The sequence below is a fragment of the Capricornis sumatraensis genome, chromosome 22 (assembly GCF_032405125.1).
Source record: "Capricornis sumatraensis isolate serow.1 chromosome 22, serow.2, whole genome shotgun sequence".
Taxonomy (NCBI): Eukaryota; Metazoa; Chordata; class Mammalia; order Artiodactyla; family Bovidae; genus Capricornis; species Capricornis sumatraensis.
This window is the reverse complement of record NC_091090.1, coordinates 37,340,782-37,484,960: the sequence shown is the minus strand read 5'-3', so window position 1 is coordinate 37,484,960 and position 144,179 is coordinate 37,340,782.

Here is a 144,179-nt window from a genome sequence, read left to right as displayed (position 1 = left end):
CAGGTATGTATTTCCCAGCTGGGCTTGCTATGAGGGCCTAAAATGCTGACACTGTAGAAGCACTGAGTTCTAGGTTTCCAAGTACCAGTCTCCCAATAAAGGAACTAGTATTCTTTAGAGAAATGACTGACTCCAAGGCTAAGGCATATAGAGATAAGGCTAAGATATACAAGATGAGTCTGGGACATGTGACAGTATCAAGCAGTAAGGATGTACTCAAACAAGATGAGGACTTCTTTAAGGAAAAGGAGCAATCTGCAGGAACTCTCAATAGACAAACCTGGAATAATTTGAGAAACGAAATAAATTATAGTAGTGTTAGAACCTAATCCACAGACTAAATTTAAGTAAAAAATTATTTATCATTATAAAAAATAAGCAGAGCAGAAGGGATAGTTATTACTTATAGTAGAACTCCAATTAGTAAACACAGAAGCAAAGAGGAAACATAAACCATTAGGCAAATACCACGATAGTAGATGTTGCAGAGAAGGTCTGGGAATGAGTGGGTAAAAGTTTGAGGAGAAACAAAATTTGTATAGTTTCAAAGGATCTTCCCCAAGTTACCTATTAACTACAAAGTGTAGAAGAGTAGCTTTACAATGGAAAAATCAGCAGAAAATATCTTAAACAGGTAATCAAAACACTGTCACCAGTAATAAGACATCTGAACATCATGAACCTCATGACAGGGTGCACTGAGAAGGACATAACATCATTTCCTGTGCTTTTCTTGCCAAGGAGGTGTAACCTCAGCCCAGTGATTTGAAAACAAATAAGGAAAAAGGGGAAAGGATATATATTAGCTATGAATTAGGCAATATGTTCGGAGAAGGCAGTGGCACCCCACTCCAGTACTCTTGCCTGAAAAATCCCATGGACGGAGGAGCCTGGTGGGCTGCAGTCCATGGGGTCGTTAGGAGTTGGACACGACTGAGCGACTTCACTTTTACTTTTCACTTTCATGCATTGGAGAAGGAAATGGCAACCCACTCCATTGTTCTTGCCTGAAGAATCCCAGGGACAGGGGAGCCTGGTGGGCTGCTGTCTCTGGGGTCGCACATAGTCAGACACGACTGAGGCGACTTAGCAGCAGCAGCAGCAGCAGCAGGCAATATGTTTCAGTTAGTCTAAATTATCTTAACTCCAAATTAAAGAACATTTGAAGTGATCAATACTGTTTAAAGGTTTCAAGGTCATGAAAGACAAGGGGAAACTGAGGAAATCTACAGGTGACAGGAAACTAAGGCAAAATCACTAATCATGAGACAAAATCCTGGAAAGGATCTTGAAACAGAAAACAGAATACTTAAATAAAGACTAGTGGAGTGAAGTCGCTCAGTCATGTCCGACTCTTTGCGACCCCATGGACTGTAGCCTACCAAGCTCCTCTGTCCATGGGATTTTCCAGGCAATAGTACTGGAGTGGGTTGCCATTTCCTTCTCCAGGGGATCTTCCTGACCCAGGGATCGAACCCAGGTCTCCCACATTGTAGACAGATGCTTTACCATCTGAGCCACCAGGGAAGTCCTAAAGAAAGACTGGTAAGATTCAAATACAGTAATCAGTAGTTATTCAGCTTCCTGAGCACACTTTAAAACACACTTACCAAATCAAATCAATAATGCTAGATGGTGAAGGTTAAATCCCTTCTACACTCCTTTCTTTCTGTTCCTCCTTTCTCCCTGCCTATCTTCCTTGCTTCTGTAGTTCCCTCTCTCTCTTTCTCTTTTCTTTGATACTTGATGAAGAAATATATCCCACAGCAAGACATTTGTAACCTTGTTGTGGTTTCAGAACCTTTTTAATGGCCTCATTACAAGGGTTCTAGAAAGAACTGTCTGATTAAAATCAAGCCTGGAAGCAATTTGTTTTCATAGGGTGAACAATTTTTTTTTTTTTTTCCGCCTCTGAACTTGGTTTAGCTCCATAGCTCAGAGTGTTTGGGGGCAATTGTAATCAATAGCTATCTACTTCCACTATGCAGAGGAAACTAGGAAGGGGACATAAAACAGAATGTTGAAATAGGGACAGGTTTTCAAGAGAAAAAAGGGAAAGAGAAAGCCAGTAAAATTTATTTTCAGAAGCATTTCTGTTCTGGTATTGGCACTTACAAAATGGGTAATTTGCAATAATTAGCGTAGTTTGTCTTTCTTATTGCAAAGGGTCTTAAAAATGCACTATCACTGAAATGAATATGACTACCACATCTTGTCTTACTTAACTTACAAGATTTTTTAAAATGTTTATTTGTTTCTTTTGGCTGTGCTTGGTCTTCTTTGCCACACGGGCTTTCCTCCAGTCAAGGCAAGTGGCAACTACCTGCTAGTTCTGGTGCACAGGCTTCTCCTTGCAGTGTCCTTTCTCGTTGTGGAACACAAGCTCCAGGGCATGCAGGCTTTGGTAGCCGTGGCATGTGGGGCTAGCAGTTGCAGCTCCTGGGCTCTGGAACACAGGCTCAATAGTTGTGGCCTACAGGCTTCTTCACTCCTCCACAGCATGTGGCATCTTCCCAGGCCAGGGATCGAATCCATGTCTCCTGAACTGGCAGGCAGATTCTTTACCACTGAGCCACCAGGAAGCCCTGCCAGTGTCGGAGGGTCTCCTGCAGGGGCATGGGGTGGCAGGGACAGGGGTACTGGCAGCAGCAGGTCTGGGAAGTGCCCACTGGTTGACTTGCAAGATTTAGAACAACATCCATTATTCCTTTTTTATCTGTGTGTGTATCTATGTTTTGTGGGAAATACTGAGGACAATTATCAGTGTGTTCCTACCCTTCTAAAACTGCTCAACCACCTCACCATCACCACTATCACACAAAAAATTCTATATGTCATTAACCCATCACCCACACCACTCTAACCACAATCACATAACCAGGACAATGCCATGGTCATTAAAAAATTTAAAAAAAAAAAGAGGAGACTGTTCTTTGTCTTGAAGAAAAGAAGAATCTATGTCAAATGGAATATTAAAAACTAATCCATCATATCATATAATTATAGTATAATGTCAGGCATTTTTCATGAAGGGGAGAAAACTAGATAAAAGAATTAATGGAAAATGATTTGAAGGCCATGTGCCATGTAGTGAAGGGAAACATTGTACAAATAACCAGAACAAGGTAGTGAGTGGGTCCTTAGACAAGTTAACTTTTCCAAATTTCATTTCCCCCCTCTAAAATTAGGAAGTATAATTGTATTGCTAAATTTTGTCCAGACCTGCGCATTTACGTAATTTCAATTTCTATTGAATTTGATTTTAATGTTTGTGATCATTTACTCATTCACTCAATTCTTCCCTACCTCAAAGCTTTTTTTATGTCTATGATTCAATGCACATACGTATACTTTTTTTTCTAATCATCATACTGTAGTTGAGAAATTCTGTTTCTAAATATAAAGAAAGCATGTATTATATATAATTCACTTACCTAGAGTTCTCAAGAGTACAAATTATATGGCTAAAGTTCTTCAAAATCAGAAATTGCAGCTTTTGATGAGTTATCAGGGAAAGAAATGATGGGCAGGGAAAACTGATATCCATAAATAATCTCTCAGCTGGATTTGAATTCTACCATATCTATGAAACATTCATTAATGTCATTAGCAATAACTTCATTGTGCAAATCTGTGGATATCTTTACAGTCCATGTTTTAACAGATGTGATTCATTATCTTTATATGAAAATGATGGTACTAATAAGGCCTAGCTCTCCTGATCCTTCTCTTGTTAACTCTATTCCCTGATGTTCTGATGACACTGTTTCCCAGGCTTCTATTTTGCCCCTTGCTTGCTTCTCACCTTCTCATGGACTGCTTGTTTCAAGATTTATACCTGGGATTTGTTTTAGTCAGTTAGATGACAAACATGAAGACAATTTTCTCTGAAGTAAAAATGTATTATTTACATTATCCAGGAGAAAGGGGCCTTGTCACCCTGTACAGGGTCACACAGTGAAGCCCCAGGTTTTGCAAGGACGGAGAGATAAGAGTGTGGAGGTTAAAGTTTTATTTGGGTTATTCATGAGCTAAATGACTTAAGGTTGGCTAGTTTCAGGAATTCTGGTGGACTTTTTGGGCATGGGGAGTTGTCTCCTGCTGTCTGTATATGGCCCTGAGTTTATTCAGGGCAAGGGAAATACTGCCTTGGCATGTGAGTTAGATAAGGAAGAGGTTCAGAGTATGGGCTACAAAATACAGGAGATACAAACATCTTTAGCTACTAGCTTGCACTTGTAGGTAATTAAGGGATACAAAATAGATAAACATAGCATCTAAGAAAGCACAGTTAGAACACTATTATCCTGTCTATTCCAATTTTTTAAAACAATTTTAACACTTAGATTTATCTCTTAAATCTAGACCTTATTAGATCCTGAATGCCCCTTCTCTTTCTCCCCCTATATATATGTGTGTGTGTGTGTGTGTGTGTGTGTGTGTGTGTGTGTGTGTGTATGCCAATTAGATGTCTGCTTCTGAATATAAATGATCAGTTAAAGAATTCAAAACTGGAGTTGCTCTCCACGCCCTCCAAACCTGGGCTTTTCCTCTATTCCTTACTTTGTCCTCTGTTTCTTACTATGGTTGTTGCCGTCCTTATGCATCCAATTACCCAAATCATAAATCTGGAAGACAGCGTTGCCTTTTCAGTCTTCCTTATATGTGTGAGCAATCATCAATCCCTTCTGTCTTTATCTGTTACATATTTTTGGATTCTGTACATTACTCCCAATTCATGATCCTCTAATTTATCAGCCTATGACTGTGTAACCTTGGCAAAGGTCTCTCTCTTGGTTCAAGCGGCTGTGGACTCTGTCATGTCCCTATTTACTATTGTTAGTGGATCCTCATTACCTCCAGGGCAAGTCCAAGCTGCCTAGCATTACATCCATAGCCTTTCGTGGTGACACATGTAATTATTTTTCCATCTTACTTTTGACGAACTTTCCTTTCGTACCTTATGCTCAATAGTTAAATACTTCTAGTTCCTTTAAAAACAAAACAGAAAAACACTATACCACTCTAATGCTAGTCATTCTGTCTCTCCTTGTTTTAAACATCTCCCACCCCATCCCATCAGTTTGGCAGGTTCTTTTATTTAAATGTCCTTCAAACCCAGCTCAGGTGTTAATTTCTGTTGAGAAGCATCCCTAACCCACTGCTTTCCTCTGTACTACTTCAGCTCGCAGTTCTCCTAATGTATAGTTAACCTGCTTACTGCTTTGTACTCCCAACCCACTTACCTGAATCTTCTTTTAAAACAAAATTTATTTTAATTGGAGGTTAATTACTTTACAGTATTGTATTGGTTTTGCCATATATCAACATGAGTCCGCCACAGGTACACACGTGTTCCCCATCCTGAACCCCCCTCCCTCCTCCCTCCCAGTACAGCAAAAGAGACACAGATGTATAGAACAGTCTTTTGGACTCTAAGAGACACAGATGTATAGAACAGTCTTTTGGACTCTGAATCTTCTTAAGAGCAAGACTGTTAACCGTCTATATCTTACTGACACTTGTCCATGGGTAGTTTCCTGAACCAAACTGAAAGGAATTTGAAAAATTCCAGAGCTGCTCTTTTGAAGGGGCTTTCAAAACCAGAAGTTATGGAGCTGTTTTGGCCTCATAGAGAAGCGGTATTCCCTGATAAGTACATAGATAGCTGCTGCTGCTGCTGCTGCTGCTAAGTCGCTTCAGTCGTGCCCGACTCCGTGCGACCCCATGGACTGAAGCCTATCAGGGTCCCCCGTCCCTGGGAGTTTCCGGGCAAGAGTACTGGATTGGGTTGCCATTGCCTTCTCTGACATAGATAGCAGTCAAGTTCAAATATTTTTCTACTTTTTATGTGTTTTTTCTTTCTTTTCTTGTTCTACTCTTAGACAACGGTGGGACCATGAACAATTTTTGCAGAGTAAAGCTATGCTTATTAATATGCAGTACATTTTATGCTAAACCAATAATACCCAAATATCTCCCTCTTAGTGATTGTATACAGAATGAGAAAAAAATGCTGAGAAAACAGTTTATGTGAATAACACAAACAAGGATTGAAGAATAGAGTACTATAGTGGAGTCTAAAATCCCCTCAAAGCATAATTTATGCTTTAAGAATCCATTTTAGGAAAAAAATTAGGAAAAATTCTACATATAAAAAGTAATCAGGTTTGAAAAAAAAATCCCACAATAGTGTGGAATTTATTTATTTATTTATATATTAAATGCATTTAACAATGTATTTTAAACTACAATCATCAGTTATAGGTACTCACTTCTTTGGAGTAACTAAATTTGCTTTATATCCTAAGCTATATTGGGCATCCCTGGTGGCTCAGCTGGTAAAGAATCTGCCTGCAATGCAGGAGATGTGGGTTTGATCTCTGGGTTGGGAAGATCCCCTGGAGAAGGGAATGGCTATGCACTCCAGTATTCTTGCTTGGAGGATTCCTTAAGCTATATAATAATATTAACATTAGGTAAACAAGTTAAATACTTTTGCCAACAATAAATTCCTTGACCCAGTATTACAAAATTTGCCTTTCTTATTTATTCTCCTGTTAAGCAATTTGTCATCCCCTTAAGATGGATATTTCTTAAAAAGATTCGCTGTAGGGAGCAAAGTGTTTTTAAAATGTATATAAGACAAAATCAAGACAGATAAATTGACATCTGATAGTAAAAAATAAAGTTGGATAGTCTTAATATCAAGATTTTTTAATATTACACAGAAAACGTGGAAGTAAATCATATTTTCTAGATTTCAATTCTGCTAGTTATTAAAAATGAGAATCACTGTTCAGTATTTATACTATAAAAACAAATGGAGACATAATATTTCTAATTTTTATTTAAAGATATTTTCCCCCATATATCATAATACTGATTCTGGAAAGAGGCAGTCTAATCATGCTAACTAAAATGTTATTTTAAAATACATTCTTTTCACTAAAAAACAAGTGACCAGTTAAAATTGTTTTAAAATTTAACAGACTTCTTAAGAATAAGAAAATGAAGTAATTATTGATACAGCTATTCACAGCCTTAACATTCTGTAAAATTAGGAAAAAAATAGGTCACTCGATTTTGGTAATAACAAGCCAGTTCAGAATGTCTAATATCTTAATGATAACAGTTCCTTAAGAGAGAACAAAAGGGGAAAAAAATGAAATGGAAAAATCATATAAGAACTTTCCTCACAGGTAGTATATCACTGAAATTTTAGAATTCCAGGAATAATGGGAATAGATTTCATAAAGTTTTAAAACAAAGTCATGATCTAATTTTCAAAAATCAGAATGAGCAGATTTTACTGACACCGGTGAAAGCAAGAAAACTATCAGAATGAGACCATGAACCAAGACTCGATATATAATGGAACAATGATAGCAAAAAGAGAGATGCAACCAGGAAAAACAGGAGGAGAATGAAGGAAAGTTACACAGCTCAAAATAGCCTGGAGTTAAAACTCCACTCCGGGTCCTCCCCACCATTCTATGCAAAACAAAGAACTCTCTCACCCAAAGGAAAATATGGACATTAAGGTTGATTTTGCCCAGCTCCCAGCCGGTCCAGCCTCTGGCCGATCTCCAGGATTCCTTGCCCCAGCCATTTAAAAGATAACTACTCCAAACAACCTTGGAGAAGAACAGGCCCCCTTAAGACAGTAGATTTCCACATATATGCCTATATATACTTACTTTTTTTCTTGGGTTAGTATAGCAGCAGCTCACTAATCTGACTGCTGCCCCTTCTCACCTCATGAAAGGTGATCTGTTCCTGTAAAGTGCCCGTCTCGTTCTTTTTCTGAACCTCGCCTTCTCTCACCCCATATGCTACAGAGAATATCTAGTACAGGAAAGATAGGAGAGCCTGCGGCGAGTCCTGAACACTAGGTGTGGAGGAAGGACATCCAGTTGAAATTGGAGCAGTATAACCCCAAAGTTAGGCATCATGATGTCCTCTGCTTGTCCTAGTCTTTTTAACCTGATAATGCTACTGCAGAATGAGCTTGGCCAATATATGAAACTAGACCAGTAAAGAGGATGGTATGAAAGTCCTTTACGAAAGACACCAACAGAGCAGAGTGAAGGATGGAAGCAAAAGAAGTCTTCAGACATTGCTACGCAGTAGCCCTGAAGAGCAACCAGCCCAAATATGAAAAAGGTAATTGATGTTTCCAGGAAAGACATTTTCAGTAAAAATATAAGACAGCCTAGCCAGTATGATTAATATTGTGGTAAATTATAGTGAGAGGTAAGCTGTGGCAAAATATACAACACAATATCAAAAGACAGTGGTTTAGTCTAAAAAGCAATGATCCAGGAATACTCATCACTTTAAGTGTAGAAAGCGAAGTGAAGTGAAAGTGAAAGTCACTCAGTCGTCTCCAACTCTTTGTGACCCCATGGACTGACTGTACAGTCCATGGAATTCTCCAAGCTAGAATACTGGCGTGGGTAGCCTATCTCTTCTCCAGCGGACTTCCCCACCCAGGAATAAAACCAGAGTCTTCTGCATTGCAGGCGGATTCTTTACCAACTGAGATATGAAGGAAGCCAAATGCAGAAAGGTGATAGGCACACTTTCTCAAGTAAGAAAATCTCTCAGGGACTAGAGCATATGGAAGCACTTTGCAAAAAATTGCAAATAGGGAGTTGATGAAATTCATCCAAGCAATGTGTGTGTGAAAGTTGCTCCCTCATTTCCAACTCTTTGCGACCCTATGGACTATACAGTCCATGGAATTCTCCAGGCCAGAATTACTGAAGTGGGTACCATTCCCTGCCCCAGGGGATCTTCCCAAGCCAGGGATCAAACCCAGATCTCCCACATTGCAGGCAGATTCTTTACTAGCTGAGCCACCAGGGAAGCCTACATAAAAATATAAAGACCATATAGGAATTGAGAAGCTGGAGGGGAACATTAAATATTTTAGCTGTGCAATTGTGTTAGGCAAGTGTGAATTATAATCACAGAATAGAATGTTACAGATACAAGTAGAAAAGCAATTTAAAAATACTAATGTCAGAGTGCTGATGTCGCAGACCCTACTTTCATTTCATTTCTACTAATTAAAACTTAATAATGTGTAAAAAATAACATGATTTCAATGTATTGATATTTTTATAGATCTTTACTTTTATAGAACTAATATCTCTTGCAGCACAAAGAGAAAGAAAAAAAAAATGTTAATCGGAATTTGGAGATCCTAGCCCTTTTATGTGGGGCTTCCCTGTGGGCTCAGTGGTAAAGAGTCTGCCTGCCAAGCAGAAGTGGGTTCAATCCTTGGGTTGGGAAGATACCCTGGAGAAGGAAAAGGTCACCCACTCCAATATTCTTACTTGGGAAATCGCACAGACATAGGAGCCTGGTGAGCCCCAGTCTATGGAGTTGCAAAACAGTTGAACACAACTCAGAGACTACAGAACAACAGTCCTTTTATTATATCTTTATTTTTCTTCTGTTAAATGCAAGCAAACTGATATACACCACATTATATTTTTGTATAGTATGTGTATTATCACTTGTTTCCATGAAGTTATTTCTATCTATCTCTTCATCCATCTGTTTAGCAAAACTCTCTTCATGGAAGTATGTGTTAACAGTGATTACTTCTAGAAACTTGGGGAAATATACTGCTTTCTTTGTGTCTTTCCATATTGCTTAATATAGGGATCATGGGTCATTGTTATAAAAAGTTAAGCCACTATTTAAAAGTTTTATTTTACAAGTCTTAGCTTGTAGAATGTAGTGTAAAAAGTGAACTCTTAAAACAGAAAGAAAGCAGAAAACTCATATACTTCTTTTTTTTTTTTTTTTGAAGAGTGATAAAAGCTGTGTGATATATGACAAGGAGCAGGCAATACAAATTTCAGTGAAATCAGTCACTTTGGAAAGGAAGTCTCTGTAATTAGGTAGGACTTGAAAATAATATGTATACAGCACTGGTTAGGATATTAGTTTTTCTCCACGCATGCTTCTCTGGAGTATATGTAGGGCTCCCACCTTGAGCTACATTTTGAAATATTCAGAGTTTGATGGAAACTAATTTAATAGTTCCCCACTGCCATCAGGAGCTGTCAACACGAAACCTATCCACTAGTGAGGGAGAATATTCTTGACCTTTTCTATAGGGAATGAAATGTTTCTGGAATGGCAAAAGGGCACCTATTCTTAGAGAAGCCCTGTCAATTAGAGTCCTCCTCTGACAGTGCTGAGAATATGTGAATTCAACAAAGTTCCCCAAGACTTTATTCTGAGTAAGTGTGTCCATATGGTGAGGTCATATCAGTCACAAAGATAAGAGACACAGCTCCTTATTTCCATATGTTCTAACTGGGAGAGAGAAAAAGTTGACCAATAACCACTGAAATCTCTACATGTCATTAATTTGAAACAAATTCCTCTTGTGTTGACAAGGACTGAAAGAAATTTAACAGAATCACACATACCTAAGCAGAAATGTGTTATCAGTGTGTCCCATAGGACCCTGTTTCCAGTTATCAATGCATCTTTTATACAGCTGAGATACTATGCTGTAGTTTTTTTTGCCTTGCCCAGAGCCTGTTTGGTAAACTAAGCTACTGCATTCTCTTTCCTACCAGGATATATTCTCTTTTCTACCTCGATAGCATCATTCCATTTCCCCCCAACATGGAATATACTCTTTCTCTCTGCTACCTAATTAAATCCTGTCCACTTAAGGCTCTGCTTAAGTCTCAGGCAATTATTCTATTTTCCAATTCCAGCTTAGACTGATACCTTCCGCTTTCTGATTCCACATTATAACAGCTGTCAAGAGACAGTATGGATTCTGTGTTTGGGCTCTGCAGTTTGATGGCCTGGATTTAAATGCCAGCATCTTTTTTACCATTGTGGTGACCTCATCAAGTTATTTCATGTATTGGTGGTTGTTTCCTCATCTGTAAAATGTAGCCCAGAACTGTAATGATTAAATGAGATTATATCTGTAAAGCACTGCTGTTGTTACTACCATTTTTAAATTGTCATACAATTGACGTAAACATTGTCTAAGTTTAATGTGCACAGCATGTTGATTTGATCTATTGCAGTATGATTAGGTAACACGTCTATCACATCATATAATTATCATTTCATTATGGGGGGAAGAACAATGAAATGAGCATCCAATATTTGGCTTTCTCTATCTGACTTATGTCTCTAAGTATAATGACCACAAAACCTATCCATATTGCAAATGCAGGATTATCTTATTTCTCATGGTTAAATAATATTCATATATATATATATGATTTCACATATATATATATCACATCTTACTTATTCATTATCCACTGATGGACACTTAGGACCCTTCCATATCTTGGCTATTGTGAAAAATACTGCAATAAACATGGGAGTCCGGGATACCATCACTGGCATCACAGGATGGCATCACTGACTCAATGGACATGAGTTTGAGCAAACTCCGGGAGATGGTGAAAGACAGGGGAGCCTGGCATGCTGCAGTCCATGGGGCTGCAAAGAGTCGGACACAACTTAGCAGCTAAACAGCAAAACGTGGGAGTGCAGACATCTTTTTGATATCCTGTTTTTATTTCCTTTGGATATATACTCCAAAATGGGACTGCTAGATCATATGGCAGTTTTATTTTTAATTTATGAAGAATATTCACACTGTTTTTCATAGTAGTCGTACCCAATGTACATGTCTAACAACAGTGTCCACGTGTTCCTTTTTCCCCAGATCCTTGCCAAAACTTATCTCTTGCCTTTTTTTGCCCGCATTACACAACTTGTGGGATCTTGGTTCCCTGACCAAGGATCAACCCTGTGCCCCCTACAGTGGAAGCATGGAATCCTAACTACTGGACCTTCAGAGAATCCCCTCTCCTGTCTTTTTGATAATAGCCATTCTGAAAGGTGTGAGGTGATGTCTTGTGGTTTTGATTTGCGTTTCTCTGATGATCAGCTATGTTGAGCATAATTTGATGTGTGCCAGCTTACTTTTCCATTAAGGATTGCAAAGTTCCTGGTGCCAAAGCCATTTCTCATGTTTAGCACAATGATAGGCACTAAGTAGGTATTAAATACATACTGATTCATTTATTTAAGCATGTTGTTTCAAAAAAAGTACAAAAGAAAAGAGAAAAGCAAGGCTTATTTTTCACCTAGGTTGTCATCAGAATTAATGATTTTGAAAGAGTATCTGCCTTTCTGGACTCAATGCCCTTGCTGACAAAAATAAAGGAAGTCTAAATTTTATTAGATTTTATACATAGCAAGTCCTCCTCTATGGATTATATTTTATATACAGAAGAAAGCTACCAGAAAGAAGTCTTTTTGGTATCTCTTTTGTCTAAATTTAAACCTGTACCTTCTTTTTTACAGTTAAAAAAAAAAAGTAAACAGCTTAGGTAGTAAATAACAAAGGAATCCCTACCCGCCAAAGACAACTCTTCCACATCAAGTAGAGCTGAGTGCAAAAAAAAAAATTTAACATATGTCAAAACATGTCTTTGGAGACTGTCCAGAGCAGCCTGTAAAATTCTATGAGCTCTCAGACTCTAGGCAGCAGCTTCTACTATGGTATGTTCTGGCTATGTGCATCTCATGCATTTTTTAAAGCTCTGCTTTAAATGCAGGTTTATCAATAAAAATGCCACCAGAAAACAGCTTTGAAATTTTAATCTCTTCCTGAAATAAAAGGTTTCCTCAAGGCAGGCCTGGAATTGATTGTGTCTGAACACCATCCACTTTCATCATACAAGAGATTGTCTTACAGCTGCTAAATCCTAATTTTGCAAAAGTTTAAAAAAAAATGCAGCTCTGCATCTCTCATCATCAAAAGCAGCATAATTTAAGCCTTTATTGTGTCAGTCATGAATTGTCTCTCCTGTAAGCTCACAATGTCAAAATATTCTTTCACATTAATGAGGATCCCTACAATTACAGAGTAGAAACCGTCATGGTGCACGGTTGAGCCTGTCTAATGGCAGAAATTACCCTGAATGTTAATGCATTAGTCAAGAACTTCAAGAGGAATTACTGCTGCCACCAAAATGGGCCCACAGCTGGAGGATGGACAGCTCCACCACTTCTCTTCAGTTTTTCCGACTAGAAGGTGCATCCTGCCAGGGGATCTTTTCATTTCTTTTTTTATACATTGTATTGTAATACCTTAGCCTGCCTAGGGAATTAGCACAAATATTTTTTTAAGAGACTTTAGTCTTCTACAGAATGCAATGTTTTTACTAATTTGTACACACAGAATTGAAACCTGTACCCAATTCTCTTGCATAAATTCAGCACAGTTTCCTCATCTCTCATATTCAGATACTTGTAGTGTCTGGCACATGCCATATAGATTCTTAGCAGGGAACTAGAACAAGAAACTGTTCTGGGCTTTCCCTGCTTCAACTCATCCTCTGTTCTATTTCCAAGTCAAGCTGCTGCTGCTGCTGCTGCTAAGTCGCTTCAATCGTGTCTGACTCTGTGCGACCCCATAGATGGAAGCCCACCAGGCTCCCCCGTCCCTGGGATTCTCCAGGCAAGAACACTGGAATGGGTCGCCATTTCCTTCTCCAATGCATGAAAGGGAAAAGTGAAAGTGAAGTCGCTCAGTCGTGTCCAACTCTTAGGGATCCCATGGACTGTAGCCTATCAGGCTCCTCCGTCCATGGGATTTTCTAGGCAAGAAAGAGTACTGGAGTGCAGCGCCATTGCCTTCTCCACCAAGTCAAGCTAGCTTTTAAAAATAAGGATGATTTCACTTATATGCAGGATCTAAAATGGTCATACTCATTAAAGCAGAAAGTAGAATAGTGGTTGCCAGGGGCTGGGAGCAGGGGAAATGGGGAGATATTGGTCAAGGGCACAAAGTTTCAATTATATAGGATGAATGAACTATGGAGGGACTTCCTTGGAGGTCCACTCGTTAAGAATCTGTGCTTCCAATGCAGGGGATGCGGTTCACTTCGCAACCTCCCTTCTTCTGGGATCGTGTGCGCTAGATGTTGTATGACACTTCCTTCTATCCTGTGCCTTCATGCGTGCTGTTTTCAAAGTTGAAAGCCCCTCTTCAACCTGTCAAAGCCCCACTCCTGTGTCAGTGTTTTTGTGACTCAGTGTGTCTGTGCCTGCTCAGTCGCTCAGTCGTGTCCAACTCTTTTGTGACCCCCTGGACTATAGCCTGCCAGGCTCCCTCTGTCCATGGGATTTCCCAGGCAAGAATACTGGAGCGTGTTGCTACGTCCTCCTCCAGGGGATTTGTACAACCTAGGGATCGAACTGTATCTCCTGTGTGTCCTGTGTTTCCAACTAAGTCTGACTATTTCCCCCCAAATTCTCATAACACTCACCACACTGAATTAATGTGATTGGTGTCTGTCAACTTTTCCTGTAGAACTGTTCTGCCCAATACAATAACTTCCAGACTCATGTAACTATTTTAATTTAAATTAAGATAAAAAATTAAAAATTGAGCTGCACTAACCATATTTCAAGTACTTAATAGGGACACATGTCTAATGATTACCAAATTGGATGGTGTAGACAGAAAAGATTTTCATCAGCATAGAAAGTTCTACTGGAAAAAGACATTTTAGAATGAGAGAGTGGGGGCCATTCTGCGTTTCTTACTGTGCAAACAGAAAAACAGGAGAAATCCTGTAGATAGATGATAGTGAGCCTAACATGATATATCCAAGTGTTAACTCCTGGTTTCCGTAGATGTGACCTTATTTGAAATTCGGGTCTTTGCAAATGTAGTCAATTAAGGCTGTCAAGAGAAGCTCATCCTAGATTTATGACAGACCTTTAATCCAGTGACTATTGTCCTTAAAGAAAAGAGAAGATGAGTAAAGACAGAGAAACATGGAGGAGAAGGCCTTGTGAAGAAGGAGGCAGAGACTGGAAAGATGCATTTATGAGTTAAAGAATGCCAAGGATTGTGGGCAGTCACTAGAAGCAAGGAGGGAAGCATGGAACTGGGCCTCATGCACGCAGAGCCTCCAGAAGAAATCAGTCCCGCTGACACCTTGGTTTCAGACTTGCAATGTCTTAAAGTGTCAGAGAATAAACATCTATTGTTTAAAACCATGCAGTCTGTGGTGATTTGTTCCAGCTGCCCTAGAAAACCAAGGCATCTACCTTTCTTAAAACAAAGGAATGCTTTAAGGACACTGAAGTTGTTGCAGAGGAAATAAAATGTAGGAAATTGGAAACCGTTTACACAGATGGTACCAGTGGCTGAGTCAACAGAGAGCAGTGAGGAACTGTAGGTCAGCAGTAGCAGGAAGCCACCGCCACACCAGACTGGAGAGATAAAGAGGAGAGAAAATGACGAAGAAGTGTCTGGAGCCCAGGAGCTGAGTTCCTGCTTCAAGCAGGCAGAGAGCAATCCTGAACCCATGGAGGAGACGTGTTGGCCTTACCAAAATATGACCAACTGTAGGGAAACATGTAGTTACCCATCATTTCAACAGACCTGATACAGAATAGATTTCCATAATAACAGGTTTCAAATACAGTTGTTCCTTTCTTTGTCCCTCCTTCTTAATATCCCTGTAATTAAAAATGAAATATATTTTTCTTTTATCCCAATTTCTCCAGGTGCTCTCCAAAGTTCAGATCAAAGGACATTCCCCACCACCTAAGAACATTCAGAGCATTCAGAGTGTGGCATAGTTCTGGTATTTTTTTAATTCTTCTAAAAGCAAACAAGCAAACTTTCTCGTCCTGTACACTCAGTCCCGAGCCAGTTCTTGCGTGGTCTGACTTCATGGCTTTGGAATTTGATGCCCATTGACCATCACTGCCTTTCCGATCCCCACACAGACCCTTCAGCCTGTATCAAATCACTTTACTTTTCCACCACTCTGGTCCACTTAATATCACCATGTTCACATATTGAAAATGTTTCTTATGGTTTTCTGTCAGGGATCTTGGCCTTTGCTCTGAGATACTCTTCTAATTATGGACCTTGCTTTGCAACTTTAAATTCCCCAAAGCTCTTATTTCCCTTAAAATCATTATGACCATGGACCAGGGCTTACTTAGGTAAGTGGGGGTATAGGGGAGAGAATGATTTTTTTTTCCAGTCTACTATCACCCAATCTATTTTGATAGTCATTTGAAGATCATTTGCAATGTGTAAGTATAAGAATTTTAAAGTCACGAGATGTGAGATCCTCGAGCTATCCTTGAGTAGTAACACAGAAGTACCACCATTATGAAGGATATGAGGTCTGTGGAGCGATTACCCTGGATTCCATTTCAGCTCTGCCATTTACTACCCATAGACTTATAGACAACTCTCTAAGCTCTCTCTGTCCTAGTTTTCCATCTCTAAACATGGATAATTAAAGTATTTGTCTCTTATAGATTGCTTAGATGAAACCAGAGTACTGGAGTGGGGTGCCATTGCCTTCTCCGGAATAATATATAGAACATAGTAAATGTTTAACTAATGTCATCTATGGTACTAGTCTTGCAATTTTTATTATCATTACTATTATTATTAAGAATTGAGACAAGAATCACTAGTGATGAAGGGAAGACATAAGTTGTAGAAACATGATAATGGCTACAATTTGAAAGATGGAAAACTCACAAGAGGTGTGATGGAAAATACCCCATAATATCTTGGTTCTGAGATATAGACCTTAAAGAAGTTGAGGAGATCTAACTTAATCATGTATAAGGCCCTACCCTAGGATTTTTAATTAAAAAAAAATATGTTATCACATGTGATCTTCTATAAGTCCATAAGGTATAGCTTCACACTCTCATTTTACACGTGAATACACTGAGGTTCATAAAAAGTAAATATCACACAACAGAAAACATGGGGCTTTCTATCCAGGCAAACAAAAAGTTTTATCCTAGATCCGCTATTCACCAGTCATGCGGTGTTGAGGGGCTCGAGATAACTTTCAGAGTCATACATTTTTCATGTGTATGTTGTCAATAATATTAATACTCCCTATACCCAGTTCTGTAAGAATTCAAGGTGCTTATATGGGTCTTTGAACAGTGCTTTTTCACATGTTATAGCCTCTCAATAAATGAGAGTGATTTTCATTGTTATATTATTACAATCATTAACACATAAGCTAGCTTACCTGGTGTCCTGGCTAAGAGGAATCAATTACATACTGCCACAGAATTCTGAACTTCTCCTGCATAGGATTATATTTAGAATCACATATTTTCCTTGCTAGAAGAAAAGCTCCAAGTAGGCAAGAATCGTATTTATCCTACTCATTATGCCCATCTTTTACATTCATGGGTTGAAAAATTAGCGCATATCTGGCTGGCTGGCTTTCAGCACCATGACCTGATCAGAGAAGAATGTCAGCTGCCTTATGGCCATAAAATAAGGCACAGAAGTGAGCAGTGCTCACCATGAGTCTCAGTATCATTGGGAATTGCTGTACATCTTCCACCGTGAGCAAAATGCAGAGATTTCAGAGGAAGAAACTGAGCACAAAAATGTCAAGGAAATTGAAGTGAAGAGATCCATCTGGAAGTGTCAGTGTGTATTTTAAGACTTTTTTTTAGAATTGTTTACAGTTCTTGATTTCTTCCATCTTTCTTCTCTGTGTGTCTGTCTAACTCAATAGTTTATCACTCTTACCACATCATGTTTCTACTCTCAGGGAGGTCTTCTGTTCCCTTAGGTATAATTAGCAGTCTCACAAAGGAAATATCTGCTCCATAACAAATGCCATATCGTATGTTTGTCTCTGTAGGGAGTTGACCGCAAGAGGACTAAAATTTAGAGCAGACCTTACCCAAGCAAGATCCACTTTCACAACCTAAATAAAGGCTTTGCAACTTCAACCTATGATTCATTAAGTTTGGCATTTACAAGGAAAATACATACACTCCTTAGAAGCAGGTGAGCATATCCCCTGGTTTAACTGGGATAATCCATGTTTTCTGAAATACTTTCAGTTAAACCTACTGTTCGAGAGTAGTTATTAATGGTGCCACTGTTTGCTCTTAAAAGTATCCCAGTTAGGATGATAAAATTTGTGGTCCCCTATTTATAAGGAAATTCATAACCAAGTTCTCTGAAATCCGTTCTAATTTATCTCCTCCACATTGTGATATAAAACCCTGTGATCATTCCTTTTCTGATCTCCATCCCAGTTTGTGTCATTCTTAGGTCTGCGCCTGATTTGCACACACTAGAGTATCACTTTAATTCCTTCATGGCTGTGCATCTTTTGTTCATCTTCATTGTCCTTTTCCCCTCATCTTTTCCTATATCTTCCCTATTTCTGCTCTACTGACTCTCCTTGACAATGTGTTATAGTAACTTTTGTTGGTGCCATGCAATTTGCTTTTGATTACACATGTTTTTTCACTGTTCTCTACTTTAGTTTCTCCAATCAGTTTGCAAATTTCTCAGCAACTTAGAATGATCCATATATTTTGACTGCATTTCTTCTTTTTTTTTTTTTTTTGCTTATAGAGTTAAGGAAAATTCTGATTTCTGAAATAGCAGAGGTTAAGAATCAGAAATATGAGAAGGGCATTCAAGATTATTTGATTTAGCTCCTCCAGTTGAAGAATGAGGAAATGAATTCAGAGACACTGAAAGATTAGCTCACAGTCAAGAGTTTACCACAGAAAGAGTTTAGCTTAGAACAGTATTCTCCCAATTTTCATTCCAATATTTTTTCCACTTTACAGTCTTCTATTTACTATTGTTAACCGATTAAATTATCTCATACATGTTTTTAAACATAGTAGTATTTTTGTCTTTTAGTTTTTCAGAAAGAGACTCAAAGCTTCATCTCCAGGGCAAATAGGACAATCAGGCCAGTCTCACAAGTAAATTAAAAAAGCACACGGTGTGAGGTCAACAGTTTCAGCTCCCTCCTCATAGTTAAAGCGCATTCTCAATGGCTGCCTAGCACTCAGAGATATGCTAGCCAAAAAAGGCACCCATGAGAAAGACAGAAAATTAAACCTTACTCTGCATTTGTATGGGGCAGCTCTGATTACTGTATTTAATTCTTTACTGAAATTTGGAAAGATCAATGAAAGAAGAGATCAAAATAACATTAGGGCTCCTTGAAAGTAGGATCCCTTTCTGAGGAATCAAAGGGCATCCAAAGGGGAAATCTGGGCACATGGATAACAACTTAATACATTTATTACAGGGTCCAGCTCTGAAGATAATGATCCATGTTATTTAAAGAGCAACTGTCCTTTGTCTGCATTGATTTCTAGGTTAAGCATATTTCTCTTTTGTTAAAACAGATTTTCTTATTAGTATAATTCTCTTCCTAAAACAGGAAGAATGCATTAAATTTGAAGTATCTTTTAGACCAATTTAGAATTAGCAAAGCATGACCCAGTAACAAAATGCCTGAAGTTAAGCAAATAAACAAACATTTTGCACTTCCAGATTTAGTAAGCCCTACAAACCAAATGACTTGGGAAAGATTAATAACTTTGGGAACAGCAGATTTCTGAGATGCTTAATATACATGGAAGACTATACAAAGCCACAAAATCAGGATGTGGGAAAAAGTGAAGGGAGAAAGGGCTTAAGTAATAGGCAACATTTCATGGTAGCCTTCTCCTTTTATGGAGTGCACTGGTGCATTTTTCCCCCTCTTTTCTCCATCTATTCAGTAGCTACTGATCTTCCTTTAGAGATGTGACAGACACTGCTGTTTGCCTACTCAAAACCTTTTCTTTACCAAGAGAATTCACATTTGTTCCATTATTAGAAGGTCGGGCAGGCCCTGTGTTCAATAAAGGTAGGCTCAGGAAATGAGCATATTTAATTGAAGTCAATCATGTGAGTCCTGTTTCCTTTTTCCAGCTATGGGTTTGCAGTGAGCACATGGCTGGTTTTGAGCGATGTGACTGCGGGCTATATGCTCTGAAGATGCTCTGAGAAAGATTTTCTTTCCCAATCAAAAGAGAAATCAGTCTCTCTCCCCTTCTGTCTCTTCCCCCCATCCTCCCTCCTCCTCTGCTGGCTGCATGAGCAGAACCCTGATCTCCACTTGCCTTCACAGCTCAGGCCTGCGAACTAAGCCACTGGCCTCCTGGGGCTCTAGTTTGTACAAAAGAGATTGTGGGACTTCTCAGCCTCCATAGTCCCACGAGCCAGTTCCCTTTAATAAATCTCTTTCTAGGTATGTGTTTGTATGTGTGTTTGTATATGCACACATACATATGAATATATAGATAAAGATGGGGTTGGAGACAAAGAGAGATGTCCCAAGAGTTCTGTTTCTTGGAGAATCCTTATACAGATGTTGGTACCAGGATTGGTTCCAGAGAAACAGAATTTTAAGGATGAGTTTTCTGAATTGGTTCTGCAGTTTCTAGAACCAATTCTCTTATCTCATGAGATTTAAAGGTGCTAATGACTTTATTTCTAGTAGTAGAGAGAGCACTGAAAAAAAGAGAGAGAAAGCGAAAAGAAGTCGCTCTTTCCTTCAGCATTTGGACTTTGAAATGTGACGATGTGATGCTTGGTGCTCTGGTGACCATCTTATAATTGTGAAGAGAAAGTCAAGAAAATGGCCTCTTCTAAAAAATAAAATCTGCCTTGGGATAAAGTAATTCTAGTTCAGCATGACTAGTCTTTAGTTGACAAACTGTGAACCCTGGAACTGCTGGATACATTAGGTAGATGTCACTCTTCTGCCTAAAATATGCTTTCCTAACTTGTCTGATAAAAAACAAAGCTCCACCATGACCTGAAAGACCTTACATGACCTGGTCACAGAAAAGAGTCAGACACGGCTTTGTGACTAAACAACAACAATCCATTTAATCTCGGCTCTCATTTGCCTTCCCCTTGTTTACACTGGTTCAGTCATACAGAATTCCTTGCATTTCCAGAAAGGAAGGCTCAATGCTTCTGTGTTTACTGTTACAGATACCTGCATGGCTTGTTTCTTCACTTACTGATGTAGAGAACTTTCCCTAATGATCGTAAATAAATCATCTTGTTTTATTATTCTCTTACCCTGATGCATATAGTTTTCTTCTTAAAACTCATAATCAATTGACATCATATATGTAGATATATTTATTTCTGTACTGTTTTGCTTCTCACACTGTTATAAAATTCATACAGTTGGGACGTTAGTACATAGCTACATTTTTGCCAGGCTTCCCAGATGGTGCAGCAGTGAAGAATCCACCTGCCAATCCAGGAGATGCAAGAGATGTGGGTTCGATCCCTGGGTCAGGAAGATCCCTGGAGGAGGAAATGGCAACCCATTCCAGTATTCTTGCCTGGGAAATTCCACAGACAGAGAAACCTGGTGGGCTACAGTCCAGGAGATGCAAAGAGTTGGACACAACTGGGCACTGGGCACAATTTTGCTAGTGCCTAGAAGAATCCACACATGAGTATCTACTGATGTATTTCTTGAATGAATGAATACATGATTGAATCGATGAGAACTTCTCTGCCACTCACTTGATGACTTGAGGCCAGAGTTGCCAAAGTCCATTCTCCAGCCACTGAGACTCCTTTAGCCAGCTGTAGGCAGATCAATAAAAACTGTCTCCCATTCCTCCCTTCCTTCTTTTCTGTTTGTCAGATAAACTGAGGAGGAGGGAGAGAAAGGAACAATAAAGCCACTTAATCAGCCTCAAGTCTCTGCATAATTTTACTTTTGATTCTATTTGCAACTAGCCTCTGGGCCAAAGCATTAACTACAAAGAAAATCCAAAGGAATTTAATTGGCATTTTGAAACTTTTGCTCCTAGAGCCATCCACTTACTATTTCTCTGCAGCATGCAGAAACCACTTTGACTCACCACTTAGGCTGCTGTGTCCATCCATGATCTAACACATGGACCCCAAACCCCAAGTGAGGATAAAAGCTGTCAGCCATCCTTGGTATAAGCCCTCGTGTTTGTTTTCAGTTTTATAGAGAAAATTCAATGAAATAATTACTGAAGATTTTACTTACACTATAGTGCTTTCCTTTGATGCTTGGTACCTTCTGAATGTCTGTATCCCTTCAGAATTCAGGTGTTGAAAATCTAACACCCAAAGTGATGGTATCAGGAGGTGAGGACTCTCTGAGGTGGGTAGGTCATGAATGAAGAGCCTTCATGAATGGGATTAGTGCCTTATAAAAGAGGCTCCAGAGAGATCCAAGAGCTCCTTAGCCCCTTCTGCAGGGTGAGGATACAAGAAGTCTGCAACCAAAAGAGGGTCCCCACCTGACCATGCTGGTAGCTCGACCTCTGACTTGAGCCTCCAAACTGTGGGAAATAGATTTCTGTTGTTTATAAGCCAATTAGTCTAGAGTATCTATAATACCAGCCTGAATGGACTAAGACAGCAGTCTTTTAAACTCAGGCAAGATTTCTTACAGGCTGGGTTGGAAGAAATGAATGAAAGATTCTGGGCTCAATAACATCAAAATCACCATTAGCTTCTGATTCTGACCCTTTTATAACTGAACGATGCCTGATCAGTCTTAGGCCGTACATTAGATATCTCTCTGTCTGGCTAATCAAGCTTGTTTCCAAGTCGTATCTACATAGTTTTGAATCTTGAAATGCGAACAGCAGTGACTTTCAAGCAATCCTTTCTATATGGTTATGGCAAAGTCTTTTGAATCTGCAATCATTTGCTAGGAAAACAATAGAAACATTTAGAAGTCATTTTGGCTAGTCAACAGGGTTTGACTAAAGGGGAAATCCACCTTGGAAAACTTAATTAGCATATTCAAGAAATGTTTGGTTTAGGTTAGAAGTTCTGCATAGCCAAGGAATTCAAGCTCTGAGAATTTCTAAAGATAAAATAAATCTCTATCTTGTTTTAACCCATGTCTCCCAAACATGCTTGACCACAAATCCCTGTTTTCCTGTCACACATGGGAAATACTGAGTTTGTCCACTTTATTGCTTCTGGAAGGACATTAAAAATAATTTAATCTTTCTTTCATAACGAAGGAAAATATGTCTAAAGAGTCATCACTTGTGAATATTGATAATTATACTATTTAAGAACTATATATTTTCAAGTTTTGGAGAATGAGTCAAATTCATATACAGGGCATGTTATGAAAGTTGCTTCTTAAAAAAATTGATTTGCATTTTAAGATCTTGATCATTTATTTAAATTAAGTAACAAATAATTGTTAGGTTAATGCTTGTGTGCTAAGTCACTTCAGTTGTGTCCTGACTCTTTGTGACCCTACAGACTGCAGCCCACCAGAGTCCTCTGTCCATGGCATTCTCCAGGCAAGTATACTGGAGTGGGTTACCATGGCCTCCACCAGGGGATCTTCCCGACCCAAGAATCCAACCCTACTCTCTTTATGACTCCTGCACTGGAAGGCACGTACTTTACCACTAGCACTACCTAGGTTAATAATTAGATTTCAATTAAATTAAGATTGTTATTAAAATGATATCTTACCCTACTGCCACTTCATACATAAGGAAAAGAGGTATGTTCATACATGTGCAAAATAAAAATTTTATATGAAGGCATGCCTGCAGAAGTAAAGGACATTTATAGATCTCCAAGGAAAGATTGCCATAATGGAAGAAAAAAATATGAGACAAGTACTCATGAAGGAAGCAATGACATATCCCTATAGACACTGTATCAAAACTTGTTTCCAAAATAGCAGATAAGACTAGTAACAATTGGACATTGCAGATTTGTCTCTAGCATATTCTGGCAGAAAGTTAACTAGTCTTCTAAAACTGCCTATCTTCACACAGTTAAGTCCCTATCCATAATGTTCAGAAATGCTATTTCAGAAATTTTGAGGCATAGCCTTGGAGCTACTTTCCCTGAAACTTTGTACAGTTGAATACTACTGACTAATCTAATCTTATGAAGTAGAGCAGATAGATAAAAGTTCAGAAGGACATAATAGATGTTTCATCACCCATAGGTGGGGCTGGGCAAAAATCATTGATTTTGAAATACCAAGAATCTTTTTCCTGGTACCGCAAGGAAGTCTTCCAAAACCAATAGAAAACTTACAGTTGGAAATATAGGTAAAAGAGTCTACTCATTTCTGTGAGGAGGACTGGAGCCACCTTATAAAGATACACTTTTAATAATTCTATAGGTTTTCCTGATATTCATTTTCAAGATTAAGTTAATTATTTCATTATTATCCTTTTTGCCTTTACAACATCCTTACCTTTGCTGTTCTATCATATTATATCAAGACTGTTATCCAGTGTCTCCCATTATTTTTTATATAATTAGGGAAATCACTTCAGTTCAGTTCAGTCGCTCAGTCGTGTCCGACTCTTTGCGACCCCATGAATCGCAGCAAGTCAGGCTTCCCTGTCCATCACCAACTCCCAGAGTTCACTCAGACTCACGTCCATCAAGTCAGTGATGCCATCCAGCCATCTCATCCTCAGTCGTCCCCTTCTCCTCCTGCCCCCAATCCCTCCCAGCATCAGAGTCTTTTCCAATGAGTCAACTCTTCACATGAGGTGGCCAAAGTACTGAAGTTTCAGCTTTAGCATCATTCCTTCCAAAGAAATCCCAGGGTTGATCTCCTTCAGAATGGACAGGTTAGATCTCCTTGCAGTCCAAGGGACGCTCAAAAGTCTTCTCCAACACCACAGTTCAAAAGGATCAGTTCTTCAGCGCTCAGCCTTCTTCACAATTCAACTCTCACATCCATACATGACTACTAGAAAAACCATAGCCTTGACTAGATGGATCCTTAGTCGGCAAAGTAATGTCTCTGCTTTTGAATATGCTATCTAGGTTGATCATAATTTTTCTTCCAAGGAGGAAGCCTCTTTTAATTTCATGGCTACAGTCACCATCTGCAGTGATTTTGGAGCCCAAACAAATAAAGTCTGACACTCTTTCCACTGTTTCCCCATCTATTTCCCATGAAGTGATGGGACCAGATGCCATGATCTTCGTTTTCTGAATGTTGAGATTTAAGCCAACTTTTTCACTCTCCTCTTTCACTTTCATCAAGAGGCCTTTTAGTTCCTCTTCCCTTTCTGCCATAAGGGTGGTGTCATCTGCATATCTGAGGTTATTGATATTTCTCTGGCAGTCTTCATTGCAGCTTGTGCTTCTTCCAGTCCAGGGTTTCTCATGATGTACTCTGCATATAAGTTAAATAAGCAGGGTGACACTATACAACCTTGATGTACTCCTTTTCCTATTTGGAAGCAGTCTGTTGTTCCATGTCCAGTTCTAACTGTTGCTTCCTGACCTGCATACAGATTTCTCAAGAGGCAGGTTAGGTGGTCTGGTATTCCCATCTCTTGAAGAATTTTCCACAGTTTCTTGTGATCCACACAGTCAAAGGCTTTGGCATAGTCAATAAAGCAGAAATAGATGTTTTTATGGAACTCTCTTGCTTTTTCCATGATCCAGCCGATGTTGGCAATTTGATCTCTGGTTCCTCTGCCTTTTCTAAAACCAGCTTGAACATCAGGAAGTTCACGGTTCACGTATTGCTGAAGCCTGGCTTGGAGAATTTTGAGCATTACTTTACTAGCATGTGGGATGAGTGCAATTATGCGGTAGTTTGAGGATTCTTTGGCATTGCGTTTCTTTGGGATTGGAATGAAAACTGACCTTTTCCAGTCTTGTGGCGACTGTTGAGTTTTCCAAATTTGCTGGCATATTGAGTGCAGCACTTTCACAGCATCATCTTTCAGGATTTGAAATAGCTCTACTGGAATTCCATCACCTCCACTAGCTTTGTTCGTAGTGATGCTTTCTAAGGCCCACTTGACTTCACATTCCAGGATGTCTGGCTCTAGATGAGTGATCACACTATCGTGATTATCCAGGTTGTGAAGATCCTTTTTGTACAGTTCTTCTGTGTATTCTTGCCATCTCGTCTTAATATCTTCTGCTTCTGTTATGTCCAGACCATTTCTGTCCTTTATTGAGCCCATCTTTGCATGAAATGTTCCCTTGGTATCTCTAATTTTCTTGAAGAGATCTCTAGTCTTTCCCATTCTGTTCTTTTCCTCTATTTCTTTGCATTGATCACTGAAGAAGGCTTTCTTATCTCTTCTTGCTATTCTTTGGAACTCTGCATTCAGATACTTATATATTTCCTTTTCTCCTTTGCTTTTCACTTATCTTCTTTTCACAGCTATTTGTAAGGCTTCCCCAGGCAGCCAATTCGCTTTTTTGCATTTCTTTTCCACAGGGATGGTCTTGATCCCTGTCTCCTGTACAATGTCACAAACCTCATTCCATAGTTCATCAGACGCTCTATCTATCAGATCTAGGCCCTTAAATCTATTTCTCACTTCCACTGTATAATCACAAGGGATTTGATTGGGGTCATACCTGAATGGTCTAGTGGTTTTCCCTACTTTCTTCAATTTAAGTCTGAATTTGGTAATAAGGAGCTCATGATCTGAGCCACAGTCAGCTCCTGGTCTTGTTTTTGCTGACTGTATAGAGCTTCTCCATCTTTGGCTACAAAGAATATAATCAATCTGATTTCGGTGTTGACCATCTGGTGATGTCCACGTATAGTCTTCTCTTGTATTGTTGGAAGAGGGTGTTTGCTATGACCAGTGCACTTTCTTGGCAAAACTCTATTAGTCTTTGCCCTGCTTCATTCTGTATTCCAAGGCCAAATTTTCCTGTTACTCCAAGTGTTTCTCGAATTCCTACTTTTGCATTCCAGTCCCCTATAATGAAAAGGACATCTTTTTTGGGTGTTAGTTCTAAAAGGTCTTGTAGGTCTTCATAGAACTGTTCAACTTCAGCTTCTTTGGCGTTACTGGTTGGGACAAGACTTGGATTACTGTGATATTGAATTGTTTGCCTTGGAAACGAACAGAGATCATTCTGTCGTTTTTGAGATTGCATCCAAGTACTGCATTTTGGACTCTTTTGTTGACCATGATGGCTACTCCATTTCTTCTGAGGGATTCCTGCCCGCAGTAGTAGATATAATGGTCATCTGAGTTAAATTCACCCATTCCAGTCCATTTTACTTCACTGATTCCTAGAATGTCGACATTCACTCTTGCAATCTCCTGTTTAACCACTACCAATTTGCCTTGATTCATGGACCTGACATTCCAGGTTCCTATGCAATATTGCTCTTTACAGCATCAGACTTGCTTCTATCACCAGTCACATCCACAGCTGGGTATTGTTGTTGCTTTGGCTCCATCCCTTCATTCTTTCTGGAGTTATTTCTCCACTGATCTCCAGTAGCATATTGGGCACCTACTGACCTGGAGAGTACCTCTTTCAGTATCCTATCATTTTGCCTTTTCATACTGTTCGTGGGGTTCTCAAAGCAAGAATACCGAAGCGGTTTGCCATTCCCCTTCTCCAGTGGACCACATTCTGTCAGACCTCTCCACCATGACCCGCCCGTCAAGTACTCTTATTCACATAAGACTTCGTTCTATTTGGTTGTTCTATTTTCAAACAACAGATTTTTTTCTAACTAACAAGTATTTTAATACAATTATTTATTTACATGCTTATGATATATTCAAAAGTTATACTTAGTAGTAAAAATGTAAAAAGAATCATCCTTGTTATAAATGACATATGCTCTTTTAAAGGGATAAAACATTTCTATACATATTCAACTCAAGAGATATTTTTAAAGATTACTGTAGCAGGGAATAAGGAGAAATAAACCTTCCCTGAGCTTTTCCTTATTGCCAAATTCAGACTTAAACTGAAGAAAGTAGGGACCACCACTAGATCATTCACGTATGACCTAAATCAAATCCCTTATGATTATACAGTGGAAGTGAGAAATAGATTTAAGGGCCTAAATCTGATAGATAGAGTGCCTGATGAACTATGGACTCAGGTTTGTGACATTGTACAGGAGACAGAGATCAAGACCATCCTCATGGAAAAAAAATGCAAAAAAGCAAAATGGCTGTTTGGGGAGGCCTTACAAATAGCTGTGAAAAGAAGAGAAGCGAAAAGCAAAGGAGAGAAGGAAAGATATAAATATCTGAATGCAGAGTTCCAAAGAATAGCAAGAAGAGATAAGAAAGCCTTCCTCAGTGATCAATGCAAAGAAATAGAGGAAAACAACAGAATGGGAAAGACTCTTCAAGAAAATTAGAGATACCATTAGAGGGAATATTTCATGCAAAGATGGGCTTGATAAAAGACAGAAATGGTAGGACCTAACAGAAGCAGAGATATTGAGAAGTGGCAAGAATACACAGAAGAACTCTACAAAAAAGATTTTCATGACCCAGATAATCACGATGGTGTGATCACTCACCTAGAGCCAGATATCCTGGAATGTGAAGTCAAGTGGGTCTTAGAAAGCATCACTATGAACAAAGCTAGAGGAGGTGATGGAATTCCAGTAGAGATATTTCAAATCCTGAAAGATGATGCTATGAAAGTGCTGCACTCAATATGCCAGCAAATGTGGCCAGTTTTCATTCCAATCCCAAAGAAAGGCAATGCCAAAGAATCCTCAAACTACCACACAACTGCACTCATCCCACATGCTAGTAAAGTAACGCTCAAAATTCCCCAAGCCAGGCTTCAGCAATACATGAACCGTGAACTTCCTGATGTTCAAGCTGGTTTTGGAAAGAGCAGAGGAACCAGAGATCAATTGCCAACACCCGCTGTATCATGGAAAAAGCAAGAGAGTTCCAGAAAAACATCTATTTCTGCTTTATTGACTATGCCAAAGGCTTTGACTGTGTGGATCACAAGAAACTGTGGAAAATTCTTCAAGAGATGGGGATACCAGACCACCTGACCTGCCTCTTGAGAAACCTATATGCTGGTCAGGAAGCAACAGTTAGAACTGGACATGGAACAACAGACTGCTTCCAAATAGGAAAAGGAGTATGTCAAGGCTGTATAGTGTCACCCTGCTTATTTAACTTATATGCAGAGCACATCATGAGAATTGGTGGGCTGGAAGAAGCACAAGCTGGAATCAAGATTGCTGGGAGAAATATCAATAATCTCAGATATGCAGATGACACCACTCTTATGGCAGAAAGTGAAGAGGAACTCAAAAGCCTCTTGATGAAAGTGAAAGTGGATAGTGAAAAAGTTGGCTTAAAGCTCAACATTCAGAAAACAAAGATCATGGCATCAGGTCCCATAACTTCATGGGAAATAGATGGGGAAAGAGTGTCAGACTTTATTTGTTTGGGCTCCAAAATCACTGCAGATGGTGACTGCAGCCATGAAATTAAAAGAGGCTTCCTCCTTGGAAGAAAATTTATGACCAACCTAGATAGCATATTGAAAAGCAGAGACATTACTTTGCAACAAAGGTCCATCTGGTCAAGGCTATGGTTTTTCCAGTGGTCATGTATGGATGTGAGAGTTGGACTGTGAAGAAGGCTGAGCACCGAAGAATTGATGCTTTTGAACTGTGGTGTTGGAGAAGATTCTTGAGAGTCCCTTGGACTGCAAGGAGATCCAACCATTCCATCCTAAAGGAGATCAGCCCTGGGTGTTCTTTGGAAGGAATGATGCTAAAGCTGAAACTTCAGTACTTTGGCCACTTCATGCGACGAGTTGACTCATTGGAAAAGACTCTGATGCTGGGAGGGATTGGGGCCAGGAGGAGAAGGGGACGACCGAGGATGAGATGGCTGGATGGCATCACTGACTTGATGGACGTGAGTCTGAGTGAACTCCAGGAGTTGGTGATGGACAGGGAGGCCTGACTTGCTGTGATTCATGGGATCACAAAGAGTTGGACACGACTGAGCAACTGAACTGAACTGAACTGAGCTTGGAATGTTTACCAGGTACTTGACATGTTTATTTCATTTAGAATTCAGAGTAACCCTTGGAGATATAATATGGTTTCCATTTAGTAAAATAGGAAACAGAATCAGAGAAGTTCAATAACTCTCCAAAATCACTTAGCTCATTTCCTAGTTAAAAAAATAACTTGGTTGGGCACTAGGTATGTGAACTACACAGCTCAAGCTCTTTCCCTTACATTTGCTGATAACGACACAGGGTGTTCTTTCATTAGGTATGACATTATTTTGCATAACAAAACAATGGTTTTACATTGAAAACAACCAGTGTGGAGAGCCTTTATGGGTAGAGGTAGGATTTGAACTTTTGAATTTAATGGATGGATGGGATTTGAGTAGGCAGAAGAAACCAAAGACCTCAAGGTAATTGTATCATCATAGGCAGACACAGAGATAGGGGAATGAGCAGAGCATGTTCAGTGGTAAGTGAGGGGTCCATCTTTGTGAAAGGAGACAATATAATGGGGACCTATGATTCTAGGATCATTTCAATGCTATGTTAATGTACCATCAGTTGTGAATGACAGAAATTAATAAAAGCAATAATAGCAATAATAGCTACAATATGTTCTTTGCAAATTAGTACACTGAGCAGATGCACCATTTCATACAATCTTCACAACAATGGTGAAAGACAGTCCTATTACATGTGTTTAATAGTTGAGGAGACTAAGGGTCACACATCTTAACTAGGATCAAGCAGAGAGCAAGTTGCTATGCTTACCTTCCTCATGATGAGAGCTGACTTGAAAGAGCAAAGGGATGGAGTCAACAATTGTTAAAACACACCAGACTTTACAGATTTATAAAATAAAACTAATAAAGAGAATTTTAAAATATCTTTGGTAATCACATAATAAAATATTAGCTTCTTTTATAAATGAGAAGATCAGTTTAGTCATTCAGCTGTGTCCAACTCTTTGTGACCCCATGGACTGCAGCACCTCAGGCTTCCCTGTCCATCAGCAACTCCCAGAGCTATAAATAAGAAGTCAGGTCAGTTCAGTCACTCAGTCATGTCCGACTCTTTGTGACCCCATGAATCGCAGCACAGCAGGCCTCCCTGTCCATCACCAACTCCCAGAGTCCACTCAGACTCACGTCCATCGAGTCGGTGATGCCATCCAGACATCTCATCCTCTGTCGTCCCCTTCTCCTCCTGCCTCCAATCCCTCCCAGCATAAGAGTCTTTTCCAATAAGTCAACTCTTTGCATGAGGTGGCCAAACTACTGGAGTTTCAGCTTTAGCATCATTCCTTCCAAAGAAATCCCAGGGCTGATCTCCTTCAGAATGGACTGGTTGGATCTCCTTGAAATCCAAAGGACTCTCAAGAGTCTTCTCCAACACCACAGTTCAAAAGCATCAATTCTTCAGCAACTGAGGTCCAAAAACATCAATTGCCCATTTCATAGGGCAAGCCAAGATTATAATACTAACCTTTGGGCTTCCAACCTAATATTCTTTTCATTTTTATATGCTGAGTCAAAATAATATTTTAGAAATATTTTTTCTCTCTCCTATTTATTATTATTTTTATTGCTGTTTTTTCCATTCAAAAATTACAGAGTACAACAATGTTGTTAAGTTCCCTTTTATCAAAATCACACTAATATTCCAACAAAGACTAGTTGTCACTCTCCATACAATTAATACTTGCGATCATCTGTATTAATTAAGTAAATCACACTAAGATCTGATGCCTTTTCCCAAAACAGATAAATTACACAGATTATAAAATTAAGTACTATTTTGCTAGTTTAGTGTTTAATAATTTAAATTAAAAATAGTGAGAACTGCCTTGTGAATTTGCCTTAAGTGAGAAAACTAAATTATGACTGGATGATGTGATTAATAACATCTGGACCAGGGAAGGAACTTGTAAGAGTCACATCACCTCCTCCTTTGGAAACAAAAGAAAATCAGTCTGTTTCCCCAAAAGTAGGGATCTAGACAGCTATGTGGGAGGAAATAGAATACAAACTAATAAAAAAAGATAACTCAGGAGTAGATGGATTGATATTTGAATTTTTAAATATTGTTTAGGAGAAGGCAATGGTACCCTACTCCAGTACTCTTGCCTGGAAAATCCCATGGATGGAGGAGCCTGGTGGACTGTAGTCCATGGGATCATGAAGAGTCAGACACGACTGAGCGACTTCACTTTCCCTTTTCACTTTCATGCATTGGAGAAGGAAATGGCAACCCACTCCAGTGTTCTTGCCTGGAGAATCCTAGGGACGGGGGAGCCTGGTGGGCTGCCGTCTACGGGGTTGCACAGAATCGGATACGACTGAAGCGACTTAGCAGCAGCAGCAGCAGCAGGGAAAAGCAAAACAAAGCAAGAAGCAGAAACAGTAAGGGAAATAAAAGAAAACAATAGAAACTGTTCACTAAATTAAATGCCATTTTACTCCCTGAACTCAACATGTTATTTCTTTTTAGGAGAACTATATTTTCTTTGTCCCAGAAAAGTACCTTTTATATACATTATCTTGAAATAGTTATGAATAACATCCCACTTAACTCAGTGTATTTGTTTGGTCAATGAATCATATTGTTACCCTTCTTATTCTGAGAGATCTCCACTTAAGTATATAATACATAAAGCAACCACCTTCACTTTCCCTATGCCCCAGGAAGTACAAGAAAAGAAGGATAAAGATGTTAAGTCTCTAAGCCTCACTCTCAGTTCATTTCAGATCATATTAACCCTGAGGAAGAGTCCACCTATTTCTGCAATCATATCATCAATACTTTATTGTTATTCTTATCTGAGATGACGAGCTTTGTTTTGGGTCCATAAGGTAGGCAGTAAGTAGTTCTCATACCTCTATTTTAAGAACAAGAAAAATGTCATCAAGCTCTGGTCATTGTAATAGATTAGGGGAAATTTTTCATTAAAGTGGCAACTTCACACTTTCTGAGGGGAAGGAAAGTAACTGAGGAAAGTGGACATGGATTTAGGAAGTGATTAAATTCTGGAAGAGAGACAGAGTTAAGATGTGGGAACAGAGTGAGCAGATGAAGACTTAGATGAAGGAATTGAATAAATGATTTAAGGTCCGAACCAAAGGGATGAATATTCTCAATATTTAATAAACCAAAGTGACCTGAAGCCATACGATACTGTGAATGGATGGTCTAAAATGAGATCTCTACTGTGTGCAACAACAGTTGTGCTCTTGGACAAGCAGAATATAAGTGGAGAATATGGAGAAAGATTGCTGATAAAGAAGGAAAAAGCCATGAGGAGTCGTTTTTGCATTCACCAACCCTTCTCCCGTTTGTTTCCCTTAAATCTAGGGAGGAGAGACAGTGGCTGTGAAAAATGGCCCCAAAATAAGCCAACAAGCTGAGAACCAGCTGGGGCAGCATCATTTCAGGGTAGCCCTAGAGGTGCCATTTAATTACAGCTCATTACACAAATAAATGCTAACTGGAGGGAGCTTAACATTTCAGTGTTTTGTTGTTTTTTTTTTTTTTTTTTTCTCATGCTAACCAAACCAAATGCTGGGCACAGCTGGAAGGTGACTGCCATCTAGGAGAGATCCTCTTCCTTGGTCTTTAAATACTACCACATAAGGTTACTCAAGCAACAGTCTCTAGCAACTACTCCAGAAAATTCCTAGACTGAAGTAGATAGTGCCTGATTCTTCCTCCTCCTGAGATATATATATTAGTGGCCTAATTAAATACGTTAGAAATCAATTAGTAGGATGGCTAAGAGTGTGAGCTTTAGCAACAGACCCAAATTTTTATTTCAGCCCTGCCAGTTTCTGGCAATCTTATATCAGTTAAAATAGCATAAGTTCTCAGATTTACTTTTTCCACACTTAGGAAGTGCACTTTAAGGGTGTTGTAGATATGAATTAAATACAGATAGAATCCTTAGCCCAAAGTCTGATCATGCACTCTAGAAATGATAGCTATCACTATAAAAATTAATTTCAATTATTATACTTCATTACATGAGTCACTGTAGTGATTTGCTATTATACATGGGAAAAATCAATGTATGTCCAAATCCCTAATAACTCCCTGCATGCCTGGTACGCCACATATCTCCCTCAATGAACCACAGTATTTTTTCTGTTTCTTTAGTGTAACAACTCCTTTTCCCTTGTGAGGGTCTTTGCATAGTTCTGTTTTTCTTTCCAGATCAGATCCTGACATTTTTTTCTGGAGAGCTGATCCTTCACCTTTAATTCCCATTTAAATGTCACTTCTCCACAGAGGTCTTGATTATCCGAGTCACAGTCTCACATCATCCATCACACCATTTATCACTGTATAAAAATAAATGTAATATCTGTAGTCTTTAAAAAAGATATACACCTATCATGTCAGCCTGTTTAGTTCAGTTCAGTCGCTCAGTCGTGTCCGATTCTTTGCGACCCTATGAATTGCAGCACACCAGGCCTCCCTGTCCATCACCAACTCCTGGATTTCACTCAGATTCATGTCCATCAAGTCAGTGATGCCATCCAGCCATCTCATCCTCGGTCGTCCCCTTCTCCCCCTGCCCCCAATCTCTCCCAGCATCAGAGTCTTTTCCAATGAGTCAACTCTTCGCATGAGGTGGCCAAAGTACTGGAGTTTCAGCTTCAGCATCATTTCTTCAAAAGAAATCCCAGAGCTGATCTCCTACAGAATGGACTGGTTGGATCTCCTTGCAGTCCAAGGGACCCTCAAGAGTCTTCTCCAAAACCACAGTTCAAAAGCATCAGTTCTTTGACTCTCAGCTTTCTTCACAGTCCAACTCTCACATCTATACCTGACCACTGGAAAAACCATAGCCTTGACTAGATGGACCTTAGTTGGCAAAGTAATGTCTCTGCTTTTCAATATGCTATCTAGGTTGGTCATAACTTTACTTCCAAGGAGGAAGCGTCTTTTAATTTCATGGCTGCAGTCACCATCTGCAGTGATTTTGGAGCCCAAAAAAATAAAGTCTGACACTCTTTCCCCATCTATTTCCCATGAAGTGATGGGACCAGATGCCATGATCTTCATTTTCTGAATGTTGAACTTTAAGCCAACTTTTTCACTCTCCTCTTTCACTTTCATCAAGAGGCTTTTTAGTTCCTCTTCACTTTCTGCCATAAGGGTGGTGTCATCTGCATATCTGAGATTATTGATATTTCTCCCAGCAATCTTGATTCCAGCTTGTGCTTCTTCCAGCCCAGCGTTTCTCATGATGTACTCTGCATAAAAGTTAAATAAGCAGGGTGACACTATACAGCCTTGACATACTCCTTTTCCTATTTGGAAGCAGTCTGTTGTTCCATGTCCAGTTCTAACTGTTGCTTCCTGACCAGCATATAGGTTTCTCAAGAGGCAGGTCAGGTGGTCTGGTATTCCCATCTCTTGAAGAATTTTCCACAGTTTCTTGTGATCCACACAGTCAAAGGCTTTGGCATAGTCAATAAAGCAGAAATAGATGTTTTTCTGGAACTCTCTTGCTTTTTCCATGATTCAGCGTATGTTGGCAATTTGATCTCTGGTTCCTCTGCCTTTTCTAAAACCAGCTTCAACATCTGGAAGTTCATGGTTCACGTATTGCTGAAGCCTGGCTTGGAGAATTTTGAGCATTACTTTACTAGCATGTGGGATGAGTGCAGTTGTGCGGTAGTTTGAGCATTCTTTGGCATTGCCTTTCTTTGGGATTGGAATGAGAACTGACATTTCCAGTCCTGTGGCCACTGCTGAGTTTTCCAAATTTGCTGGCATATTGAGTGCAGCACTTTCATGTCAGCCTGTAAGTTCTGAGAAATCCAGAACTTTCTTCCCTGGGCACCAGTGCAGTTCAGTTAGTTCAGTTCAGTCATTCAGTTGTGTCCGACTCTTTGCAGCTCCATGGAATGCAGCACACCAGGCTTCCCTGTCCATCACCAACTCCCAGAGCTTACTCAAATTCATGTCCTGATGCCCTCCAACCATCTCATCCTTTGTCATCCCCTTCTCCTCTGGCTTTCAATCTTTGCCAGCATCAGGGTCTTTTCCAATGGGTCAGCTCTTCATATCAGGTGGCCAGAGTATTGGAGTTTCAGCTTCAGCATCAATCTTTCTAATGAATATTCAGGACTGATTTCCTTTAGGATTGACAGGTTGGATCTCCTTGCAGTCCAAGGGACTCTCAAGAGTCCTCTCCAACACCGCAGTTCAAAAGCATCAATTTTGGAGCACTCAGCTTTCTTTATAGTCCAACTCTCACATCCATACATGACTACTGGAATAATTATAGCTTTGATTAAAACAACTTTGTCAGCAAAGTAATGTCTCTGCTTTTTAATATTCTGTCTAGGTTGGTCATAGCTTTTCTTCCAGGGAGCAAGCATCTTTTAATTTCATGGCTGCAATCAACATCTGCAGTGATTTCAGAGCCCAAGAAAATAGCCTGCCACTGTTTCTGTGGTTTCCCCATCCATTTGCCATGAAGTGATGAGATTGGATGCCATTATCTTTGTTTTTTGAATGTTGAGTTTGAAGCCAGCTTTTTCACTCTCTTCTTTCACTTTCCTCAAGAGGCTCTTTAGTTCTTCTTCACTTTCTGCCATAAAGGTGGTGTCATCTGCATATCTGAGGTTATTGATATTTCTCCCGGCAATCTTAATTCCAACTTGTGCTTCATCCAGGCTGGCATTTTGCATTATGTACTTTGCATATAAGTTAAATAAGCAGGGTGACAACATACAGCCTTGACATACTCCTTTTCCAATTTGAAACCTGTCTGTTGTTCCATATCTGGTTCCAACTGTTGCTTCTTGACTTGCATACAGATTTCTCAGAGGCAGGTAAGGTGGTCTGATATTCCTCTCTTGGAGAAGAAATACAGCATCTAGCATCCAGCAGTCACTCCACAAATGTGTGCTTAGTCAACAAGCTTACTGACCCAGGTCACTGGAGTATAATTCAGGGAAACACTTAGCTGTAACTTTTATGGTCTGAAGGCTTACTACAGTGTTTGAGTGCCTGAGTATAGTGTATTATAGGTGAATTCAGGGAAAAAATGCATTTTATTATGCTTTGGACAAGGCATATCCCAAGCATCCACTGATTCAAACTTTGTGCACTGTTCGTTTTTGTGTATTTAATATTAACCTACCCTTCAAAATCTACTAAAATATTTTATATACTTTACTCAGTAGTTTCTTGACAAATATGTATATTATTGTTTTTGCATATATGTGGGCAGTAGAGAGAAAGAAAAAGGGAGAGAATGTGTGTATATCTAAAACTCTCAAAAGCCACAAAAATAAACAAGAAAGTTAGTGGTTCCCATCACATTTATTTTTATTTTAAAGGGTATGGAATATCTACTTTCTCTCTATTCTACTCAAAACATACTGTGGCTCTCTGTAAACACTCTTTATTTTGTCAGCATTAGAATCTTATGACACATACCAGGCTACAATGCATTTTCATACAGCTTCATTTTCTTGACTTTATATGAATGACCCATGTGGGAGGGGCTTTGTTATTTTCCATTACCAAATGCCACATGCACTGTAATAAAGAACACAGTTTTGAACACATATCCAGAGAAATCCTCTCATCTCCTATTTTTTTTCCCCCTTACTTAGTCAAACAAAATTGCACATCCAGTTGGAAAGTGTCAGTGATCCTCATTCTCATCCATTAACAACAATATATCAAAAAAAAAAGATGCTATTTCTTTAACACAGAGCAGAACCATTTCCTAAAACAAGAAAAGGAGGGCAGACAAGGGAGTAATAATGCTAATCCAAAGGCATAGTTGACATGAAGCAGAAATCATACATAGATGGTGAATAATAATAGGAACAAAGTAGCAGTTAGTTCAGAGAAGGGAGTCAAAGGATTACACCAGTTCAACATACTGTCACAGAATTAATCACTGAAGATTGTCAAAGATGCTGGCCAAGAACCCAAAAGGGCTTCTCAGGTGGCATAATGGTAAAGAACTTGCCTGCCAATGCAGGAGACATATGTGGGTTTGATCCCTGGGTCAGTAAGGTCCCCTGGAGTAGGAAATGGCAACCCACTCCAGCATTTTTGGCTGGAAAATTCCATGGACAGAGGATCCTAGCAGGCTATAGTCCATGGGGTTGCAAAAGAATGGGACGTGAGTGAGCGACTGAGCACACAGCACAGAAGAACGCAAAGCCCCCAGTCCACTGGGTTACTTAAAATCCGAGTCAAAACTGAGAAGCAAGAGAAGACGCTGCTTGGTGAGTTAGCAGCTTAAATGTTACTAAATATTGCTACTTCCATCAGTACTATATTACCAGGCTTCTACTACTGTTACTACTACTACAGCACTACAGCCATCATTTAGTGCCACGTACACAAAGGGTGCTCAGTTCATGAAGGTGATACACACACACACAGGTATATTTTTGTGTATATAGCTAACGATATTTCCCATGTCCACTTTCTAAAAAGGCATTTATAAGATAATCATGATAACTTGGGTTAGCATAACGGTTTACAGAGCATAATGATTACCTTCTATAAAGCAGGAAATGATGATTTTATTCATCTTTTATAATGAAGAAAACAGAAGGGACATCCAAAAATAAGGCCAGGATATTCTGGCTCCAAGTTCTGTTTTTCTGTTGTAACTGATTCCCTCCTTTTGAAGACACTTCCTTTATGAAGAAGGGAAGAATTGAGGCTGAAACATATTATTTTCCCTCTTCCAAATACTTATGAAAATATAAACACAAATACTTTCAAATTTGATTTTTATCCTCTACTCTAAAATTGCAAAGATAAATGTCAGCCTGAGAATTGTGTTTCCTGACATTCTTTTAACTCCAGTCAGATAACAAGATAGGTAGATGCAATAAATAAGAAATTAAGTGCAGAGAGAGAAAAGAGCAAGTGTAACAAAACATGAAGCAAAGAAACATACCCGTATGTTATGTGAAAACTTGAAATATAGTGGAGGTGAAATTTGAAAGTAATAGGAAAAAGATATATGTTGCTAAGACAGTTGGTCCTATAGATGGAACAATTAAAAATTAATTCCTACTTCAACCATATAAAAATTGTAATTTAGGTGGCACTAAAACTAAATGTGAAAAACAAAGTCACTCAGCTTTGATCAGAAAATTGAAAAAAAAATTGTATCTGTGTGGCTAGGAAATGATATGTATGTATCTTTCAGAAGCATGTATATATACACAGGGAGACATGTATAAGAAAATCTACAGCAGCATAGCCTGTAATAGGAAAAATAATGAAAGTACTCTTTGTAACCCCATGGACTGTAGCCCACCAGGCTCCTCTCTCCATGGGATTCTCCAGGCAAGAATACTGGAGTGGGCTGCCATTTCCTTCTCCAGGGGATCTTCCCAACCCAGGGATCAAATTTGGGTCTCCTCCATTACAGGTAGATTCATTACCATCTGAGCCACCAGGGAAGCCCAATTTAAAGTAATCAATCATAATTTTAAAATCTCTGATACAAATAGATATCTTAAAAAACAAAATTGTAGCTCAGTTACGTTACATGGCTTACTGAAGGAATGACAGAGTTTTGATTCATGTGCAGATCTCATAATATTCAGTTATCCAGAGATTCTTTTATGCTAGACCACTCATCTTAGAGGATAACAAGCTGTTCTATCAATCTCTTTAGGCTTTTAGGAGACTCACAGGCCAAACCTATACAATAATATATAGATGAGAACCACAGAAATCATGTATTTTAATCATCTAGTATTTTACCATTTTTTATATTTTTATTTGCAGCTTGCAAATATTACACAAAGTTTAAATACAAGTGCTACATAAATATAATTTGAAAACAAAAGCCTCTGAAAATTTCCCTGATCAGAAATAACCACTCTAAGTAATTGGATGCACATAATTATAATTCTTCTCATGAGTATTAGCATATTTATTATTCCATTAGTTAAGAATCAAAAATATTATTTTGCAACTTGAAATTTTTTAGGTAATTTAACTTGGGCATATTTCACTTGTCCATACATTATCTAACTTTCTTTTATTTACAAGGACTATATAGGTTTTCATTATTTAACCAGTTTCAGATTGATGCGTATTTAGCTTGCTCTCATTGCTTCCTTTACAAAGGAAACTATAACAAACTTTCTTGTAGGTGTGTTATCAAACACTTGGGGGGATATTTGTATAGAATAAAATCCAAAAAGTAGAAATGCTAAGTATGAAGGTATAGGCATTTTAAATTTTCATAAATATTACTTAATCACCCTAAGAAGAGACTGCTGCTGCATCGCTTCAGCCATGTCCAACTCTGTGCGACCCCATAGATGGCAGCCCACCAGGCTCCCCCGTCCCTGGGATCCTCCAGGCAAGAGTACTGGAGTGAGCCATTTCCTTCTACAATGCATGAAAGTGAAAAGTGAAAATGAAGTCGCTCAGTCGTGTCCAACTCTTAGTGACCCCATGGAGTGCAGCCTACCAGGCTCCTCCATCCATGGGATTTTCCAGGCAAGAGTACTGGAGTGGGGTGCCATTGCCTTCTCCAAAGAAAAGACTAGTCAGTCCCATTAATATTATACTACTATGTAAGTTTTAACACACTTCATCTTATGAACTTGAACACCAAAAAATTTTGCAGCTCACAATCCTCAATTTAAAAAAGACAATAAAAGTGTTTTGCAAGTTGATTTCACAACATTATTATAAAGACCAGATAGAATACTATGCAGAAAAGCATTTGATGCAAGTCTTTATTTCAAAACTCAATCTTTTAATTAAAATAGTTACTGCCAATGGTAAAAAATGCCTGCATATGTGTAAACAATACAAATGAGTTTTATAATCAAAAGTAAATATTCCTTCCACACCAGATGCCCCATCATTTCTGTGAAGGCATAGAAATGTTCTGTTTAAATACAACATAATCATGTATATGTTTATGTATATATGTATCTCTCTGTGTATATGTGCATATAGAGAGGGGACAAATTAGATGATGTTTTTGATGAGTGTGGCAGATTGTTCAACATTCATTTTAAACTCCTGATGTGCAGATGTGCAGAAGCTAGAAAGTGAAAGCTTATAGCCCCTAGAACTTCATACAACTAGCCTTCCAGATCTGGTTTATTCCCTATGAGAATGATGGACTGGGGTGAGATTTCTAAGGAGAAAACAGGTCAGAGGTGAAGATTTTATGCTTTTGTGTTTGCTGCTGCGGAACAGAGTCAGAGAGGCCTTTGGTTTTTCTTGGCAGCATTAGTAGAGATGTCAGTACTAAGTCACTGTTTCATAATCGCCAAGAGTCAGGGCATGGGTCAGCTGTCTTCTTGATGTGGCCTGGTTCTGGAACTGGTAATAAAAGTGGAATGCCATTCCCATTGCCTTATCCTGATCTCAGTGGGGTTAGAGTCATATGGGTGCACCACTGATTTACATGGTAACAGGCCAATGGAACTTTTCAAGTCCTTATCATTTTTTCTTCATGTGCATTACATATAACCTCCCTCAATGTTTAATACTACTCATGGTTCTACGTGACATTTTTTTCACAGTTTTAATAGCCTAATCTGCTTTAATTTAATCTGCACTGATATAACTCTCTCCATCTTTTCATTTTCATAGTTACTGAGTCATCTGATTGTTAAGGATCCATTTTTATAAATACACTATAGTTCCTGATGGCTTGTTTCGATTATATCTAGTATTAATTTTCTGTTACCTCTGTTACTCTTTATTCAGTCCGTGTACTGATTTTACAAATCAACAATTACCATTTTTATTTTAAGATCTCTAAGAACTGCTTGTTCTTTTTTACAGTCATTTTAAACTCAATATTATTCATTTAGTTATATATTACATTGTATTTGCAATTTTCTCCTTCTATCCTTAAGATTGTTGTTTGTCTTGTTTTTTATTAAAATATAATTTACATTTGAGTCAGTTCTAATGAAGTGGATGAACCTAGAGCCTATTATACGGGATGCAGTTAGGGGAAGAATAGAGTGGGATGAATTGAGAGAGTTGCATGGAAACATACATTATCATATGTAACATAGATAGCCAGTGGGAATGTGCTGTTTGACTCAGGGAGCACAAACTGGTGCTCTGTGACACCTAGAAGGGTGGGATGAGGTGGAAGGTTGAAGAGAGAGGGGACATATGTATACCTATGGCTGATTCATGCTGATGTATGGCAGAAACCGACACAATATTGTAGAGCAATTACCCTCCAATTAAACATAAATACATTAAAATAAAATACAATTTACGTTTAGTAAAGTTGTTCACTTTTATAATGAAATTCTATGTTTTGACAAAAACTTAGTCATATAAGATGTCCATCACCTCAATTAAGATACTCATTACCTTAAAAAATTCCTTCTTCTCTTTTTGAAACTAATTCTTATCCTCATTCTTGTTCCCCACTAGTTTTGCCTTTGCAAAAACATATATGTGAAATCAGACAATTTTGAGTATGGTTTCACTCATTTAGCATAATGCATTTGAGATCCATTTACATTTTTTAATGCCCTAGAGATTTGTTGCTATTTATTATATCAGAGATTTAATGTATCAGAGATGTGTTGCTATTTATTGCTGAGTAGCAGTTCATTGTATACCACATAGTCCATTGTATATCACAGTACAGTTTGTCTCCTCAGTCTCCAGCGAAGGTTAATCATGCAAGAAATTGTGATTGCTTTCCATAAGATTATGATGTTTGTACATATTAAAATAATTAAACACGAAAAAAATTTAACACTTAGATATTTTATTTCTACAGAAGAACAGACATTTAGCTAAGATATCGGAATACTTGATTTTTGCAGCTTTTATTGAAAAGACTGGAGAGAAAACTTGTCTGGATTAGCATTTAATAGTTCTGTGTAGCAAAAGGAATTTTCTCTACATTAGAGCACCTAAAAGAAGTTTTGAGATCTCAGAACAGGCCTAAATAAGTTTGCCAACATAAGCAAACCCATGCATTATATCCTAAGGAGAGATACACTTCACATTTGCTGGGATGGTTAAGAAATCCTGCAGAACATATACACCAAGTTTCAAAATTTTTACTTTTTCAGGAAAATTCCAATCACTTGAATTAAGAAACCAAAGTGAAAAGTGTTAGTCCCTCAGTCGTGTCTGACTCTTTGCGACCCCATGAACTGTAGCCCGTCAGGTTCCTCTGTCCATGGAATTCTCCAGGAAGGAACACTGGAGTGGGTTGTCATTCCCTTCTCCAAAGGTTCTTCCCCACCCAGGGATCGAACCTGGGTATCCCACATTGCCGGTAGATGCTTTATTTTCTGAGCCACCAGGTAAGCCCATAAGAAACCAAAACGAAGAGCAATTAAGATTTTTTCCTGAAAGAGCTCAAACATTCACAAATGCAAGTAAAACGGGAGTCAGAGAGATCATGACAGCAATACGCTGAGATGATGATCTCCCTTCTTTGGCCTGAGGGTCTGTCCCATAAAGCCACGTGTCAACGACCTCATATTCTGAGTGAGAGATGAGATAATTCCTCCAACACACTGCAAAGAATAGACCTGAATGAACTTCCCCCAGCAAAGAATACAAGTGTGAGATCTGGAAAAATATATTCCTAGTCCTGAACTGCAAGAACTTAGAAATGCTCTTACTGGTGATGGAAATATCCCAGACCACCTAACTTGATTAATTCCATGTCAGCCCTATGCATAAATGTTTTTTACTGACTTAAAAAAAAAAAATCTGCTCTTTGATGTCAAAGCAAATTTTAGCTCAGAAAAAATGCTGAAGGGACTAGTTCTGATGTTTGCCAATTACTTGAGATAGCTCCATTTTTAGTAGAAATGGCATTTAAAATTATGAATTAAGCACTTCAAAAATGTGTCACCCTGAAACTCAACCCCTCCCTCCCTTTTAATTTCTTTTTCCATGCTTTCTACAAACAGCAGTAGTTACAAGTGCTCTTTGTATTTAGTTTCAGATGGTGACTACTACTATTGCTTAATACCAATAACTAATCTCTCAGCAACTACCTCATCCTTCAGCAAAGTCCCCTTGCTTACATATACATTTAGGTTTTTCATTTTATAAAATTAATAACTTCAAAAAAAATTTTGACCCTATATTATTTTTATTCTTTCACAACAGCCTGATTATTCATTCAAGTTCATCAGAAGATGAATACTAAAGATGTACTTGTTTCATAGTTAGAAAAAAACCTGTTTTCTCTGCATTTCTATAAAAGAGAATTTTAAAAAAATTCTTCCAATAAAAGCAAAAAAAAATGGCTTTGAATTAACCGAAAGATGGAACTTTTGTACGATTTAACATCCAATTACTGTTATGGTCATGCATTGGTAAATAGACAAAGAAGTAAGATTCACAGTGAGAGATTGGGAAAAGAGGAATAATCCTACAAATTCAGAAGACATCTGGGCTTATTCAGACAACAGCAGTCAACATTTAGAAAATGTACATGAAATTCGTACAGATTTGTCCAGCTCCATCAGAGTGCTTGTTTTTACTGAAGACATTTTAAACTTTAAACTGTACAGTAAGCTTCTTAAGAGTCAAATTCTATGTAATTGACAAAATCTATTCACCTAGATTGCATTTTTAAAAGTAAATAAACAATTATGGTACAAAGATCAACTGATATTTGAACAGCAATCAAGTTCCTCAAAATATCATTAAATGTGTATGAATGAAAATCGAGTACTAATTCTTTTTAAAGTTAAATTTGAAGTCAATATTTCCTTTTTCTCAACAATCAACTTAGATGTTTTGTTAGCATTTGGAACCTGAGCGCTTGAAAATTACGGATAAATGATGACTAGTTTGACAAAATCTAAAAGAACATTCCTTCTGATATTTCATGCGGTATTTACTGAAAAACTCATCACTGGGCATACACTATCATACCCATACTCTCCAAGCCAGAGTGAAGGAAGGAAGGGCTCTGAGAGGAAAGGGGGCAGTTCTAACATTCTATTTAGGTCCTAGGCTTGATCAAAGTATTTCATTCCATGCCAGGAATTTACTCTCTTCCGTTTTCTTTTTTACTCTTTTTTTTTTTTTTTTTTTTAGGTCCAGTTTACTCTTAACATCTCCTACTTAGGTTAATTTGGCTGTTCTGAGTGATTAATTATTGTAGTCAGAAGTAAATATCCTGTGCCACATCAAATTTCCTTCTATGTACTGTGTGTGGTCCCCCAGCATTTGTCTACGGATATATATGTGTGGTGATTGAGCAAAAACATACTCTCTCCCACCCCCTCACTTTTTTTTAATCACAAAAACAATTCCAAGTGAGGTTGTATTCCTGGAACAGTATAGCTGCAAAGAGGAGAGATTCAATGTGTTACAAAAGCATCACAATTAATGGCATGTTATACTCCCCAAAAGTGTTTTTATCTGAAAATGTTCGTTTTGTGTGTTGTCAAAATACCTTAATTAGAAGTTGAAAATAAGATAATAATCTGGCAGTCTTTCTTCTCCTTTCACATTTTTAGCCAGCCTTTTGAACATTCAGTAACTGCTGAAAAAGTATTTTAAACTAATGGACAGAGTTAGAACATTGCTAATTATCACCACCAACACAAATATTGTTAATTATATTGATGTCCATACAGCTCAGGGAACTATAACAGATTGAGAAGGACAGGATTATTTTAATAATTCTGCATTGACTCAATGGGAAAGGAAATCCAAGCTGGTGTCTTGACTGTAAATTATTATTCATCACGGAATAGAATAAATTAAAGGCATACAGAAGTAATCCCCCCTATATCTAGTTACAGGTGTGAATCTTATCTGTTTACAGTGAAATGCACCTGTTTTGTTTTTTTGCACAAAAAAGCTTCTTCTTGCACCACAAGTAATGTGACAGTAGCAAGAAACCTAACTACTGTTGGACAAAGAAGCATCATTTTGGAAAAACAGCAAGTCCAAATTCTCTCCCAAGTCCATCAAAGAAATCTAATCTTCAATTAAAAATACAGAAAAGGTTTGCAGCTAGGAAAATGACATTGGCCTACATTTCTTTACCAAGTCTACCAAAATGTGTGTGTGTGTGTGTGTGTGTGTAGTCTTCAGTTAAAAAAGATTTGCCATTGGGAAGTGTGAGTCTATATTCGAAATGAAAGATTAGTAAAATTTTAATTTAAACATTTCGCAGACTGTATCATCCTATCAAAATGGAGAGATGGAGAATTTATCCTAGGCCTGGAGAATTTTAAGGGTGCAAAATATCTCTATTAGCTGTTCACGAAGATTGCATGCAGCATTTAAAAGCTTGAGGCTCTACTTTGTTGGTCTGTAGAGATGATTTTTCTGTCAACATCCTAGAGACTGCTCAGTTGCTCAGTTGTGTTCGACTCTTTGAAACCCCGTGGACTGTAGCCCACAAGGCTCCTCTGTCTGCGGAATTTTCCAGGCAAGAATACTGGGGCGGGTTGCCATTTCCTACTCCAGGGGATCTTCCTGACCCAGGGATCAAACTCCTGTCTTCTGCATCTCCTGCATCACAGGCAGATTCTTTACCACTGTGCCATCTGGGAAGTCCCCAGAGACTACATACAGCAAAAGAAATGTAGTAGTAAATTATGCCATCAGATATAAGTTCCATGGGAAGGGGGAGAATTTTTGCAATAACTTTGAGTAAAGGAAGTTATGATAGTGTAAATCTTATATCAAATGAGTATCTTATAATATTGACAGATTGATATAAATCGGACTCTACCTTAGACTGTTAATGATCAGTTAACTTGAAAAAGCTGAAAAAAATATAAAGAAACAACAAAAACAGATCTTTTATGAGAATGGGAATAGGCAGTAGCAATAGCAGGGCTATCAGTTTAAGACATAGGCTTTAGTTTATTTGTTTGTTTTTGTTTTCATTTGTTTTTCTCCGTGATGATATACATTAGCCCAAGTAGTCCCATTCTCGTAGGATTAACTAGCCACAAAAACTAAACCACAGTTATTACTTCCTTGTTGATATATGAATAGCAATCTGTTTCACAGAACGGGGTGAGCAGAAGGAATAAGAATGAAATACAGGACCACGGTTTTGAAGTGGTGCATTGGAAGCGTCCAACAAAAATCTCAGTTGAGTTGAGAGAAGTTGGCATCTAAGCAAAAAACAAAGGAGGGGAAAAGGCAGATTTAAAACTATGTTTCAAAAAGAACTCTGTGTATACTTACTGGCCCATAAAACTGACTAGATGCAAATAGGTCAGAAACTTACTAAGTTTCCAGGGGGGAATAAACTATTTTGCCAAAGAAATCACAAGCCAAAATATACATTCATCATACATATACATAGGCATACAATCCCTCTGACGCTTTGAGAATGGAAACAATCCATAAGCTCTTAATATTTCATGTGGGAGAAGAAGGCTGAGAAATTTTGTAATTTGCAAAGTGGTCATATTCCCCAACATCTATTTCACATTTTGCCAAAGAAGATAATGGAAAAATAAAAACAGCTGAGAAGATACAGCCTGGGTTCCTGGAAAGAAAAGGACCAGGGAGGGAGCTCTTCCAAGAGAGAGGAGTAGGACATAATCAAGAACTCTCTTATGCTCACAGGGAAGGAAGGGGACTTTAGAGTTTCTGCCTGAAGTGATTTCATAACCTCCAAGGGGCACTGACAGCTCCATCTCCTTTCTCCTCCCTCCCGATGGGATTTGTGTCTTTTGTTGCCTCTATCTCATCCCCGTTTAAAAAATATATACCTTTTATAGCGTAACAAGGAGAAGCACAGACATTTTGCTATATTTTATTCACAGCTCCCAGGAGCCAAAGTAGTAACATCTGGACACGATGAAGATGATATGAGACCACCCAGAGATCTGGGCCTTGAGGCGATCACAGTTACTGAACAAGACTGGGTTATCTCCTTTCAGGGTGGGGAGCATATGGACTCCGTGTGTGGGGAAAGAAAGTGAATGAGTACTGAATGACCAAAGCACAGACTGCCAGAGAGGCTTAAGGCTGACCAAGTGTCTCTGTGCTTCCCTATATTCCCAGCCCTTCTGGAAGTTAGGTTGGAAATATGAAGTAAGTCATTTCTGATCTCAGAGGGTTAAGATATAGTTTGTGCCTTCTTCCCCATTCTCCCTGAGACAGTTAATGGCTTTGGAGGCCATCTGTTCTGCCGATATGGCCCAAGTCCCTTCTCTTGGATGAGAACTACCCGAGGAAGGGGCTATACCAGAATCAGATTCTGACATGACTGAGAATTAAACTACTTTGGTGGTAAACTGCTGAGATTTGAGTGCATGCCTGTTGCATTAATTGGCCTAATAAAATAAGGGGGCACAAACTCAAGTTTTTAGTTTGAAATCCCCTAATTTTTCAGTCTTAGCAAAGCATCACAATTCATGATTGAGATTAGATACCTATTTGACATCTATTATCCTTCAAAGACCATGATTCTGAGAAAGATTGAAAGCAAAAGGAGAAGGGGGTGACAAAGGATGAGATGGTTGGATAGCATCACCGACTCAGTGGACATGAGTCTGAGCAAACTCGGGGAGATAGTGAAGGACAGAGGAGCCTGGTGTGCTGCAGTTTATGGCATCACAAAGAATCAAACACAACTTAAGGGCTGAACAGCAACAAAATCCATTTTTCTATGTATTCACATTTCAATCATATCTTATTCAAAGACAAAATTTCTACTCTGTCCATGCACTTGAGCCAAAGTGCACTTGAGCCTCAGTTAGGGTTAGCAAGAGTGGCTTCATACATAATTATATTCCTGACACCCTTCTTCTCTCAGGAACAATGACCTCTCTTGTGTTGCTCATTGACCATTTAACTCAAGTAAGAAAAACCAAAGAGAAGGGGACAATAGAGGGTGAGATGGTTGGATGGCATCACTGACTCAATGGACATGAGTTTGAACAAGCTCCGGGAGATGGTGAAGGATACGGAAGCCTGGTGTGCTGCAGTCAATGGGTTTGCAAAGAGTCGGACACAACTGAAAACAGCAATAAGAGAAACCAACTGTAGCTAGTTTATTCAGGAAAATAATATGTTAAAGTGTACTGGGCTTCTACTGGATCCCTTGGGGAGACAGAACAGTTACAGAAGCTGCGCAGCAAAGACCAATGCCCAAATCACATGATGGAACTAGTTCCATAGAGATACTGCTGCAGCTCACTTAAGCACAGATCTTCCATCTTCTACCACCAACACTGAGAATGGTGAGCAGCAAAGGTGCTCGACAACGCTCTGCTGCTCTGGAGCTTAGAGCTGCCACCACGCACACAACGCTTGATTCTTTGCTTCATTGGCTTTGTCAGCAAAATCTAGCCTGTATCATCCCTGAAACGTGAGGCTGGAAAAGTGAGCAGACGCCTTCCCTAGAGAGCAACAGGGAGCAGACATGGGTTTGGGAAATTCCCCAAACCCATGAAGGTTGTTCAGGGGCTGATGGCAAAAGAAACGACCAATTTCTTCTAAAGCCACATACACACCACTACTGTGGACTCTAACACAATATAACAGACACTTAATAAATATCTGTAAATGGATGAAGTAACAGAGAGTGACCAGGATTGAAGCATTCGGTTATTCCTATTCACACAGCATCATTTTAAATGACACGAGAGTGATTGGATGGTATAGCATGACCGCACAGCTCCCCTGAGTTCAACAGAATGATTCTTTCAGTCCCATCCAGTTCAATAGCAATCAAAGCCAGAGCTCCAGAGAACGAGCTCCAGCTGACACATTCAGCCCCGTCCTATAGACTGAGAAGAGGAGCACAGAGTTTAATAGGATGCTGAAGAAAACTGACTAGGCCTCCACTAGTGAAGTGGGGAATTAGAGCAATTTTGCTGACACTCCAGGCAAAAGTGGGCAGTTTGCCTGGATTATCTAGGTCACTGCCTCAAACTCTCAGATTCATTTTGCCCGTGGAGAACTGTTCTATTAGCTCCAGTTACCACAGAGTAACTAACTGAGAAGCGTGCTCAGGGTAAAAACAGCCTGGTTCCTAACAATCTCCTTTAAACTATGCTTAAATGTCCACCATTTTTGATCCTATTGATCCAGGCTGGATTTAAAAGAGCAACTCTTTGGAGATGGATTGCAAATGCCACACGCTCTTAACTTGCTATTATATATAAGGCAGAATGTGCCAAATCAAACGATAAAAAATGAGGAGCTGATTCTCTTTCAGGCTTCCTTGTAGCTTTCCCCCATGAGTATGATAGGAATGAATCATCCGAAATGATATTTAGGTTAGTAATGCCATTATAATAAAGTGTGTAATTTAGGTTAGTCTCCATTATGTCAAGAGAATTGCCACATATTCACCTCCTTCTCTGACTTCTCAGCTTTGCCCCTGTGGCTTACTCAGGGCACTGCTAATTGACACAATTAAGAGGGAAGACTGATTTAAAGGACCCAGAGGAGCTGCTGGGAGAGTGAAGTTTATGTACTCAAAAGAAGGTTTTATATACTTTGTAATGACTTCCTTCCGGATACCCCAATTCTTCTCTCAATCAGTGAAGAAACCAGGGTGGGGTGTAGGGGGCGGTAACCACCAATACCAGTGTTATAACTTGGTTTCAATCATTTTATTTAAATCAAAACCATTTTGGGTCTGGCTCCCTTTAGAGGTAGGAATATGGCTCTAGTCTTGCTTAGTTCTCATCCACTTTTCCATTAGTTTTTTTTTTTTCTCATTATTTTTTGATACCATAATAAATTATAATAAAGTGTCACCCCAAACCAAAGTATTCTCAGAAAGAGTTTTCCCTTGCTGAGCAAGGGAAAAGATAGCATGAACTAAATACAGTTTCTTCATTAGGTAAGGAAAATTCATGTCCATTCCCATTAAGAAAATTTAGCTCACTGTTGAAATTTTTATTTACCACGCAACCACTTGATCTATCTAGCTTAACATCTTAACTAGAGGAATGAAAAGAGCCTGGAATTAAGTGCTTGTTTTTCACAGGCAGAGTCAGAGAACAAAAACAGGGACCCACATCTGTACTTATTTTAGTTCTGTGAGTCTTGCATCTCTTCTTAGGAGATCAGCACTAGCAAATTGCTGTTAACTGGGATAATTATACAGTTCTCTGAGCAGCGAGCATAATAACACTGTGAGTGTCCAAGAGTTTGAACAATTTGGACTGATTTTGTATGGTGTATAATTTACAGTAAAGATTCAGAATGTCTTTTTTTTAAAGAACAGCTTTCATCCTTTTGCTCTGGATCATTATACATGGAGACACATATTCACAGTCAAATTTGATACAGATAAATCTAAACATCTGCAAAACTAGGATAATTTTATTGGCATTTACACAGTGCTGTCTTGGGCCATTTCTGGTTGTGATTGGCAGAGCCCTAGAAGTTAGCTGAAGCTCACCCATGTCTAAAACAACATTTAAAATAGGTAAACTGACATCAAGGCCTCAATATAATTGTTAAGAAATAAGTCAGTTAGGAAATGTGAATGAGAAAGACCAACTGAAAATGTTATAAAGAAATGCTCAAGTGTATAAAGTAATTAAATGTATACTATACATAAGATGTGATTATAGGGTGTAGTGGTGCCCGTTACAGTCCCAGCTACTCTAGAGGCTGAGGCAGAAGGAAACTGGAGCCCAGGAATTCTGGGCTGTAGTGCTCTCTGCCAACCAGGTGCCCCCGCTAAGTGCAGCATCAATCTGTGACCTCCCTGGAGAATGTGAGCACTATGTTGCCTAGGGATGGGTGAACTGGTCCAGGTCGAGCAGGTCAAGATGTGATTGTAGTTATGGTTAAAGACAAGGCCAACAATTTTTTTAAAAGCATGCTTCAATAAGCTTTTTTCACTTGTTTCTTTGTTGACTCATTCAACAACAACAACAACAACAACAACAACAACAATTTACTTTGAGGAAAGGTGAAAGTGAAAGTGAAGTCGCTCAGTTGTGTCTGACTCTTAGTGACCCCATGGACTGCAGCCTACCATGCTCCTCCGTCCATGGGATTTTCCAGGCAAGAGTACTGGAGAGGGGTGCCATTGCCTTCTCCAACATTAGCTATGAAAACTAAATTAAATGTCATTTACAGACATTTTCTATAATACCTAGAACTATGTACAGACTACAGCAACTCCTTCCAGCCTGACATTTCAAGGTTATGCTTACTAACATGTGCTTCACAATACCCCTAGTTCTGGCGTTAAAACAAAGAAATCAGAAGTAATAACACTATTTTTCAGATTTTGCTTTCAGAAACTTTAACACTGCTTCTGCTCCTGCCTTCTGGATATCGACTAATATGCAGCGTCACTAACGCCAAGCTGCATGGAGTGATGTCAATCCGAAAGCAGTGGTCGGTGCTATGGCCTTAAAATGTCCTCAGAACGTGCCATCTGAGGTGAATTTAGAGGTTCAGATGCAGAGTGAGTTTCATTATTTTGAACTGACTCTACTGGAACACAGACATTCAAGAATATGAGCAATCATGAAATGAACAACTCACCAGGTAAAAGACCCATAAAAACCATTTTAAGAGGAATGTTCTCACCTAAATAGTTTTTCAGGCAAAGAGCAGCTCTTAATTCTCCCCCCAAATTTCCTTTAAAAGTGAAATATATCACAAAGGTACATGCATACAAGTCTCTTCAGTCGTGTCGGGCTCTCTGCGACGCTCTGGACAGTAGCCTCCCAGGCTCCTCTGTCCATGGGATTTCCCAGGCAAGAATATTGGCGTGGGGGTGGCCATTTCCTCCTCCCGGGGACCTTCCCAACCCAGGGATTGAACCCACATCTCTTGCATCTCCTGCACTGGCAGGCAGGTTCTGTACCACTAGCGCCACTAAAGAGTGCTGGAGACTACATGGCTGAACTACACAATCAGTCTTCAGGAAGCTCACAAATTATCTTCTTGGTAAATATACATAAAAGGCAAACATAATATACATAAATATACATAAATAAATACATACATATACATAATATACAAATATACATAAATATACACAAAAGGCAAACATAATAGCAATCAATATTTCTAGGATAAAGTAGAATTTCACCCCTTTCATAGCTAATCAGTCAATATTATTTTTCTATTAGGTAGATGCTCAAAGAAATCCAAGTCACATAGAAAATGTGGTATATAGATAAAGCAAATGACAAGAATATTATACTAATTACACTATACCTTTGTGTTAATCATAGCAACTGTTTCAGTGGTCTAGCCCACTTACTGAAAAAGAACTAGATGTTAATTTCCGATTCAATTTCTTTAACAGATACAGCCTTATTCAGATCATCTATTTCTTCTTGTGTGAATGTTTGCAGGTTGTGTCTTTCAAAGAATTGGTCCATTTCATTTTGACTATCACATATGTGGGCATATTTGCATAGAGTTGATCACATATTCCTTTGTGTGTCCAACTCTTCACCGCCCTATGGACTGTAGCTCCCCAGACGTGCTCTTTACCACTGAGCCACGTGGGGAGCCCAGATATTCCTTTACAACCCTTTTAAAGTTAATGAGATCTCTGGTGATATTCCTCTCTCAATTCTGATATTAGAATCTGTGTCTTCTGTTTTCCTTATTTGGCCTGGCTAGGCACTTATTGATTTTACTGATTTTTTCAAAGAGGCAGCTTTTGGTTTTATTTATTTTCTCTATTGATTTCCTGTTTTCAGTTTCATGGATTTCTATTCTAATTTTTATTATTTCTTTTCTTCTGCTTATTTTGGATTTAGTTTGTTCTTCTTTTTCTAGATTCCTAAAGTGAAAACTTAGATTAATGATCATAGATCTTTCTTCTTCAGTACATGCATTCAACGCTGCTGTGTCCCACAAATTTTGATAAGTATTATTTTCATGTTGTCCAAAGTGTTTTTAATCCTCTTAAGATTTCTTCACTGAACCTGTTAGAAGTGCTTTTTAATGTCCATGTATATTAGGATTTCCCATCTATTTCTTGTTATTAATTTCTAGTATAAGTCAATTATGTCCTGAGAGCAGGCACTGTATGATTTCTGTTTCTTTTTTCTTTTTTATTGTTTTGGGGGTTGGGGGGTGATTTCTGTTTCTCTAACTGTGTTAGGGTGTTTTTCCTGGTTAAAAATGTGGTCTATTTTGGTGAAGGTTCTATGTGAACTTGAGAAGAAATGTGAACTCTTTAGTTGTTGGAGGAAGTAGTCTATAAATGTCAATTATGTTCAGTTCATTGACAGTGCTACGCGATTCAGCTGTGTCCTTACAGATTTTCTGCCTCTAGATATGTCCATTTCTGATAAATAAGTGTTGAAGTATTCCACTGTAATAGCAGATTCATCTACTTTTCCTTGCAGTTCTATTGTGGTGTTTTTTTTTTTTTTCCTCACATTTGCTGACTCTCATGTAGGTGCATAAATGTTAAGGATTGTTGTGTCTTCTTGGAGTAGCGACTACTTTACCATCATGCTATACACATCTTAGGCTTCCCTCATAGCTCAGTTGGTAAAAAATCCACCTGCAATGCAGGAGATCCCAGTTTGATTCCTAGGTCGGGAAGATCCCCTAAAGAAGGGATAGGCTACACACTCCAGTATTCTTGGGCTTCCTTTGTGGCTCAGCTGGTAAAGAATCCACCTGTAATGCGGGAGACCTGAGTTTGATCCCTGGGTTGGGAAGATTCCCTGGAAAAGGGAAAGCCTACACTCCAGTATCCTGGCCTGGAGAATTCCAAGGACTGTATAGCCCATGTGGTCACAAAGAGTCAGACATGACTGAGTGACTTTCATTTTCACTTTCATACACCTCTGATCCCTGGTAACATTCCTTGCTCTGAGGTCCGCTCTATCTTTTGTTGCATTTCTTTACTTTTAATCTATTCGTGTCTTTAGATTTACATGGGTTTCTTGCAGACAACATACAGTTGGGTCTTGTTTTTGGATCCATTCTGACAATCTTTCTTTTTTGGTATATTTAGACCATTGATATTTAAAGCAACCATTGATATAACTGGAGTAACATTTACTTTATTCATTACTGTTTTCTATTTGTTGTCCTTGTTTCTACATTTGTCTTAACATATTTTTCCTGTCTTTTATGGTTTTAATTGAGATTTTTATATGGTTTCATTTTCCTCCTTTCTTAATATAATTAAATTATATATATTATACATATTATTATATCAATTATAATGCTTTTTAAAACTTTTTTAGTAGTTGCTCTAGAGTTTGCAATATGCATTTATAGATGGTCTCTGATCTATGATGGTATGGCTTACAAGTTTTCAACTTTATGATGGTGCAAAAGTGATATGCATTCAGTAGAAACTGTACTTCAGATTTTGAATTGTGATATTTTCCTAGGCTAGTGATATGTGGGTGCAATACTTTCTCACAATGCTGGGCAGTGGCAGCAAGCCACAGGTCTCAGTCAGCCATGAGATCATGAAGGTAGAAAACCGATACACTTAACAACTATTCTGTACCCATACAATCATTCTGTTTTTCACTTTCAGCCATTACAGTATTTATAATATTCAGGTAATTTCTAACTTTTGCTATTATAGTACTGCAATGATCGTTTCTGTCCAACTATCTTTATATAGAAAAATGAGCATTTTTCTATGAACAGCTCTTTAGATTTTGGTAAAGGTACCCTTAGGGTTATACACAATGTCTCCACGAGGCATGTGAGCATAATTACTTTGAATTAAAGTAATTCATTTCAACTTCCACATTATCTTTTTCTTAAAATGACCTGCCTGAGAAGGTGTTTACAGTTGAGGCATAGAACCGCTTCTCCCTTTCCATCTCCGCTTTCAAAATCACCCTTTTCTCACTTTACGCAAGCCAATTAGAACAAGTAAGATAAACAACACAAACAATGTCAAGTGCTAGTAAGACTGGAACAATGGGAACTCTCATAAATTGCTCCTGAATGTGAAATGGTACTGTCACTCTCAAAAATAGTTTGGCAGTTTGTTAAAACATCAAACATATCCTTCACCTGAGACCCAGCAATCCCATTCCTATGTATTACCTGATTTAAAAATATATATATATATATATGTTCACACAAAAACCTACACACAAGAGTTTATAGCAGGTATACTCATTATCACACCAAAGTGAAAACAACCCAATGCTCTTCAGTGGATGAATGGATAAACAACAGTGGTACATCACACCAGTGAATACTACTCAGCAACGAAAAAGAATGAACTTATATAAATCTCAAAAGCATTAGGCCAAGTGACAAAACATCTCCAAAGTTTACGTATTATATAGAATCCATTTATATAACATTCTGCCTGGCAAATAACTAGTGATGGGGACCAGATCACTGTTTGCCCAAGGTGAGGTCAGGCATCGGAAAGAGTGTATGATTGCAAGGCATCAAGGTGACACAGAGATGTTTTTGAGGGGGGACGGGGCTGATGCAACTATTCTGTTTCCTCACTGTCAGAGCCTCCAGGAAAGCCCACATAAATTCATACCTGTGTTAAAATTTATAGAGCTGTACCCACAGATAAGCAAATGCATCTGCATATTAATTTAAGCCAAAAATAAAGTAAATACCTGTGTACTTATTCAGAATCTCCTGTGGAACATTGCTCCAAAATATAAAACTCCCTTGAGTATCAAAAGGATAGTTTTAACCACTGCAGTTCTTCAGAATAAGTCAATAATTCTAAAGACTATTACATAACTTTAGGCAGGTTATGCGGTTCATGATACTTTCAAGAAAACTTTAGTGGAATCTAATCCTTTTGCTGAAACTCCAAACTTTGGCCACCTCATGCAAAGAGTTGACTCACTGGAAAAGACTCTGATGCTGGGAGGGATTAGGGGCAGGAGGAGAAAGGGATGACAGAGGATGAGATGGCTGGATGGCATCACTGACTCGATGGACGTGAGTTTGAGTGAACTCCAGGAGTTGGTGATAGACAGGGAGGCCTGGAGTGCTGTGATTCATGGGGTCGCAAAGAGTCGGACACGACTGAGTGACTGAACTGAAGTGAATTGAAGCCTTTTGTTAGCTAGTTTATGTCTAAGAAAATTCAGTGGTAGATCTCTATGTGTTTTTGATATGTAAGAGAGGGAGTTTCAGTAATTAAGATCTACAAGGAAATTTTTTTTCCATTCTCATCTACTTATTTATGTGAGGAAAGTTTCTTAGCTCTTAGATCTATCAAAATGAAAATAAATAAAACAACTCATATAAGAATAGAATTGATGCTAAAGCCTGGCTTAATTGAACACCTGCTCTTGTTTGCTGATGTCTTTTCATATCTGTCTGAGATCTGTTCCTTGATCTCCTTCATCCTTTATGTTCATGGAGCATTAAGAAGAAGACCAAAAACTTTGTGTATGCTCATGGATCGTGGCGATTTTATTAGCATAATGAGTTGTATCATGTATACTCCAATTTAAGTACGTTGTCGCCTTAACTCCCAGTCCTTCACAATGTGACCTCATTTGAAGATAGGATCTTTATAGAGGCAATCAAGTTAAAATGAGGTCATTAGGGTGGGGCTGACCCAATATGACTGATTTCCCTATAAAACAGGAAAATATGGACCCAGAAACACATATAGAAGCTGTACAGACACAGGGCTATCCATAAGTCACAGAGAAAAGCTTGAACCAGATCCTCTTCTCACAGACCTCAGAAGAAACCAATCTTGCCAACACCTTGAGTGCAGACTCCTAGACTCCAGAAATGTGAGACAATAAATGGTTTTTGTTTAAACCACCCAGTCCACAGCACTCTGTGGCCCTCCTGCATACTGCCAAAGTGTGGGAAGAAGTCTGGGGCTTCTAACTGCTCCTCATGCAGATTTCAATACTCCAAATATATTTATTCCCTGATTTATCCCAATTACTATGTACCTGGTACCGTTAAGCCCCGAGCCTTTTGCAGGCTGGACTCTTGCGGTGTAAATAAAGTGATTTCTTGGCTTTCCTCACTGCCAGCTTCAAACTCAGCTTTTTTAGGGCCGCCAGTTCCATTATCACAAGCGTAATGCTTCCTGGCTTTCAAAATGTTAATGCTGATTTTCCCTCTCCCATTTTCCTCATCCTAGGACGCTTGTGTCTTCTTTTAAAATACATTTTTAATTAGAAGTATTGAATTCCATGATTTCATATGACCTCAGCTACACATAGGATAAGATATTTGATATATTTTGGTGTATGTTTTGAATCAGGAGGTATTTTTAGGATGACTATTCAGGCATATGGCTGGAAAAGGCATATTGTAACCATAATACTTGCTTATGTTGATTAGAAGATATTAAATCATCTCTGTTCTAGAATCTGTTCTTTTTTAAGGGGCTAGGGTTGATCTAATGATAATTACATTAACCAGGGTTTGCAATCAGCTGTGCTTATTTTGCTCCAATACAGGTTGAATTACTAGATAGTAACATATCTAGACATCCGCATGGAGATACACAGATTTTGTAGAATAGTTTATACTTATGTCTTTACCCATAGATGGAAAAAGAGGGTCAAAATATGACTTTTATTGCAGGTTCTGCCATTTACTAGCTGTGTGCTGTTATTACATTCAATTTATCTAAAGTCTGCTTCTTCTTCCATAAGCTATGTATATGTTACCAAAAATTCTATGATTCTGTACTTTTAACTGAAATAAGTCATCCTTCTTCATGCTTAATTATCTAGCATCTAAAATATAAATATATGTATCTACATAAATTAAAAAGCAGCTTCCTATATAATTTGGGCTAAATAGTTCTCTTATTTTATAGTGTTAGAAAAAATAGAACACTCTACCTGAAGATCCCTCCACTTACAAAGAGTGCAGACTCTTCTTAAGTTTCTTCTCTTTTGCAAAGAACTGTTTAATTGTGGTAACAGACAGATTTTAAAATGGTGATTTTTAACAACTTCAAAGTATTATGATTCAGTGATTTGAGGCACATTCACCATGTTGTACAACAATCATAGAATGGGCCCATAGGCTGGGAACCTCTGTCAGACAGAATTGTCAGTCAGTTCTCTTGGACCACAAGGTTACCAGCTTGGCTCTGAAGAGCCAAGTGTTGTTGTTGAGCATGGCAGATTCTTCCAGTGAACCCCACCAATCTTGAACACAGTGGGTCCTCCAAGAAGCATCCTTCAATGATGAAAAAGCATGTCTCCACCCTGGATCCTCTTTCCCACCAGAGAACCCACAGGTCTAGAGAGTGGGGTTCTCAGTGCCAGGCTGAGCCAGCCTGGTGGAGGGGTAATACAGGCAAAGTCCATCTCGGTCTCTGTGGTCCAGGGAACTGCTTCAGGCTCACCCCTAGAGTTCTGGGATTTTCTCAGTAGGGTCATGTCTATGGAGAGTTGTTCATTGGTCTTCTTGTGAGGGAAACTGAAGTCAGGAACAAGCTATGTCACTGTCTTTATGACATCACCTCCACGTTAGTCAATTTCTACCACCCTTGCACAGCTATATACTTGTTCTGACACACTGACTCCCCTTGTTCCACTATGTCTATCCTGTCACATTGCTCCATTTACATTATATTAAGGAAAAATCATGTCACTTCCATGTTAAAATTCTTGAATGGCCCCACATATTACCCTGAGAATAAAACCATGACCCTTGATTCAGCTTGTAAGGCCATATGTGATCTGACCCATTCAACTTCACTGACCTCACTTCCTACACTTGATTCCTTGGTCACTATGCTCCAGGCACACCTGCCGTTTTGATTTTTCCTAAACACTCCAGCTTAGCTCCTGTCTCTGTAGTGTTTGACTTCCAGATATCCACATGGCTTATTGCTACACTTCCTTCATATCAGTTTAGTTCAGTCACTCAGTTGTGTTTGAATCTTTGCGACCCCATGGACTGCAGCAGGAAAGGCTTCCTGTCCATCACCAACTCCCGGAGCCTACTCAAACTCATGTCCATTGCATCAGTGATGTCATCCAACCATCTCATTCTCTGTCATCCCCTTCTCCTCCTATCTTCAGTCTTTCCCGGCATCAGGGTCTTTTCCAATGAGTCAGTTCTTCACATCAGATGGGCAAAATATTGGATTTTCAGCTTTAGCATCAGTCCTTCCAATGAATATTCATGACTGATTTCCTTTAGGATTGACAGGTTGGATCTCCCTACAGTCCAAGGGGCTCTCAAGAGTTCTCCAACACCACAGTTCAAAAACATCAATTCTTTGGTGCTCAGCTTTCTTTTCCTTCACATATCATATATATCTTTATATCATGTATATCTTTTCCTTCATATATCAACCTAGATATCACCACATAGAGGACTTAGCACTCTCTTCATTCTCTGTTCCTTGCTTAATCTTTTGCATAGAACTTATCATCTTATGTAATATTTCTTTGTTATCCATTTACCTCCATGAATTCGACTAATTCATGAGAGTAATTCTCAAAATATATTTTGGAAATAATTAATATAAATATAGAAAAATTGGAAAGGAATGATAGGCTTAGTTTTAATTATACTGAACTGGACATGAGCTTTTTTTTCTGAACTCAGGAAAAGACTAGCTGGATACAGATTTAGAAGACATTAAGGTAGGTGACAGTGAAGCCATAAATGTGGGTGTTAAGTACATAGTTTGTCATTAATAAAACCATTAGTTCAAAGTTAAACAATTGTAGACCTTGACACTGACCCTAAGCAGTAAGATTCCTTTTATGGACATGCCTGATTAACTTGGCAATTGAGAGTATTGATGCTACAGGACCGGTAGTCAAGAGCTCTTGGGTTTATTGAGATTGAAATGCATTTATATTGATACCCACCTCAAAATGCATATCCTGTTAATGTCTGCTAGCAGTGACAAAACACACAGAAATTTAGAATTTCCAAGAATGCTAAACAAGCTGTCTTTTATTTTATTCTATCTTACAAACAAGAAAAAAAGAGATTTATAACAAAAGAATTGGATCTTGTATCTAAGAGATTTTGATGTGTACACTTGTAACAGAATGCTGAGTTCTGTTTCTTGCTGCCTCAAAATTAGTGAAGGGGGTCCAAAGAGGAATACAAAGAGATGATGCTTACTTCTACATTCTAAAAGCAGTCAACATTAAAAAGGTTCAGATAGTTCCCTAGGACTTAAATACAGGCAGTCAAAATCATTGTTTTGCAGTCATCTACCCATTAATGACTGCCTTTGCAGTCATTTACCCATTAATCTCTTCCAGCAAAAGCTCTAAAGTAGGAGGAAACTCAAGGATATATATAGAGTGGTGAGACACTGACTTAGAGGGACAGTCCTGCAGCTTTTCTCTCTTTTCCTGCTTGGTACTAAGATGGAGACATATTTTTATCCCCTCCTTACAGCCAACTATGAAGGCTTAAAAAAGACTAGCAGCTCATTCCTGATTGTTCATCCACTTAGGAGGAGACTTCTGATCTGTCTTGTCCTTTTGAATGGAAGAAAAGATAAGAGGTGAGGATGAATGACTGAGCAGAGAAAAGAGGCCACAGTGAAATAACCTGCAGCTTGACAAGTTTCAAGTAGTCAGGTTGAGAGATATTTTTCGTGGTTTAAATAGACATAGAAGAAAGAAGACAGTCTTGAGCAGCCTAGTGAAGTCTAGAGATGTGCAGTCCTATATTTTATAAAACCTGGGCAAAGAGGTTTTCCCAGAAATAAGTAGTTTTTAGAATATCCAGCTGGAAAAGGTCGCTGAGGAGGTATAGATGAATGTCAAAAATGAAGAGTTTCCTTGAAAACCCATCACAGACCCAGTCCATGAGATGCACTGTGAGATGGTTCAAAGGCCCCAGGGAATGACCAGGCTCTGAATTCTTGACCAGAGTCTGCATGCCTGTGTCAGAAGCCACCAAAAAAGATAATCACAGCACTTGATAATCAAAAGATTTTGTATGCTTTTAAAAAATTTTTCCCTTTCTTTTGAAACATAAGAGAAAGGGAAAGAGGAAAGAGAAAGAAGTGGAATGATAGAACAGGCCACTCTTAGTTGTCAGCTAAAATGTCATTGGTAGAAGTGGAAGGGGAAGACTGAGTGTTAATTAGATATGAGATTAAGAAGTCAAGTATGTTGAAAAAAAACTTTTTTTTTTTAACTGCAAGAGAGTGACTGAGAAGTCTTAGGGTCAATAGGGTAGACTGTTTTTCAGGCATATTTGAAGACAGTGATGTAGAAAAAAATTAAAACATTTAACTTTTTAATTTGGTTGTACCAATTTTTCAAATATTGCATTATTGTGGATTGTAAAAAACATTTGGGGGGCTCTTTATTCTTTCCTGAGAATCTAAGCTTCCATCTGGCATCCTTTTGCTTAAATCTGAAAAACTTTCTTTAGAATTTCATGTAGTGCAAATCTTTTGGCAACAAATTCTTGTAGTTTTCTTTTATATGCAAGTGTCTTTATTCTTCAGAGGTGTTCTCACCCGAGATGGCATTTCCACTAGTTTCAGGACTCCATTTTCTTGAAGATAAATCCGCGATCATTTGACTCATTGCTTCCTTTCACGTGATGTTTTTCCCTCTGGAATCTATTAAGATTTTAGTGTTTAGCACTTGACTGAGATTGCCTAGGTACTGTTTTCTTTGTATTTATCCTACTTGGGCTTTGCTGAATTCCTTGAATGTTTAAATTTATGTCTTTCAACATACCAATATCAATAATACCAATACACTTTCCTATCAAGAATTGCCCAGTATTGAGTTTTAAATATTTATTCTTTGGATTACTATTAAAAATATCTGCGAGAGAACTGGACTAATAAAAGTTATCAGGCCACTTCCAAAAGGATACTTTATTGATTTTTACATCCTGTAAATACTGTAATATAATGCCAAAGAACAAATATTTAAAATTCAATACTTGACAATGCTGTATAAGGAAGTATACTGGTAATACTTAATAAAGATTATTTCAAAGATTTCCTTTCAAAATAATTATAATTATAGAAATAATCAGTTATTCAGTTCAGTTGCTCAGTCGTGTCTGACTCTTTGTGACCCCATGGAGCACGCCAGGCTTCCCTGTCCATCACCAACCCCCAGAGCCTACTCAAACTCATGTCCATCACGTCGGTGATGTCATCCAACCATCTCATCCTCTGTCATCCCCTTCTCCTCCCACCTTCAATCTTTCCCAGCATCAGGGCCTTGTCAAATAAATCAGTTCTTCGCATCAGGTGGCCAAAGTACTGGAGCTTCAGCTTCAGCATCAGTCCCCCAGTGAACATTCAGGACTGATTTCCTTTAGGATTGACAGGTTGGATCTCCTTGCAGTCCAAGAGTCTAATTATTATATAAATAATAATAATCATAAAAATAATAATAGCAGTTAATTTCCACTGTATACTTTGTCAGGTACTTTGGCCACCTCATGCGAAGAGTTGACTCATTGGAAAAGACTTGGATGCTGGGAGGGATTGGGGGCAGGAGAAGAAGGGGACGACAGAGGATGAGATGGCTGGATGGCATCACCGACTTGATGGACATGAGTCTGAGTGAACTCCGGGAGTTGGTGATGGACAGGGAGGCCTGGCGTGCTGCGAATCATGGAGTTGCAGAAAGTCGGACACGACTGAGCGACTGAAATGAACTGAACTGAACTGATGCTAAATACTTTGTATGTATCAATTTACTGAATACATAAAAATATCACAAACAAGCATATACTATTATTGACTCAGTTTAAGAGATGAGTCCAGACCCAAGATCATCAGGTATTCAGGGAGGAGAAATTCACACTCAGGTGGTTTATATTAACAAGATGTATATTTAACCAATAGTTTTCATTGCCCTGATATTTTCCCAGCAAATAATTAAACATTTAATCTCAGTCAAAAGAATTTTAACTCATATTGTTTTCAGCATAATTTGACAGTTTTAAGATTTCCCCCCTCAACTTCACTGAGGTGGGGAAACAGAGGCTGTCTGCCTGTGTATATTTTCTGATTGGTGGGATAAATGGCTTGTCAAGAGTTAAATGAATATTAGAACGTTCTTACTTTAAAGATCACCTTCATCAGGTCTTACTTTATATGAACACTAATTCACTGCTATATTCCCTTAAACCAAAAGAATTGTTTAAACCTCAACAGATATTGTTGTAGAAGAGCTGTTACAGACAGTGTGCTCCTAGGGTGGGGAGACAGTGACTGTGATTTTGAATGGTGATGTTGTTTTGGCAATTAATTTTGAAACATGTTTGGTGGTGGTAAGGAAACAAGCTAGTAGAACTCTACAGAAACAGAAACATCATCTTGTGAGCTATGTTTCACAAATAAGAAATTCAGTTTAGAGGACAACATAAGTATAAGGACTCTGATCTTCCTTATATTCAATCTTTTTTCAACCTGAGACTTATGGCAAAATAGTTTTTTGAGAAAATGCCTTTATCATTAAGAATATAGAAAAGACAAGTCATGTATAAACCCTCATTTCTCCAAGATTAATAGCCACTGGTGAAAGGTGAATATATACTTTTAATAACAACAAAAATGTAGCCCATTTTGCTCTACTCCAAAATACTTTGAGATTTATATTTGTAGCAACTTGGGAAAGGGCTTATTTTAGTATCATAGAACAAGAAAGAAACTTGACCATCATGATATTTAATTTTAGAGATGAGTAAATCTTGGTCAAAGTCTTATTAAGCATTAATTAATCTACTCAGCAAACATTGGCTAAGCTTCAACTATGTGTCGGACACGTATAATCATACATGTCAGACTGTGAAATTCATGAACAAAGGAAACAATTGATTCATAGAATAACACAGAGATAGGCTAAGAATTCAGATCTGCAGCTTCTGCATCACAGACAGATTCTTTTTTAATGCTGAGCCACTGGGGATGTCCTGTAGGTGTCTAGTCCAGCACTTTATCCAGAATAAAAGTGGCTAAGGACTTTCCAGGTGGCTCTAGTGGTAAAGAACCTTCCTCCCAATGCAGGAGACATAAGAGACTCAGATTTGATCTCTGGGTCAGGAAGTTCCCCTGGAAGAGGGCATGGCAACCCACTCCAGTATTCTTGCCTGGAGAATCCTACAGACAGAGGAGCCTGGTGGACTATGGTCCATAGGGTCACAAAGAGTGAGACATGACTGAAGCAACTTGGCCTGCATGCAAGTTGAACAAATGGGTATCAAGAACTTTCCACAGAAAGATAGGTAGGACTTGATTTTCTTTTACTACCTGAATTAAGCATTGGTATTACCTTTTCAAAGTAGCAGAGAAAAAGACAACCATTGGCTTTTAGTAAATATTTCTAGGGTTTCAAATATCCTTGGTTCAGTAAAAGCAGTTACTTCTTACCATAAAATCATGTCTTATCATTTCCATTAATTCTGAAGGCTTGCATTATTAGGCTCCAGAAAACAGTTTAAGATGCTAGTCATTGTTTTTTAAATGTTAGATGAATGGCATATGCTCTATATATTCTGCACAATAAGAAATAACATTTTTCCACAGAGCAAATGAAAGGTATTATTTAAGTTAAATGATCAAACCACAAAGGACAATAGAAGGTTAACTTTGCACAGTGTATTTCCAATACCATTTGAAAGCTAATGCAAGTTCAAAGGAACAACTTGAACTTGAAAATGTTCCCAAATACTCCATTTCCCAAATATATACACAAAGTTATTGAAATCAAAATAATTATGAATGCTGAAACTTTTTAACTGTAAGAATATTGATTCTTTAATAATAAGCAATTAATAATAGGATATGTCTTAGTAGTATTTGCTCAATAGAACCAAAGATTATTTCATTATTCTGCTACAGTTTATGGCTATGAACAAGTAAGAAAATTATCATTTTTCTCAAAGTTGATGGACTGATGAGACTCACATGGAGTTTTACCACAGAAAGAAGCTTCAGAAAGTCACACTGTACTCGCCATTCTCTAAAGTCATGAATATGAAATTTATTTCATTGAATCAGTAACTTAACCCATATTTATTTATCTCTATCTGAAAAATATAGTGTAACATGCTGTGGAGGGTAAATTGATGACTGAAATATAAATATTTCCTTCAAGATACTTAGAGATTAATAGTAAAGATAGAAAATATATGTAACTTAAAATACCAGTATACTGGGTGCCCCATTACTATGTAAATAGCAACAAATCACTGGGAACAACTATGTTAGAATTCTGCCAGGAGCTATCAGTTACTGAGTACAGAACTGACTTCCTAAGTGCTGCTAAGAGAAGAGAAAGTTTTTAGGGAAGAGGAAATGGTTACCTCTTTTTTTTTTTTTTAAGAAACTTTCGTAGGGGAATAAAATTGAGAGTGAATGTAATAAAACTTACTTGACAGCAGTACATTAGGGTAAGAAAGAGGGTGTCTCTTGAGAATAACTATGGGTCAACTCTGATATAGGTGGTCTGAGGTAAGCCACCAATGGTGTTTATTAAAACCCAGCATGTGGTAATGGAAGAGGACTCTCTTCAGTGAGGGTTTCACGCTATGCTCAAGAACTATTCTGAGCTCTTGGTTAGGAATTGTCAAGAAGGATTTCTTCTCTAGCTACCAAGTATTCTTGATTTGATTGAGTGTTCTATCTTCGTAATGATTCTTCTCTATTTGGTGAAGGTATGCATGTTATTGAGGCAAGAACAGGGCACAAATTCTTGATTAAGCAAGAATTCCAGAATACCTCAAAGCAAGCCTGATATGGGTTGCTCTCCATTAGCAGATTACTTGAGTTTGAGAAAGACCATCATCTTCACTGCCCTAAAGAAAAAACAAAAAAACACACATATCTCGTGGCATTCCGGGAACTGACCAAATTAATGACAGAATATAAACTATTGATACTATGTATAAAATACATTGGAAGGACTGATGCTGATGTTAAAATGCCAATACTTTGGCCACCTGATATGAAGAGCCAACTCAATGGGAAAGACCTTGATGCTGAGAAAGATGGAAGGCGAAAAGGAGAGGGACAGCAGAAGATAAGATGGTTGGATGGCATCACTGACTCAATGGACATGAATTTGAGTAAACTCTGTGAGAGAGTGAAAGACAAGGAAGCCTGGCATGCTGCAGTCTATGGGGTCACAAAGAGTCAGACATGACTTAGTGACTGAACAATAAACAAAATAGATAACTAATGAGAATCTACTGTACAGTACATGGATCTCTACTCAGTGCCCTGTGGTGACCTAAATGGGAAGGAAATCCAAAAAAAGAGGGGATGTATGTGTATATATAGCTGTGGACTTTGCTGTACAGTGGAAACTAACACAACATTGTAAAGCAACTATACTCCATTTTTTTTTTTTTTAAGAAAAGAAACCAGAAATTTCAATTGACTGTTCTATCTGCCATTACTGCTCTAGACACTCACCTCAGGATCAAAGTCTCTTGACAGCCCTTTGGATTAGATTAGAAACAGAATCAGGATTTCATTCATTACTGTTATTTTATTCTATAAGCACTTGAGTGAGTAAGTGAGTGAGTGAAAGTCACTCAGTCATGTCCAACTCTTTGCTACCCCATGGACTATAGCCCACTAGGCTCCTCTATCCATGGAACTCTCCAGGCCAGAATACGGGAGTGGGTAGCCATTCCCTTCTCCAGGAGATCTTCCCAACACAAGGATTAAACCCAGGTCTCCTGCATTGCAGCTGGATTCTTTACCGTCTGAGCCACCATTTACTTTGGAGAAATTCCCAGAGAAAGTGGCCCTTCAACTGACTTTTGAAGAATGTGCAAAAGGCAGCTGGATTTTGTGGTGAAGAATTTCATATGGAGTATGGTCATGGGAAATGCATGATAAATTTAGGAGACCACAGGTAACCTGATAGGTTTTGAACCATAGCCATGTTGTATGTGTGTGTATTGGTTACAGTAACACCATGCAATGATGGGCCTTACTGCTATGTTAGAGCTTGGGTTTTCTCTTGAAAATTAGAGACTCAATGTCAGAGATTAACAAGTGAGAGGCAGGAGCAACCTTCCATTTTAGAAAGAATTTCTCTAGAAAAGCCTGAACAATAATTGGTGTGTGTGTGCATGCTCAGTCATGTGCACTCTTTGCCACCCTATGAACGACGGCCCACCAGGCTCCTCAGTCCATGGAATTTTCCATGCAAGAAATACTAGACTGGGTTGCCATTTCCTCCTCCAGGGGATCTTCCTGACACAGGGGTCAAACCCATGTTTCCTGCACTGGCAGGCAGATTCTTTACCACTTGCACCACCTGGGAATCCCATAAACTGTTGCTCAATAAATAATAGTTGAATGAATTAATAAATGATGAGGGTCATAATTAATTAAATGATAAAGAGATTTAAAATACAATTACACAGATAATAAAACAATACATTTTTAAAAATTTTATAAAAGACTGAATTGTGGTTTGAAAAAAAAGAAAGAAATCAGTTATGCCTATATGAAAACAAACAAACCCTGGACTTATAGTTTAGGACTTTTCAACCATACTCACCCTTATGGACAAGGCTGTATTTTTGGACACATAAAACTAAGATCATGGGATCTGGTCCCATCACTTCATGGGAAATAGATGGGGAAACAGTGGAAACAGTGTCAGACTTTATTTTTGGGGGCTCCAAAATCACTGCAGATGGTGATTGCAGTCATGAAATTAAAAGACGCTTACTCCTTGGAAGGAAAGTAATGACCAACCTAGACAGCATATACAAAAGCAGAGACATTACTTTGCCAACAAAGGTCCGTCTAGTCAAGGCTATGGTTTTTCCAGTGGTCATGTATGGATGTGAAACTTGGACTGTGAAGAAAGCTGAGCACCAAAAAGTTGATGCTTTTGAACTGTGGTGTTGGAGAAGACTCTTGAGAGTCCCTTGGACTGCAAGGAAATCCAACCAGTCCATCCTAAAGGAGGTCAGTCCTGGGTGTTCATTGAAAGGACTGATGCTAAAGCTGAAACTCCAATACTTCTGCCATCTCATGTGAAGAGCTGACTCATTGGAAAAGACCCTGATGCTGGGAGGGATCAGGGGCAGGAGGAGAAGGGGACGACAGAGGATGAGATAGCTGGATGGCATCACCAACTCGATGGACATGAGTCTGGGTAAACTCCGGTAGTTGGTGATGAACAGGGAGGCCTGGCGTGCTGCAATTCATGGGGTTGCAAAGAGTCGGACACGACTGAGCGACTGAACTGAACTGAACTGAATGCCATCTATCCATAAATAGCATTTATTGAAGCTACAGGGGGATCCCAGGTACAATAGGACCTATTTAATTTGGCCTAGATAGCCCTTATACAATATCTTAGATGGATTTGATATTTAAATCATGTCCTCAAAATTTCTAGCAAAATTGGCATATTGTCTCAGCATAAACAGCTGCTTTGATTCAAACAGTTCATATAAAAAGCAACAACACAAACTTAGTTATAGCACTGAAAAAAAAAAAAGCCACAAACAACCCACAAGTGGTAAGCAAGGCTCTTTGTCTATTTTTAACATTTGCTTTAATATCAACGGCAACACATTTTTAAACAAATAATATTCTTTTTTCCCTAAGTTATTTTCAAATGCAAATCTCTGAAAACACTCTGAGGCAAGCCTTTGGAATCTTTCAACTTAATAAACTCCAGCTGCCTTAAAAAAGGCAATTTAATCTTACACTATTTGCCTGAACCTTTTCTGATTTTAAGATGTAATTGGATTGGTCCAGAGTCATATTACAAAAGAAAAACTCTATGAGGATTCAGGGAAAGGCAGATGAAATGTTTAAAATTATTTTTTTAGTTTATTTAGAGGACAGCCATATAGACTTGAAACTGTCATAGCATTAAACTCTGAAGAAGTAATCTCAGAATATATTTGCAAACTTGAAAAAAAATCCTACTTTAATCCATTTTTAATTTTGGAGGAGATGGGAATGGAATACGTTTAGTTATTTATCTAACTGTTTTTTTAAGCATTTTACCAAGAGTTATCAAATGCTGTATTCTTATATTTTGTAAGGTCAGGTTTTATCTGGTGTAGGGGAGAATGTTAAACATGTGTACAGAGAAACTTCAACCAAAATTTGGCTAGACAGAAATTTATTACTCATCAATAGATTATCAGGCCCTACAATCACCTTCCTTGTACAGGCTGCTAATATTTTGCACTGATTAAAACTTTTTATTTTGAAATAATTTTAGATTTATAGGAAAACTGCATAGTACAAGAAGATCTGGTATATCCTTCTATATGTTTCATCTTATGTTAAAATCTTATATAACCATATCACAATTAATAAGAAAAGAAAATTAATGCTAAAACAATGTTATTAATTAAATTACAAACCTTATTTACTAATTTTCCACTAATGTTATTTTACTGTATCCCATACTGTGTTTAGTTGAAACCATCATCAATAATATCAGTAGACAGCATGATCCCTTGATATGATGTACAACAAAGACACATATCATTTTAGTGGATTATTTTTTTTTTTTAGAAAAATACGAAAGCTCAATCCAGGCAGAAGAAAACATCATTCTTACCCAAGCTGAGGGACATTTGAAAAAAATAACTCTTCAGTGCTTTTCAAAAGCATCAAGGTAATGAAATACAGACTTTCATGCCAGTTACATTCTTTCTCTTTCTCTTAACCTTCTCTCTCCTAACTTCCCTGAAAGTCTGAGAGTTATAGTGATCTCTGTGTTGCAGTTTGAAAACCTGAGGTCCAAAGATGTTCATTTCATTCCTGAACTGCAAAGCTAATAAATGGTAAGGCCACAATTAGCATCCTGGTCTATAAGATTCCTAAACCATTAACCATTTCTAAAATATAATATTTTTTTTGACTGTGCTGGGTCTTCGTTGCTAAGTGCGCTTTTCTCCAGTTGCGGTGAGCAGGGCAACTCGCTAGTTGCAGTGTGCAGGCTGCTCATTGCAGTGGCTTCTGTTGCTGCGGAGCACAGGCTCTAGGGTGCAAGGGCCGCAGTAGTTGAAGCTCTCTGGCCCTATAGCACAGGCTCAGTAGTTGTGGCACACAGTCTCAGCTGCTCCACGACATGTGGGATCTTCCTGGATTAGGGATAGAACCTGTGTCTCCTGAATTGGCAGGCAGACTCTTCACCATTGAGCTACCAGGGAAGCCCCTAAACCATTAACTTTATATATTTTTTTAATTTAAATTTATTTATTTTAATTGGAGGTTAATTACTTTACAATATTGTATTGGTTTTGCCATACATCAACATGAATCCACCACGGGTGTACACATGTTCCCAATCCTGAACCCCCTCCCACCTCCCTCCCCATACCATCCCTCTGGGTCATCCCAGTGCACCAGCCCCAAGCATTTGTATCTTGCATCGAAGCTAGACTGGCAATTCGTTTCTTATATGATATTATACATGTTTCAATGCCATTCTCCCAAATCATCCCACCCTCTCCCTCTCCCACAGAGTCCAAAACACTGTTTTATACATCTGTGTCTCTTTTGCTATCTCGCATACAGAGTTATTGTTACCATCTTTCTAAATTCCATATATATGCATTAGTATACTGTATTGGTGTTTTTCTTTCTGGCTTACTTCACTCTGTATAATCAGCTCCAGTTTCATCCACCTCATTAGAACTGATTCAAATGTATTCTTTTTAATGGCTGAGTAATACTCCATTATGTATATGTACCACAGCTTTCTTATCCATTCATCTGCTGATGAACATCTAGGTTGTTTCCATGTCCTGGCTATTATAAACAGTGCTGCAATGAATATTAGGGTGCACATGTCTCTTTCGATTCCGGTTTCCTCGGTGTGCATGCCTAGCAGTGGGATTGCTGGGTCAAAAGGCAGTTCTATTTCCAGTTTTTTAAGGAATCTCCACACTGTTCTCCATGTGGCTGTACTAGTTTGCATTCCCACCAACAATATAAGAGGGTTCCCTTTTCTCCACACTCTCTCCAGCATTTATTGCTTGTAGACTTTTGGATCGCAGCCATTCTGACTGGCATGAAATGGTACCTCATTGTGGTTTTGATTTGCATTTCTCTGATAATGAGTGATGTTGAGCATCTTTTCATGTGTTTGTTAGCCATCTGTATGTCTTCTTTGGAGAAATGTCTATTTAGTTTTTTGGCTCATTTTTTGATTGGGTCGTTTATTTTTCTAGAATTGAGCTGTAGGAGTTGCTTGTATATTTTTGAGATTAGTTGTTTGTCAGTTGCTTCATTTGCTATTATTTTCTCCCATTCCGAAGGCTGTCTTTTCACCTTGCTTATAGTTTCCTTTGTTGTGCAGAAGCTTTTAACTTTTAAATTATACCATACCATTCATAGAGAAAATATTTTATTGAGTTTTTATTTTAATAAAAAGAAAACAAATGCATCCTACTTTATACTATAAAAGTCTTACTTTTCAATGATTTTAGATTTGGGGAAGTGTTCTAATTGCCTCACAGCTATGAATAAAACAAATGTATTTCAACAGCCAGCCTTAAAGGAAACTGATCAGTTTTCATGGTTATAAATTTTCCAGCTTCCTCATCCAAGACAATGATATAATCCTTTATTCAAATTTCTCTGTTGTACAAATTCTACTGATGTAGCTACTTGAGATCAGCTACTAATCTGCTTGGGGACAGGCTGATCAATTGTCAATAGCACTGAAGCCCTGGGCATTCTTTTCTCTAAGAAGTGCTGTGTTGCTGAATTCAAATACATTCTTCTCTTGCATCATTCTGAAATTTTATTTTCAGAATGAATGAAGTTTTATTTTCAGTGAATTCTCTTTAAAATTTATAGTCTATATGTAAATTTTGAAAGAAAATATTTAGATGGTAGATGCACAGAAAGAGATTTGGAAATAAGAGTATTTACAACCAATTCTTATCCCTAAATCAAGTAATTACTCATTTGCCTTAATCTAGGGTTAGATTCATACTCATGCTTTTTTTAATTAATAAACTTTATTTTTAGAGTAGTTTTAAGTTCACAGCAAAATTGAATGAAATGTATAGAGATTTCCCCACACATGCAAACCTTCCCAGCTATAGACATCCTGCACCTCAGTGGTACATTTCTTGTAATCAATGAACTTACATCAATACATCATTATTACCTATAAGTCCACACTTTCTTTACTTTAGGGTTCATTTTTAGTGTTGAAATCGTATGAGTTTGAAACAGTGCTTAATGGAATGTATCCATCACTGCAGTATAGGACAGAATAGTTTCACTGCCCTAAAAATTCTACGTTATACTCATTCACTCCTCCCCTAATCATTAACTGATCACAAATCTTTTTACTATTTTTACTCTTTTGCCTTTTGGAATGCAATATAGTTGGAATTATATACTAGGTAGCCTTTTCAGCTTGCCTTCTTTCTCCTAGTAATAATGTTCTTAGGGTTTCTTTAGATGAAAACAAAAAGCCATCTTTTCATGGCTTGATAGCTCATTTCTTCTTAGCACTGAAAAATATTCTATTGTCTGGATTTATCCACTCTCCTACTGTAGGATACCTTGTTTACTTCTAACTTTTGGCAATTATGAATAAAGCTGCTATAAATGTCTGTATGCAGGCTTTTGTGTGGACATAAGTTTTCAATTCATTTTGGTTAAATACTGGAGAGCACTATTACCTGAATCGTATGATAAGAGCATGTTTGGTTTTGTAGTAAATTGCTAAAATGTCTTCCAGAGTGTCTGTACCCGTCATGATCATATTTTAAAATAACAAGTGTTCTCTGTGATAATTATTTTCTCATTGTTAAGATAATCCAAAAACTCACAATAAATGTATGGATCGCTTTCATTTAAAATATATAAACACTCAGCCTCACTCAAAATCTATTGGATCAGAAGGGTGACATCCAGGCGCTGATACATGTCTTAGAGGTTCCTTGATTCTGTTAGGCGGCCAGGACTGAGAATCCTCAGTGTTAATTATCTGGGCAGCTACCTAACTATCCCACAGCACTAAATGAATATAGTGCTGTCACTGCGTTTGTATTTATACTTATATTTGTGACTAATGCTCTATTAACATGACAATATTTAACTTTGCATGCCTTGCTAAGTGTAACTGGCTATCATTAAGCTGCTCTGTTCTATTACAAAACTGACAATTGCATAAAGGCAGCCATTTATCCATGTTGAATTACTTTCCCAGTTGTAAAAATAAAACTTCTTTTGTGTTAGTCATTCACAGCTAAAAAATATTTTCATGTAAACCACACTGCAGTTTAACAAATGACCTGTAAAAAAAAATTAGGCTTGTAATCACAAGAACAACACGAAGTAAATATATTGCTCTTTAATTGTTCCTGGCAATGGAGAAAGAATTGGAGAAAGATTTAATATGAAAATGAAGAAATGTTGGCAAGTGAAGTCCAAATGACCTTTTGAACATGCTGTACCAACAATATTTCACAATATATGAAAGTGGAGGAGAACTGAATCATTGAACATCTCTTGGTTTATACAGGCGTCTCTACCCCAAAAAAGATCCTGTTTGTTAGTAGCTAGTATTATCGAACTGAATGCAACCTATCTATGCATCGATGTGTAATAATCTGTTACTAGTGAGTGCAAGAGTAGACCACAAAGATACTAGTAGGAATACCAAGAGGAACACCAGGGCAGGTTCGTTTCTGAGACATCAGGAACTCTCTAGTGACCTTGTTTAGCTCACAGATTTCCCAGTAGCTTTGGAAACACTTCCTTAAGCTCCCAGCAGTCTAGAATACTCAACCAGCCTTCCTCCATCCTTCCATCACAAAAGGTCAAACTGCTATCACACTTCCTGGCTCACTTCCCATTCTTTCTCACAGATGTTTCTTCTCCTAATAAAATTCTTTCATGTCCATCTTGTCTTCTGCTCCTCAGAGGACCCAGACTAACACATGGGCGAAAAAAATTATATAGCTTGAAAATGTGATCATTTTTCCTTCAGCTGACATCATTTATAATACTAATTGGATGACAATTTTAACATCAGACTGTTGATTTTCTTTATTTATAAGTAAAAATGTTTTTAAAATATTTTGTGTCGCTACTAAAAATAAGGAAGGATTTTATATTTCTTTGAAAACTGGTTTGTATGTCATTTGAATTTACAAAGCTGTTCTAATGAAACATTAAATCATTACAATTCTCTGTAGCTGACAGGTCTAAGGGGAACAAACTTCCATGAGTTAATCAAACTGACTTCAAGCAAACTGTTTTCCAGTAGAGCTACATTACCTCCAGAGGCAAAGCCACGGAGCGTGCAGAATTCTCTCCCTGAGCGTTATTCTGAGCTGTGCACGCACACCCCTGCTGCTGCTAAGTCGCTTCTGTCGTGTCCGACTTTGTGCGACCCCATAGACGGCAGCCCACCAGGCTCCCCTGTCCCTACGATTCTCCAGGCAAGAACACTGGAGTGGGTTGCCATTTCCTTCTCCAATGCATGAAAGTGAAGAGTGAAAGTGAAGTCGCTCAGTTGTGTCCAACTCTTCGTGACCCCATGGACTGCAGCCTACCAGGCTCCTCCGTCCATGGGATTTTCCAGGCAAGAGTACTGGAGTGGGCTGCCATTGCCTTCTCCGATGCACACCCCTACTAGGAAACAAAACCACCATTACTGCTAATGTGTGTTTTTACTAAATGCATCAACTCCACCCAGTCTTGCTCATTCACCACAACCCAGTTTTTAAACACTGCTCAGATTCCTGCTTCAACCACTTGTGTCCCTTTTTGGCTGCCTTCTCCAACAATTTAGGAAAGCCTAGAGGCCAATAAACAAGTAAACTTGGACAGCCACAAACCGCAGTGCCCCAGCTCTAAACTACTGAGTTTGCTTACTTAGCATACCTCAAGCTGGGGCAAATCCATTGCCAGCCTTAGCAGGAGGCCTTCCAGACAACCTCCTGAGAATGCTGGGGCAGGGAACACATGAACATACGTAAAAAATCATAGCTTCCCGTATTTAAGGATACTGCAGTGAATATTAGGGAGAGCTTCTTTTATTTCTCCAGAACTCTATTATCATTGCTACCATCCTTAAAATTTCTTCTATACCTCTGGGATCTAACCCACTTCATTTTCTAGGACAACTGCAGGTGGGGAAATGGATAAAAGGAAACATAAGATTCTTGGCATTTCTCCCCCTGTTACTTACTTTTAAAGTGAGGCTTTCAACAAACAAGTGAATAGAAGCAGAAATGCAGACACGGTTTCAGCCTTCTCCATCACTGAATAACTCTGAATAGTGTTCAATGTGCCATTAGGGAACCAGGCTGTTTCAACATTTACAGGCTATAGAATCACCTAGGGAGCAGAGGGTGGCAATTTGCAAAACCAGAGGGCAGTATCACAACCAGGAGACTGGCGTTAGTTCAACCCACTATCCAGATCAATTAAAAGAGAATCTCTGGCAGCAGTTTATGAGTATCTGTCACACGAAAAGTAAAAGTGAAGTCGTTCAGCCGTGTCCGACTCTTTGTGACCCCATGGACCGTAGCCTACCAGGCTCCTCCCTCCGTGGGATTCATCAGGCAAGAGTACTGGATTGGGTTGCCATTTCCTTCTCCAGGGGATCTTCCTGACCTAGGGATCAAACCCAGGTCTCCCGAATTCCAGGCAGACGCTTTAACCTCTGAGCCACCAGGGAAGCCCAGAAGTCACCTTCTGTCACACGAAGGTGACTCCAATTTTCAACCACATTTAAGGTCCATTACTCTAGGTCTAAGACGTTTGTTCTCAAACTTTATCAAGCATCAGCTTCTTCTGGACACTCAGTGATTGCTGACACCTATATCATATTTCTGATTAACTGTATCCTAGATAATGAATCCTGAAGGAAATAATTCTAAATAGTCATAGGAAGAACTGTTCTTGAAGCTCTAATACTTTGGCCACCTGATAAGAAGAGGTGACTCATTGGAAAAGACCCTGAAGCTGGGAAAGATTGAAGGCAGGAGGAGAAGGGGCTGACAGAGAAATGAGATGGTTGGATGGCATCACTGACTTAATGGACATGAGTTTGAACAAACTCCAGGAGATAGTGGAAGACAGAGAAGCCTGGTGTGCTGCAGTCCATGGGATTGCAAAGAGATGGACATGATTTAGTGATCGAAAAACAACAAAAACCAAGAAATTTGCATTTCTAACATGTTCTCAGGGTATATTAACACTGATGGTCCAGGGATTTTGAAACCCAATACTCTAGGAAATTCTGCTCCACAGAAAGCCCACCTAGCACACTTCTGCTACATTTTATTGGCAATGACCGTCACCTGGACCATCACTAGCAGCAACTGGAATAGTAAATATCTAAGTTGAGCACAGTACTTCTCCAAACAATATCAGAATTATTAATATCTTAAGAAAGAAGAGGAGAAGAGACATCTGGGAGGTCAGTACTTTCTAAAAAATTAGTATCATATGAACACAAAAGTGATTTTGTTTTATGTATTTGAGAATAATCACATAGAATAATTTAACATTTATGGAACCTAGGCAGCAGCCGGCATCTTCTGGTACAGGCTCTGCAGCCATCCAGGCTCTGTTTATCCACCAGGGGATCAGAGTTCTGTCCATGCAACTAATGAAACTCTGGATTGACCACTGGAAATGTCTGCTACAAAAATGTACCAAGGTGAACCATTATACCCAAATTTGTATAACCAACTATTCTTTAAAGGGAAAAAAGTTTCAGAGTCAGCAACTTCAGCAAGTCAATTTACATGGGAGCAGGTATGATAAAGAATTAACTTCTAATGGCTAAGATGTCTCTTTCCTCAGCAGATTATATTCAAAGAATCATTACTGAATTTACAAACATATAGGATATGTTAGCACTTTAATCTGCTCTGGCTTCAATCATTCTTTCTTATATACAATTCCCTTCAGATTTTTTTTTTTTTTTTCCGTAAAGAGATCTGACACAATTCCTGGCTCAAATCATGTGGCTTTAGCATTTCAGCATCATTACAGCATCTTAGCTGAGTGACTGACCAACAGAGGACACACCAGTATAAAGAGTTCTAATACCTCTAATTCTCCTCTTACCGTCGGCACACTGTGCCCATCTGGCATGATTGCAGTGCTTCCCATTTTTGTAATGGTTGAATCTGAAAGAGAAGTGGGCCCTGGGATGCTTTAGTGCAAAGCTATTTTCAAAGATTTGAAAGCTTTTCCAAACTTAAAGTCACAAAATGTTCTGAAGGCTTCTGACCACTTGACTCTCTTCTATCCGACATAGATCTGACCAAGTTGCCATCACATCAGCCCCATAGACATTGAAAAATATCTGTCTTTAATCATTAAGATGTTCCCTATTGCTTCAAATGACTCTACTGCTCCTATAAAAGCTAAAATTATTTTCAGTTGAGAAAGTCCAAGCCAGTGAGTTCCTTTGCCATAAAGATAGGGTCCATCAGTAAAAATTACATAAAAGCAATAGTTTGCATTCAAAATATGTCTTAGTGTATATAAATAAAATGTAAGGGACTCCTATGTACATTGGTCTTCTTTGCTGGGGAAAAAAGGAGCTTTAGTAGTTGCCACAATATTGATGACATTACAAGCTGTTACACTCTGGGTGAAAGTAGAAAGCTCAGCTCATTGCTGGGATGACAGAGTCACAAACCCACACCCTTTGGTCTGTGGCTACCACTGTAATTTCCAAAACCTATCATAGGGTAAAGTGCTTTTTTGTTTCTCAGATTGCTTAAATCTTTGCTCAAAATTGGCTACACTGGGTACAATTACCATCTACTAAGAGGGCTCCTCCAACTGCTCTGGGCTTTCATAGGGTAGCAGGGGCTACACGACTGAGCGACTTCATTTTCACTTTTCACTTTCATGCATTGGAGAAGGAAATGGCAACCCACTCCAGTGTTCTTGCCTGGAGAATCCCCGGGACGGGGGAGCCCGGTGGGCTGCCATCTCTGGGGTCACACAGAGTTGGACATGACTGAAGTGACTTAGCAGCAGCAGCAGGGGCTTTTTGGTAAATGTATTCACAATCAAGGATTAGCAGATTCTGTAGGACTGTAGATCTCCATGGCCACACAAAGTTTAAAGCAGTTTTCTAACTGTGATGGGGAAAAGTAAGCAAAAATAATCTTTCCCTCACATACTGAGTGTCCTCTTCTTTCGCATCATCTTTACTTTCTGATCTTTGGTCCTCAACTCAACAGCAAGAAGTTAGTCAACTCATTCCCTTATTTCTGACTACCCCCTCACTAGATGGTGAGATCCTTTCTTGAGCACAGAGGAATGATTTTCATGCATAGTCCCTTCTCATCCCTGATATTCTTCCCCTCTCATCCAGCAAATACAGGAGTCCCATCACTGTGAGAGCTCAAGACACACTGGACAAATGGACAGATAGATGGATGGGTCTCTGAAACTCCAGTACTTTGGCCACCTCATGTGAAGAGTTGACTCATTGGAAAAGACTCTGATGCTGGGAGGGATTGGGGGCAGGAGGAGAAGGGGACAACCGAGGATGAGATGGCTGGATGGCATCACTGACTCGATGGACATAAGTCTGAGTGAACTCCAGGAGTTGGTGATGGACAGGGAGCCCTGACATGCTGCGATTCATGGAGTCGCAAAGAGTCGGACACGACTGAGTGACTGAACTGTACTGAACTGAACTGGATGCCCAGGTCTTCCCCTGAGAGTGTCTATAGGACTGGTACTTTACTGAAGTGATTACCACAGCTTATTTAATCCACACAGCTCCCTCATAAGTCCAAACTTACTTCTTCAGAGTTCAAAGGATTCTGTCAAAGCAGATCCTATGCCATATTACAGAGGGAAAAGTTGAAAAAAAAGTCAAGTCACTCAGTCGTATCCAACTCTTTAGGACCCCATGTTCTGTAGCCTACCAGGCTCCTCTGTCCATGGGATTCTCCAGGCAAGAATACTGGAGAGTGTTGCCAATTCCTTCTCCAGGGGATCTTCCCAACCCCAGGATCGAACCAAGGTCTCCCACCTTACAGGCAGACACCTTGCCCTCTGAGCCACCAGGGAAGGCAGATCATATTTTGCCATGAAGAAACAACTCTTTACAGAATCTGGAAGGTATCACAGAGAACATGATTTTCCCATTTCCCATGATTTATAGATGAGAAAAGGAACCATGAAAGGTGAAATGGTCCACTTGAGCTTATGTTGCTGGTTAGACACAAAGCAATGACTAGAACCCAGGCTTCTTTACTTCCAGCCTGGGGATCTTCCCAGTGCACAACATGGATCACACTTGTGAACAAGACAAAGCAAGGCAGCATCATGAATGTCTTCAACAACTCACTATAGGCTAGAATGGACAGATGGTTGACCATGACTCCTGGACACCAGCCGAAGGTCTGGGTGGGAGGACAGGGCACCTTGAATTTATATTCGCTTAAAAGGCTACAGGATGTTTACCCAGAACGTGAGGCAGATGCTGCATCTTTCTATCAGCTGGTTACGATGCTGAGACTGAAATTCTGTGCAGCCACGTCCTATGTAGCACTTCAGCTGTGTTTAGTGCCCACTCAAAGAAAAAATTCAAAAACAAAACAAAATAATAACCTTAAGAAAAACTTGAGGTTTGGGAAAATCAAGATATTACTAAAACCATGCTAGAATTCCTTAATTATAACATAAGCACAATTTTTAACACAATGGGATGTTTGAAATAAAGCAAGCAATGGTACAGAACAGCATTAAGAAGAATTACTGCCTATGTTAATGAAAGGCATTCCCTTTATTATCTAAATTAATAGTGAGATTGTATTGGTTTATGTTGTTGTTCACTCAACATTATCACCCACAGATGGAGTAGTTTGTATAATCTGAGAGGCAAATAGGAAACGCTGCCAGCCTGCAAGCTAACTTATTGCAGCATAAGAAGTCACTCCCTTGCATTTAAAAGCCTGACCTTAAAAGCGCAAATAATTTGGACGTTATGTCATAAAATTACATAATTATACCATCAGAGTTTATAAATTAGTGAACACACCTTTAATGAGATGGAAAAAAAAACCAAAAACAAAACCCTGCCAATTCTCTCATTGGTAGAGTGGGCTTCTTGCTGCTCTGGCCCTGCCTGATGTCTCCAGCTCAGTGAATTCCACACTGGGTAATATAAAACAACACACTCTTTCTTTTCCCAGATAACTCTAAGATGCTTCCAGTTACAAGTAAAATGATGATATCTAACTCAAACAGCTTTTTGCCTCTGTGTTCATCTCAGATTTTGGTCTTTGTAACCAAAAGGTGAAAAGGGTATCCAAGCATCTTGTTCCTTGTTCTATCCCTGAGTAAAGTCAAGAGTTGACTCTTACTAGGCCAAATTCCAAAACATGACCTTCCCTAAACCAATTACTGTGGCCCCAGAAGATGGACTGTTCTGATTAGCTAGAACTACTGGGGCCACACCTAGAACCAAGGTGATATTACTACAGGGAGGCAGAGATAGATGCTGCCATGACCACCACAGAGTGCGTGTTATTCCACGTGTTAAGAGACAGGAGTTTTCCTGGTAGATGCGGGAAGAGGAGAAAAGATAGTTTAGAACCTGGGGTAGTGCCTGAAGAAGGTGGCTATCCTTGGACTCTAAAATGGGAGTTCTATAGTGCTGCGTTACTGCATCTCTCAGTGGCAGAAGGGTAGGTAGTTGAGAAGGATTCAGAAAAATATTTGACAAGGGCATGCATTTTCTTAAAGCGCAAATGAAATAATTTATAGAAATGTTCAGTAAATCTCTTGCTCGAAGTTACCAGGCGTGGATGACAAGTAACAAAACATTTACATTTCTCATCTCTTTTCTCTTTCCATATGAACACAGATCAAATTCAATAACAATAGGATTCTATAAGCTATTCACAGCCTTCTGGGTGGGAAAAAGAAGCATAGAGAAAGAATTAAGTTCCTTTCAACCTACTGACACCACTCTGATGCTTATTTTACTCTTCAGATATAACTGTTTAAGATCACAGTCATAATTTTCCTTAAAATTAGAGGTTCATTTGTTTGTTTTGTGTCAAAAATCTTTAGAGTGTAAATGTTGAGTCTTAAAATTATTTTTCCTTTCTTTCCTTTTGTCCTGAAAGGTCGTCATGTATTTCTTCTCAAGTCTTTCTAGAGTGAATCTCTCAATATACCATAACGTGATAGCGTTTCTAAGAGGTTAATTCAGTGAAATAAATGCTGCTGACAGAAATTAGCAGCACAGAATGCTAACAAGTGTACTGCATTTGGAAAATGGAAAATCTACAATTCAGCTATTAACTGTGAACTTTGGTCAAGTCATTCATTTCTTGGGGCTTCCGTAGTGATTTCTGTCCAAGATGAGGTAAGAATTAAGACCTCACCTGTCTAAAAGCAGAGAGGTGAACAAGATGATCTCTTGATTCCCTCTCAGAATGAAAATATCTATTATTCTTGGGGAAAAGTCAACAAATGACACTTGCGAATGACATGGTAATAATCCTATGATATTTTGAAATGTTAGTATTAACATAAGTGGGCTATTGCTGTATTCACTGACGGTAAACAAAAACGACCGCAATGTAAGTTAGTAAAAGGGCAGCTTTCATTTTGAGATTTTGTGTCCTGTGTCTCAATCAATCATTCTTGAATTTAGAGAACAGTTTTAGTTGTAAGTTTTTTGTGATGTGTCAGTCTATGAGATAAAAAAAGGCAGTTGTTACCAGGACCAAAACTTACACCAAACTGATGATTTCTCCACTATTCTATAAATGCACTGAATATTTAAAATTAATATGTTAGAGGACATTACTATCAGCTTGATTACTCTTTCTAGACACCTGCTTTTGGATTTAACTGTTTCCTTCATAGTCCTAAAACAAGAATTAGGACCTACTGTAGCAGCCAGTTTCAAGCAGATTATTTTCTTTTTTATTAATAACAAATTTGAATAGAAAGTCTCTTATTGGAGAGGGCTGAGGGCAATGGACCTAAACAAGTGTGTTTCAGAAAGTTGTAGGGATTCACTAGTGAGACTTGTGGATTGCTTTAAAAGGCCACCAAAAATGCCTGCACTAAAAGCTAATTTATAACACGTGTGGTGGTGGTGATGCACAGTTGCTCAGTCGTGTCTGACTCTTAACCCCACAGAGGCTCTTCTGTCCCTGGAATTTCCCAGACAAGAATACTGGACTGGTTTGGAATTTCCTCCTGCATAAGATCTTACAGACCCAGGGATTGAACCTGCGTCTCTTGCATCTCCTAATTGGAAGGCAGATTCCTTATCACTTTGCCACCTTGGGGGTCCCATAACCCATGTCAATTCAGTCAGTTCAGTCGCTCAGTCATGTCCAACTCTTTGCAACCCCATGAATCACAGCACGCCAGGCCTCCCTCTCCATCACCAACTCCCAGAGTCTACTCAAACTCATGTCCATCTAGTTGGTGATGCCATCCAGCCCTCTCATCCTCTGTCCCCAATCCCTCCCAGCATCATGTACATGTAGATAAACATTCATTCATATTTGCATGCATTATTCATATACACTGAATACTCATTATGTGCCAGGCGCCATGTTAGGAACTGCTTACAGAAGAATGAATGAATGAATGGAGGCTTCCCCTGGCTTCATGGGGCTATGAGCAAATGTCAATGACAGCACATAGAAGGACATGAGTATTCTACCCAGAGAAGCCTGAAAGGACTTCACAGACTTGGGTGGGTATCTACCATATATCTATGATGACTCAGTGGGTGACATTTCCCAGGAAACAGTGCAAAGCTGGAAGATAAGAAAACAGAGTACATAATATAGGGGCTAACCTAATTTTAAGGAGCTAGTGGAAAAAGAGAGCTAAGGAAAAATAGTGAACAGTATGGAAATGACAGACCATCGCATGGCAAATACATAACATTTTATTTACAGAATAAATCCCTGGCCTATAGAAAGCATGGCCCAAATGATATCAAAGGATACTGAAAAGCTAAGGGACACTATAGCACCTATAACTTTATAATCAGGCAATTAAGATAATCTATCCATGGCATTCTCCAGGTAAGAATACTGGAGTGAGCAGCCATTCCCTTCTCCCGGGGATCTTTCCGATCCACGGATCAAATCCAGGTCTCCTGCATTACAGGCAGATTCTTTACCATCTGAGCCACCAGGGAAGCCCAAAAAGTATGGGAGATATATATAGGCCAAACAGCCTCTATCTTGGAAGGAAGGGAACACAATTTCTTTCTTTTATCTCCATACTGTAATATCAATCTTTGAGTCTCCTACCTTTCATTAGCCTCAGGTCACACAGCACACAGGTAAATCATCTTATGCTCATTTGGCCCATGAGAAAGGAAATCTGCATATTTTCTCATTTATAGCTCTATGCTCCCCCCTGCAGAAGAAGAACCCATGTAATTTTATTCCAAATAGGGGAAGAAATAAATCCACTTCTGCTGAAACTTCACTTTGAATGATAATAATTATATAATATCTCAGAAAGGTGTATTCTTTTTGTTACATTCATGTAAAGTTGATATTCATAATCTGAGTACTAAGCATCCTTTGTAAATATCCTTGCTTCTAGCTGCATCCTCATAAAGCCATTTTAATGCATTTCCCCAGGGCTATAGGCAAACAATACAACTCATGCTTTTGATAGGGCTGTGAAAACGGGAACAAATTATGCTGTATAAAACCAGAGGGCAAAGTGAAAAGCAGGAGAATGAAAATAAATACTCAGTTGTATAACCATCAAGGTGTTTGTGTTTTGTTGTGTTATCTTTTAATCTTTGACTTATCTATTTAGAGACAAAGGCTGCCTATAAGATTGATTTATTTCATTATTTTTATTAAAGCACAAAGTATTTTCCATTTTTATCCTTCTGCTACAGGGAATGTTGAAGGTAACCTTGAAATGTGTTCGGTCCTTTAAGGAGAGATAGGGAACTTCCTGTGAAGGTTTTGTGAGCAAAAATAACCAATCTTGTTCTGGTAGCTTGAGCAGTCTTAAAAAATCCACATGTACGCGATGCTAGGCCTTACAATACCTAACTCACATAAGCCCCTCACACATCTCATTCTCGGTCCAGCCCTTCCTTCCCTCTGCTTGCTGCTTGGGCTTCTATAGCATCAGGTCTCTTTCGAGCTGTAAGTCACTCCCTGGAGCTTCCTGACCGTGTAGTTTTCTTTCTCCCTCCTGAACCTAGTTCAGCTCCAGAGTGAGGTCTTTGGTCTCCCCAGCTACCCTAAACTCAACATCTGCAGAACAGACCATATCCTTCCATCCACCACTTCCACCAAGCAACCAATTCTGGGTCTCATTGGCTACCGTATTTCAAACCTAAGATATCCAACTTTCTCTTTGCAAAAATTCTGAAGCCTGCCTGCTAATGGATGGCATCCTAAAAATACTGTTGCAGGGCAGAAGTCTTTAAAAGATGATTTTTGAATCAAAGAATTTAGTCCTAAATGGCCATATGGCTGAAGAGGCTTACCTTGCATATTATCTCTGTATATAAAGTAGATCTATTCCTCAAAAACAGACTCTAAACTACAGGATAAAATACTCCTATTTTCCTGTTAACTTACTTGAAAAAATAAAGTCACATCCAATGGTACATCAAAGTCATTCTATTTCTAATGCAAGACCAATTTTAAAATTAAATGTTAACACCCCAGGAAAAGTCAGAAGATAAAAATACTTAAACTAAATATACAATGATCAGCAGATGAGGAAGGGGAAGTAACACATCCTAAGCTTTCATGATTTAACTTCAGTTTTTCACCTGCTTACAAACCACATTTCCACTTCCAATTTTAGTAATTACTTTGTGCTCTGATTTTGCACTGTCTGCTATCATTGCCATTTGGCTTTCCTCAGACTATTTTGACCTCAGTTAATCAATCAATCAATCAATCATTCAATATCTTTAAAAAATCTCAACAGCTAATCAGGGTATTATACAAGAGGCCCAAATCAATCCAAGAAACTCTTAACTACTCCCCCGCTCAAGATGTATTTTAGATTCTTTAAGAGATAAGTTATAAACACATTCACATCTAGCATGCCAGCCCACACATGCAGATGCTCAATAAATGTCTATTGCATAATAGACATTTTATTGACAGATAATGATAGCAATACACTAATACTAACAAAATACATCGTGTGACAATGTCACATGAGCAGTGCAAATCTCAAGAACTGTTGGCTTTCATAAGAGGGAGACATGTCTATAGGCTGACGTTATCTGTGGGTGCCTGTGCTCAAAGGTGAAGTCTATGATAGCCCATACATACAGTTTGTTTTTGCTCATTTGGGAAAGCATCCATTCCTATAGGTAGGTATACCCCTAGACTGTGCTGCTTCCCAAACAAAGCATACGCTGCATTTTAGCCCCTTTCCCACACACTCGTCCAGATGGCCTTGCTCAGTAAGCATCCTGAACAACTAACTATTCACGGCAGCACTGAGAAGAGGACAATATGTACCTGAGAAACAATACTTCTCCTTGATAAAATTTGCTTTTCCAAATTCCTCTTTCCTTCTTGCAATGGACATAATCCTTATGTACCTAAAATGGTTAGTGTTAGTCTCCTCATGCCTGGGTCTGTCTCACTCATGATGTAGCAACATGCTTTGAAAGTTATTTCCGCTTTGAAGTCATGTTTTGCCCCCCACTTTCTTCCTGATCGACTTTAAAAATCATTGCTATCTCTCCAAGGAGAATATAAAATCATAGTAAAATATGGATTAAAACTGGCACTTCATATCCAATAATTCACCATCTGCCTAAGTATTCATTATTATCTCCTTTAATCTTTTCAGCCAGCTAAGAGGTAAGTATGAACAGGAGTCCCATTTTACAAAAGAAAAAACTGAGACCTGAGAATTTCTGTGACTATTTAGGTTCTTGCAGGAGCTAATGGGGACTGGACATGAACCTTAGGATTCTGAACCTGAATTCCTGAAGGTACAGTCCTTGAGAATAAATCCTATGTATGTCTCCTCTACTTTCAAAGTCCTACATCCTGAAATATTTATCAAATTCATATGTATTAAAAAGGCAATACATTCAATGCTTATTTTTTAGCCCCTACTATTTGGCAGTTATTATTTTAGACACTAGAGATATAGCTGTAAGCAAAATCAATAAAAAACCCTTAACCCTCCAGAAGGGAAGGTAATAAATAAATTAGCAAGTAAATTATCTGGCATGCTGGATGTTGACAGATGTTATGGAGATAAATCAGAAAAGAAGGAAAGAGAATATGGGATGGGAGGAGGGAGGTGGAGGTGGTAGGAGGCTTGCTATTTAAATAAGGTGGTCAAGAAATGTTGTAACAGTTGCCTGATGCTGGAACAAAGACCTGAAGGAGGAGAGAAGTGAAATACATCAGGTCGGAGCTTGTCCTGCAGAGGGAACAACCAAATCTAAAACCCTGATGAAAACAACTCATTGAGGATTTCACTTTGCATGTCTGAGTAACAGCAAAGGAATTAATTTTGCTAGAAAGAAATGAAGAGCAAGAAAGAGAGGTAGGAGGCTAAAAGGAAAGGGTGAGACACACATAAGACCACTGTTAGGACTCTGCCTTCCACCTCCAGGGCAATGTGAAGCCACTCGAGATTTCAGCAGAACAGTGACAGAATCTCCTTTCCACTGAAACAGGGTCAATCGAGACACATGCTTACAATTGACTCTTGAGCAAGGATGAAAGTAGAGAGATCAGTGTGGAAGGGTAATAATGGCAGCAGCTTTGACACACTTGGAGACAGAGTTGAGAGAGTTTGTGGATAAATTGGATGTGGAGTAGGGGCAGAGGGAGAGAGAGGAGTCAAGGAGGAGAATGGAACAAATGTTCAGCCTTGCTCTTTACTCTACTTTACCTGCTCTTAATAATGACAACACTTCTATAGTGTTGTAGTTTACAAAATAATTTTCTATACATTATTTTATTCAACTGTGAGCTCGGTTCTCAATAAGTGTCACCTTCTCCCAACTGAGGTTTATAAGTTTCAGGGTTTTTTTGTAATTAATTAAGTTGGTTCCCTTAATTAATCATTTTAAATGAATAAAAAGAATAAAAATTAAAATAGGGAAACCCCAGGAGACTGATCTACATTGAAACATATGATTCAGATATTTCCAAAGTTGAATAAAAGATTCAAAAATTTATAGATATGAAACTACCTAATGTTTTGTTAATAACCTGTCTTATATTTTTCTGAAAGTTTTTCATATCATAAAGAGCTCACATATTTTAATTTCTTTCCACAGAAAGACTGAATGGTGTTTTTTGAGGATTGTAATCAAGAGTATTCTTATGTTTTTGAGAAGTTGGATACTTGGATTTCACATTATGGTTTTATATTTACTTTTATTGTCTAAATGATTTACTTAGCTTATTTGTTTCAATCAGTGCTTACAAGGAAAAGTTAATGTATTGTTTTAGACTATTACCTAATTTATGTCCATAAGATTTTGAAAATATTCCTGAAATCACTGACCTAGAAAGAACTTTAGTGCATACTTGATTCAGCATTTCTCAATTATTCCTCAATTACTTTTAATCCACAATATTTTTAACATTATGATACTTTTTTGTATTACAAGACTACCTGAGTCATGATAACGTGTCCTTGAATGTGCGGATTTTTCAGGAATAGGCCTAATAGGAATATATTTTTTAAAGTCTGGAGAACTAGAAGAGGGTTACCAAGAAAATTAAATGAGTTCATACACATTTATCATCTTAAACATCAACTAGCCTTACCCAGAACTGAGTCTTTCTATAATTTGGGGAGTGATCAACTAATCCCTGTTTCTGAGAATTTTCCCCTTTTGCTTTGAAAGTCCCAAATCCTGGGAACCCCCTCAGTTTCAGACAGACTAGGACACTTGATCATCCTCTTCCAGAGACTTCTCCTCCCATCCCCATGATCACTGTTCTAACCAGACTTCTTTGTTTCTCAAAATCACAGAGTTTGCCCTAGATCCTGGGTCTTCTTACTCAAAAAGAAACCCACAGACAATGAGAGTTTAATGATAGGGAATGTTCAGTGAATAAACACTTTGTGTCACCTCTCCTACTTTCAAACTGTATATGTATGGGTGGTTTGTATGTTTGTAAGCATGTAAATTGCATTTCAATCAAATATATTCTCTTAAAAACAATAAAGTCAAAATGGAATTATATCATAGGTCAGCAATACCATTCTGTCTTCACTACCGTAGCCTCACAATATTAAAATTGGATGGTATGATTCCACCAACTATGATCTCCTTTTTCAAAATTGTTTACCCTTTCTTATGAATTTTAGAATCAGCTTACCTATATTTATGAAAAATCTTTCCACATTTAATTCACTATTCTTTCCCCAGTTCCCTAAATCAGAAGTTTAGAAGGTGGACTTAAGACAGCTTTTTTCTCTTTTATAAGTGTTTAATATCCTAAATTTCCCTTTCAGTACTACTTAGCTGCATCCTACAAAATTTTAGTATTTTCATTTTAATTTAGTTTGTAACATTTTATAATTTCTCTTGAGATTTCTTTCACCCTTGGATTATTCTGAAATGTATTACTTAAATTTTGTGTGTTTGGAGATATCCTTATTACCTTTCTATTATTGTTTTGATTGCATTAGAATCTGAGAACATAGTTGTTCAGTTCAGTTCAATTCAGTCACTCAATCGTGTCCGACTCTTTGCAACCCCATGAATCGCAGCACGCCAGGCCTCCTTGTCCATCACCATCTCCTGGAGTTCACTCAGATTCACATCCATCGAGTCCGTGATGCCATCCAGCCATCTCATCCTCGGTCATCCCCTTCTCCTCCTGCCCCCAATCTCTCCCAGCATCAGAGTCTTTTCCAATGAGTCAACTCTCTGCATGAGGTGGCCAAAGTAATGGAGTTTCAGCTTTAGCATCATTCCTTCCAAGGAAATCCCAGGGCTGATCTCCTTCAGAATGGACTGGTTGGATCTCCTTGCAGTCCAAGGGACTGTCAAGACTCTTCTCCAACACCACAGTTCAACAGCATCAACTCTTTGGTGCTCAGCCTTCTTCACAGTCCAACTCTCACATCCATACATGACCACAGGAAAAACCATAGCCTTGACTAGACGGACCTTAGTCAGCAAAGTAATGTCTCTCCTTTTGAATATGCTATCTAGGTTGGTCATAACTTTTCTTCCAAGGAGGAAGCGTCTTTTAATTTCATGGCTGCAATCACCATCTGCAGTGATTTGGGAGCCCAAAAAAATAAAGTCTGACACTGTTTCCACTGTTTCCCCATCTATTTCCCATGAAGTGACAGGACCAGATGGCATGATCTTTGTTTTCTGAATGTTGAGCTTTAAGCCAGCTTTTTCACTCTCCTCTTTCACTTTCATCAAGAGGTTTTTTAGCTCCTCTTCAATTTCTGCCATAAGGGTGGTGTCATCTGCATATCTGAGGTTATTGAGATTTCTCCCGGCAATCTTGATTCCAGCTTGTGTTTCTTCCAGTCCAGCGTTTCTCATGATGTACTCTGCATGGAAATTAAATAAGCAGGGTGACAATATACAGCCTTGATGCACTCCTTTTCCTATTTGGAACCAGTCTGTTTTTCCATGTCCAGTTCTAACTGTTGCTTCCTGACCTGCATTCAGATTTCTCAAGAGGCAGGTCAGGTGGTCTGGTATTCCCATCTCTTTCAGAATTTTCCACAGTTTATTGTGATCCACACAGTCAAAGGCTTTGGCATAGTCAAGAAAGCAGAAATCGATGTTTTTCTGGAACTCTCTTGCTTTTTCCATGATCCAGCGGATGTTGGCAATTTGATCTCTGGTTCCTCTGCCTTTTCTAAAACCAACTTGAACATCAGGGAGTTCACAGTTCACGTATTGCTAAAACCTGGCTTGGAGAATTTTGAGCATTACTTTACTAGCATGTGAGATGAGTGCAATTGTGTGGTAGTTTGAGCATTCTTTGGCATTGCCTTTCTTTGGGATTGGAATGAAAACTCACCTTTTCCAGTCCTGTGGCCACTGCTGAGTTTTCCAAATTTGCTGGCATATTGAGTGCAGCACTTTCACAGCATCATCTTTCAGTATTTGAAACAGCTCAACTGGAATTCCATCACCTCCCTGGCTTTGTTCGTAGTGATGCTTTCCAAGGCCCACCTGACTTCACTTTCCAAGATGTCTGGCTCTAGATGAGTGATCACACCATCATGATTTTCTGGGTCGTGAAGATCTTTTTTGTACAGTTCTTCTGTGTATTCTTGCCACCTCTTCTTAATATCTTCTGCTTCTGTTAGGTCTATACCATTTCTGTCCTTTATCAAGCCCATCTTTGCATGAAATGTTCCCTTAGTATCTCTAATTTTCTTCAAGAGATCTCTAGTCTTTCCCATTCTGTTGTTTTCCTCGATTTCTTTGCATTGATCGCTAAAGAAGGCTTTCTTATCTCTTCTTGCTATTCTTTGGAACTCTGCATTCAGATGCTCATATCTTTCCTTTTCTCCTTTGCTTTTCACCTCTCTTCTTTTCACAGGTATTGTAGGGCCTCCCCAGACAGCCATTTTGCTTTTTTGCATTTTTTTTCCCTTGGGATGGTCTTGATCCCTGTCTCCTGTACTATGTCACGAACCTCACTCCATAGTTCATCAGGCACTCTATCTATCAGATCCAGGCCCTTAAATCTATTTCTCACTTCCACTGTATAATCATAAGGGATTTGATTTAGGGCATACCTGAATGGTCTAGCAGTTTTCCCTACTTTCTTCAATTTAAATCTGAATTTGGCAATAAAGAGTTCATGATCTGAGCCACAGTCAGCTCCTGGTCTTGTTTTTGCTGACTGTATAGAGCTTCTCCATCTTTGCCTACAAAGAATATAATCAATCTGATTTCAATGTTGACCATCTGGTGATGTCCATGTGTAGAGTCTTCTCTTGTGTTGTTGGATGAGGGTGTTTGCTATGACCAGTGCATTTTCTTGGCAAAACTCTATTAGTCTTTGCCCTGCTTCATTCCGCATTCCAAGGCCAAATTTGCCTGTTATTCCAGGTGTTTCTTGACTTCCTATTTTTGCATTCCAGTCCCCTATAATGAAAAGGACATCTTTTTTGGGTGTTAGTTCTAAAAGGTCTTGTAGGTCTTCATTGAACCGTTCAACTTCAGCTTCTTCAGCGTTGCTGGTTGGGGCATAGACTTGGATAGTCGGTATGACTTAAATTTCTTTTACATTTCTTAAGTTTTATTTTATGATCCAAATTATGGTCTGTATTGGTGGATGCTCCACATATGCACTCAAAATATGCACTCTGATATTTTTGAGTAGTGTCTGTAAATGTCGATTATATAAAATAAGTTGATGGTGTTATTCAGTTCTTCTACATTCTTGCTGATTTTTTTTTTAATATACTGATTCTATTACTGAGAAAGGCGTGTTGAAACCTCCAACCATACCTGTGGGTTTGTTTATTCCTCCTTTCAGTTTTGTCAGTTTTCCTCTCTTTCATTTTGACTATCTCCTAGGGGCAGACAAGTTTGGAATTGTCTGACTAGATAATTGGTTATCTATTATGCATCATCTCCCTTTGTCTGGAGGACAGGATGAGATACAATTGTAACCAGTGAAGACCTCACCGGTGTTTTTAAAGTCACTGTTCTCTCTACCTATCAAAAATGAAAGTTCATTCTCCATGGAGTTTTAGCTCCTAGCATTTCCTGTAACTAGCACTGTCATTTCTGACACACATAATGGAGAAAAAGGAGAGCGAGAGAGCGAGATGGATTTCTTCAATATGAAAGGAATTTTCTTTTCCATTTCTTAAGCCACAGCCGGGGGGTGGGGGCTTTCCTAGCCCTCTCTGTCTGTACCATTGTTAACTTCTGATTTCCCAGTTGCTTTATCTTTAGGACAGAAATTAAGAGAGTGAGAAAAACTAGTTAATTCACCAATTTGGTGGTCCTTCAAATTCTGATGTTCTTCCCAATCTGCCTGTTGCTATTTCCTTTTCACAGTACTCAAAAAGCTCTTCCCTGCATTTGTCCCATGTTTTATAGTTGTGTTCAGGACGACTCAGTAGGTATGATAGGAAAAAGTGTGCTTAGTCCATCTTACCTGGAACCAGAGCCCTATAGGTTTCCTTTACAATTATACAATGTACTCCTGGAAGGCAAGGCCAACATGTTAGTCCCCTCTTAATCATTCTGGTATCTAGACTACCACCTGAGATGTAATAGTGTTCTCTGTAATATGTGCTGAATTTTTGAAAAGTAACATTTCATTAATGGTAAATGATGTAGAGTCTAGAATATCAGGCAAATGCCAATTCAAATTAAATTTTCTTGGTAAAATTATTATTAAAAAAAAAACTGACTAACACAGTGGCCAATAAATGTAGCCACAATAAATGTGGCCAATACATTTATTTATTCAAAATGTAAAGTACCTCTTCTTACCTAATGAAAAGAAGAACAGACAGACTTCCCACAATCTTGGAAGATTGCATAGGGGTCTAAATATGGAAGACTGACTCTGAGAACTCACTAACATGATTTCGAATGCATAGAGCAATGGTTTTTTCAGAAAGGGGAAAAATATTATATCAGAAAATAAATAGATATTAACGGCTGATATCACTGGTTAGAGGGCTTCCCCAGAGGCTCAGCGGTAAAGAATCCACCTGCAATGCAGGAGCCACAGGAGATGCAGGTTTGATCTCTGGGTCAGGAAGATCCCATGCAGGAGGGAATGGCAATCCACTCCAGTTTTCTTGACTGGAGAATCCCATGGACAGAAGAGTCTGGCAAGCTACAGTCCAAAGGGTCGCGAAGAGTTGGACATGACTGAAGCAACTTAACACATGCACGCCACACATCACTGGTTAGAAGAGTCATGTTAAATCAGCTTACCATAAAGCTGAAAATACACTCTTAGTAAGTATTATAGAAGAGCACGTCATCTTAAATGTGGGTTAACTATTGCCTAGCCAAGTCGATCAGGTTGGAACCTTTCTGATTATATAAGAGGCTACATCATGAAAAGCTGACCAATTCTGTATGATTACTTCTATTATGGTGTCATTCAGAATAGAAGTAAACTAAAGTTCACTAAACATGACAATCATATGGGACATTTTAAAGTGTCTAAAACGAAAGTACTGACATAGCTTCATAGATTCCTAGTAACCTAGTACACATTATTATTCATGTCTCTGATGACATTGTTATTTATCTGAATATATATATACTGAGCTTACAGAATAATTCAGAAGTGGTTTCTTTAAACTGAATAATCAATAATTATTCATTTGTATGCTCACTCGAAGTTCCAGATCACACTACGAAGAAACACTAATATATAAAATGAATTAAACATACTGCTCCTGAAACTGTCTATTCATGTATTCATACACTCAATAATTTTACATACCAACACATGTAACAAGAAAAGTTTGAGATAAGTATATAGTTCCTTTTAAAACCAAACTATGTTCTTGAACCCATCTTTAGGAGTATATGTCACCTTCCCACAAGTGAGGTATGCAAAATGCAAATACTCACCCTTCTCCTCAAGGATGATCATCTTGTAAAGAAGGCCCACATATCAGTCATACCAGCTCATCCGACAAGGTTTTGCAATTCACTCTCCCTCAGATTAAATAGGAAAGTAAGATTACACATGCATGTGTGTGCATGTGTATGGGCATGGGTGTCCAAGCATGCACATCACCCAAACCTTCCACTGAATAACAGATGCCACATCAAAGATTCAGCTTTGTTATATAGCTCTCATTACTGGGCACTTTCATATATATATATATATATTGGTCAGACCAAATGCAAGGAAGATTACATAGTGGGGAAATAAAATTAGGGGCTAGGTTTGGTGGTTTGGAGGTCAGAATCATTATATTTTTATACTTGTTGCATGAGAGATTTAACTACAATTTCAAGTTTAAAGTACAGTGGTATAAATTACATAACAGAAGTTTGATATTAAATGAAACACATAGAGAAAGACACTGTTATAGCTCAAACTCCTTATCTTATAAGTGACAAAAAGAAAACCCTCACCTTATCTAGAGATTAATTAAAATAACCTTAAATTAAAATAAGCTTAAAATAACCTAACAAAATTAGAAAAGAAAAAAAAAGTGTGCTGAATCTAAGTGGATTTGTTGAGTGATGGAAGAATAGCATTAGAAGCAGGTTGGGTTTAAATTCTTACTGTGTTACCTCGCCAGCATCTCTTCTTCACAGAGAAATTAAGGATAATTATACCTCCATCAACTGTCCTAAGGTCTTTGCAAGGTTTAAATGCGAAAGGCAAATAAAGCTATTTTCAATATATATGTCACATAAAACCACTCAGTAATACTAATTGCTAACACAGTGTCTAAGAAAAGAAAAAAAAGGAAGATGTTGGAAAAAAAAAAACTCAGAATTAAAATATCCCCATTTAAAAGTGGATGGAGTGTTAGCACCCTCATCTCTGACATGTAAGGTGGCTTAGTCCCTTCTGTTTAGAAATAAACATGAGTTCAAACTTTATGAAATGCACTGGGAAGCTCAAAAAGAAGTTCCAACCACAAAAATTTTTTAAAAAAATTTTTTTCCCTTAAAGTTAGGGGAATAAGTGGGCTGGCCCTGGTAAACACGTATTTTCAGAGTCAGCTTTAAGGTTTAGCTGTGGGATTAGCATTCTTATTTGGTGGCAGATGCAAATAAGAAAATAATAGCACAAATCTCTAGAGTTAGGATAGGTGACAGTTCTAGTTCTATTTTTTTCAATCTCTAAACAGAAGTATGAAAAGCATCTATTCCACTTTAAATTACTAATTTCAGAGTTCAAGTCATCAAACCAAGATCTGAACTAAATCCACACACCCCTTCAGAAAGAGATTTCCATTTCAGAAGGGACCATTTCAGAAGGCACTGCCCTAGGAAGTCTCCCTTCCCTAAAACGTCTAGTATTCATCTTTCACAACCACAAAGTATTAGAGAAGTTGCTAGCTTATTCTCTGCAAGACTCTTGGAAGAGTTTGCTGGCACATCGTGTCCTATCTTGAGGTTGCAAAAGGGAAAGGACACTTTGACAAAGGCATGTCAGGGAAATGTCGTTTTTACCAGCAAGCCAAAGGTCAGATTGTAACTTAAGCAGCAGTTGGCTTGTCAAGGGTTAGAATACACCCTGGTTTCATCTCACAGACAGGGAGAAAAGCAATCCGTTAGCAGTCTTCAAATGGAAAGTTTAAGTAAGGACAAAAAAGAAGTCAACTTGTTTTGCTTTTTATTTTTTTTTCTGATTGGTCAGCAGACAGCTTTGTAATTGTTCTGTTGATGACACAGGGTTTTTTCATATTCACTTTTTTTTTCCTTTTTTTAAATGTTAGAAACATTAGATATCTGATTTTGTCTGATGTCCTTTTCCTTCTTTCTCCGGTCTCAAAATACATGGAAACCTAGGCCACTGAAAGTTCACTGGACACCAGGAAACTAGCAATCACTACCCAGATGTTGATTTTAATGAGTCCAAAGTTCAAATACAACCCATATGATTTGCATACGAAAAAGCCCATGACTGCTTACATAAAGACAACATTATAGCTGACTTGACTTGATTAAGAAGCCATGATTTGTGATGCAGGTTCTGTGGAAAACACAGCCATAATTTCAGTGTAACACTTTGGGAGGATTTGAGGGAAAAGAGTTTAGAACTCTGATACCCCACCTCTGGTTCCTAGAATTTGAGTTGACTCCACTTTCAACTTTCACCCCGCTGAAGAGAGCTGCACCTCTGCCTGTTGGTTTATTGTTAGAATTATCTTTTGGCTTACATGTTTTTGCTGTTGTTGTTGTTCCTGCTGTTATTTCATATACTATTAACCTGATTTTGCTTGTCAGCTTCGTATTTAGCAATGTTAAAATATTGCTTAAGTTTGTTGACCTAAATTGTAAAAGTACTACATTTCCATTGCAAAGCAAAGAATCTAACCATCCAAAAAAAGCCTACTCCCAAAACAGCAAATTTTAGTTATGTTGAATTCAATCTCATTTTAACACCTCATCCTTGCGGAGTGCCACGTCTCTCCCATGGACTGCAGCAACAGTGTCGTACCTACCTCCCTGGGGCCTCTCAGACCCTGGGCTTTTCACTTTCCACACAGCAGCCAGAGGGATCTGTTCAAACCTAAGTCAGATTGTGCTACCGTCTGTGCTCAAACATTCCCATAGCTTCCCACTGCGTTGGGATGGAATCTAAACAATCCTGAGATGAACAGTTTCTTCCAGCTCTCTCTTTGCGCTCTTTCCTCCAGTCACACTCACCTTCTTGCATTTCCCTGGTCTCACCCACACTTCCCTGGCCCAGGGTCATTACCCTTGCTACACTCCTCGCTGGGAACACCTTCCTCAGGTGTCTGCTCAAAGAGGCCCACTTATCCAAAATAGCAATCCCTGACACCCTCTCTTCTCTTACCTTGCTTAATGTTTTCCTAACACCATTCATTATGGAGAATGTATTTCATATTTGTTTCTTCTCTGCCTCCTTCCTGAATATGAATTCTACAAGAGCCACGACTTGTTTATTCCCTTCACTGGGTTATCCAGCTGAGGAGGAGGCATTAATTATTGATTGAAACTCATTCCACTAAAGTAACCACTGTTAACACTGTAGTGTAGATCCTTCTAGATATTTTCTACCTACTCACAAGCAGGTTTTCAGAAACAACTGTTTTCAATGACATTGCTTTGAAAATGGCTATGTATATGTACATGCATTTTCAAACACTCTCTTTATCTAGATTTCCCAGAGCATAGGCCACCAAGTCCCTCTCTAGTCATTTCATATTAAGTCATCTATCCTTACCATGATCCACCCTTTCATCTGCCATCTTCCTTAGGACTTGCTCCATCTCCTTTTGATGTTAACTTTGTCAATATTCATTGTCTGTTTTCTATTTCCTGTTGATATGCTTAGATCTTGGCTTTCTTTTAAGAAAAAACAATGTGTTTTTCCTCAAATCATTTCTCTCTGCTATTGTATCACCTTTTCCCTGTAACTACAAGCGTTTCTTACATTTTCGGTCTCCTCTTTCCCACAACTCAAATGCTCCATAAGTCCCACTACGCTCTGCTTTCTGCTCAAAGGATTCTAACAAAACTGTTTTCCAAGCGCACCAATTACTTTCTATTTGCTAAACCCCAAAGCTTTTCTTAGTATAATTTTCTAGATATCTGATGAGCACCTAAAAATAATTACTATAACAACTCTTTTCTGGCCTCACGGCAGGCATTGCACTCTTAAGATGACCATGATTGAGGGAGCTTTACCACACCTCACTTCTTCAAAACGAATATTCAGTTGGCTACAGGTCAGTTCAGTCTTTTCCTGGAAAAGTAGTAGAATCTAGCTAATCATATATCAGAACCATTTGACCCACAATTCCCTAGAACTTGGAAATAGTTCTAGTGTGTCTTATACCCAATAGGACCAGTAACAAGTTATTGAACTAAACTATATAAACAGCAACTTTCCCACTTCTAATTAAATAGTCTTGTGATAAAGACTGATCTAATTGATCCCTCTAGTTCAGTGTTCTTGCCTGGAGAATCCCAGGGACGGGGGAGCCTGGTGGACTGCCGTCTATGGGGTCGCACAGAGTCAGACACGACTGAAGTGACTTAGCAGCAGCAGCAGTTCAAGTCTTTAGGGGTTTTGGAATTTCTCTGTCTCCATCCGTAAACATGGATGTCCAACAGTAAGCCCTAACGTATATCCTAGCTACTTGGGCCCAGCTTCCTATTTTGATTCTATTGGCCCTGGTCTGCTGTAGAACTGGGTTTTGATCCCTTTCTGGCTTTTTCATTTAAGTGGATTCCACTATTACATGAAGTATGCAACTGTCTGGGATGCCCTGGTGGCTCAGTGGTAAAGAACTCACCTGGCAATGCAAGGAGACAGGTTCAATCCCTGGATTAGGAAGGTCCCCTGGAGAAGGAAATGGCAACCCACTCTAGTTTCTTGTCTGGGAATTCCCATGGACAGAGAAGCCTGGCGGGCTACAGTCCATGGGGTCACAAAAGAGTGGGACACGACTTAGTTACTAAACAGCAACAATAGCATTCTCAGCTTCACTAATCTGCTGGCCTCTGGCTTATTCTCCTCCCTTTGTTTCATTTCTACTTTTGTTGCCCATGTTCAGCATGGACAGCTTCATCCTGTGAGGTCCTCTAACTCCCCTTCAATGCTGATTCTCTGTCAAAAAGACTGAAAACAATTAGAAAGAGTCACATCTATTGTTGCCAGGGATGGTTTCTTGCATTTTGATGGAAATATGCAGTGTTACTGCTTTGGGAAACAATCAAAGAGCACCAATTAAAATTTAAAAACATACTCTTAAACCAGCCGTTCCAATGTGGGAATCTCTGCCATACCAATAAAAGTAGCAATATATAAGATGTCTATATAAAGGGGTATTTACTGAAGCACTGCTTATAATGGCTTAGAAAACTAGAAATAAATGCCCATATCCTAGGACAAATGACTTAATACGGGATCATATATGCACATCACAGGAAGACCATGAATTAGTGCTACTGCAGTTTACTTTAAGGGCCTGTTGCATGAGAGAAGCAAGCGGTAGAAAAGGTTTTACTTAGGACAATATCACTTCTATAGAAGGAAACTATTACCAACTCTTCCCTATATATACATATATATGCATATATATACACACATGCATATATATGCATATTTTTATGAAATTATGTAAGTACAGAGAAAATATGTTTAAATACTTATTAAATGAGCACAGTGAAGCATGGGCTATCTGGGGTATCAATGGGCTTGGGAACAGTGGCCTTGATGTGAGCGGAGGAGAAAAGTGAGAGGAAGAAGAGAACAGAGTCCTTTCCACAAAGTAAGACTGCTTTTTATAAAGCATAAATGTTCACATTCATCCATTTCTATAAAACTAATAGCAAATATTTTGATAGCTCCTACTCTATTCCAGGCATTGCTTTAGTGCCAAATATATTAAATGTACTTAATCTTCCATCAACTCCATGAGGAAGATACTATTATAAACCTCGGTTTTACAGACGATGAAACTGAAATACAGGAACATTAAGAGACAAGCTAAAGTCACACAGTGAGAAAGAGGAGGTTTGAATCTAAATCCAGACAGTTTGGCTCCAGAGATCACATTCTTAACCATATGTGATGATGCCTCTCAGGGTATATGCCATGTATAAAGAAAAGAAAATTAAAGGTAATTCTTAAAGATGCACACACAAAGAGGTAATTAAAGGAATAATGCTGCTTTTAAATTGTGCATTTTACTAAACTAGATGAATATTTTCTTTTATATGGAACTGATTGCATTTTTGTAAATTTTATATTTAACTATATTTAATATGAGCTAATATTACTTTGCAGCTCGTGACTTCTGCTCTGAAAGGATTACCTTCTCTTGGATGGTATCAATTACACCTAAAATGATCTTGGTCCCAGTAGTCATCAGAAATCTAAGTATCAAGGATCTCATTTCAAGAGCTATTGATAGAAGTGATTAACTGGTTGTTACAAGTGCTTTTTTAGATATGATTCTCTTCCGCAGTGAAATATGGATTAGCTAAAAGGTGTTTTGGGTCAGAATGAAAGAAACTTCTTGCGGTTAATGCAAGAGTCTACAATGTGTTACCCTCTATTTGGTGGGGAAGGACCAATGTGAAGGAAACATTATTCCCTGAAATTGAAATTAGTAAAAATCAATTCCCATCACAAGAAAAGACTTTCTTAGTACAAGAAAAGAACTTGGGACTGGAGGTACAGGTTCAAACTTGACTCTGGTTTACCAGGCAGAGCCTGCTAAGTGATACTCTTTAAGTTCTCACTCAATCAAGCAAGCTTCAGAGATCTGGTTTTATTTTTGTTTGTTTTGTTCTTATGTTTTTCCTACTGAACTCATTTAAGCAGCAGTTTCTTCCTGACCGGAGGAAATTAACTGATTCGGCTTATCTTGTGCAAACTATCTTCTACTTCAAATTTATACTCTAACATCCTGGTTTCCAAATCAGTGTTTGTGTGTGTGCGCTTGTTTGGTCTGAATTTGTGCTCCAAAGTTTAGTCACCTTTGAAGAAGCTGATTAATAGAGACTCTGGACTTGGAGCAAGGAGAAAACTTCATTCCCATGTCACCTCCCAGGCCTTGTCCTGTATCCAGGCTTCTTCCCACAATTTGACATCTGTGAGCTGCAATGCCTCACAGCAAAAGGCCTCCGACCATGAAACCGTCTATCTTTAAAGACACATCTTGATCTTGACATGCATCAAAATGCATATTCAGGCTTTAGAAGAGTGATGCCTAAGGTGATTCTAAATGATGGAATGGAAGAGGGACAAAATGAAAGATTCTTTCATTCTTAAATAGATTGAGTATGCATCTGAATGCCTGGAGGCAAACTCTGATTGACAGAGAAGATATATATTGGGACAGAGGTTAAAGGTGGACAGAGAGGTTTCAGAATTGTCAATGTAGTCATTGTCACTAAAGCATTCAGCCAAAAGAGGCCACTAAGATATGTGGAGAAAGGGAAGGAAGCTAGTGGGTCAAGGACAGACTTTTCTGAAAGAAGAAGAAAGATGTGGCAAAAGAAAGAAAGATGAATAGCAAGAAATAGCATTTATAATGAATGCTATTGCTAAATAGGAAAGACTGCGATTTGTAGGATAGTTGGAAGAATGGGAGGGTTGATGTTAGGTGAAAATCAATGGTTCTTAATTAACACCACCCCCAAAAAGCAAGGATGATGGAGGCAGAGAAATAGATGATTTATACAAAGTAAGGTCAATCTCAGTTAGAATAAATTACAGAATTTGTAGATGGTCACAAACACTGTGCATTTTTTTTTTTAATTCTAAGTATTGAGTTTATGAGTAGAGAAGCATGCAAGTACAGAACAGAGGCTATTCACATCCAATCAATAGCCTGCTCTTACAAATAAAGCAAGCTGCCATTACTAAAACATGGAACAATGAATAGGTGACCTTATGTCCATGATCCAGGGGTCAACTCACTGAAAGGCTCTTTGCTTTACAGATACTCATTGTAGCCTGACCCTGTTTCATCTGTCATGACTTTACTCTGTATACTGGGTTTTCTCCTACAAGTAGAAACAACAAGCCTGAAAATCTGAATCTATAAATCCATGTATAGAAACATATTGAAAATATAAAAAGAGAAAGTTTAGCCTGTTTAAGAAGAGAATTATCATAGATGTTAAAAAAAAAAAAAACTTCACACATATAATGGAAAGAATACAAATCAGCTTTTTATGAAAGGACAGAGCAGTGAGGGATATAAGAAATAAAGAAAAGGAGGTTTCACCACTACGTTAAGCTGGCACTCAGGCACTCAGACAGCAGTATGGAGACAGGATGATGAGGTCATCGGAGGGACTACAACCAGATAGAACAAAGAGAGAAGGAAAAAATGTAAGACTGTCTGCAGAATACATGGTTTTCCTTTTCTGATGATTAGGAAAGGAAGAAGAGATGCTGAATATTGAACGTCCTAGGAAAGACAGTATAAAGTAGAAAAGACCCAATCTCAATGTATTTAATAAACTTTGAATGTGTTGTCAAATTCAAGGCAAAATCTTGAAGACATTTGAAAAGGTTAAAGTTTGAAATCACAGAGCTATTAAACTGACTTACATGAATTTTCCTAGCTATTAAAGCTTAGAGACATTTAGATATGAAAATCATAATTAGATTAACTCACACGGTATTGGCAACAAGGGAAACGGTATTTATTTTGTACCTTGTCAGTATATTATTTTATATCTCACTCTTTGTTAGCAGTGAGCTAACCAGTATTTCTCCAGTGCAATAAACAACTCAAATAAGTGTTCTGATATTTCTATTTGCATCATTTGCATTATTTGCATATTGTTTTAAAAAGGGCCTTTGGTGTGTAGAAGGAGGTTGATATTATTTTCCACGATTTTCCTGGTTTGGGTTTTGTTGCTTTTTTTTGTTTTTAATCTCTCTGACCTCATTTATTTACTTCTGGATTAACTTCCTACTTTGCTCAAGCACCCTGCAATCGCTCCACCCTTAACACCAGTACGCCTGGTGATAGCTTCCAAATTTTAGGCACAGATTTTCAGCAAGAAGGAACCAAGTAACAAGAACCAGACCTAAGAATTCATTCTTTGAGTGTTATGCACTAATACACAATGAAAAAATAGAAATTAGTATTAGAACTATTTCCTGGAAAAAGGCCTTGAAAACATAACAGTGCCTTTACCCATCCAGAGTAAACTCCTGTTGCAGGAAAATCACAGTATAAGATTAAAAAGGCAATTCGAAAAAATAAAACATCAGTGACCAACATTTATTTTAAGTTGATTTCCAGAAGAAATAATAGACTTGGAAATGGCATAATAGGCCTGTTGGGGTGTGTAGTCAGGAATAACCACCACGAGGGAGTGAGAAGAGAACAAGGCCCCTTCCCATCCAACTCTCAGCTGCTGCCCCTGCCCAGTCAGAGCCCTCACTTAGCAGAGCAGACCTCTTGGGATTAACTTTCTCTAGGACACTGTTACCCTTATAATCGTGTCCTGGATCTGACCTTCAGGTTTTCCTGCCTCTTTCTCCAGAATATGAGACTCTTTTTGTATACCACTAATGGGCTACAGTCTATGGGGTTGCTAAGAGTCGGACACGACTGAGTGACTTCACTTTCACTTTCATGCATTGGAGAAGGAAATGGCAACCCATTCCAACGTTCTTGCCTGGAGAATCCCAGGGACAGGGGAGCCTGGTGGGCTGCCATCTATGGGGTCGTACAGAGTCGGACATGACTGAAGTGACTTAGCAGCAGCAATGAGCTCCTCTAGCTATCACTCTTTGCTTTAAGTTGATTCATCTTCTTCATCCTTATTTCTTCAATGCATTCAACCCCCCAAAATAGCCATCTAACCTTGTAAGCACTTGCTCTCTGGAATTTCTCAAGTGCCTGGGATATTTTTTACACACTCATGCATCACTTTCTCTGGTCTCCCAGCTGAGTTCATCAGTTCAGCACTAGTGACAGTTTGTATAAAATATCAGTACTTTCTAGGAGTGATCAATATTCTATTTACCTGGAGTAAGAGAGTCCCTGTTGTCAGCAGGCTGGCAGACAACCCAGCTGCAAAATATCTTTTAAAAGAGTCTGTTTCCTAGGACCACTCCTGGCACTCTGTGTCTCTAGTTGGTTTCTGGAGAAACAAATACTGAGATGGCAGATTTGCATTCAGAGGGTTTATTGGGCTGTTCTTTCAGAAACATGTGTAACTGGAGGAGGGAAGCAAGACTGCCCAGAGGATGTAATGGCCATGGAAGACTCAGGGGCTCTCATAAGAGGCTCTGAAGCTGCACGGTCCTACTGAGATGTTTCTAATCAAGGCAATGGGTCCCAGAATTATAGTCCTATATTGACCACTGAATGTGGCCTGCTTTAGAAGGAGGCTGCAGTATTAGGCAAAACCACTTCCTTTGGCTGAGGGCAACTCCCAGGGTACGAGTTAGCTGTGAACTGTCTGCTGCACCATTCTTTAGCCGCCTGGAAATGAGTGTTTCATATCTTAAGAGTGGCCCTCAGAAGAATAGCGGATTATCCACTATGGCATCGAAGCCACAGGTGACATCCTGCAGTGAAGGAAACCAGGTAATCTGTGCACAACGTGTCCCAGACTGACGCTGTAGAATGAAAAAATTTTCCCACTCAAATCCTGTATGACTTCCCTCTTAATCAATCAGTCAGCTTGAGGTGCCTTGACCAACATCTTTTCATAGAAGAGAGTTGTCAATAATTTGCCTAATCAGGGTATATTTTCTTCTGTGGTAAGGTTCTTCCACAGTCATTAGACTCAGCATGGCATAAATTACCTCCAAACCATGGTTCTAAACACATCTTGATATATTATGAGTACTACCCAGTCTATCGCAGGACTAGTTAACATCCTTGCTTCCTCTGATCCGGGAGACATAATGAATTCCAGGGAGTTCTGGTAGAGTTGAAAGCCTTTAGCAAGCCAAATGCTCCACATAATTAAATGTAGATTGGGGAGAGTTCTGCTTGAAAATCAGAGTGAAACAGTGTAACATATGGCCCGGGTGTCAAATTTAAAAGGATATTTGGAGAAAGAAGTGTGCCTATCTGGAGGCAAATGGCCATAAAGCCCAGGAAATGAAAATCCTGGAATCATTTCAAGTGTGGCAAAGGTGATCCACAGTATTAATGTTGAAATTTCTCTCTTCCTTTTCGATCACCTTTAATGCTTCCTCTGTGAATCCACATAAGCCTCATATGTCGATTCCGTGAGTTTAAATCTTGAAATTTGGAAATGAGTACCCTCATAAGGAAAGGGAAAGAAAAGCCAAGTTTTCAGCTCAAGGTTGAGTATGTACTTATTTGCAATGCAAAGTAACTGATAACAGAAGATGGAGATGTGAAAAAAAGCATCTCACTCAGATTTAATGCAGATATTCTTACTCCTGTGAACGTGTGCTTATCACACGTCTCATTAATAAACACAAAAACAAACAAACCAAACAAAAACGTTCAAAATTTTAGTAAAAACTCTCAAATACACATGGATTTTTCTCATTCATTGCAAGCAGGGTAAACCCTCTTGTACAACGTAAAATGAAAGGCCACTGTCTATCCACTCCTGAAGCTTCTGAATCCAGTGCTTCCTTAGCACTCTCAGAAGATGACATCAAGCTTATACAGCAACTTTTAAGGGAAAAAGAAAAATAGAAGCTACTGACTGGAATTTCCTCAACTTCTGGTTACTAAACCTCTTTTCCACCTGTTACAACAAAGGAGAGTTCCTCCAGGTATGTACCACCAATCTTTCAGTCTGTGGGCCTATTCCATCCCCCACAAAATTCTCAGAAAGTTTCTGCTTGTGATTATGCTTTTTCTTTCCTGTGCTCTTGTTTTTTTGTCTTTTTTTGTTTGTTTGTTTTTCTCTTTCCGCACCGGAACATTTCAATAAGCCAGGTAACATGTGTAACTTGCACTGTGCTGTTGCTGCTGCTAAGTCACTTCAGTCGTGTCTGACTCTATGCGACCCCATAGACGGCAGCCCACCAGGCTCCCCCCGTTCCTGGGATTCTCCAGGCAAGAACACTGGAGTGGGTCTCCATTTCCTGCTCCAATGCATGAAAGTGAAAAGGGAAAGTGAAGTCGCTCAGTCGTGTCCGACTCTTAGCAACCCCATGGACTGCAGCCCACCAGGCTCCTCCATCCATGGGATTTTCCAGGCAAGAGTACTGGAGTGGGTTGCCATTGCCTTCTCCTTGCACTATGCTGCTGCTGCTACTGCTGCTAAGTCGCTTCAGTCATGTCCGACTCTGTGCGACCCCATGGACGGCAGCCCACCAGGCTCCCCCGTCCCAGGGATTCTCCTGGCAAGAACACTGGAGTGGGTTTCCATTGCCTTCTCCTTGCACTATGCTAGCTGCTTCTATATCTTCCTCTTAAGTAAGAGTTTCCAGCTTACACTCACATAGTTTCCATTCTCACCACTGAAAAGGCTCTTGCTGATATTAGCAATAATTTCAATGTGGCTAAATCATCTCTTTTGAATTTGAAGTAGAATTTTTTCCCAGTTGAATAATCCCTGTGTGTGTTCAGACTACCCAAGATGGCTGTTCTCTCACTCTCTGTACATCCCAACTTGACCAGTACCTGCTTCATCTACATCCTACTCACAAGTGACTTTCTCACTTAATCACAGAGCCCTGCCCAGACTAGTTACTGTTCTCAATTCAGTTCAGCTCAGTTACTCAGTCGTGTCCAACTGTTTGCAACCCCATGGACTGCAGAATGCAGGCTTCCCTGTCCATCACCAAATTCATGCCCATTGAGTCAGTGATGCCATCCAACCATCTCATCTTCTGTCGTCCCCTCCTCCTCCTGCCTTCAATCTTTCCCAGCAGGGTCTTTTCCAATGAGTCAGTTCTTCGCATCAGGTGACCAAAGCATTGGAGCTTCAGCTGCAGCATCAGTCCTCCCAATGAATATTCAGTTCCTTTAGGATGAACTGGTTGGATCTCCTTTAAGTCCAAGAGACTCTCAAGAGTCTTCTCCAACACCACAGTTCAAAAGCATCAACTCTTCAGCACTCAGCTTTCTTTATGGTCCAATTCTCAAATCCATACATGACTACTGGAAAAACCATAGCTTTGACTAGATGGACCTTTCTCAGCAAAGTCATGTGTCTGCTTTTTAACATGCTGTCTAGGTTGGTCATAGCTTTTCTTCCTAGGAGCAAGCGTCTTTTAATTTCATGGCTGCAGTCACCATATGCAGCAATTTTGGAGCCCAGGAAAATAAAGTCTGTCACTGTTTCCATCATTTCTCCATCTATTTGCCATGAAGTGATGGGACCAGATGCCATGATCTTTGTTTTTTGAATGCTGAGTTTTAAGCCAGCTTTTTCCCTCTCCTCTTTCACTTTCTGTAAGAACTATCTCTTTATCAAAGGGACAGGCCCCTCTGCTGGTTTTTCTGGCAACCAATGAGGCAACCTGACCAGTTCCTCACCCTGTTCGTAGCAAAGAATGCCTCCATGTCCTGTTTGCCCTCTGCCACATACGGTGGGGCATCACTCCAAGACCTTGCTTCAGATGTGTAAGATCCCTAATATCCATTAAACTGATGTCTCTGTCCCTGGCTCACAGCTCTTTCTTCAGTCTCGAGGATGAGCAAGTACAGGGCGTGCAGGCCTGTGGGGTGCAGCTCAGCACTTACTTCTTTGATTATCATGAACTTCCAAGCTCTTGATCCTTCCTTTTCTTCTCTAGCTACTTCTCATCTCCCCAGACTTTAAGTGTTGACATTCTCCAAGATTTCTCACTAGTCTCTTTTCTTATCTTACCTTGTATTTTCTCCTTAAGTGAGCTCATTGTCCTAGAAAACTATTGCTGCATAATATATAACAATAAAATATCAGTGGCATACATCTTGCCAATGAATATATGAGTTGGATTCTTGTTAATCTGGACTGGATTTGACTTGGTTTGTCTTAAAGGGACAAGTTAGGTCCAGGTCAGCTCACATCTTTCATACTCCTTGTACCAGCAGCTCACCAAGGCTGGTGAAAGGCTATCACAAAATAGGGGAAGCCCAATTGCATAAGCACAAGTTGACTATGTTACACTTGCTCACATGTTACTGGCCAAAGTCACGTGGTAAGCCCTAAGTCTGGGAACGGGGAAGTAAATTCTTTTCATGATGGGGGGTAGAGGAGGAGATAGATATTTTATGAATAGTGATTTAATCTCTTATATTAATCATATATTTAGGACAATGATTCTCAAAGCTATATATTTGAGAATATATATATAATTCTAAATATATTATATATTATAATAAGTCCTATTATTAATATATAAGTCCTAAATATATTTTATATATATATATCCAGTTCAGAATTTCCTCTTAACATTTGATCTATATATGAAGTTCTGTCTACTTGACATCTTCAACTGGTTAGTCACAGATATTTCAACATTAACATATTCAAAATTCATTATCTCTCTTGTCAGATTTTATCTTCCTTTATGATTCCCTAATTCAATACATAGTATCATCATTCCCCAAGTTGTATGATCCAAGTATCTTTAATATCTGCTTCTTAACTACTCCCAAGAAAATAGAATTAATCAATAACGGACATTTACTTAAAATCCAAGATGGCTCTTAAAAAATATCTAGACCACAAACAACCCAACAATCTAAAGATACTATCATTTCTTGCCTAGACTACAGCAATAGCTTTCTGACTATTCAACCCTACATCCACATTGTCCCACTAAGCTCAAATCCATTCTTGACAACGTACTCTGATATTTTTTCAACCAGGACTTATTTTCAGTGATCCTGCCCACTGACTATACACACACCACGTACACACATACACAGTGACAGCCCTTCAATAATCTCAACAGCCTTCTCTCGCGCCCCTTCCTTTGTTTTACGCTGTGTTCCAGCCATACTAATCTTTCTTCTATCTCTCAAAAAATTAATGTTCCTTCTCATTCAGGGCCTTCAACCATACTATTTCATCTTTCAGAATGACTGTCCCATCTATTTGTTCATGTTTCACAAGTCACCTCATAAGTCATTCTATTTACTGTATAATCTCATAGCATTCTGTACTTCTTTAAGACTCTTAGAAAACTTATGACTAAATTACCAATTGTGGTGTTTATTCCACCCCTACCCATCTGCATTCTTCTCCCAGAAATAGAATGTAAGCCTCATGTGAGCAAAGACCATGTATTATTTAGTCATTTCTGTAATTTAGCACCCAGTTCCTGGTACTTAATATATAATTAATAAATATTTGTTGACTTTCTGAATAAGCAAATAAGTTATTTACTAGATTATCAGTGAACATTAGCATTAAAATAATCCTTAAGAGGACCTTAAAATAATCTTTTTTAATCCTCAGTCTTACAACTGAATTCTCTGTGAATTCATCGCCCACATAATTCCAACAAGATTAAAGAATAAAGTTTCCAATATCACTGAAGCAGTGTTTGCACATTTAGAGGTTAGAACCACTGCTCTTTTTTAATGTTTCTGTCTATACAACCCACAAAAAAATTAAAACTCATATGCCCTTAGAATATAAAAATTAAAATCAATGTTACAAGCATAAATCCTATGTCCATGATATACTTAGAGCAGTAGTGCTGCATATATTAAATGAAAAAAATAATATCACTATGAGAATCAGAAGACAGCCACAGACTGGAAGAAAAATAACTGATAAAAGACTGGTATTCACTATATACAAAGAACATTTAAAACTCGATAATAAAGGAATTCCCTGATGGTCCAGTGATAAGGACTTGGTGTTTGGTGCTTTCACTGCCATGGCTCAGGTTCAGTCCCTGGTCAGGGAACTAAGATCCTGCAAGCCATGCTGTGCAGCAGAAAAGCTCAGTAACAATAAAATGAAAAAAAAAAAAAAAAAACAATTAAAAAAATGGGTAGAAGACATGAAAAAACACCTCACCAAAGAAGACAAACCAATGGAAAATTAGCATAAAAAAGATGCTCAACAGCATATGTCATCAATGAATTTCTAAATAAAACAAAAATGATACCAGTACATACCTATTATAACAGTCAAAATTCAAAACACTGACAGTAGCAAATGTAGGCAAATATGTGGAGAAAAAGGACTCCCATTTACTGTTGGTGGGAATGTAAAATGACACAGCCACTGTGGAAGATAATGGCAATTTTTTAATGAAACAAAACATTATATTAACCATACAATTCAATAATCATGTTACTATTTACCCAAATGATTTGAAAACACATCTACACAAAAACCTGCACACAAATGTTTATAGCAGGCTTACTCATAATTGCCAAAACATGGAAGCCTTCAATCAGCAAATGATGAAACAAACTGGGGTATTAATGCATCCATAAAATGGAATATTATTCAGTGATAAAAATATATATGCTATCAAGCCACAGAAAGAAATGGATAAAACTTAAGTGCATATTGCTAAGAGAAAGAAGTTCATCTTAAAAGGTTGTATCTTGTGTGATTCCAACTATATGACATCTGGGAAAGGCAAATCTATGGAAACAGTCAAAAGAACAGTGGTTGCCAGTTGTTGTTGTTGTTGTTGTTGTTTCAGAAAGGGGAAAGGAATGATTAGGTGAAGCATAGAGGATTTCCAAGGTGGTGAATTTTTTATTTCTAATACTGTAATGGTGGATATATACCATCATATATTTGTGGAAACCACAGAATGTACAACACTGAGTAACTGTTTATTATAAACATTAGTTAATAAAAATGCATCAATGTTGGCTCATCAGTTATAGTAAGTGTACCATATTTGATGTTAATAATACAGAAAACTGTGTCAGTGTGATAATTGAGAATGCATATGGGAATTCTCTGCTGTCAGCTCAATTTTTCTGTAAACCTAAAGTGGTTCTAAAAAATTACCTATTAATTCTTAAAGGAAAAAGGATACAGGAAACATTCATATTGTAAATAGTCTGTGGTTAACATAGAAAAAAAGAAAAATTCTTTAGCATCTAGCACCATGATTGTCATGTACCAACTGGGCTTGATAAGTTAGTAGTATACTGACTTATGAACAGTGGATGTGGGAAAACAGTGCAATACAAAGCTGGTTAAAAATAAAAGTAATAACTTTCATTCTCTACTGTTGATAAATAAAGATAGGATACTGAGAATCTGGTCATGAATTTACTTTTCAGATGATTGCTTAGTTTCCTAGTAGCAGTCTTCAACCAGTTTTTTCTTGCTCCTATTAAATTCTTTCATAAGACAGTGGACAGATGCTTAGCAGCTGTTGCTGCATGTCAGGAAGCAGCTTTATAACTCTGTCTCCCAGTGAAATAAATACAAAGTGTAGGTTATAGAAGTTCCAGTTTTCACATCAGTGGTATGTACTGGGAACGCTATAATGGTTACCACCTGATACATGCAGAAGGAAAGCAAGTACAAAAAATGTTCCACGCACCTCATGCCTTCCTGAAAAATGATAGCTTTCCCCCCAAGACATATGGAAACAACTGCTTTCCTGAATGTGTAATGTCTCAGGGTACAGACGAAGCCAGTCGACTTGACAGATAACAGCAAGGAGAGAAATATATGAACATTTCTCTTTGGGCCAAGAAGCAATAATGTGTCTTACTAGAGTTACTGCCTCTATTAAAACGAGATACAAGATATTAATTGTACGACTACAGGAGATAGAAACAAAGGCTGGAGCAAAGCTCCAAAACAGCATGGAAACTGTCACTTCCCCAGTTCCTCCTTCTCTAATTAAGTCCCACTGGGGTCTCCTGTTCATTTCGGTAATGGGCACTTCTCAGGATAAATGATATGTAAACACACAGAAAAATTCCTGCACCCAAATTGGTCACCAATTCAAATTCTTTAGCGGGCAGTGACTGCAAATTGGTACACACTCCTCCAATGTCTGTTTGTTTACCAGCAAGCAATTGTGAGTTAATGAGCAATTGGAGTTAATGCCTCTTCAGAGCAGACCATGGCTATAGCTATGTCTCAAGTCATCAAAGGACAAGAGAGACCCAAACACCAACAATATGGGGCAATATTTAAATTCAGTTTGGCAGGAACCAGAACCAGAATGGCAGCTGTTTGCAAATTTGTGGTTTTCAATTTAGCTGATTTGAGGGAGGGTTTTCTCTTTTTCTAGAAAACCTCCAGCCACGTCTAATACGTTTTCTGCGAGCACTCATAGGAGAGCCAGAGGGAATACGCATGCGCACACTGTACTGGCTCCGGTGTGGCTGTGCCTCTTTGCTCATTCACCTTTGTTTCCTATGCTTGCATTTCTCTACCCGCTTTGGGGCTGACTCTAGTCTTTCTCCACACCAGTGCTCAGGTACCTTTGAGTGCTCATTTTGCTTTGCCTGGACTTTCTCTGATCTTATTGAAATTTTCAAAGACAGGAAACAAAACTATGTCTCAAATTGAAAATCACAAAAACTGGCAAAACCTATCATCATGGATATTTATTTGTCCATTTTTTTCAAATCTTGAATTCCTAAAGGTAGAAATTATTTTTTTCCAAATGAAAAGTCCATGAACATATAGCTACAGAGTTAAAAGTAGCTAATTAGATGATTAAGCAAGTTGCCAGTTCCAGCAGCAAACAGGCTCTGAGGACTGATTCAATAACTGCGATGTACCCTCCGGGCCCTATCTGCCTAGAGCCCGCGGTGAGTTGCTGATCTAGAAGGAAAACCAGCACACCCCATTCACCTGGTCATTTTCATTCCCTAGAGCGTTGCATACGTTGCTGCTGCACTATTAATAAAACCAGTGAGTCCCAGGAGGACATCTATTTCACTACGCTATTATTCCGTAGGGTGTGTCCTAGGTTAATACAGCCTCATTAACAACTGCCAGCAGAGCCCCTCAAGCTTTTCAAGAATTCATTTTTACAATAATGGAGAGAACATCACAATTTCCCCCCATATCCAATTTCAAATGCCCTACAGCAAAGAATAAGAAGTTACAAAACACAAAAAGGTGTACACTATCTTTTGCAATGTCAAAAACAATCACTCTAGGGGTCACTGTTAGTTACTGAACAACCAGTGTGGGATTAAAAGTGCTGCCATTTTAAAATGGCATGAAGTGCTGCATATTATATTTTTCTTGGTCCTGTACAGCAGCACTATGTCAGACAGCCCATGGGAAGAATCCACAACTTTTGTCTCAGATTTTCTAAATTTCCACAAAGGTAACAAGACTGTTTTGTTTTGTTTTTTTCCTTGAAGCCTCCTAATATAAGCAAAATGGGGTTGTTGTGCTATATTATATTGTTGTCATTTTTTTTTTAATGTCGTTACCATGTTTGTTAGGGTAAATAAAATACACATGTTTGAAACTTCCATCAAGAGACTTATGATTATTAACACATGTTGTCTCAGTAATTAAGAGGTAACTAGGTCATTAAGAACTCATTAATTTCAGTTTTTTTTATCCTACAGGATTATGTGAGAGGGTGAAACAGGAGAAAAAAAAAAGTGCTTTGCCTTTCCATTGGAAATGAAAGGCCATTATGATGAAAAGCCTGGATTGTGGATCTCTGTTTCATTCACTTTATATTTCAACTACAGAAACTACATTATTTTAGAGTATGTATTTTGATTTTCTTTTAAAAGACATATCTTCTAAAAGATATATCTTTTAGTGGTCCAGATATAAATGTTTTGTTATATATGTGTCAGATTCAGCAAAAATAGTTATAATTTTTCTTGGTTTCATCTGTACTGGAGTAATAAAAACACTGTCTTCCTTGTCAGCTCCTGGTCATTCTTCAGAGGCTCTTCACCCTTGCATGCTTTTGCCTCCTTTCCCTTTTTATGGAATCCCTTTCCTTCCGATTCCGATCACTCACTCTGTTTTTTAATTCCTGACTACCTCCAACTTCTCCAAGATGTAAGGCCATTGTATTGCTTTAAAGTATAAAATCGTATTTCCTGGAGCACTGCACGACTAAGTCAAAAATTTCCTAGCGGCAAGAACAAAGACTCTCATTTTGCACAACAGTCCTGAATGATCCTCTTTCTTAACGGAGAGTTTCAGCATTTTGCTGAAGGCTCAAAGCCATTTAAGCCAGGCAGTGCGATAGAAAGAAAAACTCACAGTATTTTCCCCTAGAATGTCTTTTATTGAAATAATGATCTTGGAAGATGGGAGCCTGACAGCTCAAGAGACAGAGATATTCTGATTAGCCAAAGGGTGAGCATCACATGGGTCAGCGGCAGGACACCAGGCTTACTTCTCTGGCTTGAGGCACATCGGACCGAGTCAAAGTGCAGACTGTCTCTTCACCCGACTGCGGAGCCCAGCCACGATTAGCACCAGCTGTGAGGGCGAGCTTTCTGATGGAGAGAGGGCTCAAGTGAAAGCTGCATCAGCTCCCCAGCCTGCTGCCACAAAGCACCATTTGCCTATAAAATCGCTGCGTGCCTACCGTCCTAATCAAGCCCCAATCAAAGATACACCCAGCAGCACATTACTTTTTTCTTTGGCATCTCTTTTGCCCAACATCAATAATGAACTTGTGAATCAAGTCTGCCCAGTTTGCTGTTTTGATCAAGCCAAAAAAATAAAATCCCTTATGCTCTTATATTTCATAGTTCAAATTTGACTTCTGAAAGAGTGTTCTCTAATAAACATGTGTGACTTTACAAAGATTATTGAGAAATCAGTGCCCAGTGATTCCTTAGTTCATACATTAAACAATAGTCTATGGAAATTAATTTTTAACGAAAGTGTATTAAAAGCCCCTGTTATCTCCCACCTTCCTCTGAACTTCCAAGGAAAGCCAATGAAAAGACACATAAGGACAAATACAAGGTCTCTGTTTAACTGCAGCGTGTCTCATACCACCTACAAACTATATACAGTAGTAGTAGCCACCTTTCCAAAATAAGATTAAATTTGGCATCACCATTGTTTTCTTAGGGTGAGAAGTATACTGGCATTACCATTAAATAACCAATGAGTATATCTTACTTGGAAGAAAACCTGAGGCTGTGTCAGATGGCAAGCAGTAACTTCAGTGTACATGAAAATGATTGTAAAATATAAATACAGCCCCAAAGACCACCACATCGGTATTCCTAAATGAATTCCCTCTTAGCTAGCTCTTCCCAAGATGTATACTGCCACCCCAACACTAGCCAACATGATGGGAAATGTGGTGGAAGGGAATTCAGAACAGAATATCAACTTCTACGTGAATATATGACCATGTTAAATTTCCAGCACCCTTCTCAAGGCTATAGAAAGGTGCGATGTAACAGAAGGCCTTGAAGCTTAAACTTCTTAATTTTATTGCAGATTTGCTTCCAGTTTTATGATATGTGGGAAGTTCTATATGAGGTCATTCCAGAAATTCAATCCAAATGTGAAAAATCTGTTGACTTTTCAGTTGCGCCCAAAATGCTCATTATGCCAGGTTCTGGTCTAGTTACAAAAACCCTAACACTTACAGTTTATAATCTAGTGAAAAGGCATGCAAATATGAATAAGCAAAATGATTCATTTCAGACAGTGGTAAGTGCCACGAAGAAAACAACAGAAAAATATAGTATGCATTCTCAGTGGGTGGGGTGTGAGGGTTACTTTCTCTAGGGTGATGGTGAGGAAAGATGTCTATAGGGAAAAAAGTGTGGAAAAGGAGGTATGGCATCACATTGGCCTTGGAGTCCATTTGTCTCTGATTTGGATTTTGTCCTGTTGTGAACCAGGCTCAGGCTGACACTGTAGAGGAATTCCTGGGTGTCCAGAGAACCAGTAGATGAAGGACTTTGAAAGGTGCCACCCTGACTGGCATCTGTTCCCCATCAAGAATTCTGGCAAACCCAAATTTGTTTGGAGGGAGAAAGGAGAGATTTCTGTTTGGACTTCCAGAGAAATGTGACATATCCAGAGATCCTTACCTAATGCCAGAGGAGGGGGTCAGTGGCTTCCACATATAAATTGTCTATTCAAAAGCCAAAGTGTAAGAAAGTCCACAGAAGAATCCAACTACAATACACATCAATTCATATTCTTTATTTCAAAATATGTCTCAGAATCTTGCAATAGCACATTGTTCGTTGCTCTTAAGTTGCTAAGTCATGTTCAGTTTTTTACGATCCCATGGACTGCAGCACACCAGGTTTCCCTGTCCTTCACTGTTTCCTGGAGTTTGCTCAAACTCACATCCATTGAGTTGGTAATGCTATCTATTTAATCTTCTGTGGCCCCCTTCTCCTTTTGCCTTCAGTCTTTCCCAGCATCAGAGTCTTTTCCAGTGAATCAGCTCTTTGGCATCACGTAGCCAAAATATTGGAGCTTCAGCTTCAGCATCAGTCCTTCAGGGTTGATTTTCTTTAGCATTGATTGTTGGATCTCCTTTCTGTTCAAGAGAATCTCAAGAGTCTTCTCCAGCACCACAATTAGAAAGCGTTAATTCTTTGGCACTCAGCCTTCTTTATGGTCCAGCTCTCACATTTGTACATGACTACTGGAAAAACCATAGCTTTTGACTATATAGACTTTTGTTGGCAAAGTGATGTCTCTGCTTTGTGCTACACTGTCTACATTTCTCATAGCTTTCCTTCCAAGGAGCAAGCGTCTTTTAATTTCATGGCTAGAGTATCGCTGTCCACAGTGATTTTGGAGCCCATGAATACAAAACCTGTCGTGAACCAGGCCCAGTTCACAACTTTTTCTCCTTCTATTTACCATGAAGTAATGGGACTGGATGGCATGATCTTAGTTGTTTGAATGTTGAGTTTTAAACCAGCTTTTTCATTCTCCTCTTTCACCCTCATCAAGAAGCTCTTTAGTTCCTCTTCACTTGCTGCCATTAGAGTGGCACCATCTGCATATCTGAGGTTGTTGATACTCTTTCCAGCAATCTTGATTCCAGCTTGTGGTTCATCCAGCATGACATTTCATATGATGTACTTTACATATAAGTTAAATAAGCCAGGTGACAATATACAGCTTTGTTATACTCTATGTAGCACATAGTTTTCATTATAAACTTTATTTTTTTCCATAAAATTTATTTATTTATTTATTTATTTATTCCTAAGGATTTAATTATAATTTTATTTTATTTTATTTTTTTCATGGTATTTATTTATTTATTTATTATTTTTTTATTTTTTATTTTTACTTTATTTTACTTTGCAATACTGTATTGGTTTTGCCATACATTGACATGAATCCACCACGGGTGTACATGCGTTCCCAAACATGAACCCCCCTCCCACCTCCTTCCCCATAACATCTCTCTGGGTCATCCCCGTGCACCAGCCCCAAGCATGCTGTATCCTGCGTCGGACATAGACTGGCGATTCGATTCTTACATGATAGTATACATGTTACAGTGCCATTCTCCCAAATCATCCCACCCTCTCCCTCTCCCTCTGAGTCCAAAAGTCCATTATACACCTCTGTGTCTTTTTTGCTGTCTTGCATACAGGGTCGTCATTGCCATCTTTCTAAATTCCATATATATATGTGTTAGTATACTGTATTGGTATTTTTCTTTAGTGTCAACTAAAAGAAGGCTGGGTTCACGGAAGTGCATAGCTATGGAATTCACATGCATGTATGCTTAGTTGTTCAGTTGTGTCCGACTCTTTGCAAGCCTTTGACTGTAGCCCACCAGGTTCCTCTGTCCATGAGATTTTTCAGGCAAGAATACTGGAGTGGGTGGCAATTTCCTTCTCCGGCGGAGTTCACATGACAACCAACCAAACAATTCTTAGATATTTGTACATATAAACTGTACTTTTTCAAAACAACTCCTCTGGGATTCACAGAAAATCAAAAGTTCTGCTGATGACTGCAAGGGAAAGAAAATGAAATGTTTTTATCCACAAATTTCATATGGAAATAAAATAGATTGTGAAACCTTTAAAAAAAACCTAGATGTGGTGGTTCTGGTTGTGGAGCATGATTTAGTCTTAACAAATTACACACTTAATAATACAACTGGAAAGATCACATTGAATATATATCAATAAGGTGTAAACTTTGTTCAGAGATAGAATATTCAGCTCCAACCAACAAAAACCAAAAGCCAAATTAGAGCTGAAGGGCAAAAAGGCAAAATGCAGGCTCCCTAAAACCAGAGTGGAGAATTGGGTTGAACAGTATGTATAAAGAATTGATGTTTTATACTCTCTGTACAGCAAGTTAATCCTATCAGGAATAAGTATTGATTTACATTTCACATCTAACTTTCCTAGCTTCTGTCAAATTTAATGAATGTTGATGCAGATATTGATTTCTCTAGCAAAAGGAAATTAACAGGACAATGTCCAATTTTGACCTTTACTTAATGAGCCATGTATACATCAAAAGCCTTTTAGAACATGTTGTTGATCAGCCACAGACCTGCAAAAGCAGTATTCTGTACCAAAAAAAAAAAAAAAAGAAAGAAAGAAAATATTTCAGACTTTTAATGATCCCTCAAACTCATAATTACTGTTGAGACAGGGCTCAACAGAAATACAAAAGAGGGCAGTTCCCTTGCCACAATCTAGGCAATGAGAAATCTTTAGTGGCTTGCAGAAAGTGGAAAATGGGATATGTCTACTTATAATTCAAATACCATCTTTTACAAGGCCCTGAGGGAAGTTTATTTAATAGCAATCCTGAATAAAACCTCTGGCTGTGTACCTTGATGTCTAAAAATAAGTCCCAGTGCATGTTTGTTTAAATCAGTGCTACTGGAAAAGCTTGACTTTAGTTTTGATGTTCTTTTGGACAAAAATTCAATTCCAGATCACTGAAAAGAAAATCATGTGTGTGAGGGGGAGGGGAGGGGTGTATTCTGTTGATCTGATGCTTCTAATTATTTCATTTTTTTTTCTCCAATATGTACTTTGTCTAAAGGATTGGGGTGCATGGAAATAATCAAATCAATGTCTAGATCCTCTGAATAAATGTTCTTAAGTAGGTATAGAAAGTAGAGTTTTGATCAAATGTTCCAAGTAAGGTCATATCTTATTAATGTAGAGTCTAAGAAACTTCTATATTTTATAGTATATTGAAACACTGTAGTATTTTGTCAAATTGCACAAAAGCAATAGCTGCTACTTAGTCTTGAATATAAATAGTTCATTAGGTAAATATGTGTGATAATGGTGTTTCTTGTAACAAGATTCCAATAGCGCCAAGTTATTGATATAAGTCTGTAAGGAGGTCTATACTTGTTGTTGAGTCAATAAATTTTGAAGGTCCCTGCAACTGTCTGCTTGACAACCTTCTTTGTTTAAATTAAGGATTTCTCAAATTCAACAGGTTCAAGGAAGGGCAAATGGAGCTCAGAGGCATTATGAAACTGGCCAAAGAGTAGAGAAAAAGGAAGTAAAAAGAAGACCGGATCCAAGTGAATTGGTCACATATAATGCAGGAACACACCAAGCATCGTATAAAGGAATGGAGGGGCATCGTTATCTGCTTTGTGGAAGTGTTCAAATGAGTTCCTTGACTACTGAACAACTGTAGTTTATTTAAAAGTCATGAAGAAAAATATTCATATTGTATATGGTTTACAGATATATATCCTGAAATCATAATACTGTAAATTAAATTGTGCATAAACATGCTCTGTATTTAAATCAATCCATTTGACGAGCGATTATATATTATTCTAAATTCCAAGCTACAATGCAAAGTGGCCTAGTGAGACTTTTTTATGAATAAATATTCCTGATTACACTGTAAGCCTGATTATATTAAAGTAATTATTCCATAAATATCTGCTTTATTAGGTTCTTACAAGTATTTTTCCCTAATATTTTAGCTCAAGTCCAATCACAATTCTTTTAAGTCTGATTTTTAGACTATAATCCATAAAATACATGAAGATACCATGAAAAACAGAATGGAGGAGAAGGACATCTTTTGCAACTTCACATAGCAAATAGATTTTTTAAATCTTATAATAAAATTCCCTTAAATAAAAGATTTATAGTCAACACATTGACCTGATTTCAGGGTCAAATCCCATCTCTGCCCACTCTGTATCCACTACTTACTGCAGCTGTGTAAAGTAGTTGAGGTCAGTAATTCTTGGGGCTTCCCAGGTGGCACTAGTGGTAAAGAGCCTGCCTGCCAGTGCAGGAGGTGTAAGAGGAGAGCATGACAACCCACTCCAGCATTCTTGCCTGGAGAATCCCCTGGACAGAGAAGCCTGGCTGGCTACAGTACACAAGGTTGAAAGAGTTGGACAAAACTGAAGTGATTTAGCACACACCCACACAATAATTATTGACTAAGAAATTCCAGTCTCCATCTTGAATCATGTTCTTTTCTATAAGATTCTATTACATTTTCTAAAACAGAGATTAAAAAAATATTTTTGTGTAGGTGAGAGATATTAAAGCAGTAGAAACAAATTATCAAATGAAGTTGTGGAATGTTTCTCTTTAGTCACATGAAAAAAATATATATATAGGGAAGTCATAGGGATGACGGGACTGTGGTCTCTCCTGAATCAGAGAGTGGGCCACATGACTTCTTAAGATTCTTTCCAGCTCACCGAGTCTATAATCCTATTTCTTAAATGCACTAACAATGTGTAAAGACACTTTAGAGCTATGGGATTGGGAATTATTTTATTTTTATACTAATGATAAATTGTAGTCACATAATGTTCTTTCCTCTAAGGATCTGGGAGAACCTTTTTGACATTTTCTAATTACCTTCTTTTGCATTTTTCAGAAGCATGCATAAGGCATATGTTATTATCCACTTTGAAGGCACAGCAAAGATGAATGCCTAGGATTAAAAAAAATTACAGTGAATCTATACTCGTAAAGTTCTGAATACTCAAATTAAAAAAAGATTCACTGTACTTCTACTAAGGTAGAATTTACAGAGAAGGTGCAGATGCTCATAATCTTGTATTTTTTAAGAGAAAAATATAAAACACATCTTTGAAGAGAGATATCTAGATTGTATGCAAGACATTGACTCACTGTATTAGAACAAGGATCTGAGATTGGTTCTGATGGCAGTTTTCAGGAGAAAAACCAAACTCAAAATTGATAGATGGTCCAAGTTTTAAGTAGTATGGATTCCATTTATCTTAACTAGCCATTTTGATGTATATATAAAGCTATATTTTTAAAAGTCCTATCAAAATGTATTAAGGAGAAATGCAAGCTAGAAAAAGGTAAAGAAGCATCCTTCCCAAGAACCTTCAGAGAGAGCAAGACCCTACTAACACCTAGATTTTGAACTTCTGGCTTCCAAAATAAGTTTCTTTTTTAACATGCCATGTATAAAGTAATTTGTGTGGCAATATTAGGAAACTAGTTTCCCAGGTGGTGCTAGAGGTAAAAATCCACCTACCAATGAAGAAGACATAAGAGACATGTGTTCAGTCCTTGGGTTGGGAAGATCCCCTGGAGGAGGGTATGGCAACCTACTCCATTATTCTTGCCTGGAGAATTCTATGGACAGAGGAGCCTGGCAGGGTATGGTCCACAGAGTTACAAAGAGTCAGACACTACTGAAGTGACTTAGCATGCGTGCAGTAGGAAATTAATGAGGGAATGATCTTGTCTATGTTTCTTCTTTTCCGTCTTTCATTCTGAGAGTACTCGCCAGGGCTAGATATTGGATAGCTCTAATTCCAGTAGAAAAACCTCAACATTGCTGGATTGATGGATCAGAATAGAGTCTGAATCAACCATATCCCTCAGAAGTGAAGGCATCAAATGCTTGAAAGGAAAGAGTCAGAGAAAGGGAGCCTCAAATTCTATACATACACTCTTAAGTTTCTAGCTGACCCTTGTGTGATTCAAATACATGCACTGTGCAAGCAACAAGCAGCCCTGGCAAGACTAAATAAACAACTGCAAGGGAAAAAAAAAAAAAACACACTTCAGTTTCAGTTAAGCCAAGTTAACAGTGTGTAAAGAAAAACATGGAACTCTTTGGCAGAACATATAATAGGCACAGAGTCTCAATGACATGCCATTCATAATGTAAGGATACAATCCAAAATGGCCCAACATAAGAAAAAGCAGGAAAACCTAAGCCATTCTGTACAGAAAAGACAATGAATAGAAATCAGCTCTATTAGTAGTTGTTGGAACAGCACAAGAGCAGCTCTTATTAGTATGTTCAAGACTATAAAAGAAAATCTGCTCCTATTGACAGAGGATCTCAGCAGAAACATAGAAACTATAAAAAAGAATCTAAAGCAAATTATAGAACTGAAGAATATAATATTTAAATCTAAAAGTTCACCAGATGTGATTAATAGAAAAAAATCTTCATTATCAAAATGAAGATTTTATAGGAAAGATTTCATGAATTTGAAGTCAGTTCAATAGAAATAAAGAACAAAAAGGGGGAGGGGGAGAGACCAAAAATGAGCAGCACTTAAGGGACTTGTGAGATGATTCAAAAGAAAAGAAGAGAGAAATAACGGAGCGCGCTCTCTCTCTCTCTCTCTCTCTCTATATATATATATATATAGAGAGAGAGAGAGAAGGCGATGGCACCCACTCCAGTTCTCTTGCCTGGAAAATCCCATGGATGGAGGAGCCTGGTAGGCTGCAGCCCATGGGATAGTGGAGAATCGGACTCGACTGAGCGACTTCACTTTCACTTTTCACTTTCATCCATTGGAGAAGGAAATGGCAACCCACTCCAGTGTTCTTGCCTGGAGAATCCCAGGGACGGGGAGCCTGGTGGGCTGCCGTCTATGGGGTCACACAGAGTCAGACACGACTGAAGTGACTTAGCAGTAGCAGCATATATATGTCAGAAGAAATAATGGCTGAAAACTTACCAAGTTCAATGAAACACATAAAGTTACAGATTGAAAAAGCTTATCAAACACAAAGCAAAATCATCAAAAGGAAAACCTCATTTAGACACATCCTAGTCAAACTGCTGTATTTATTTTCAATATAAATGTTAAATAAATATTTCAATTTCTATTTAAAAACATACCTGGATTTTGATTGTGGTCACTTCAAGTTTTTAGAGATAATTGAGGAGTTAAATTATAACTATTTTGAGACTTACATGAACAAAGCACACAGTTTCACTTATTTGAATTTTATTTAATTTCTCTCAGCAATATTTTGGAATATTCAGTTTAAAGGTTTTTTATGTGCTTTGTTAAATTTAATCTTAATTATTTTCTGTATTGATATATTTCAAAGTTCTTACTTTCACTTCAATTTCCAGGATATTGGACACTGTTAACATATTGAAATGTAATTGATATTTATATGCTGAACTGGTATCATATCACCTTGCTAAAATACATATTACCTCCAGGAATTTTTTTGTAGATATTTGATGATTTTTCTAATCAGAATAATATTGCTGCAAATAAAATTGCTTCTTGGAAGAAAAGCTACGACCACCCTAGACAGCATATTAAAAAGCAGAGATGTTACTTTACCAACAAAGGTCCGTCTAGTCAAAGCTATGGTTTTTCCAGTAGTCATGTATGGATGTGAGAGTTGGACTGTGAAGAAAGCTGAGCACCGAAGAACTGATGCTTTTGAACTGTGGTGTTGGAGAAGACTCTTCAGAGTCCCTTGGACTGCAAGGAGATCCAACCAGTCCATCCTAAAGGAGATCAGTCCTGAATATTGATTAGGACTGATCCTGAAGCTGAAACTCCAACACTTTGGCCACCTGATATGAAGAGCGGGCTCACTGGAAAAGACCCTGATGCTGGGAAAGATTGAAGGCAGGAGGAGAAGGGGACGACAGAGGATGAGCTGGTTGGATGGTATCACTGACTCAATGGATATGAGTTTGAGTAAGCTCCGGGAATTGGCGATGGACAGGGAAACCTGGTGTGCTGCAGTCCATGGGGATGCAGAGAGTTGGACATGACACTGATTGCTGCAAATAAAATGTTTTCTAAATTGGGTGCGTTTTTTTTTTTTTTTTTTTTCTTGTTTTATAGAACTAGGTAGGACCTCCAATACACTATTGAATACTGGTGGTGAGATATCCTTGATTGCTCCTGAAATAAGGATGGAAGCATTCTGTCTTTCCCTATTATATATAATGTTAGCTAAGTTTTCATACATACACTATCAGGTTAAAAAATTTCCCTTTATTTCTTGTCTGCTGGGAGTTATTTTTTTTTTAATCACAAAAGTATATTGAATTTTGTTAAATACTGTTGCTGTCTCTACTAATACAAGTATTTATTCTTTCTGAATGTGATGAATTAAATTGATGAATTTTCACATTTAAATTTGCATTTCTGAGATAAATCCTAGTTGAACATAAAGAGTTATCGTGTTTATATATAGCTGATTATGATTTGACAATTTTTAAAGAATTCTGATTTAAAATCATTCTGCTTGTGGGATAGTGGTCTGTAGTTTTCTTTGGTAATAATATCTTGGTCTCATTTTGTTTTCTGTGTAATTCTAGACTCATAAAATGAGTTGCAAAATTTGCCATTAACTTTTACATTTTGGAGAAATTTGTATAAAATTATATTTTTTATTTTAAAATATGAGATAGTATTTAACAGTGAACTTACATAAGCCTGAAATTTTCTTTTGAAAAAGTTTTAAATTATTAGTTCAGTTTACTTGGTATAGAGATATTAGTACTATTTGCTTTCTTTTAATTTTGTATAAATTTATGAGCTATGTATTTCTTCTTGAGTAAACTCTTTTGGTTTGTATCTTTTAATTATGTATGTGTATGGTGATGTGTTAGTCTCTCAGTTACGTCTGACTTGTTGCAACCCCATGAACTGCAGCCCACCAGGCTCCACTGTTCATGGAATTCTCCAGGCAAGAATACTGGAGTGGGTAGCTCTTCTCATGTTCTGATGGGCCTGGCCATGCTCAGTAAATTCTTAATCCAATTTTCTGCTCATAGATGGGGCTGTTGTTTGGCCTGAGGCCGAACTATGATAGGGGTGATGAAGGTAATGGTGACCTTCTTAAAAAGGATTTTTAAGGAGGTTGCATGCAATGTTGTATTTAGTGCCTCTGACCCTGCTGCAGGCCACTGTTGACCCACACCTCTGCTGGAGACCCCTGGACACTCTCAAAGACCCAGTAATCCCCCCACAGTCAGCCTCTCCTATCAGGAAGCTTCCAAAAGTCTCTTATCCTTATCCATCAGAAGACAGACAGAATAAAAACCACAGTCACAGAAAACAAACTGATCACATGGACCACAGCCTTGTCTAACTCAATAAAACTATGAGCCATGCCACGTAGGGCCACCAAAGACATATGGGTCATGGTGGAGTTTTCTGACAGAGTGTGGTCCCTAGAGAAGGAATGGTAAACCATTTCAATATTCTTGCCATGAGAACCCCATGAACAGTATGAAAAGGCAAAAAGATAGGACACTGAAAGATGAACTCCCCAGGTCAGTAGGTACCTGATAAGCTACTGGAGAAGAGTGGAGAACTAACTCCAGAAAGAATGAAGAGATGGAGCCTAAGCGAAAACAACGCCCAGTTGTGGATGTGACTGGGGATGGAAGTAAAGTCCGATGCTGTAAAGAACAATATTGCATAGGAACCTGGAATGTTAGGTCCATGAATCAAAGTAAATTGGAAGTGGTCAAACAGGAGATGGCAAGAGCAAACTTTGACCTTTTAGGAATCAGTGAACTAAGATGAACTGGAATGGGTGAATTTAATTCAGATGAACATTATATCTACTATTGTGGGTAAGAATCTCTTAGAAGAAATGGAATAGCTTTCATAGTCAACAAAAGAATCCAAAATGAAGTACTTGGGTGCGGCCTCAAAAATGACAGAATGGTCTCTGTTTGTTTCAAAGCAAACCATTCAATATCATAGTAACCCAAGTCTATGCATCAACCACTAATGTCAAAGAAGCTGAAGTTGAATGATTCTATGAAGACCTACAAGGCCTTTTAGAACTAACACCAAAAAAATGACATCCTTTTCAGCATAGGAGACTGTAATGCAAAAGTAAGAAGTCAGGAGATACCTGGAGTAACAGACAAGTTTGGCCCTGGAGTACAAAATGAAGCAGGGTAAAAGCTAACAGAGTTCTGCCAAGAGGATGAACTGGTCATAGCAAACAACCTCTTTCAACAATACAAAACAATGACTCTACATTTGGACATCAGCAAATGGTCAGCACCAAAATTGATTGATTATATTCTTTGCAGCCAAAGACAAAGTTCTATACTGTTAGAAAAACAAGGCCGGGAGGGACTGTGGCTTAGATCATGAACTTCTTATAGCAAAATTCAGACTTAAATTGAAGAATGTAGGGAAAACCAGTAGACCATTCAGGTATGACCTAAATCAAATCCCTTAAGATTATATGGTGGAAGTGACAAATAGATTCAAGGGATTAGATCTGATGGAGTGCCTGAAGAACTATGGACAGAGGTTCATGACATTGTACAGGAGGCAGGGATCAAGACCATCCCCAAGGGGAAAAAAAGGCAAAGTGGTTTTCTGACAAGGCCTTAAAAATAGCTGAGAAAATAAGAGAAGATAAAGGCTAAGGAGAAAAGGAAAGATATACCCATTTGAATGCAGAGTTCCAAAGAATAGCAAGGAGAAATAAGACAGCCTTCCTCAACAATCAGGGCAAAGAAATAGAGGAAAAAAATAGGATGGGTAAGACTAAAGATCTCTTCAAGAAAATTAGAGATACCGAGGGAATATTTCATGTAAGGATGAGCACCATCAAGGACAGATATGGTATGGACCGAACAGAAGCAGAAAATATTAAGAAGAAGTGGCAAGAATACACAGAAAACTACACAAAAAAAAGTCTTAATGACCCAGATAACCATGATGGTGTGGTCACTCACCTAGAGCCAGATATCCAGGAATGCGAAGGCAAGTGGGCCTTAGGCAGCATCACTATGAACAAAGCTAGTGGAGGTGATGGAATTCCAGTTGAGCTCTTTCAGATCCTAAAAGATGATGCTATCAAACTGCTTCACTCAATATGCCAACAAATTTGGAAATTCAGCAGTGGCTACAGGACCGGAAAAGATCAGTTTTCATTCCAATCCCAAAGAACGTCAATGACAAAGAATGTTCAACCTACCACACAATTACACTCATCTCACAAGCTACCAAAGTAATGCTCAAAATTCTCCAAGTGAGGCTTCAACTGTACATGAACTGAGAACCTCCAGATGTTCAAGTTTGATTTAGAAAAGCCAGAGGAACCAGAGATCAAATTGCCAACCTCCTTTGGATCATCAAAAAAGCAAGAGAGTTCCACAATAATATGTATTTCTGCTTTAATGTCTACGCCAAAGCTCCTTTGACTTTATGGATCACAACAAACTGTGGAAAATTCTTAAAGAGATGGGAATACCAGACCACCTGACCTGCCTCCTAAGAAATCTCTATGCAGGTCAAGAAGCAACAGTTAGAACCTTACATGGAACAACAGATTGATTCCAAATTGGGAAAGGAGTCCACCAAGGCTGTATGTTGTCACCCTGTTTATTTAACTTATACACAGAGTACATCAAACAAAATGCTGGGCTGGATGAAGCACAAGGTGGAATCATGACTGCCAGAAGAAATATCAATAACCTCATATATGCAGATGATACCACCCTAATGGAAGAAAGCAAAGAGGAACTAAAGAGCCTCTTGATGAAAATGAAAGCAGAGAAAAAAAGCTGGCTCAAAACTCAACGTTCAAAAAAAGGATGATCATGGCATCCAGTCCCATCACTTCATGGCAAATTGATGGGGAAAAATAGAAACAGTGACAGACTTTTATTTTCTTGGGCTCCAAAATTACTGCAAATGGTGACTGCAGCTGTGAAATTAAAAGACGCATGCTCCTTGGAATAAAAGCTATGACCAACCTGGACAGTATATTAAAAAGCAAAGATATTACTTTGCTGACAAAGATTAGTCTGGTCAAAGCTATGGTTTTTCCAGTAGTCACATATGGATGTGAGAGTTGGACCATAAAGAAGGCTGAGTACCAAAGAACTGATACTTTTGAACTGTGGTGTTGGAGAAGACTCTTCAGAGTCCCCTGGACTGCAACAAGATCCAGTCAGTCCTACAGGAAATCAGTCCTGAATATTCATTGGAAGGACTGATGCTGAAGCTGAAGCTCCAATACTTTTGCACTTGATATGAAGAACCAACTCACTGGAAAAAACCCTGATGCTGGAAAAGATTGAAGGCAGGAGAAGGGGACAACAGAGGATGAGATGGTAGGATGGTGTCACTGATGCAATGGACACGAGTTTGAGTAAGCTCTGGGAGTTGGTGATGGACAGGGAGGCCTGGTGTGCTGCAGTCCATGGGGTCCCAAAGAGTCGGACACGACTGAGCAACTGAACTGACTGAGCCAGTCCCTTCTCAAGGGGAATCTACCTGACCCAGGGATCAAACCTGGGTCTCCTGCATTGCAAGGAGATTCTTTATCATCTGAGCCACCAGGGAAGCCCTGTCTCTCAATTAATTTATCCTTCTCATCTTAATTATGCAATTTATTTGAAAAAGATTGCTTATAATTCTCCAATATCAGCCTTTTAATATTTATATTTTCTATAATTATTCCTCTCATTCCTCATATTGGTTATTTATGTTTCTCTCTTTTTTCCCTCTTCATTAATTCAGGCAAAAGTTTTCCAGTTGTATTGATATCTTCTCACCCAACATGGCTTGCTGTAATTTTTCTCTTTTATTCATTATGTTTTGTTTGTTTGCTGTTACTCTATTATCTTTCTTCTGCTTGAATTGGGCTTAAGCAATTTGCAAATTTCTAAAGGTATTACCTTAAGTAATGTTGTGAAATACTTTTTGTTTTCTTATACATTTAAACTTATAAATTTTCCTCTAATCACTGCTTTCCCCTAATTACAATTCACATTTGAATATTTTAATTTTTATTTAGTTCAAAGCATATTTTCTTTCATGTGTTGTATGTATGTGCAGCTCATGTATCATTTTAACACTTTTATGGTTTTTCCTTTTAGTTTTATTTCTCTCGAGTCAGAAAACAAATGTTGCTTGATTTCAATGTGTTTCAGTTTATTGAATTTTATTTTATAGTGCAGCTTGGACTCCGTTGCATTTAAAATGAACATATATTCATCTACTGTTGGGTAAAGTGTTTTATAAGGGCTAAAAAGGTCAAGTTCATTGATAGTGTTTTTAAAGTTTATATTTTTGCTGATTTTTTACATACTGACCCTATCAATTACTGAAGTGTATTTCTTGAAATCTCTATACGTGTGGATTTCTCTATCTTGTTTCATTTTTGTTAAATTTTGTTCTGTGTATTTTAAGGCAGTTTTTATTAGAGTCATACACATTTTGGATTATGATTACTCTTGATATAAACTTTCTATATAATAATTGTATAATGTCCCTAATTAACCTTAGCAGTTTTCCTTCTTATCTGATTTTCTTTTTAAATATTCATATAGACACTTAAGTTTTCTTTTGATTAGGAATTACATGGTGCCCTAAACTAAACCCCCAGAGATATTATAAACTAGTCTCTGGACCAGCAAATGTCACTTAACATGGCAAAGACTTTGTAGATGTAATTAAGAGAAAGAGAGAGAAATTATCCTGGATTATCTGGATGAGTCCTAACGTAATCACAATTGTCCTTATGAGAGAATCCGAGGAAGCTTATACAGAGACAGAAGAGATGAATGCAATATGACATGGAGGTAGTGATTACAGTCATGCAGCCACAAATCAATAAATCACCAGAATCTGAAAAAGGCAAAAACCAAAATCATTATTTTACTTGGAAAGGAAAAAAAAAAAAACAGAAAAAACTTAGTAAAAGTCACTTCAGGGTCAGAAAGGTTACTCAGCTGTTGTCCCACTTCTAGTGAGGAAACTTTACTTTGTGGAAAGATAAAAGAGGGTCCTAAAAAAGGATCAGAAATTTAGGTTAGAAGTAAGAAAAATCTGTCAGCAATGGCTTTTAATCCTGGCAGTGAGTTTACAAAGAAACTTTTGAATTCCATTCCTGGAGTTTTTAATACTAAGATATTATCTGTTTGAATTCTTCAAGTATTATCTGGAAGGGATTCTAGCCTTATAAGACAAGACCCTTTTTTATTCAAATATTTTATTTTCTTACAGAATAAATAATAATGTACAGCTTGCTTATTAATAATGCTTTAAGAGATTTTTAAAATTTATTACAGACTTTAGACAATAGGTCTTCTCTTTTTTTGCAAATAAGGAAAACATAAATAAAGTTTCTTCTTCCCTTTTACAAATAAGGAAACATAAACACAGAGTTTATACAGCCAGTAAGGACATAAATGGGACCAGAATATGTTCTCTTTCAAAACAACAACCCTAACTCAGTCCTTCACTGTAGCACATGTACAATCTGCTGCCAAAACTGGGAAACTAAAGAGAATGATATCTATACAAAAAAATTCTAGTAGCAGTAGTATGTTTTTTGACCAAAAGAAATACTGGATCTGTACAGTGTTATCCCAAATACCTTTCCCACATCATAGGCTCCACTGAGAAATGTATCTCTGATTTTGTATTCAAGTGTCTTCCTTTCCAGCCTCAAAGATTTCCATCCCACACATTTGAACAAGGACCAAGAGGGTAAGCTTGGAAGAAATATTTATACCACAATTGCTAATATTTTTCTCAGGACTTAATCAGACACTTTAGTGGATCAGGCAGGCTCTGAAAGCACACCACTTCTTAAATATCTCAGTACATTATTTTAAACCCATACTGTTATTTATATATTTGCAACCTCCTAAACCATGAACTTCCAGATGTTCAAGCTGGTTTTAGAAAAGGCAGAGGAACCAGAGATCAAATTGCCAACATCTGCTGGATCATGGAAAAAGCAAGAGAGTTCCAGAAAAAACATCTATTTCTGCTTTATTGACTATGCCAAAGCCTTTGACTGTGTGGATCACAATAAACTGTGGAAACTTCTTCAAGAGATGGAAATATCAGACCACCTGACCTGCCTCTTGAGAAATCTATATGCAGGTCAGGAAGCAACAGTTAGAACTGGACATGGAACAACAGACTCGTTCCAAATAGGAAAAGGAGGATTTCAAGGCTGTATGGCACCCCACTCCAGTACTCTTGCCTGGAAAATCCCATGGGTGGAGGAGCCTGATGGGATGCAGTCCATGGAGTCGCAAAGAGTCTGACACAGCTGAGCGACTTCACTTTCACTTTTCACATTCATGCATTGGAGAAGGAAATGGCAACCCACTCCAGTGTTCTTGCCTGGAGAATCCCAGGGACAGCAGGGCCTGGTGGGATGCCATCTCTGGGGTCACACTGAGTCAGACACGACTGAAGCAACTTAGCAGCAGCAGCAGCAAGGCTGTATATTGTCACCCTGCTTATTTAACTTCTATGCAGAGTACATCATGAGAAACGCTGGGCTGGAAGAAGCACAAGCTGGAATCAAGATTGCCCGGAGAAATATCAAAACCTCAGATATGCAGATGACACCACCCTTATGGCAGAAAGTGAAGAGGAACTAAAAAGCCTCTTGATGAAAGTGAAAGTGGAGAGTGAAAAAGCTGGCTTAAAGCTCAACATTCAGAAAACAAAGATCATGGCATCCGGTCCCATCACTTCATGTGAAATAGATGGGGAAACAGTGGAAACAGTGTCAGACTTTATTTTGGGGGCTCCAAAATCACTGCAGATGGTGACTGCAGCCATGAAATTAAAAGACGCTTACTCCTTGGAAAAAAAGTTATGACCAACCTAGATAGCATATTGAAAAGCAGAGACATTATTTTGCCAACAAAGTTCCATCTAGTCAAGGCTATGGTTTTTCCAGTGGTCATGTATGGATATGAGAGTCAGACTGTGAAGAAAGCTGAGCAACAAAGAATTGATGCTTTGAACTGTGGTGTTGGAGAAGACTCCTGAGAGTCCCTTGGACTGCAAGGAGATCCAACCAGTCCATTCTGAAGGAGATCAGTCCTGGGTTTTCTTTGGAAGGAATGATGCTAAAGCTGAAACTCCAGTACTTTGGCCACCTCATGCGAAGAGTTGACTCATTGGAAAAGACTCTGATGCTGGGAGGGATTGGGGGCAGGAGGAGAAGGGGACGACCGAGGATGAGATGGCTGGATGGCATCACGGACTCGATGGACATGAGTTTGAGTGAACTCAGGGAGTTGGTGATAGACAGGCAGGCCTGATGTGCTGCGATTCATGGGGTCGCAAAGAGTTGGACACGACTGAGCAACTGAACTGAACTGAACTGAAACCTAGATATCATTGAATTAAACCACAGGAGAGCAAGATACTCAGTATGGTAAGTTAAGATTATTTTCCCTTTTTCCACAGGGTTTACAACCTTAAAATAACATCTCCCCTCATTTTTTTTTCCTTTGCTTTACCTAAAAGCAAGAAACTTACACCAAAAAAAAAAAAAAATCTGAATATAAGACTTTGTATCCTAGCAGTGATTGAGTGTGGTTGGACTGGAAATACTGCCTTTGCTCTTATGGTGTTTGTGTATTGAGTTCCTGGCAGGATAATCCTGGCATTAGAAAAAAAGAATTCCATCTATTGAGTATTTTTTTTTTCAGGAATTATCAGTGCCAGCTATGGTTTTAAGTTACATTTTAACAGTGAAGTGGGGAGACATTGCCCCAGATGGTGGATGTAAAATGTGCCATAAATTTTAATGAAGCAAATAAGTCACTAATAACCCTACTGCTAACACTGCTATGTTTGAGGCCGACCTTAATAAAGGAAAATTAAAAAGGCACATGCAGCCCTTAAACAAGTGCCTAAGAAGCCTAATATGATTTACTGATTCAGCTATTCACACTCTGATTGCACAGCCCCTGGTCATCTGCTCAAGTACAGCTGCTTCATGCAGAATAAATAAATAAATAAGTGTATTGACCACCAGATGTCCCAGCCTGTAATGTGTGCTAGTAGATTTCAGGTCACTCAAAGTTCAAGCAGATTTCCTAAATATACATATGTTTTTGGTGGCGACACTACCTTGGAAACCATACATGTATAATTTTGTTTTTAGCCAGAGCCTGGAGATAACTTCATGCTTCCTTTAAGTCATGAGATCTCAACCAACAGATTTCTTTTCGTGAAGCAACGTGTAACAGATAGGTTACTGGTTAAGGATTCTGGGAAAGGGCATATGGGACTTTTTCACTTTTCATTAAAACCCTGGCAGAAGATTCCTGAAGCTAAGCATCATTAAGTCTTTACCAACCCAAACAATTAACTTGGACATGGTAACTGGGCATCATTTTCTAGTTGAGGTAAGTGATGCCCAGGGAGGTTTATATGATTCAGCCAACAGCACATGGAGCATGGAGGAGGACTAACAATCAAATGCAAGTCTCTTAGACCAGGTAATGCTATAATGTACATTTGTAGGATGCAGATTTAATAACATACTAACTCCTCTAGGCATTATTATCTGCATGCAAAAATAGGGAAAATAAAGCATGAGATAAAATGAAATAATAATATTTTTAAGTAGCTTGCTAAGTGTTATAGTTTCACTATTCTTAGCTAAAATCTTGAGACAAAATATAGTTAAGACAAGTTTCATCATTAACTATGGTGGATAAATATATTCTAAATAATCTTCTAGGTAATATTAATTCTAAGGTAGCAATTTCTTGTCAGATATAATTATATCATCTCTTCCTCCTTCTGAAGTGGTTGATGAAGGAGTCACAGGAAATGGACAATTGTCAGCTCTGCCATCTCATTCAGTTCAGTTCAGTCACTCAGTCATGTCCGACTCTTTGCGACCCCATGAATCGCAGCACGCCAGGCCTCCCTGTCCATCACCAACTCCCGGAGTCCACTCAGATTCATGTCCATTGAATCAGTGATGCCATCTAGCCATCTCATCCTCTGTCGTACCCTTCTCCTTTCCCCAATCCCTCCCAGCATCAGAGTCTTTTCCAATGAGTCAACTCTTTGTCTGAGGTGGCCAAAGTACTGGAGTTTCAGCTTTAGCATCATTCCTTCCAAAGAAATCCCAGGACTGATCTCCTTCAGAATGGACTGGTTGGATCTCCTTGCAGTCTCAAGAGTCTTCTCCAACACCACAGTTCAAAAGCATCAATTCTTCGGCACTCAGCTTTCTTCACAGTCCAACTCTCACATCCATACATGACTACTGGAAAAACCATAGCCTTGACTAGATGGACCTTAGTCAGCAAAGTAATGTCTCTGCTTTTGAATATGCTATCTAGGTTGGTCATTAGTTGCTGCAATTACATGATCTATATTATTTTTGACCCATACTTACTCCTCAGGACTTTTTTTAAAGCCACTTGCCCATTTCATGAGGAATTAGGTCAGTTAAAAGAGGATAATATCATTTAAAATCCCACTTAACTAAAGGCATGCAAGTTGCAACATGTCACACAATTTTGAAAGCCAACACCTACACAAAGAAATAACTGTTGGTCCCCCTCTAGGGGTGCACACTTCCTCCTAAAACCACACCTACTCTAAAACACACAAGGCACTCAGCAGATGGATGGAATGAGGACCCAGAGTAAATAAGTTCATATATTGTATACATTACCTTTAGTACACTGTATTCCTTTCTTATTTTTAAATAAAAAATATACAGTGAAGCTCTATTTTTTCTGACATTCAACATTAAATATTATCACTTCAGATCATTGACTATATCAAGGCATCATTACAGTTATCAAGACATTCACAGTCCTTAATGAAATCCCTGGTATCTAATGTTTTGCCTCTTCTAATAAAATATCCTTGTTTGCCAACATGCTCCAGTTATTCTCCTAAAATACTCCAAAATGTCATGTGATGTTTGATGACATATTCCTGAACTATTTAACAGAGATGAGAAACAACATACACTCAGAAAAACATGAGCATTATTACAGCAGATTTATAGAGAGTTTGGTCATTTATATAATTTATGTAGATTTATGTAGACCAAAATTTTAGACAAATATAATGAAAAGGAAAGTTCAAATGCATAAATGTGTATATTTATATGCCTGAACTTCAGTTTCTATACTAGGAAACCCCAAGAGTATTTATTAAGGACAATTATTTTACCCATATGACTTTGTATCTTGACTGTAAACTTATTTATTAAGATTGATTTTCCTTCACCTTTGGACCTGAACAGGAGAAAAAGTCATTTTACCCACATAACAGAATGATCCAAACTGAGCCCCTACTCTACTCACATCTATCCACAGACTATGAGACTAAAGAAAGACTGTTTCTCAATAAAATTTTCAACAAAATTCAGAACCATGTTCTACAGAACTTAAGAGTGTCATGCTTCAGACTTCTGTCAGGGTTTCTGTGGACTACATTAACCCTCAGTGTGAAAAGGGAAAGGCAGCTTCTACCATTTGATAATTATTTTGTATATTAAAATAGTACTTTCAATTATTTGCAGTCTTTTCAAATTCTCCAACCAGTCTCTACAAAAATGTTTCCCTAAAATATTCCAGTTAGATTTCACCACAGCACAAAAGTCCCAAGAGCCATCATAACTGTTTAAATACAGATAAAAATATTATTTGTTTCTGTAGTATGCCAACGAATATTCAGAACAAACTATGCAGTTTTCTAAAATGTTTCACTTCAAACACAGATATTTCAAGGATGGTAGATGAAGATTTATACTATAGTTTCAATGTAAAAGTAATTTGTAATGCAAAAGTCATTTTTAAAAATTTTAGTAAAATTAATTTTAAATCTGGGTGATGGGGGACATTTGAAAAACATGTTAGAAAACTCTCCTAGTTTGAATATGATATTTTCAGGTTAAATGTTTCAATAACAGATTATCTGGTCTGTCACTTGCTTTATGTGCAGTCAAGAAAGTGAGGAATACAATGCATATCAAATAAAACTGTACTGAAAATCCAAACATCGCCAATCTAAATAGAACTGCTATCAGAAGCTGCAGGGATGCAAAGTTTTAAACATCGTTTAGAAATTTTTCTGAATTTGGAGCCGGGTGAAGATGACCCCACAGAACCGGAGGAGAGTATGCACTCAGGCTTATTCATGGGGGTTTCTCACACCTTCCCCTTAGACATGTTTAATTAGCCAGGGCCTGTTGTGTTTATTTGGTAGATTTGGATACAAATGGAAAAAAGGTCTTTTCATCTCTTTTTATCAGTAGTCCCCCAAAGCCAAGGCAGGTGTCTGTGGGATTAAACATAATTACAAAGGGAGAGGGTGAGAGAAGAAGGGAGCTAGATAATAATTCCCAACAGAGCTGGAATTTGAGAATGGGAGCAGGTGCTGCAAGAGGCCCCATGTATCCAACTAATTTAAGCGACGATGTTGTGTGGAGGCCCACATATTCATCCTTTCAACGGGGAGGGCGCTGGCAGGGTGTGAGTACAAAGGCAACCCAGTCGGAGCGATGCCAAGATGGCCGGCTTCAGCACCACGGCTACCAGGGTAACCAGAGCTGGCTTCTCACTGCCGCCTTTGTTGGGTGGCAGCCACGGGAAACAAAGTGCCACTTCTTACCATTGTACAGGCACATGCATAATCATCCTCCTTTTGGCTTATCATCATGAATTAGCAATTACTCTATTATTAAGTGGAAGAGCAGCAGCAGGTGACAAAGCACCACAACTTCTAGTTTATATTTCTGAGCTCCTTCATTTAGGGTTTTTGTTTTTTTGGTTTTTTTTTTTTTTTTCAGTTTTGGATTTGACCTCTTCAGCTAGTGTATTCCTATTGTGCAGAAAATTCTATGATCCCATAGAAAAGCCGTTTTCTTTCTCAACTTGGAGAGTCTGACCCATGATTCTACTAGAGGGGGAAAGAAAGCCCTGAAAGAATTATGGACAAAAAGGTCCTTCTTCAACTAACAGAACACCTGGACCGTATAAAGGAGACACAAACCTTAGAGCTCCCAACCCCCCACCGTGCCAGGGCAGCTTCCCATCGCAGGCTGACTCATCCAATCCCCTGAGCCTCTGTCTGGACTCTTCATTTAAGATCCATTATTCACTGAAACTTTTGAGATAATGCCACTTTTTATCGGGTTGTACCCACAGTTCTCAAACACTTATAGAATGAGAGGGGAACTGGGAGATTTTAGTTCTTATGATTCTAAGCTTTCCAAACCCAATGACTGGAGAAGAATTTTAATAGTAACTGATAAATTATTTCAATGAGTCTTAAGAGAAGGGCGTTTTTGTTTTTTTGTTTTTGTTTTTTTTTTGTAGACTTCAAAAAGAAGAAGAAAGACTTATTTTTAAAGCTGGTTACAATTTTTTTCAGGCCTTGGAGGAATTCTTGAATGCCAGTATTCCAAATTGTAATAATAAAGCAGAGAGAATAAAGTTATTTTTCTAATATGTCGCTGGGTACCATTTATTTTATAGTGTTATATGTAGCAGGTATTCCTATGTAATAGGAATATTTTACTTACACAAGCAAAATAACTGTTTTGGTATTTTCTTTCCTATTAGCTAGGAAAAATGAAGTCAAAAGATTGATATTTTCAATGTATAAAATTATAAAATGACTTTATTGTCTAATTGAACATTTCATATAGACACCCAAGTACAGTCTTTTTTCTTTTTGCATGTCATCTAGTACATTGTAAATTACCTGAAAACACAGTTCTTGGATGCTCTAAGCCCAATGGCATTGTCAGAACATTAGTATGTTTGATGGACATATATATTTAGAATACCAGGAGGAAGTCTTAATCTGGGCCTATTATTAGCACTTTGGCATCTCATATATGTCAGGGACTGCTAGGAAAAATGAGGATAAATCTCTAAAGAGTTAAAGAACATGTCTGAGGGTACTGAGTAAAGGTAGACTTTTGGAAAGCAGGTGCTGAGAATAGAGAGTAAATTAAGGGTATCTTTGCACTTCTAACAAACTGAATGGACAAAATATTCATTCTGAGAAAACTGTTAGGACGTACTGATTCTATTCAGGGATACTAACTGGATATTGGTGGGAAGAGAGGGAGACTGAGAAGAGATTGTGAAGAAGGAAACTGTTTTTCAAACTAGCCCCTGGCAGATTTTGTACCAAGATTCTAAGAAGTATTCTATGCAATAAAATTAAAATGAGTCAAATGATAGAGTGCATTGGCTACTTGGAGATCTTAAAAGAAATAAAGTGAAAGTCATCTCTGTTTGGGGCCTGATAAAACACTGTAATAATGTTGGGAGAGGGTCCCTCTATTATTTTAATGATGCCATCACTGGAGGCTGAATCAGGCCATCTGTGATAAGGTTAACAGCAGCGATGAAGAGAAGAGTGAAATCTTACCTCAGCGATGGATGGGAGCAGCAGCCAAGACTCTGAAAGGTCAATTAACACAAAGCTTGGAGAAGCCCCATGAGAAACTCAAGTAGCAACAGGATGAAAATATCAGAAACCTGGTACAAAGAGGCTGGCCACAAGGAGTTTTGTTTGTTGGCTTGTTTTTTTGTTTGTTTGTTTTTAGGAAGAGTTAGTTAAAGATTCTAGCAATCAATCTAGAGGGGCTTAAAGACAGGGTGATTTTTGTTATTAATTTTACTCTAATTGTACCTTTGAGGCTTCCCTGGTGGCCAGCAATAAATAATCCGCAGGAGATGTGGTTTTGATCGCTGGGTCAGAAAAATCCCCTGGAAAAGGGAATGGCAACTCATCTTTGCCTGGGAAATCCATGGACAAGGGTGCCTGACAGGCTACAGTACATGGGGCTGCAGAGTGAGATAAGACTTAGTAACTAAACAACAACAATTGTACCTACAGCTTGATCAGTTCTGAGAAAAGTCTGGTACCTAAAACTGCAAAACTCATGTTAAATAAATATGCTTAAATAAAGCAAAAATTATTTATGAATGCTTTCAAAAAGGAAAGAATTGGGCCTGTAGGAGTTGGCTCTATGAACACTAAAATAACTGTTCACTTGAAACATTTCGGAGTTGGGGGATCTGGTACACACGTGTGCGCCCTGAAGTAAGATGGTTCCTGCAGGGAAAGCAGGGGAATGACATATATCTAGTCACCATAGAATCATGAAGGTGAATTCAGGAAGTGGACTATGTAAAGCTTTTGCCCCTGAGTAGCTCCACCTGTGTGGATCAGCAGCCGCCATCTGAGGGCAGGCCTAGGGTGGCTGCTACGCAACAGATCAGGAGAAGATCCAGAGATGAGGCAGAGGAGACTGAAGGCAAGCTGGGATTTGCAGACTATCACCTACCTGCTTGGGGCCTCTCTGGTGGCTCAGAGGATAAAGTGTCTGCCTGCCAGTTTCAATCCCTGGGTTGGGAAGATCCCCTGGAGAAGGAAATAGCAACCCACTCCAGTATTCTTGCCTGGAGAATCCCATGAACAGAGGAGCCTGGCAGGCTACAGTCCACAGGGTCACAAAGAGTCGGACACAGCTGAGCAACTTCACTTCACCCACCTGCTCACCACTGTATCTCAATGAAATAACCTTGCTTTAGTGATAACTCTTTCCAGATCTGGAGTAACATCCCTTGACTTTTCTTTTACTTTTTACTTCTAAAGTAGAACCATGCAAAAGATTCTAGAAAATGTAGTTCACAGCTTAACCACACTGATATATACCAAAACTGAGCAGAGTCCATTCCCTGCCAGCATGACAGCTGCTAAGTCTCTTCAGTCATGTCCGACTCTGTGCAACCCCATAGATGGCAGCCCACCTGGCTCCCCTGTCCCTGGGATTCTCCAGGCAAGAACAGTGGAGTGGGTTGCCATTTCTTTCTCCAATGCATGAAAGTGAAAAGTGAAAGTGAAGTCTCTCAGTCGTGTCTGACTCTTACTGAGCCCATGGACTGAAGCCTACCAGGCTCCCCCATCCATGGGATTTTCCAGGCAAGAGTACTGGAGTGGGGTGCCATTGCCTTCTCCAGCACACCTCTTTTAATCATAGCATCATCTCTCGTAGCTCAGTCAGTAAAGAACCTGCCTGCAATGCCAAAGACCTCGGTTTGATTTCTGGGTTGGGAAGATCCCCATGGCAACTCACTCCAGTGTTCTTGCCTGGAGAATTCCATGGACAGAGAAGCCTAGCAGGCTACAGTCCATGGAGTTGCAAGAGTCAGATATGACTTAGCAACTAAAATACCAAATAAAGAGAACACAAAATCCAACTCACATGGTGTCATTCTTATTACAACCAAAACACATTTACCTTCTACCCAAAAGCACAAAGTCAAATTTATCCACATTTGGATAATACTTTCCTAGCTGAGTCACATGCTAGTTTTGCTATCTTGTAAATTAAATACTGAAATATATGTTAATTGCCAACACACCTTGATTCGATTAGTAATCTTTTCTACAACTGACATGTGGTCATATTTGGTAGTTATGATGTTCTTCTTCCAAAACCCATTCCTTATTCTCTTCAGCCTCAGGAAACACGAGCTGGACATGCTCTGTTTGCTGGGTGGGATGACCTAAATAAACCTTCATTGGTAACGTATCTGGCCATTTACAGTACTGCCTGCCTTGGGTTATAGTTTGCAATGAACTTTTATCACAAAGCATAATAATCATAAGAGGTATTTCAAAAACATCCCTTTATTGCGAACATATTCCTCCTTATGCTATGTAGCAGCGACTGAATTCCCCCTTAATAAGATCAATTGTCCCAGCCTCATTCCTCATAGATTAGTGGTGTGGAAAGCCCAAAATAGCCAGGTGGTACACTCAGCTTCCAGTCTAATAGAAACAGTATATATGCCTTCTGGTGAAGGCATTTCTTCCTTGAAAACTAAGAGTTTTAAATCAGTACAGACCCAAATTGTGGGAACGGGAGGCAAAAACTTTGCTAGTGGTTGATTATCAGTAAGAGTGAGAAGGAATCACTCACATTCCAGTTGATTCCCAGACCAAGGGTTCTGGCTATGGGAGAAACAGCACCATAAATAGGTTCCCAATTCAGAACATGCTCTTCAGCCTTGAGGACATTACCCAAAAGAGCTGGTGCTGTAACCTAGTCTTTAAAAAGCTATTTCATAATTCCAACTATTCAGCTGATCCAGGTGATGGAAGACATGGAAAAATCAATGCCTTTCATCAGCCACTGCTGCACTTCAGTCTTGTCGGTGGTCAGAAGCAATCTTTGTGGGATATCATGACAGCAAGTGAGGTATTCTGTAAGTCCACAGACAGTTTCCTTGGAGGCAGGATTTGAACATGAACAGCAAAGGCGAATAAATCCATATTGACGGTAAGAATCTATTCTAGTGAGAATAAATGCTGCTCCTTCCATGATAGAAATCATCTGACATAATCAACCTGCCAACAGATGGCTGGCTCATACTCTGTGTGCCATATTGGGGGCTCAGGGCTTATCTTTGCTGTTGGCTGTTTGGAAACTCACCAGTGCCTGTAGCCAGAATAGCATAGTTGACTAGTTGCTTTATGTTGCTGAGTTTATACAGTCTCCATCCCTGCTTTCTTAGCCACTTTTTTCCACAAGCTCATTGGACAAGGATAGGGGGTGAGTGAGGAAAGATGCTGACATTTACAGAATGAGTTGCCTTGTCCAGGATGCTCAAACATCTTCTGTTGACGTTCCTAGCTTTATAAGCAAATACAAGGGAACAAATACCTTCAGAGTCTGTGCCCATTTGAGGAGACCTTGTCATATACTTCTTCTTGAAACCATGCTCCTTCCTAATTTTTTAAACTATTCAGCATACGGTTAACTATTGCCTATGTATTAACATGGGTCTGGACAGCTGGATAACTCTCCTTCCAAGTAAAGTGAGAAACCGTGTGAAATGCTAGAAACTTGGACCATTGGAAAAAATTACCTTCTTTACTATCTTTTAAGACTTCCCTTTAAAAGTGTCAGACTTTACTTTTTGGGGCTCCAAAATCACTGCAGATGGTGATTGCAGCCATGAAATTAAAAAATGCTTACTCCTTGGAAGAAAAGTTATGACCAACCTAGATAGCATATTGAAAAGCAGAGATATTACTTTGCCAGCAAAGGCCCGTCTAGTCAAGGCTATGGTTTTTCCTGTGGTCATGTATGGATATGAGAGTTGCACTGTGAAGAAGGCTGAGCGCCAAAGAATTGATGCTTTTGAACTGTGGTGTTGGAGAAGATTCTTGAGAGCCCCTTGAACTGCAAGGAGATCCAACCAGTCCATTCTGAAGGAGATCAGTCCTGGGATTTCTTTGGAGGGAATGATGCTAAAGCTGAAACTCCATTACTTTGGCCACCTCACGGGAAGAGTTGACACATTGGAAAAGACTCTGATGCTGGGAGGGATTGGGGGCAGGAGGAGAAGGGTATGACAGAGGATGAGATGGCTGGATGGCATCACTGGCTCGATGGATGCGAGTCTGAGCGAACTCCGGGAGTTGATGATGGACAGGGAGGCCTGGCGTGCTGTGATTCATGGGGTCACAAAGAGTCGGACATGACTGAGCGACTGAACTGAACTGAACTGAACTGAAGACCTCCCTAGTAAATGGCTAACTTACTTCAAATACTGACTTCGTGATAGATTCAGTATATCATGCAAAATCACATGTAAATCAGACTCAACTTTCTCATCTTCAGTCAACTCATCCCAGGGAGCTATCCATGAAGCCATGGGTGATTATTGAGAGACACAGGCAAAGCGGCAAGAGTAGGCACCTTGGGAATCTGACGCACTCCAGAGACTTCAGGGACTGTTCAAGCCCAGTGTCACTATCCATGTGAGAGCAGGGCACAGCTCTGTCCACACCCAACTCTAACCCTTTGAATTTCAGTGGGATTTATTTCTCTGTCTCAGACACATGCTTCTTTCTCTCCAAAATATCCAAGATAGTGGCTACTTCCTAATTTTGATTCCTAGCAACCTGATATTGATGGAGTGTCTGATAAGAAGTCTTGTTCTATGGAGAGGTGATCAATGCTCAAAGGGTGAGATTAAAACAGAGGACTGGAGTATTGATGTAACTCTAAGGTAAAACGGTGAAAGTGTATTTCTAGCTTTGTAAGTGAAAAAATAATATGCATTTTGTGATCTTTTACTAACATAAAAAAAATCCAGTGATTTAGTAATTGGCTCCCAGATATCAGGAAGTCTGTTCCTTTGCTTCAGTAAAGAAGCCATGTATGTCTTAAAAACCTAAAAACAGAGTTACTATATGATTGAACAATCCCACTCCTGGGCGTATATCCAGAGAAAACTCTAATTTGAAAAGATACACACACCCCAATGTTCATAGAAGCACTATTTATAGTAGTCAAGACATAGAAGCTAACTAAAAGCCCATAAACAGATGAAATGAATAAAGATGTGGAATGGAGTATTACGCAGTCATAAAAAAGAATGAAATTATGTCATTGGCAGCAAAATGAATGGAGCTAGAGACTATCACACTAAGTAAAATGAGTCAGACAAAGACACATGTCATATGATATCACTTACACGTGGGATCTTAAAAAAATGATACAAGTGAACTACTTCACAGAAACAGACTCACAGACATTGAAAAAAAGCTTATAGTTACCAAAAGGGAAAGGACAGAGTGAGTGACAGTTAATTTAGGAGTTTAAGATTAACAGATACAGACTACTATATATAAAATGGATAAAAAACAAAGGCATAATGTACAGCACAGGGAACTATATCCAGTATAATAACATATACAGGAAAATAATATGAAAAAGATCTGGTATCCTTTCGATTACCTCCTCCAGCACTTCAATAGGAAAGGAGGACCTGTATTATTACTTTCCAGGTTTACCACCATCTGTTGTGTATGTAACTTGAATTTTTGTGTGTGTTTTCTTCAAAAAGAACTATGCTATCAAGACTTCAGCACCATACCTACAGCATAATGTGTTCAATAAATTTTTATGAAATTAACTTAAGACACTTGTGAAGAGGAAGGATGAAGTATGTCTATACCGGGGCAAATTCAGAGAGTAGATCAAAATGCACTGATGATTGCTTACTTATTAAAATACAGTGAGGCATGGTCAGTTTCAGAGTTAGGGTAGATGCCAAAAGAGCCAAGCAGAGATAAAGTAATTGTGGATTTACAACTTCAAGCCTTATTTCTACCTAAGCTACTCCTACATAGGAGTCACAGAAACACAAGAAACTTCGTAGGATCAAGTAATAAGATAAAACAGTATTTTCAGGACTACATTAAGAACATTTGACTAATTCCTTTTTATACACACAAACGAACACACTGAACAATGTGAAAAGTAATAAAGTATGCAGAGCCTAGTTACATAATTCCTTATGTAGACACTTTTAGAGTGGCTGCCGCTGCTGCTGCTAAGTCGCTTCAGTCGTGTCCAACTCTGTGCGACCCCATAGACGGCAGCCCACCAGGCTCCTCCTTCCCTGGGATGGTACGCCATTAATAATTATGTTGGGACAGGATGCATAAACACAGGCTGCCCTAGGTCACCAGGACATACGATCCTGAGGTACCAATCACCTGTGATAACACCTAGCATGCTCAGACTTATCAGGTTATATTTGCAGGGTGG